The following is a 114885-nucleotide window of genomic DNA, read 5'->3' on the forward strand; positions in this document are numbered from 1 at the left end:
GTGGACAGCCCTCGCCCACGCTGTCTGCAGTGTTTGAATGAGAGTGGCCCGGACAGGCTCATATGTCTGAATGCTTGGTCCCCAGTTAGCGGAACTATTTGGCAAGGACTAGGACGTGCAGCCATGTTGTAGAAACTGTGTGGCTGGGGATGGGCCTCGAGGCTTCAGAAGCAAGCCCAGTGCCTCGTTCTCCTCTGCCTGCTGCTCAGGATGTAGCTCTCAGCTCCTGCTCCAGCACCACGCCAGTCAGCTTCCCGGTGTGGATTACAGACTCACGCTCTGAAACTGTAAGTCAGCCCCATGTTAATGCTTCCTTTTGTAAGAGCCGCTGTGGTCCTGGTGTCTCTTCGCAGCAATAGAACAGTGACAGGGACACTTACTCAGGCACTGCTCATCGGACTCAGTGAGTTATAAGAAGGAAAAAGTGCATCGAAGTGGGAGGGTGGAGGATGGGGCAGCACTGTCCCCTGGGCTGGCGTCCGGGACTGTATAAAAGGGAGCCGATCTGCAGACATTCATCACACTCATCACTGCTTCCCACTGCAGCATTCCAGCAACTTCGAGCCCCTGCTGCTGTGGCCTCCCCACCACAGTGGACCACACTCTTGAGCCGTGGGCTGGAATAAACCCTCCTTTCTTGAGTTGCTCTTGTTAAGGTATGTTACCATAGTCAGGAAAAGGAACTAAGACACTCAGGGAAGGTGGAGATTGTGAGGAGCTGACTGAGCAGCGACTGTCCTCTTTGGGAAAGGCATTGTGTGAGCTTTTTAGGCACAGCTGTCTTCCCACCTCACCAAGTGTCTCCCACAGACAGGTTGACTGTGAGCTGGCTCCCATCCTCACATCAGGACAGCAAATTGCCAATCAAAGCTCACAGGGGCCAAACTCAAGTCCAAATGGATTAAAGACCTCAATATAAAACCAGAGACACTAAATCAGTTAGAAGAAAAAGTGGGGAAGAGCCTGGAACACATTGGCACAGGAGACAACTTCCTGAACAGAACACCAACAGCCCAGGCCTTAAGGTCAACAATTAATAAATGGGACCTCATGAGGCTGAGAAGCTTCTGTAAGGCAGGAGACACTGTCAAAAGAACAAAGCAACAGTGTACAGACTGAAAAATGATCTTCACCAACTCTGCATCTGAAAAGGTCTAATATCCAAACTTTATAAAGAACTCAAGAAATTAAGCGCCACCAAACAAAATAATCCAATTGAGAAATGGGGCTCAGAATCAAACAGAGAATTCTCAACAGAGGAATATCAAATGGCTGAGACACACTTAAAGAAATGCTCAACATCACTAGTCATCAGAGAAATGCAAATCAAAACAACTCTGAGATTCCATCTTACTCCCATCAGAATGGCTAAAATGAAACATTCAAGTGACAACACATGTTGGCAAGGATGTGGGGAGAGAGGAACACTCCTTCATTGCTGGTGGGAATGCAAACTAGTACAGCCACTTTGGAAATCTATCTGGTGCTATCTCAGACAACTGGGAATAGGGCTTCCTTAAGACCCAGCTATTCCACTCCTTGGAATATACCCAGAAGATGCTCATAACAAGAAAATTTGCTCAACTATGTTCATAGCAGCCTTATTCATAACAGCCAGAACATGAAAACAGCCTAAGTGTCCCTCAGTAGAAGAATGGATAAAGAAACTGTGGTACATTTACATTATGGAATACTACTCAGCTATTAAAAACAAGGAATTTCCAAAATTTGTGGACAAATGGATTGAACTAGAAATGGTCATAATGAGTGAGCTAACCCAGAAGCAGAGAGACTCAAATGGTATATACTCACTTATAACTGGACACTAGCCCAAGGGGCAGGTCTCATGAAAGTCTTCACCTACCAGGAAAGTGGGATAGAGGTGAGGACATCCTATTGGAACTCTAGGTGAGAAAAATATAGGGGATAAGGAAGTAGGTGGATCCAGAGGGTCCTAGAAACCTACAAGAGGAACATTATGATGGGTGGATCTGAGCCCAGGGGTTCTGCTTGATCTAAGGCACCAACCAAGGACAAAATATGCAGTCATCATCAAACTCCTATGCAGATCTAGCCAAGGGACAGAACATTCTCCACAGTTAAGTGGAGACTGGGGACTGACTTTCACACGATCTCTGGTGCCCCATATTTGGCCATGTCCCTTTGTTAGGGAGGCTCAATGGCATTCGGAGGAAGGATAGCGGGCTACCAAGAAGAGACTTGATGCCCTAGCACCATTATCAGGGGGAGGAGGTCCCCCTCAGTCACAGTCATAGGGAAGGGGGATTGGGGTGAAAGTGGGAGGGAGGGAGGAATGGGAGGATGCATGGGATGGGATAGAAAATGAGATGTAATATGAATTATTTTATTTTTCAATAAAAATGTGTTAAAAAAGAAAATAAAAGTGAATTAATAAATAAATTAATTAAAAACTAATAAAAAAAAACAAAGTTCACAGGGGCCAGTACAACCACCCACCCACACTGTTCCCTTCCTCAGTGGCTGCTTCCTAAGGAGTGCAAAATGCAGCTGGTGTGCCTGCAGCATACATGGGAGTGCAGAGAGGCTTCCTGTTCTTTTCTCATTCCAATTCCAACTCTCTGTATTTGAAGATTTGGCTGCACCAGCATTGCGGAGCTCTGTCCTCAGGCACACCATGGCTACTACCCTCATGAAGTCTTGGCAGCTTTGATTATCAACAGACTAGCACAAGACTAAAGCATGAAATTTCCATCACTTGAGGAAGGGGCTCACAGGGCCCACCCTTCCCTGAGGATCGGTAACTAGGTAACTGTTGCTGGGACAGGTCTTTTCCTTGGTGGTGTGGCTGTCCATAACTTAAATATATTTCCTTAAGCAGCCTCAGTTAATTCAGTAGTTTTCCAAGCCACTTTTGGCTGCCATCTCTTCCTTGATTCTGTCATTGATCTTTGTGGGTTGAGTAGGTGTCTGTTCATCTCTCCTCCGAAAAGGTTACTCAACAACCAGGATGCTGGGGGTGGCTACCCAGCTGGGGACCGTCCCTTCAAACATGCTCTTTGCCCTGGACTGTCTAAATTTCTGAGCTATAAAAGATGAATGAATGAATGAGTTGCCTGGCCCATAAAAGCAAGTGCCCAAGTGCAGGTGTCCAGGTGCAGGTGTCCAGGTGCAGGTGTCCAGGTGCAGGTATCCAGGTGCAGGTGTCCAAGTGCAGGTGCCAGGGACAGGCGTCCAAGTGCAGGTATCCAGGTGCAGGTGTCCAGGTGCAGGTGTCCAGGTGCAGGTGTCCAACTGCAGGTGTCCAGGTGCAGGTGCCAGGGACAGGCGTCCAAGTGCAGGTATCCAGGTGCAGGTGTCCAGGTGCAGGTGTCTAGGTTCAGGTGTCCAGGTGCAGGTGTCCAAGTGCAGGTGTCCAGGTGCACATGTCCACACATGCTCCAGCTGTCAATCATCTTCACTCTGGCATCTGTCACTTATTGGCAGCTGAGCAATCTCTATCTATACTGGGCCTTGCTGGGGAGATTTATTTTTGGTCAAGCTGGGGGTCCAGGAAGCTCTGTGAAGCCCAAGATACCACTGAGTCACTTCCTGGTGGGGAAGCTACTGACTTTCAGATGCCTTATGGGGATCCAAAACACTTCTATCTTTGAGTTGCCGCAAAAACCCTTCTGAGAGGATTTACACGTTCCCAGGGCTCTCTCCAAAAATCAAAATGTAAGTGACTTTGTCCTGGTACAAACTAAACTGTGTGCAGCACCACCTCCAAATGCATGTGCTAAAGTCCTGACATGCACCCAGATGTTTTTGCTCTGATTTTTAAAAAATTTTTTTAAATTTTTTTTCTTTTTGAGACAGGGTCTCTCTGTGTTGCCTTGGCTGTCCTGGACTCACCTTGTAGACCAGGCTGGCCTCGAACTCACATTGATCCACCTGCCTCTGCCTCCCAAGTGCTGGGATTTTCTGTTGCTGTAGTAAACACTCTGACCAAAGGCTTACACTCCCAGATCATAGTCTATCACTGAGGGAAGTTGAGGCAGGGACTCAAGGCAGGACCCTGGGTGGAACCATGGAGGGAAACTGTTCCCTGGCTCATCCGCTGGCTCATCCATTCATGGTCACGCCCGGTGAACAAGCTTCATTATACATCTCAGGTCCTCCTGCGTAGGGATGGTGCTGCCCACAGGGGATCGGACCATCCTCATCAATCATCAGTCAAAACAACCTCTTACGTACATGGCCTTAGGCTGATCTGATCTGTTGATTCCTCAGTCAAGGCTCAGTGATGGTAGACTTCGTCAAGGTGAAAAGGCTAAGCGAGACAATTTTCCAATGTGTATCTGTGAAGATCTTTTTAATAGACTCCTCAGCCATAAGGAGGTCAGTAAAGCTCAGTAATCCATTATAAATGGAGGCTGGACAAGGAGATATGCCCGGGAAGGTGACTCAGTGGGAAGTGGCCCAGGTCAGTCAGAGGCCAGACATGAAGAACTGAAACTCCTGCTCAGAGTTGGGAGGCTGGAAAAATAGTCTAATGTCTGCTGCTGTAACAAAAATAACTAGTCTGGATACTTTACAGAGAAAAAAGGCTTGCTGTGCTCACAGCTCTGGAAGCTCAAGCACCTGTATCAACATCAAGACACTATGGCAATGAGAAGTGAGGGCTCCACATTGTCTCCCTCAAAGATACGAGTTCTATTAAATTTTTAGGGACCTTGACTCTCGAAACCCTGATTGGTGGCTTCTGTGCAGAAAAAAATTCACTTCAAGCCAGTATGAAACAGGGTTTGGGTTTTATTCAAAATAGAAAGAAGGATGCTCAAGGGCAGAGTAAGGGTTGGGATGCAGTGGGTATGACCCTTGTCCACTTCCTTCCTGTTCCTTTCCCTTCTTTCCCTTTCACTTCCTTTCTATTGAGTCTCACTCTGTAACCCATAGAAATCCCCCTGCCTCAGCCTCTCAAATGCTAGAAGGACCAGTGTGAGCCACCCTGCCCAGCTTGCTTAATTTGTGTAATCCATTTGTCGCAGAAACCTTTAAATTGCAATGTCCATCTCACAGATAACTGGTAAAACCCAGGCCAGATATGGTGATGCGCACTTGTCATCTCAGCACTCAGGAGACTGATAAAGGGACTGTCACCAACCTGGACTACGTAGTGAGGCACTGTCCCAGACATTGTCTAATAAATAAAATGTAGAATCTTGTGGGGTTGAGGTTTTCTCAGCTCCAGGGTGAGCTAGCTCATTCTGTGGTGGGTATGCTGTGCATCACAGTGTGTGGAACAACTTCTCTTGTCTCCACCCACTCCTGTGACAACCACAGACACCCCAGATGCCACCAAGAGTCTCCTGGAGGAACCACTGAGTGACATGAGAAAGAGTGGAAGTTTCCTTCTCCATGGAAGAGGCTGGAGGCTGAAGGTGGCTTCCTTATGATGCTTAGGTTCCTTGCTTGGTCTTTCATGAGCCACCAAGAGGTTACATCATCACTCTCTCGGGGGCATGATTTATTACCCAGCAAATGTTCGTGGGCGCTTATAAGCTGATTTATTTATATTGGCATAGACATTGATAATACCTCTGTGGGTGTTCTGTGTATGTGTGTGTGACTCAAACAGAGATCTCATGTGCTGGAATCATTACAGACTATTCTATCATGACTGACTTATCTATCATGACAAAATATGCAGCACAGTGGTCTCCTCTGTCTCCATCTCCTCCTCTATTTCCTCCTTCTCTTCCTCTATCTCCTCCTCCATCTCTTCCTTTATTTCCTCTTCCTTCTCTTCCTCCATCTCCTCCTTCTCCACTCTCCTTTTCCATCTTCTCCTCCATCTCCTCCTCCATCTCTTCCTCCATCTCTTGGTCCATTTCTTCCTCCATCTCCTCCTCCTCCTTCTCTTGCTCCATTTTGTTCTCCATCTCCTCCTCCATCTCCCCTTCCATATCCTCCTCTATTTCATCTTCCTTCTCTTCCTCCATCTTCTCCTCCAGCTCTTCTTCTACCTCCTCCTCCATCTCCTCCATTTCTTCCTACATCTGTTCCTCCATATCTTCCTAAATCTCCTCCTCTATTTATTCCTCCTTCTCTTTCTCCATCTCCTCCTCTATTTCCTCCTTCTCTTCTTCTATTTCCTCCTCCATCTCTTCCTCATCTCCTCCTCCATCTCTTTCTCCATCTCCTTCTCCATCTCTTCCTGCATCTCTTGTTCCAACTACTCCCCCAACTACTCCTCCATCTCTTCCTTCATCTCCTCCTCCATTTCCTCCTCTGTCTCCTCCTCCATCTCCTCTCCATTTTCTTCTCTATCTCCTCTTTCTCCATTTCTTTCTCATCTCCTCCTGCATCTCCTGCTCCATCTCTGCCTCCATCTCCTCCTCCATTTCCTCCTCTACCTCCTCCTCCATCTCTTCATCTCCTATACCCACACTCAGCTTTACTTGGTTTTGGAAATTCAAACTAAGCTCTGCACACTTGATTGGAAAGTGCTTTATGGTCACCTGCTCAAGACCAACCAGTATCGTCAGGGAAGTGCTCATTAGCCCCCACCCTATCAGTTTTCTTCTAGGATACCCTGAAGAGCCACACCCACCCACAGGGAGCACTAATTGAGCTCGGTACACTATCAACATGAAGCTGAGTGGGGGCTGTGATGGGCATTCCAGAAAGAGTTGTAAGGAAGAAGTAGAGATTGAATGTGATAATAATGCTTTGTACACCTGTGTAAAACCCACAAATAAATTTAAAATATTATGTTTTTAAATGAATAAATATAACAAAAATTTAGTGATGAAAAATTGTTTGTATGTTTTATTTAAAATAGCAAAACACATCTTTGGGGGAGGAGACAAAGTCTCACTGAGTAACCTTGGTTGCCCTGGAACTCACTATGTAGATCAGGTTGACCTCGAACTTACAGAGATCTGCCTGCCTCTGTCTTCCAAGTGCTGGGATTACAAGTGTGTGCCACCACAGTCAGAAATAATATATATATATATTGTAAAACAGCCAGTTGGTAGTGGTACATACCTTTATTTCTAGCACCCAGGAGACAGAGGCAGGTGGATCTCCTTAAGCTCATGGTTAGCCTGGTGTACATAGTGAGCTCCAGGATAGCTAATGCTCCATAGTGATACCCTGTCTCAAAAAAAATGATAAAACAAATGTGTTTTTACAGTTATTATACTTTCTTTCTGAAACGAGAGGACAAATTTTAATATTTTATTAAGGAACCTTTAAGATGTATTCAAAATGTCATTTCTGAGTATAAATCAACAAAAATTGGTTTAGATTTTTTTTTTATTCCTCAAAAAATTTACATCCACTTGTATATGGAATGGGTGGGAATATGTGAAGGTCAGAGGGCAACTTGCAGGAGTCAGTTCTCTCCTTCCACTGCGTGGGTGCGAGGAATTGAACTCAAGTCAAAGGGCTCGGCAGCAAGCACCTGTCCCCACTGAGCCATCTCCCTGACCTCTTATCTCCTTTTCCTATGAAGACATCTGATTCTGTAGTGTACTGAGGAGGGCGTGTGCACATGCATACACGTATGACTATGAAGATCAAGTAGGTCAATGTTGTCGCATGCAGGGCCTGATGCAGCCCAGACTAGCCTGGAACTCCCAATGCAGCCAAGGATGACCTTGAACCCCTGACCCTCCGGCCCCAAGTGCTGGAATGTGATATGAGCTAAGGATGGAACTGAAGGCCCTGAGCACGTGTGGCCAGCTCTGCTCATCTTAGGACATTTGCTAGACATCCCAAACCATCAACAACATCAGGGCCAGGTTGACATGGGCAATGCTGCAGTGCCTTCTCCTGCGGCTCTTCTGTCCCAACCGCCTGAATGGGATGTCCATCTGTCCATCCACCACAAACACTGAAGGCTGTACCACACTCTCCCTGCCAGAGCAGCTGAGACTCACAAGCCCAGGGAAAGGGTTGGCAAGCCCGAGTTCCTCTCCTCTGGAGGAAGCCCCAATTGCCCAATGCTTGGGCTCTGCAAAATGCAAAGGGTTCCTGAGGCCCCTGGGGCTCACTTTAAAGCTGAAGTTTGGTGCCTCCCCTTTCCCCACGCGCCCCTCCCCTTCTTCCTGTGCCCCCAGAAGGCCCGGCCCCCAGTTCACTCTCACTCACTTTACCATCGCTCACACTTTCCAGAAAATGTGACTCAGGTGGAGATGGACGGGGCAGCCCCTGCCTGCCGCTCTCGGTGGCTCGGTTCCCCTCAGAGGTGCTTCTGTGGGTTCCGTGCAAGCTTCCGACACCTGCATATGCAGACATGCATGCAAGCACAAGTCTCCTCGCACGCTTTCATCTGTGCATATGGGTGCAGGTGCACGTGCAGACACCAGGATCAAGCATGTGTGCAATATTTTGATACTTCCCCATGTGTGGAGATACAGTCACACATGCATTTCCTGATGTGTGTACAGGCCCATTGTGCACACACATGCTGCATTGAGTATTATCCATTAGCCCACGCACATGTAAACCTCAGGTATGTTCACATGTGTGTCCATCAGGGAGGGTGCTGGGGCAGATTTCCAGATGCCACCACCTTGTCCCTAAGTCTACAGCCCGGGCCTCATCCTCATCACACGCCGAGTGCTCAGGGGTGCAATTATAAGAGGTAGCAGGCCCTCCTTCTCAACATCAATGGCCCCCACGCTGTAGTGTTCGGCTTCATGGAGGGCTGGCTGTGCCGTGACCACAGAACCCCAGTGTTCTGCCACACAGCTGATTCGCGGCTTCTGTGACCAGGATTCCGGGGGAGGTCTTGCTGCGATGCCCACTACTGCCTCCTCCCCAAGGACCCACCCCCCTCCACCTGCCTCAGGAACGAACCACATCAGAGGAAGCCTGAGTGTGTGAGGTACTGAAGGGAAGTGCACTGCATCAACGCCAGAGCCCCAGGCCCAGAGGACAATGATAAAGCCTTCTCTTCAGGTCCATGCAGGGATGTGGATGTTGACAGTGTGTGCGTGAAGTGTCCATCATTCTCCCTTACAGAGATGGTTCCTATGGAGATGAACTAACCCTGTCTACCCCATCCCACTGTGTACATAAAGACACCTCTTTGCTTATCTGTGTGTAACTAGCTGCCTCCCTCAGTGGTATGCAATAACCAGCTTGTCCATGTAACTCTATATAATAAATGTGCTGAGCGACCCAGGCGCAGAGGGCCCAGACTACTTGACCCCAGGGTTCTTATGTGTCTGTGCTTGTCTTTTCTTCATTCCCTTGCTGTTGCCCCATTCCTGAAGCTGAGCAGATTACTCCGCAGCCTGGAGTATCCTACCCTACAGGATTTGCCCGGAAGTATTCTCTAGTCTCTTGTGGTCTGTGCTGACCAATGTCAATTTGCCCCAAGCTACACTCATTTTGGAAGAGGAAAGTTCAATGGAGAAACTGTCCCCAACAGATTGGTTTGTGGGAGGGCCCAGCACCCCTGCACTGGAATTCCTGGGTTCTGCAAGAAAGCAGGCTGAACATAAAAATCATAGGACGCAATCCAGTAAATGGTGATCCTCCATGCCATCACCTAGTACCTCTGGGTTCCTTCTCTGACTTCCCTCAGTGATAAACTGTGACCTGAAAGTGTCAGCTGAAATAAACCCTGTCCTCTCCAGGTTGCTTTTGATCCATGATGTTGTTTCACAGCGATAAGAAATAATAACTGAGACACAAGTTGGTATCAGGAGTGGGGTAAAGATGTGACAGAGTTTTGAGGAGCATTGTAATGACATCTGAACTTGGACTGGAAAAACCATTGTGTGCAGAGAGCTCAGTGGGCTGTTCTGTGGGAGTTTGGAGGGTGAGAATGCTGAGCCCAATGCAGATGATGGCGGCCTGGCTTGTGACTTTACAGAGGGAAGTTTCAGAAACTCTTAGAGACTGCCAGGGTTTCCCAAGTGTGGTGGTGCACACCTTTAGTCACAAGAATCTCTTAAAGACTGCCAGAGTTTCCCAGGTGGTGGTGCACACATTTAGTCACAGCATTTGGGAGGTAGTGGCAGGTATATTTCTATGAGATCAAGGGCAGCCTGGTCTACATAGTGAGTCCCAAGGGAGCAAGAAGTGTAAACAGACTCTATCTTAAACAAAACCAAGCAAAACAAAACCAAAACAACAACAAGCCTACAGGGGATGTTTGATATTTGAGGTGAGGTTCTTAGTTCTGCTTAGCTAGTTCTGCAGACTGGCCGTGATTAAGAAGAGACCAGCATTGTTGAGGTAAAATCTTCTAGGAAGTGTTTCCTGAGAATCAGCACACAGAAGCTGTGTGGTACCCTGTGTTGTACACAGAGGCCAAGGTTGTACCCTGGTGGTGCTGGTTATGAAGACATGAGGGGATCTCAGAGAGCAGCTGAGGCTTGGCCCTGTGAGAGGCCAGAAAGGCCACCTCCAATGCCAGCAGAAGGCCATGGCGCTTTGGACATGTGTCGTGGGGTGATCACCAAAGCCATCACCAGACTAGGAGAGAAGCTGTGAGTGCTGCAGAGGGCAGAGCTGGAGAAGCGATTCAAGCCCTTTGGAGAATCGCAGACATCAGGGATTGAGTTAGTCGCACACTTGGAGTTTGGTTTTGCTTTGCTCAGGTTGTTGACTGTGCGCCCTGGTTCCTCCCTCTCGAAATAAGGAAGTATTTCGCTTGTTTTTTTTTTTTATGGGAGCCCACAGTTGAGAGGCCAAGTTTTGAAAGAGTTTAGAATTTAAAAGAAACTTTGGAGTCTTAAAGAAAGTAAAATTTTAAGTGTTTGAATTTGTAAGGCTGGGGGACTTTTTAAGTTTTCAAAATACTGTGATATTGTTGTTAATGTGTGTTCTTGGGGATGAAGAGGAAAGGAAAGGTTGTGGCTCACCAGGGATGTGTTTGTGTGACAAGCTGACTAGGGGTCAATTGCGCTGGTTGGTTTTATGTCAATTTGTCACAAACCAAAGCTATCTGAGAGGAGAGGTCCTCATGAGAAAATGCTTCCATAAGATCAGACTGTAATCAAGTCTGTAGGGTGTTTTCTTAATTAGTGATACATTGTGGGTGGGGCCACTGCTGGCCTGATGGTTCTGGGTTCCCTTAGTAATGGGAAGCAAGGCAGCAAGCAGCACCCATCCATGGCTTCCATAGGGTCCTGCCTCCAAATTACTGCTCAATTTGAGTTCCAGTGCTGACTTTCTTCAAGGAAGAACCGTGACCTGGAAATGCAAGTGGAATAAACCCTTTTCCTCTCAGAGGTGCTTTTGACCATTGTGTTGTATCACAACAATAGAAATCCTAACTAAGAAAGGGAGGAAAGAAAATACTGGCTCACAGTGAGTGAGAAGCATCTGTCATGGCCAGGAAGTGAAGGCTGGAAGGAGCATGAGGCTGGCCAGGCCAGTGAAGGCTGGTGTTTGGCTCTCTTTCTCCTTCTCCTTTAGGCCACGCCCCCAGCCCATGGATGGCTCCACCCACATTCAGGGCAAGGCTTCCCTCTCAGTTAACCTCATCTAGATAATCAGCGATGGACTTGATTAGAGGGTTGTTTCCATGGTGACATGGTCCTGTCAACTTGATTATCTAGATTAACCACACAACAAGTGCAGATGTGAGGATATCAGGCAGGGTTCGGAGGAGACTGGGGAAGTTCAGGGGAGCCCACAGGGAGGCAAGGACGGGAGGCTCAGTGAAGGGGCAGCAAGCTGTTGGTGAGGAAGGAGGCGAGACTAAAGTGAATGAGAAATGGGCGTGGGATGAGGAAACACGGTTGCGAAGGGCAGGTCCAGGGGAGGAAGGTGGACATGCTATTCAGGACAGAACCTGCAACCTTGCCATTGCTTTGGTGGCTTCTCCTGTTTTTATACTTCCCTGAAGATAGTAGGACAGAGGAAATGGTCACAGGCTGGAGAGATGGTTCAGAGGCTAAGAGCACTGACTGCTTCTAAAGGTTCTGAATTCAATTCCCAGCAACTGCTTGGTTACTTAGCACCATCTATAATGTGATGTGATGCCCTCTTCTGGTTGGCAAATGTGCCTGCATACCGAACACCATATACATAATAAAGAAATGAATTAATTAAAAGAAGAAAAAAAGAAATGGTCACATCTGCTGACAGCTTGGTAAATCAGTGAGTTTATGTGGATGACTTACAGGAGCATGAGTGAGGGGCTCCTTATGGGAACATGACTGACCCAAAGACATATGCTTCATGAAAAGTTCCAGTTGACCTGGTCAATGACTGATGTAGGCTGGTACCACAGGACTTCCATGTTCCACATGTAGCAACTGCAGCCAAGAGTCTCTGATTCCCCAGTGTCTCATTCTCTCTCCCTCTCTCTCTCTCTCTCTCTCTCTCTCTCTCTCTCTCTCTCTCTCTGTGTGTGTGTGTGTGTGTGTGTGTGTGTGTGTGCAAGAGAGAGACAGAGAGAGTAAGAGCCAGAGACACACACATACACACAGAAAATGTGTTTCGTGCAGAGTAAGTGTATTAGTGTGCATGTATTGTGTGAGTGTATGTGTGGTATGTCTGTGTGTCTGTGTGTACATGTGTTTAGATAACAGAGGGCCACTTTTTATATCTTCCTCAATGGCTTTCCACATTTTTTTCAGATTTGTTATTACTTACATGTGTCTTTGTGAGTGCATGGTTGTGTGTGCGGTGCCTATGAAAAACAGAGGAGGGCACCCTTTCCACTGGACTTAGAGCTGCCTGAATGCTTCTTTGTTGACCACTGGGAAAAAAACTTGGATCCTCTGCACTAGCAGTATGAACTTTGAATTCTTGAATTTGTCTCCATCCTCCTTCATGTATCTCTCCACCCTCCTCCTCATATCTCTCCACCCTCCTCCTTACATCTCTCCACCCTCCTCCTAACATCTCTCCACCCTCCTCCTCACATTTCTCCACCCTCCTCCTCACATTTCTCCACCCTCCTCCTCACATCTCTCCATCCTCCTCTTCACATCTCTCCACCCTCCTCCTCACATCTCTCCACCCTCCTCCTCACATCTCCCCACCCTCCTCCTCACATCTCTCCACCCTCCTCCTCACATCTCTCCACCCTCCTCCTTACATTTCTCCACCCTCCGCCTCACATCTCTCCACCCTCCTCCTTACATCTCTCCACCCTCCTCCTTACATCTCTCCACCCTCCTCCTCACATCTCCCCACCCTCCTCCTTACATTTCTCCACCCTCCTCCTCACATCTCCCCACCCTCCTCCTTACATTTCTCCACCCTCCTCCTCACATCTCTCCACCCTCCTCCTTACATCTCTCCACCCTACTCCTCACATCTCTTCACCCTCCTCCTCCTCACATCTCTCCACCCTCCTCCTCACATCTCTCCACCCTCCTCCTCACATCTCCCCACCCTCCTCCTTACATTTCTCCACCCTCCTCCTCACATCTCTCCACCCTCCTCCTTACATCTCTCCACCCTCCTCCTCACATCTCTTCACCCTCCTCCTCCTCACATCTCTCCACCCTCCTCCTTACATTTCTCCATCCTCCTCCTCACATCTCTCCACCCTCCTCCTCACATCTCTCCACCATCCTCCTTACATCTCTCCACCCTCCTCCTTACATCTCTCCACCCTCCTCCTCACATCTCCCTACCCTCCTCCTCCTCACATCTCTCCACCCTCCTCCTTACATCTCTCCACCCTCCTCCTCACATCTCTCCACCCTCCTCCTCACATCTCTCCACCCTCCTCCTTACATCTCTCCACCCTCCTCCTCACATCTCTCCACCCTCCTCCTCACATCTCTCCACCCTCCTCCTCATATCTCTCCACCCTCCTCCTCACATCTCTCCACCCTCTTCCTCATATCTCTCCACCCTCCTCCTCACATCTCTCCACCCTCCTCCTCACATCTCTCCACCCTCCTCCTCACATCTCTCCACCCTCCTCCTCATATCTCTCCACCCTCCTCCTCACATCTCTCCACCCTACTCCTCACATCTCATCACCCTCCTCCTTACATTTCTTCACTCTCCTCCTCACATCTCTCCACCCTCCTCCTCACATCTCTCCACCCTCCTCCTTACATTTCTCCACCCTCCTCCTCACATCTCCCCACCCTCCTCCTCCTCACATCTCTCCACCCTCCTCCTCACATCTCTTCACCCTCCTCCTTACATCTCTCCACCCTCTTCCTTACATCTCTCCACCCTCCTCCTCACATCTCTCCACCCTCCTCCTTACATTTCTCCACCCTCCTCCTCACATCTCTCCACCCTCCTCCTTACATCTCTCCACCCTCCTCCTCACATCTCTCCACCCTCCTCCTCATATCTCTCCACCCTCCTCCTCACATCTCTCCACCCTACTCCTCACATCTCATCACCCTCCTCCTTACATTTCTTCACTCTCCTCCTCACATCTCTCCACCCTCCTCCTCACATCTCTCCACCCTCCTCCTTACATCTCTCCACCCTCCTCCTCCTCACATCTCTCCACCCTCCTCCTCACATCTCCCCACCCTCCTCCTCCTCACATCTCTCCACCCTCCTCCTCACATCGCCCCACCCTCCTCCTCCTCACATCTCTCCACCCTCCTCCTCACATCTCCCCACCCTCCTCCTCACATTTCTCCACCCTCCTCCTCACATCTCCCCACCCTCCTCCTCACATCTCCCCACCCTCCTCCTCACATTTCTCCACCCTCCTCCTCACATCTCTCCACCCTCCTCCTTACATCTCTCCACCCTCCTCCTCACATCTCTCCACCCTCCTCCTCACATCTCTCCACCCTCCTCCTCACATCTCTCCACCCTCCTCCTTACATCTCTCCACCCTCCTCCTCACATCTCTCCACCCTCCTCCTCACATCTCTCCACCCTCCTCCTCACATCTCTCCACCCTCCTCCTCACATTTCTCCACCCTACTCCTCACATCTCATCACCCTCCTCCTTACATTTCTCCACCCTCCTCCTTACATCTCTCCACCCTCCTCCTCACATCTCCCCACCCTCCTCCTCCTCACATCTCTCCACCCTCCTCCTTACGTCTCTCCACCCTCCTCCTCACATCTCTCCACCCTCCTCCTCACATCTCTCCACCCTCCTCCTCACATCTCTCCACCCTACTCCTCACATCTCATCACCCTTCTCCTTATATTTCTTCACCCTCCTCCTTACATCTCTCCACCCTCCTCCTCACATCTCTCCACCCTCTTCCTTACATCTCTCCACCCTCCTCCTCACATCTCCCCACCCTCCTCCTCCTCACATCTCTCCACCCTCCTCCTTACATTTCTCCACCCTCCTCCTCACATCTCTACCCTCCTCCTCACATCTCTCCACCCTCCTCCTTACATCTCTCCACCCTCCTCCTTACATCTGTCCACCCTCCTCCTTACATCTCTCCACCCTCCTCCTTACATCTCTCCACCCTCCTCCTTACATCTGTCCACCCTCCTCCTTACATCTCTCCACCCTCCTCCTCACATCTCTCCACCTTCCTCCTCACATCTCTCCACCCTCCTCCTTACATCTCTCCACCCTCCTCCTTACATTTCTCCACCCTCCTCCTCACATCTCTCCACCCTCCTCCTCACATCTCTCCACCCTCCTCTTCACATCTCTCCACCCTCCTCCTTACATCTCTCCACCCTCTTCACATCTCTCCACCCTCCTCCTTACATCTCTCCACCCTCTTCCTTACATTTCTCCACCCTTCTCCTCATATCCCTCTACCTTCCTCCTCACATCTCTCCATTCTTCTCCTTACATCTCTCCACCCTCTTCCTCACATCTCTCCATCCTCCTCCTTACATCTCTCCACCCTCCTCCTTACATCTCTCCACCCTCCTCCTCACATCTCCCACCCTCCTCCTCCTCACATCTCTCCACCCTCCTCCTCACATCTCTCCACCCTCCTCCTCACATCTCTCCACCCTCCTCTTTACATTTCTCCACCCTCCTCCTCACATCTCTCCACCCTCCTCCTCACATCTCTCCACCCTCCTCCTCACATCTCTCCACCCTCCTCCTCACATCGCCCCACCCTCCTCCTCCTCACACCTCTCCACCCTCCTCCTCACATCTCCCCACCCTCCTCCTCCTCACATCTCTCCACCCTCCTCCTCACATCTCCCCACCCTCCTCCTCACATCTCTCCACCCTCCTCCTTACATTTCTCCACCCTCCTCCTCACATCTCTACCCTCCTCCTCACATCTCTCCACCCTACTCCTTACATCTCTCCACCCTCCTCCTTACATCTGTCCACCCTCCTCCTTACATCTCTCCACCCTCCTCCTCACATCTCTCCACCTTCCTCCTCACATCTCTCCACCCTCCTCCTTACATCTCTCCACCCTCCTCCTTACATTTCTCCACCCTCCTCCTCACATCTCTCCACCCTTCTCCTCACATCTCTCCACCCTCCTCTTCACATCTCTCCACCCTCCTCCTTACATCTCTCCACCCTCTTCACATCTCTCCACCCTCCTCCTTACATCTCTCCACCCTCTTCCTTACATTTCTCCACCCTTCTCCTCACATCTCTCCATCCTCCTCCTCACATCTCCCCACCCTCCTCCTCCTCACATCTCTCCACCCTCCTCCTCACATCTCTCCATCCTCCTCCTTACATCTCTCCACCCTCCTCCTTACATCTCTCCACCCTCCTCCTCACATCTCCCACCCTCCTCCTCCTCACATCTCTCTACCCTCCTCCTCACATCTCTCCACCCTCCTCCTTACATCTCTCCACCCTCCTCCTCACATCTCTCCACCCTCCTCCTCACATCTCTCCATCCTCCTCCTCACATCTCTCCACCCTCCTCCTCACATCTCTCCACCCTCCTCCTCACATCTCTCCACCCTCCTCCTCACATCTCTCCACCCTCCTCCTCACATCTCTCCGCCCTCCTCCTCACATCTCTCCACCCTCCTCCTCACATCTCTCCATCCTCCTCTTCACATCTCTCCATCCTCCTCTTCACAACTCTCCACCCTCCTCCTCACAGCTCTCCACCCTCCTCCTCACATCTCTCCACCCTCCTCCTCACATCTCTCGACCCTCCTCCTCACATCTCTCTATCTTCCTCCTCACATCTCTCCATCCTCCTCCTCACATCTCTCCGCCCTCATCCTCACATCTATCCATACTCCTCTTCACATCTCTCCATCCTCCTCTTCACAACTCTCCACCCTCCTCCTCACAGCTCTCCACCCTCCTCCTCACATCTCTCCACCCTCCTCCTCACATCTCTCGACCCTCCTCCTCACATCTCTCCATCTTCCTCCTCACATCTCTCCATCCTCCTCCTCACATCTCTACATCCCTCCTCCTCACATCTGTCCATCCTCCTCCTCACATCTCCCCACCCTCCTCCTCCTCACATCTCTCCACCCTCCTCCTTACATCTCTCCACCCTCCTCACATCTCTCCACCCTCCTCCTCACATCTCCCCACCCTCCTCCTCCTCACATCTCTCCACCCTCCTCCTTACATCTCTCCACCCTCCTCACATCTCTCCACCCTCCTCCTTACATTTCTCCACCCTCCTCCTCACATCTCTCCACCCTCCTCCTCACATCTCTCCATCCTCCTCCTCACATCTCTCCACCCTCCTCCTCACATCTCTCCATCCTCCTCCTCACATCTCTCCACCCTCCTCCTTACATCTCTCCACCCTCCTCTTCACATCTCCCCACCCTCCTCCTCCTCACATCTCTCTACCCTCCTCTTCACATCTCTTCACCCTCCTCCTTACATCTCTCCACCCTCTTCCTTACACTTCTCCACCCTTCTCCTCATATCCCTCTACCTTCCTTCTCACATCTCTCCATTCTTCTCCTTACATCTCTCCACCCTCCTCCTCACATCTCTCCACCCTCCTCCTCACATCTCTCCATCCTCCTCCTCACTTCTCTCCACCCTCCTCCTCACTTCTCTCCACCCTCCTCCTCACTTCTCTCCACCCTCCTCCGTACATCTCTCCACCCTCCTCCTCACATCTCTCCACCCTCCTCCTCACATCTCTCCACCCTCCTCCTTACATCCCTCCACCCTCCTCCTCACATATTTTTACCTTCCTCCTTACATCACTTCATTTTCTTTTATGTCTCCGTTTCCTTCTTACATCTCTTCATTTTTTGTATGTCTTTCCATTCTTCTCCTCACAGTTCTCCAACTTCCTTACATCTCTCAATTCCCCTTCTTAGTCTCTTCATCCTCCTTACATACCTCCAGGCTCCTCCTTGCATGTCTCCATTTTCCCTACATTCCTCCATCCTCTTTGTGGATTCAGACAGATTTTCTGTGATGCTTGATCTTGGTAGAGAATTCTAATGAATACATTTGCTCACCAAACTCATTGGTACACTAGGCTATACAAACTGATTTACTAGATTCTACATGTAGCTATTTACTTATTTTTGAATGTGTTTTAGCTACTTTTTTTGCTCTGGTAAAATACAGAAAGATAGATGCCGTTTCTGTCTTTGTAGATATTAGATTTGAATCCTCAGATACATATGTTCAGTTGAAACACTCATGGAGGCCAGGACAGGAGTGAGTGATCACAGGCATCAAGGGATTGAGGATGGGATCCCGCGGACCAAGGAATGCAGAGATATAAGAGAGAACTCTAGGTGAGTGGGACCCAGCACAGCACAGACCACTGCCAGACGTGGTGCAGGGTCAAGCAACTGCCCACAGAGATCCTGAACCCTTGCTCCAGATGCTCACATGAATGGAATCTACCTACTGGCTGCAGCTGGCTTATACAGCCCTAATTCAATGCGTGGGACAGTGGTACACCAGAGCCCCTGGACTGGGGAAGTTTCAGGGAAATGGGTGAATCTGCCCTTGGACCCCTCCACCCATCCCACCCAATTTGCAGAGGACCCCAGGGCCATGTGGAAGCACAGGTGGCTGGGTCCACCTAGACAAGCTAGACCATGCACATCCCATAGCTAAAACTGGAGCCAGTTACAATGGACTGAGCCCACAGACCTGGGCAGTTAGAACTCAGCCTGGACAGTTCTCACAGCCCTGGAAGGATTTCCCATGCTCTTGGGAGAGGTTGGACACCCTGAGGTGTCTATACTCTGGTCTACAAGGCAACAGCAGCTCAGTGAGTCTGATCCAGGTGAGGTTTTGACTACAGCACCACAGGAAATGCAGGCATCTTGGAGCAACTTGCCCAGCCAGAGCGCACCATACGTGGTCTGGATCCCAATACATCTGCTCTGAATCACAACAGTAAGATGAAAGGGACTAGGCAGAACCCCATCTCTGCTGACCCAGTCCAGAGCCTAAGGTGTAGAGCAAAGTCTCCAGGAGTGGAAACCAGGTCACCTGCCTGTTCCAGGGAAGAACTCCCTGATCCCCATAGGCAAGGGCATATGACCTATAATCACTCACCAACTATCCACTCTCAAAGACCAGTGAAAAACACTAGAAGCTACCTTCCAACATCAGAGACAGCAAAATGACTAAAAGACAGCATAACAATGCAAACAACAAAAATCAAAACAGTTCGGTATCACCAGATCCCAGCTATCCAAAGAAAGCAACCCTGAGAACCCAAACAGAATCGAAATACAAGAAAATGACCTCAAGTCCTTAGTAAGAAAGATGATAATGTAAGAAATGAATAAAATCTGTAAACAACTGCAGGAGGATGCAACCAAACAGGTTGAAGACATAAAAGAGACATAGAGAGAGGCACAGGAAGAATTTCAGGAAAATACAAACAAACAGACAAAGGAAATCAATAAAACACTTCCAGACTTGAAGATGAAAATGGAATCTATGATAAGGGAACACACAGAAGAAAAACGTGATTGAGAGGCCTTAGAGAAGAAAGCAAGCAACATAGAGGCAACTTTCTCTAACAGAATCCAAGAAATGGAGGAATGAATCTTGGGACTAGAAGATACAATCATAGAACTTGAAACAACCATCAAACAAAAGGCTAAATCTGAAAAGTTCCTGACACAGAAGATCCAAGAAATCAAGGACACCATGAAAAGATGAAACCTGAGAATAATAGGCATTGCGGGAAAAAGAAGACGCCTGACTCCAAGGCCCAGAAAATATCTTCAACAAAATCAGAAGAAAGTTTCCCCAATCTGAAGAAGGAGATGCATATGAACATACAAGAGGCCTACAGAACACCAAATAGAATAGACTAGAAAAGAAAATCATCTTCCCACCACATAATAATAAAAAGACAAAATGTACAGAACAAAGAAGAAATATTAAAAATGGCAAGAGAAAAAGGCAGAGTACTGTACGGCGGCAAACCTATCAGAATTACACTTGACTTCTCAGCAGAGACCATGAAAGCCTGAAGGGTCTGGACAGAGGTCCTGCAAACCCTAAGAGACCACAGATGCCAGGCTACACTACTATACACAGTGAGACTATCAATAACTATTGATGGAGAAAATAAAAACAAATTCAAAAAGTACCTATCCACAAATCCAACTTTACAGAAGTTACTAGAAGGAAAACTCCATCCCAAAGGGACAAATTACAACCAAAACTACACAGGAAATAGATAACTACACCATCACAAAATCACAACCAAACAAACTCTTGACTGTACCAAGCATCAAAAATGAAGGGACTTAACAGTCGCTGGTCAATATCTCTCAACATCCGTGGTCTTAATTCTCTAATAAAAAGACACAGGCTAACTGAATAGATGCATAAACAAGACCTAACATTTTTCTGCATTCAAGAAACACATCTCATCTACAAGGACAGACATTACCTCCAGAGAAAAGGCTGGAAAAAATATTCCAAGCAAATGATCACAAGAAGCAATCTGGTATAGCTATTCTAATATCTAATAAAATAGACTTTCAACCAAAATTAATCAAAAGAGACGAGGAAGGACACTGCATACTCACCAAGGGTAAAAATCAGTCAAGAGGACATCACAATTTTGAACATCTATGCTCCAAATACAAGGGCACCCACATTTGTAAAAGAACTATGATCAAAGCTTGAACCACTCATTGATCCCCACACATTAATAGTGGGAGACTTCAACACCCCACTTTCACCAAAAGATAGGTCAGTGAAACAGAAACTAAACTGAGAAATAACATCATTAACCAATGTCATGAATGAAATAGATCTAACAGATATTTACAGAAGTTTTCACCCAAACACAAAGGATTATACCTTCTTCTCAGCACCCCATGGAACCTTTTCCAAAATTGATCACATACTAGGTCACAAATCAAGCCTCAACAGATACAAGAAGATTGAAATAATACCTTGTATCCTATCAGATCACCATGGTCTAAGGCTGGACTTCAACAACAGAAATAACACATAGAAACTAAACAACTCTCTGCTAAATGACACCTGGGTCAGGAAAGAAATACAGAAAGAAATTAAGGACTTCCTGAAATTCAATGAAAATGAAAGAAGAACATACTCAAATTTGTGGGACACATTGAAAGCAGTGATAAGAGGAAAATTCATAGCACTAAGTGCCTTTATAAAGAAATTGGAAACATCCCACACAAGCAACTTAATGACATATCTGGAAGCTCTAGAAAGAAAAGAAGCAGAAACATCCAAGAGGAATAGATGTCTGGAAACAATCAAACTCAGGGCTGAAATCAATAAATTAGAAACAAAAAGAACAATTCAAAGCATCAACAAATCCACAAGCTGGTTCTTTGAGAAAATCAACAAGATAGATAAACCGTTAGCCAAACTAACCAAAAGACAGAGAGACACTATCCAAATCAACAAAATCAAAAATGGAAAAGGAGATGTAACAACGGACACTGAAGAAATACAAATAATCATAAGATCCTACTTTAAAGGCATATATGCCACAAAATTTGAAAATCTAAGGGAAATGGACAATTTTCTTGATCGATTCCACTTGCCAAAATTGAGTCAAGATCAGATAAACAAATTAAATAGTCCTATTTCTCCTATAGAAATAAAAGCAATCACTGATAGTCTCCCAACCAAAAAAAGCCTAGGGCCAGATGGTTTCAGTGCAGAATTCTACCAGACCTTCAAAGAGGAGCTAATCCCAATACTCTTCAAGCTACTCCAAAAGATAGAAATAGATGGACATTACTGAATTCTTTCTATGAGGCCACAGACACATTGATACCGTAGCCCCACAAAGACCCAACAAAAAAGAAAATTTCAGACCAATTTCTCTTATGAACATAGATGCAAAAATGTTCAATAAAATACTCACAAAATGAATACAAGAACATAGCAAAGATATCATTCACCATGACCAGGTAGGCTTCATTCCAGGCATGCAGGGATGGTTTCATATAAAGAAATCCATCAAGGCAATATACCATATAAACAAACTGAAAGAAAAAACCCACATAATCATCTCCTTAGATGCAGAAAAAGCATTTGACAAAATCCAACACCCATTCATGTTTAAAGATTTGGAAAGATCAGGGATACAAGACACACACCTAAACATAATAAAGGCTATATAAAGCAAGCCAATAGCCAACATCAAATTAAATGGAGAGATACTCAAGGAAATTCCTCTAAAATTCGGGACTAGGCAAGGCTGCCCACTTTCTCCATATCTCTTCAATATAGTTCTTGAAGTTCTAGCCAGAGCAATAAGACAACAAAAGGAGATCAAGGGGATCCAAATGGGAAAGGAGGAAGTCAAATTATCCCTATTTGCAGATGATATGATAGTGTATATAAGTGACCCCCAAAATTCCACCAGGGAACCCCTTTAGCTGATAAACACCTTCAGCAAATTGGCTGGATACAAAATTAACTCCAAAAAGTCAGTAGCCTTCATATATACAAACGACAATCATCTAGAGAAAGAAATTAGGAAAACTATACTCTTCATGTTAACCATAAGGAATATAAAATATCTCAAAGTTATTCTAACCAAGCAAGTAAAGGACTTGTTTGAAAAAAAAATTTAAATCTCTGAAGAAGGAAATTGAAGATGACATGAGAAGATGGAAGGATCTCCTTTATTTGTGGATTAGGAGAATTAACATAGTAAAAATGGCCATCTTACTAAAAGCAATTTACAGATTCAGTGCAATACCTATCAAAATACCTACACAATTTTTAAAGACATTGAAAGTCAATTTTCAACTTCATATGGAAAAACAAAAAACCCAGAATAACTAAAACAATCATATACAATAAAAGATCCTTGGGAGGAATCTCCATTCTTGATCTCAAACTGTACTATAGAGCAACAATAATTAAAACAGCATGTATTGGCAGAGCAATAGGCTGGTTGATCAATGGAATTGAATCAAAGACCCAGAAATGAATGCATACACATATAGTGAATTGAGTTTTGACAAAGAAGCCAAATCTATTCAATGGAAAAAGGATAGCATGTTCAACAAATGGTGCTGGTTTAACTGGATGTCTACATGTAGAAAAATGCAATTAGACCCATATTTGTTACCATGAACAAAACTCAAGTCCAAGTGGATTAAAGACCTCAACATAAAACCAGAGACACTAAATTGGTTAGAAGAAAAAGCAGGGGAAGAGCCTGGAACACATTGGCACAGGAGACAATTTCCTGAACAGAACACCAACAGCCCAGGCCTTAACGTCAACAATTAATAAATGGGACCTCATGAGGCTGAGAAGCTTCTGTAAGGCAGGAGACACTGTCAACAGAACAAAGTGACAGCCTACAGACTGGGAAAAGATCTTCACCAACCCTACATCTGACAAAGGTCTAATATCCAAATTATATTAAGAACTCAAGAAATTAAACACCACCAAACCAAATAACCCAATTAAGAAATGGGGCTCAGAACTAAATAGAGAATTCTCAACAGAGAAATATCGAATGGCTGAGAAACACTTACATGCTCAACATTAGAGAAATGTAAATCATGATTCTGATATTCCATCTTACACCCATCAGAATGGCTAAGATCAAAAATTCAAGTGACAGCACATGCTGGTGAGGATGTGGAGAAAGGGGAACACTCCTTCACTGCTGGTGGGAATGTAAACTTGTACAACCACTTTGAAAATCTATCTGGTGATTTCTCTGAAAACTGGGAATAGGGCTTCCTCAAGATCCAGGTATTACAACCCTTGAAATATACCCCGATGATGCTCTACCAGACAACAAGGACATATGATATGCTCAATCATGTTCATAGCAGCCTTATTCATAATAACCAGAACCTGGAAATAGCCTAAATGTCCCTCAGTTGAAGAATGGATAAAGAAACTGTGGTATATTTACATGATGGAATACTACTCAGCTATAAAAAACAAGGAACTCCTGAAATTTGTGGACAAATGGATATGACTAGAAGTGATCATAATGAGTGAGTTAAGCCAGAAGCAGAAAGACTCACATGTTTTATACTCACTTATAATTGGGCACTAGCCCAAAAGGCATGTCTCATGAAAGTCTTTACTTACCAGGAGATTGGGATAGATGTGAGGACATCCTACTGGGACTCTTGGTAAGAGAAATATAGAAGATGGGGGATTAGAAGGACCCAGAGGATCCTAAAAGAAGAACATTGTGATGGGTGGATCAGGGCCCAGGGGTGTCTACTCAAACTCTTGCCCTAACCAAGGACAATACAAGTAGTAAACATCAAACCCCTACTCTGATCTAGCCAGTGGAGAGGAGGGACTAACTCTGACATGAACTCTGGTGCTCCATATTTGATGACCTCCTCTTGGTGGGGAGCCCTGGTGGCACTCAAAGAAAGAATAGGCAAGCTACCAAGATGAGATTTGATAGTCTGTGACCATAAATTGGGGAGGAGATCCTCCTCAGTCATGGACCTATGGGAGGGCAATAGGGTAGAAGGAACGGAAGGATACAAGTGATGGGATAAGAATTTAATTGTAATCTGAATAAATTAATTTAAAAAGAAATCATAAAAATTAAAACAAACAAAAACCAAAGACCTTTAGGAGCTTAGTGGATTAGGGAAGGGTAAGTTGGGGTGCCATGGGAGGTCATGGTAGAGGAGGAAAATGGGACAGATACATGACACTAAAGATAGCTGAAACAGGCATATGGAAATCTATGTGCCATTGTACATATTTCATATATGTGTGTCTCTCTGTGTGTGCACGGTGCACTATAATGAATGGGGTGACACTGATCCTCTTAGACACCACTGACATACTCAATACCAGGAATGGTTTACTTATCTCGGGTTGCTCACTAGTGAGGTCCCATAGACCCCGAAACACTACAGACTGGTGCCAATGCCCTTACTTAAACCCAGAACTTGACAGTAAGACCCCATTGCTCAAGACACCACATACTTGGGTCACAGAACACTGAAAAGTCAAATTGATACGTATTGGGAGTTTCATAACTTTTGGCTGCTAGCTTTCATGGTGCTAGAAGGTTCTATGCACACCACCAGACAGGGAAAGTAACCATCAGTTTTACACAGTTGTGAACCCTCTAAGCTATGATAACAACTGGCCTGGCAAGACGTGTCCACTGAAGAGTAAAAGCAAACACCAGAGGTGTAACCCACCATCTTCTTACTGGACCCAAGTCCCACTCTACAAGATGAAGCCTCTACCTGACATCATCACTGGGCCAACAACCTGTAGCTAGATCAGTCACAGGACCTTGGGAAGAACCTAAATACTGCTCTTCTGTTAAGTGGGCACAGTGCTGAGTTGACTCATAAAGCTTCATTGTTACACCCATAGATTGATGCAGCTCTCATGCATCATCCAGCAAGTGTCCGTTTGCATTAGTTGGTGATTAACATTAGAGCCCACAACTGGACAATCAGCAGAGCGTAAGAGACTGAAGATCTTTATCTCTAAATGGTGCGTATACCTTGCACCCCCTCTTCCCAACTCAGGGATCATTGCAGAAAGAGAGTAAGAGCCAGAGGTGGTGAACGGCAATAAGGAAAGGTGCATCCTAGTTAGGGCTCCTGTTGCTGTGATGAAACACCATGACCAAAGCTACCTGGGGAGGAAAGGGGTTATTGGGCTTGTACTTGCACATCACTGTTCATCACCAAAGGAAGTCAGGACAGGAATACAGACAGGGCAGGAACCTTGAGATTTGTAAGTTCTCTGAATGCTGTCAGTGTACTGACCCCCGACTCAAGCGGGGACCATCCACATCTGGAGGAAACAGCAGGACAAGCCACGTGGACCACAGCAGCCCATGAATGGGGACTGCTGGGGAATAAGACGGCATGGGGATGAGCAGCAGATGAGTCAGCAGGTGAGTGTGTGTGTGTGTGTGTGTGTGTGTGTGTGTGTGTGTGTTTGTAGGCGGAGGTTGTGTGCCATAGACCCTTCTAGAAACTCCAGAGTGGGCTGGGAGATAACTGCTGGTGAAGAGCTTGCTGTGTAAATGGGAGGACTAGACGGCCATCTTCAGAGGCCACACAATCCCAGCATGGAAAGACAGAGATAGCCCAGCTGACCAGTGAGCTCCCGTTCAAAGGGAGAGACCGTGCTTCACGAAAAGAGGTGCACACAGCTGGAGGGGTACAGCGGCTAAGAGAACATATTGTTCTTGCAAAGCACCCAGGTTCAGTTCCTAACATCTATATTGCGCAGTTCACAATCACCTACAACTCCAGCTTTAGGAGATCCAAGGGAGATCATAAGCCCTCTTCTGGCCTCTGTGATTATTGCACACAGAAACACACACACACACACACACACACACACACACACACACACACACACACACACACACCATTTTACCCCTGGTTTTTCAAGACAGAGTTTCTCCATTGTAGCCTTGGCTATCCTAGTCTCCCTTGTAGACCAGGCCAGCATTAAAATCACAGTGATCCACCTGCCTCTGCCTCCCAAGTACTGGAATTAAAGGTGTGCTCCATCACGCCCGGTGCCATTTACACTTTTTAAAAATTACTAAGGATGGAGCAGTGGCCCAGAAGTAAAGAACACTTACAGAGGGCTTGGGTCTGGTTCCCAATACCCACATAGAACATCTCAGAACCACAGTAGCTCTGGCTCCCTCTCTTGGCTTCTGAGAGCAACTGCAGTCATGTGGCACATATAAACTCATGTAGACACATTAAATTAATACATAATTTGAAGATAAAATAAACTTTACAAATACAAAGTGTCAGCTGTGATGGTACACATTTTTAGTCCCAGTACTTGGAGGCAGAGGCAGAAAGGTTTTTGTGAGTTTAAGGCTAGACTGGTCTACATAGTGGGTTCCAGGACAGCTGGGAACACAGTGAGAATCTGTCTTTAAAAAAAAAAGGCCAGGTGATAGTGGTGCACACCTTAAATCCCAGCACTCAGGGGTCAGAAGCAGGTGATGTCTGTGAGTTTGAGGCTAGCCTGGTCTACAGAGTGTATTCCAGGATGACCAGAACTATAAAGAGAAACCCAATCTGGAAAAACCAGGGGGGTGGGGAAAAAAAGAATTTTGGTGTCCACATGTATGTGCACACATGTACTTCACACAGAATCATTTACCCCAACCCCACACACACACTAATGCCAGACACCAAGAGGAAGATGGAATACAAATCAAGTTTTATTGGAGGGCTGGGATGTGGTCAGTTGGGGCAGCCAAAAACCGTCATGGCTTCTGTGAATGCCTCAAGGGCCTGGCACCGTTTCTGGTTCTCCATATCCTGGCATTCCTCATCCTCGGGCCATAGCTCCACCCATGTGCCCTTCCCAATGAGGTAGCTGGTGCTGAGGAAGGGAGAGCAGGTGAGGGAGGGCTCCTGGGGCCATGGGTGGGGAGAGAGGGGCAGTCACACTCATGGGCAGGGTGGGCACTTACTTGGGCTTTTCTCCCCAGAGGTCAGAGGAGAGACCCCACATGAGGTACTTCTTCCCTTTTTGCAGCTTCAGGGCTTCTCTGCACTTGATGTGGCTGATGAACCTGCGCTCCTGCCCTGCCTGCACCTCATCTGAGCCTGCAGAGCCAGGAGAGGGAGGCTGAGCTCCAGGCAGAGGGAGTGGGTCTGGGGGCATGGGAAGATGGAGGGCTGGGTACCTGACTTGATGACCTGCTCGATGGACATGATGTACTCGTCAAAGTCATTTGACAGCTCCGTCGAGATGAGCTCGGTCTTGTACACTGTGGAGGAGGGAGTGGTGGGGCAGTGAGGGTCATGAGTGGGGTTGGCCATGGGGCCCTCCCCAGCAGATGCACCCGGCCACGTGAGCCTCTTCCCCCCAAGTCTATCCCTTTCCAGGAACAAATACATCCAGGCCATCCTACAGCTATGCTCAGACTTGTATTCTCAGCCCTGACCATCCGTGAGTAGTTAGAGCTGTCTACTGGCTCATAGGACTGAGGCTATGGGCTACTCCAGGCCACAGAACCACGCAGACATTCATAGTCATGCACACCATGCACACGGTTAGAGTTACAGGCAAGTAGTCATATACACAGAGGTGGCTCTGCTCACCCGCACACACCCACAGTGCCACAATGACAGTATCACGCAATTGCAGCAGCCTGCAAAACCACACCTGACTAGAGCCGTGTGTAAGGACAGTCATTTTCACGGTGGCTATGACTGCTATCCAATGTCACCCTTGACCACACTCTCACACACAGACATGCAAAGTCACTCATGGTCATAACACATACCCAACTCAGTCAGCTATGTCAAATTACACCCATAGCAACAGCCATGTGCACAGCTATAGCTACTCTGTGTGTGTGTGTGTGTGTGTGTGTGTGTGTGTGTAAACATGTTTACATGTTGTCATAATATCAGTGGTCAACCTGACACAGCTGGGAAAAGGGAACCTCAACTGAAGAATTGCTCCATCAGCTTGGCCTGTGGCCATGTCTGTGGGGCATTTTCTGGATTGCTAACTGATAATGAGAGACCAGCCCACTGTGGGAGGTGCCATGCCTAGGCCTGTGCTGGACAGGGAGGGGTGTTAGTAAGCTGCATTCCTCCACGGTCTCTGCTTTAGTTCCTAGCCTCCCTAGATGACGGACTGTGAACTCTAAGATGAAATAAACCCTTTCCTCCCCAAGATGCTTAGGTCAGAGTTTATCACATCAACAGAGAAGCCAACTGGAACACATGTGCACATGTTCATGTGTGTGTGGAGGCTAGAGGCCTACTTTGTCCTTTGTTTGACTGATGTCTGTTTCTGTGCATGTGAGTGCAGCATCCAGCGAATCCAGAAGAGGGCGTCGGATCTCCTGGGGTAGAAGTTACCTGCTGCTATGAGCTGATGAGCAGTGCTCTAACACACGGAGCCATCTCTCCAGCAAGCCCCATCCCTCTTGTGTTAGGAGACAGTCGTACTGAGACCTTAAACTCACTGCTGTGGCTGGGCTTGCTGGGCCCTGAGAACTTCCTGTCTCTGCCTCCCTGGTGCTGAGTTTTTTACCTAGATGCGGGGGATCAGGTCCAGGACTTCATGTTTGGGCATCTAGAGCCATAGCAACAAAGCTATCGTCCCTACCCACAGTACCGTGGCTACATACTACAGCCTCCTGGCCAACTCTACCATAGTCACTTTGCCTTTTCTCACTTGAGGCGCATACTCAGGCAGCTGGTAACCATGGCTCACCGCTATCTAGCTATGTCCTTGTCATTGAGCCCTCAAGTTCTGGAGGGAGGGACCTTAAGACTCAGGAAATGAAGCAAACCTACCAGGCCTCTTCCAACAGTTATAGAAGAGCCCCCCCTCCCCATGCTTCTGCAAGGAACCCCTCACTCCAGCTCTTATGAGTGACCTCAGTAACTCATTGGTTTGTCAAGCTGGACTTGGGTGGCTAGTGCCCTACCTGGGGTGAGCATCTCCCCAGGAAGCATCACACAACACAGACCACGTCTGCCAAATGCTAGTCCTTCACTACGTCTCTACACGTGTCCCCCACACAGCAGTCAGCCACAGCCACAGCCTGACAGGGACACACACAGTGCCACTGCTGCTCCCCACTGGCCACACACTCACACCACCCATCAGCTCAGAGTCTGACAGAGCCACCATCCGCCACACTCACCATAGTCCACTCCAGGCTCGCAGGCTTTGTCCAGCCGGTCATTCAGTGTTACCTCGTCCTTTGACTGTTGCATAAAGCAGTTCTCTGCAGAGTAGGATGCACACAGGCTCTTCAGTCCCTCTGCCCTCAACCCAGGACCCATTGCCAATGTTGGGGTTAGTTTCAGTGAGGACACGTATCCAAACTCCATGTCCCCTGGGGGTGGCTTTTAGGCTTTCCTGCCCTATGGGAGTGGAGAGTCTATGCAGATGTGTGTTGCCCATGTCCACCCCTCACACCATCCTAGTGCCCACCCTCAGCACAGCGGCACATTTCGTTGTGGCAGAGCTTGCTCAGCATTCCATCCTCCTTGTCCGGATGATAGAACCGGGTGCATGATTCCTCTGTGGGGAGAAGACATGGGAGGGGGTCAGAGGGCCATGGACTCCACCTCTGAGACCACTCCTGCTCAGAAATCCCCTCAGCCCTGAGATGCTAGGTACCCCACCTCAGACCCCATAACACTCTGCCCCAAGGCTATCTGATCTTTAGCTCTTTTGGACAATGGTGTCTTCAGACATCCCTATAGAGCCCTGAGACCCTCAGATGCCAAAACACTAGGTCCCTCAGATTCACAGGCCCTCCCATCCTCCAGATCTCTGGGACTTTCAAGCCTCAACATGTAAATCCTTGTGCCCTGAGATTCCCAACTCTCCCAATATGTTAATGCAGGCTGTCAGATTTCTGATACCCAGATACCCAGGGTCCTTGGACACCTGGAGCACTCAGCTCTCAAAGCCTGTGTTGGCTGCTCACCCAGGTTGTAATAGGAGTAGACTTTGACCGACCCAGGCTGGATAAGTCCCATGTTAAAGAACTGGTCAATCCTGAAGGATAGACATTCTTCTTCAGAGTGTGAGATCTGAGGGGGAAGGAAGGAGCTGGTCAGTGGTTTGCACAGAGGGAGCCCAGGACACAGTCCTGGCATTTGGAGCCATGGTGGAGAAACTGAGGGACCAGATAGGTTCTAGAAGGTGTGGATGAAGCAGTAAAGGGTAATGAGTAGTCATCAGATATGTCTCTTTTTTCTAGTATGCTGGGAGCTGAACTGTTTGCAGACTTACTCTGAGTAAGGGGCATCTAGGTGACCAAGCTCCAGCCAGCAGGTCACTACCTTTAAGGAGGATATTGACACCTTAAGGAGCCACCTTCAGAGGGGATTGATGCCTGCCTGGGAGGAGAAGGCCAGGTATCAGTGGAATGGGTCTGTTACAGAACATCATAAAAATGAGTCTGTCTTTCTGGACCTCTCTCAGCCTTTCCTTGTGCTCTCTCCTGCCACCATGCCTGGGGCTTTTGTTAAAGTCTAAACAGCTGGGGTCAACCAGGCTTAGGCTGTTGTTATTTTCCAATAACTTGACCTAAATAACTCTTTTCTCTGTAAATCATGCCACCTCAGGTATTTTGTTTTTAAAACAAAGTAAAAGGCACCATGATAGTGCTCATGGAAACATCACATGCAGCCAAGTGTGGTGAGATATGGCTATAATTCCAGCATTCAGGAGGGTGAGACAGGAGGATTGTGAGTGCGTGAGTTGGGGACCAGTTCAGATGACAGGGAAGGACCCTGCCATTCACAATTAGATAAATATGCACAAACATGCACAGTTCCCTTTTCTTACGCTATTGGTGCAAACACCAAGATCCAGGAGATTGCAGAGCCACAGGGTGGAAGGCATTTGGGTCCCTGAGCATGGAGCAGAGAACTTTCTCTTATCTCCCACACCAGTTAGGGCGGGAAGCGAGACACTCTTAAATTAGTCAACTTATTATACAAACTCTTTCTCCTATCACTTTATAGCACAGATCCTATATTCAAGATGGAGGGAGAAACGCATCCAGGAAGGGGAAGGGAGGCACAGATGCCCCCCAGGGGACAGCCATACCTTGTCTAGGTAGATGATAAGGGTGTACTTGTCGGTGAGTTTGTTTATCTCATACTTGGAGATGTATCTGTCCACTCCACGGGTCAGCTGGGGAAGAGCAGAGCTGGTGAAAATCCCTCCCTTTCTTCCCACAGCCTCATCCAGACCTCAGGCTCCTCCCCTAAGCCCCAGGCCCAAGCCTCCCCACCGCTTCCAGGTCTTCTGTGTTAGGAGCAAAGCCAGTCATCATGGCGACGTCCAGGATGGACATGGTGGCATCCACATCTCCCAGGTACCTGCACATGGCAGAAAAAGATGATCATCTTTCAGGATGGGCTCGACACCCAGGGCCAGGGTCGGGATGAGGAGGTCTCATCAGAACCCAGGCTCCTGCTTTCCACCTGGCACTGAGGAAGAGTTTGGGTTGGGAAGCACTTGCTGAGGGCTTTATAAGTTGATGTAGCCAGGTGCGGTGGCTCATGTTGTCAGGCAGGCATGGGGGTTCATGCTGCTGTCTCAGCACTGGGGAGGCTGAGGCCGGAGGACTGTGAGCTACTTAGTGAGTCATCCCAGGCCAGCCTGTGTTACAAAACAAAACAGGGTCTCAAACAAAACCAAATATAGTCCAAACCCAAAACTAAACTAAACAAAACCACAGTAACCTGGTGACAAAGGTAAGGCTCTTGCCTAGCATGTACAAACCATGGGTTCCATCTATAGCGTACACCCTCTTAAAAAAAATGGCAGTGCTGAGATCTGGTGTGCCAGCATGGAGGAATGGTGTGGCAGTGTGGAGGGCTGGTGTGGCAGTGTGCAGGGCTGGTGTGGCAGTGTGGAGGGGTGGTGTGGCAGTGTGGAGGGCTGGCGTGGCAGTGTGGAGGGCTGGTGTGGCAGTGTGGAGGGCTAGTGTGGCAGTGTGGAGGGCTGGTGTGGCAGTGTGGAGGGCTAGTGTGGCAGTGTGGAGGGCTGGTGTGGCAGTGTGCGGGGCTGGTGTGGCAGTGTGGAGGGCTGGTGTGGCAGTGTGGAGGGCTGGTGTGGCAGTGTGGAGGGCTGGTGTGGCAGTGTGGAGGGCTGGTGTGGCAGTGTGGAGGGCTGGTGTGGCAGTGTGGAGGATTTGTGTTGCAGTGTGGAGGGCTGGCGTGGCAGTGTGGAGGGCTGGCATGGCAGTGTGGAGGACTTGCATGCCAGGCCAGCTTGACGGCTTTATCAGTGAAGTCCTCGCTGAGTGTGATCACCTGTTACCCATGTTAAAAAGCAAAAAAGAAAACACAAAAGAGATCAACCATGGTGGCTAGCACTGCTACCTACTGAGCCATCTCTCTGGTACATGCCTTTAGATCCATTCCTGGGGATACGGAGTCAGGAGAAACTCCGGGCTCACTACCCAGCTAGCCTAGTCTGCTTGAAATTTTCCAGGCCAGGGAGAGATCTGTTTCTAAAGAACAAGGTGAAGGGCCAGGGACGTGGCTCAGTGAGCAAAGGTGCTAACCACTGTGCTTGACAACCTGAGTTCAATCGCCAGACACACTTGGTGGAAAGAGAGAACCAACTCCTACAGCTCTCCTCCACATACATGTTGTGGCATGAAGCAGTGCACACATCCACATGTGCGCGCACACACACACACACACATGCACACCACACACAAATGCAAGCACACACACTCTCACATACATGCCTGTATACACACATGTACGCACACATACTCCTACACACATGTCTATGCGTGCACACACATAGACATACACACATGCATGTGTATGCAGATACATGATCACGGAAATAGAAGACTGGTTGACAGAGATGATCACATAACAAGAAAAATGAAAGTTGCTCTGGTGCTGGACTTTGTAAGATCAGTGTCGCTTTAAAGGGAGAGAAGATGGAGGGAATGTGAACCCTGGGGTTATGTGAGAGATGTGCTGTGTGGCCAGAGGGATGGCAAGCTTGTCAGCTCTTAACAAAGGAGATGCAGCTCGCAGCTCTCGCACTTGTGGCATGTGCAAAGCAGGGATGACGAAGAAGTCTTTGTAAAGGTGGAGAGAAGGAGCAGGATGAGCCCCAGGGACCCAGATCCTCACCTGGTGCAGATGTCAAGGACCATACTATTGTGGGCGTTTTCGGGCTTCTTAGCTACAAACACAGAAACAGAAAGATGGGAGAAGGTGCCTTTGGGTCCCGGTTCGGGAGGAGTGCCGGCGCTAGGTCAGGTGTGGTGCTGGAAGGGTCTTTATTCCTCTTACCTGTTACAGGGGCTGGTCTTAGGGTGACCCTGAGGTCAAATTTCTTGCAGGTGACTTTGCCTTTGACTTTGGCATGATACACTGTGACCACCTGGCGAGATGAGAGAGCATCTCATGGGAGCATAGCTTGGCTGAGGACAGGGAGAAAGGCACAGGGGAAGGCGGTGGACCCGGCCGATGGGTTCTCCTTTCTTACCGACAATGTGCCTTGGCCTTTTCCTTTGGCTGTTAGAGTGAAGCCCTCATTGTACTTGGTCTGCAAGGAGTTTGGGGAGAGAAGTGGGGGGTGGGGCTTAAGAGCCAGCTTCAGGACCAGGGAGACAGTATAAGAGGCTAGGGAGCCTGGGTTTGATCCCAAGAATCCATGTAAAACAAGCCAGACATGGGCTTGGAATCCCAGAACAGGGGAGGCAAAGAGAGGGGGATCCTTGGGGCCTGATGGCTAGCCAGCCTAGTCTATTTGGTGAATTTCAACCCAGTGAGGGACTTTCTGGAGAAACAAGGTGGACAGCACCTGAGGACAGACAGCTCACTTTGTCCTCTCACCGCCCCCCCCCACATACATGCACATGAGCATACATGCATGGGTGCGCGCAGGCACACACACACACACACACACACACACACACACACACACACACACACACATACACACACGCACATGGCCAGCTTCTTCTGGCTCTGGGAGGCATCTGACCTCCCTCATACTGCCCTGGCTGGTACAGAGGGTTGGAATCCAAGGAGGTGAGGGGTAAGGCTCTACCTCCTCTGATCTCAGGAGGCTGCCGGTTTCCCAGAGCAGGCGAAACTTTACTGGGTTGCTGCGGCTGGGGAGTTGGAAGGAGACATCCATGTTCAAGTCCTTGTGGTCAGGGATGTCTGTTTGGTATTGAGCCAAGGCTTGGAATACCATGAAGGTGGCCTAGAACACAAGGGACAGAAGGAGCATTAGCCTTGCATTCCTTCTAGTGGTTAGGATTGCTGAGGAGCTAATGGTGCGTGGGTCAGAATTACTCCATCAGCACCACACAATCCACAGAATCTTCCAGAGAGTGCAGCGATGAAGACAGAAAGAGTGGATATCTCAGAGCTCACTGTGAGAGAAGTCCAGGCCAGGGCTGGTGGGCAGTCATTCTGTGGCCTAGAATCCACCAGAGTGTGAGGGGGACAGTGGTGATCACTGGACACTGAACACCTGTCTAGAACGCCCCAAGGCAGTGCGCTTTTCTTCAGAAGCTTCCAGTGATGAAAACATGTCAGGATCCATCAGAAAGTCCAAGCAGAAGACTGAGGGTCTAGGACCTCCAGACCCATCAAGAGGAAGGCACCTTGGACAAGAACTTAGGGAGCCAGAAATTAGTTTAGAACCATCTCATGAGAAAAAAATAAAACTGGGCTGTGGAGGCACCAAACTCTAAAGTGATACTAAGGATGGAACACTGAGAGGTGATTAACAGCCCACGAGAAAGAAGGATCAAGCTGGAGCCCAAGCTTGCTTTGCCTTAACTGGCTAAAGCCATCACATGGAAAAGTCTGGAGAAAGAGACGACACCTTGTGTAGGTGAGGACTGCTCTAGAATACACCAAGGACAAAAGGCGGCTGTGAGACAAGCACGTGGGTAGAACTGGGATCTTGGCCTAGAACTCACCGTTGGGAAAGGGTGACATTTGAGAACTCAGTGGGAGAGAGAACATGACCAAGAACCCGTTTGTGAGGGAAGGGGTCATTGGGATCTCCTTGGGCTGAGGGAAGTGATCTAGAACCCTACAACCGGAGGGTGGCATTGAGCTAGGAACATGATCTAGAACCCACACACGTGAGGTGGGGAGTCTGGTCAAATTATGACCACGTCCTAGAATCTTCTGGTGAGGGGGCCATTAATATCCTGGTGAAACTAGAAATGTGTTTTAGAGCCCTCCGGTTAAGGTGACATTGAGGGGGCAGGCTAGGAACATGACCTAGAACACTTTGATGAGAAAAGGAAGAGGACATTTGTGACCCTAGTGGAATGCAGAACGTGTTCTAGTGGGGCAGGGCATCTGATCTAGTTTCCCAGCTTGCCTGCAGTCTCCCACACTCCTCAGGCAGAAGAGCTACATGCCTGGGTCATGGTGTCTTCCCCAAGAGACCTGGGAATTAAGCATTAAGCTTGAGGCCACTTGCCTGTGTGGAGCCGTAGCCACCTCCATAGTATCTTTGCTCATTGAGCCAGCGCACCACAGGACCCACAGAGTCGAAGTCTTGCAGCTGCAGCAGGGTAAGGAGGGCATAGGATGTGGCCTCCACGTTGTAGAGATGCTGGCCAGGCTCTTCCCAGCGGTTCCCATCTGCAGGAGAGACATCCCAGCCCTTCATCCACTGCCCAGTAGCCTGAGAATGACTAAGGATCTGGCTGTCCCCGTACCCAGTTGGCCATGTTTCTTGGTCACCATCCTCGTGCTCAATGTTGATTATCACTCTGAGTTACCTGCACACAGTCCCCTGGCCGTGCCAGTCGGGAGTTGCCCTGACTGTGCTGACTGATGTGGGAAGACCCATCTCGGCTGTGGGTGGGACTCTCCCCTGGAATGGGGGTACCAGACTGTGATAGATGGAAGATGCGAGCTGAGTGCTAGTGAGCTTGTGGCCATCCCTCTGCTTCCTGATTAGGGCTCACTGCCTTGATTTCCCTGCTGTGATGGACTGCACCCTTGACCTGTGAGCTGAACAGAGCCCTTCCTCTATTGAGTTGCTTCCCTCAGGGGATTTTATAACAGAAACAGGAAAAGAAATGAAGCTCATCTCCAGCCCACCAGCCCCTGACACCCCTTCCCTGGCCCTTTCTGCTCCCTTGGGTTTGGATGCCCAGGGTATAGGTGAATGAAAGAAAGAACAGGTCTATTATATGGTTAACATTGAAGAGTCAACATACTTTAGAGGCTTCCAGTGCAGTGTGTGCCATCCATCTTACCCCTTGCCTAACAGCCATACATCCTGGCTCAGCGTATTTAGAACCCTCCCTCACCTACTGGCCATACACCCCTTCTCCTTCAAGTGACCCCTCAAACACCTACACACCCAGCTCTTCCCCCTGAGGTGACCCCTCACCTTTGGCTGTGTTCAGAAACTTGCTGAGGTAAGGTTCCTTCATCTCATTTATCAGGGCCAGAGCATACCCAGCAATGGCCACCGTGTATGGTCTCTGCAGGTTCAGGTAACTGGCTTGGATATATTCCCCTGCCTTCTTAATGCTCCCAGGAAGGCTCTGTGAGAAACAGATGGTTAGGAGCTCACACACATGACTTCTGGGCCACCAGGATAGTATCTGTACCCTGGAACTGCCCTGTCTTCCCTGTGTCTGGCTTTAAGTGTTCCCTGGTTGATGGGGCCACTTGTGTGGCCCTCTTTGTTGAATACTTGTATGTGCCGAGAGCAGCCTATAGACTAGGTGTGTGCAGAAGAGTGTGTGACTGTGGGTTCTTGAGTAGGTGAGTCCTGCTTCATAACAGTGGTGGATTATGTTGTGTACATACGACCCCAGGGATGTCACCAAACAAAACAATGGCATAAAATGTCCCAAATGGGCATAAGCTAGAAGCCATATTCAGCATGTCAGTGTAAGCCTAGGTCAGCTGCTCTCCTCCATAACCTCATTGCTGTCATCACACCCTTATTACAGGCTTAACTTTTATTCATGCATTGAACTCAGATGTGCAGCTATTTGCTCTGAGTGAAATGGTCCCTCAAAGGTGGGGTGGGGGACAGTGGTGCTCATAAAACTCAGGAAGATGGTGAGAGACTTAGACCAAGACTCAAAAGGCTCCAAAACCTCACAAGCACTCAAGACTCTCAGGAAAGGTATGGGCTACACAAAGCCCCTCCGGATGGCTTATAAACGCAGGAAGTGATCACTGGGGTAGAGGAGTCTCTTTGGTTGGACAGGGTACTCCAGATGTGCAGCTTTTGTGACTCTTTACTGATGATGGAGTGGGCCTTTTGGCAATGCAGCTGTCTTTGAGCCACCCATGCTCTCTTAAGTGACCCCAATAAACTTGATGCAACTTTCACCAACTGAACTTGACTAGAACCATTTCCCTGGTCTGTTCTTGACCCCCATCGAAGGTGATAGATGTTTGTTTGGGTCTCCCCCAGAAAAATCACATACCAGACTTCATAAAAACTCTGCAATCATAACTACGATACACAGCAAGTGTCATGATGATTCTGCAAGACCATCTGAATAATAAGTAGAGAGGGAGAAACCTCCCCAGCAAAGGCAACAACCACTCCTCTCCTGGTTAGCTCCAACTGTCAACCTGCCACATCCTATAGAGGGAAACCTCAGTTGGTGAATTGCCTAGATCAGATTGGTTCGTGGCCATGTCAATGAGGGATGTTCTTGATTGCTAATAGAGTGGGAGGGCCACTGTGGGCGGTGCCATCCCTAAGCAAGTGGTCCTGAACTGTCTAAGAGAGCTAGCCAGGATACAGGGTTGCCAGTGAGCCAGCAAGCAGCATCCTCTCATTGGCCTTGAGTGAGGTGAGCTCATTGGTCTGAGGTATTGGAACAGCAACCACGTCTGCCTTTGAGTCTCTGCCTTGACTTCCCCCAGGGATGGTCTTTGGTCTGGAGCTATAAGCTGAAAGGAACCCTTCACTCCCTTAAGTTGCTTTTGCTCAGAGTGTTCTATCACAGCAACAGAGGAGAAGCTAGACTACACACACACACACACACACATACACACTCATACACACACACACACACACACACACACACACACACACACATACACAAGCAGGGGTAGGTGACATGGCAGAGAGCTGAGAAGACACTCACATTGACCTGCCCCTCACAGATTTCTCTGGATTCCTGCAGCGCGATGAGGACGAAGGCTGTGAGGGACACGTCGGCTTCCTTGGCGTTCCGGAAGCCTCCCTGTGATGAGAAGCAGAAGTGGGTGTGCATGTGTCCTTACCTAGCTAACAAACACCCTGAAGAATCGGGGAGTCTGGACTTAGCTGCCCACCCAGGAGGATCAAACTCTGTAATGTAAATCAATTGAATGGTTTGTTCATTTTCTGTGTTGCTGGGATCCCCCTGTGCTGCTGCCCATATAATGGCTGAGAAAAGTAGACATGGGTCCTAGCCCTCACAGGGGTTCGTGTCCAACAGGGATATGGATGAGCTACCCATCCTCCACAGACAAAAGCGCTACGTGGATTATGGTGGGGTTACCTCCCTACAGGTCCATGGTAAGTGGGAAATATCTCGAGTCAAAACACTTAAGTAGGGGCTGAGGAGATGGCTCAAGCTCAACACCCGAAGTTTGGTGCACCAGAGCCCACATTAAAATTAAAAGTATCTGTTTGTGTGTATGATAGCATGTGCCTGTAACTCCAGGCTTGGACAAGCAGAGACAGGCAGACACAGGGACTCAGGGACTGGCCAGCCCAGCCTTCAATGTCCCTCCTGTGGTTGGGTCTTTCGGCTCTGGCTTCTTGTAATGCTCCAGTGATTTACAACTTTATTCTTTCACCCACTCCTTCATCACCAATTGAACTGACAGATGGGGTAGCACTCTCTCTGCTCCCTTCTGGGACCCTCTATCCCTCTGTCTGGAATCCCCCTGGATTCCCCAGGCTCTTACAATCATTTCTTGGCTAATCACGGGTCCGTCCTCCTGAAAGACACCATCTGGCTTCTGTTTCTCCAGGATCAGCCATTTAACAGCCCCACACAGGACCTGAGAGTCGATGGCGATGAGGTTGACAGCCAGAGAGAAGACCTTGACCACATAGGCTGTCAGCCTGGGGGTGGGAGTTATAGGGACACCAGTTATAAACAAATTGGCTTTGGGAACCAGAGATTGACATGTTTGCTCACCAATGAGCAGTGAGGGGGCGGTGCCAGAGTGACTCAGTTTGTATTTTTAATCTCAATCTATTTATAGGAGTCTAAGGCTCACTCAGTCCCTGCAGCCTTGACTGGACAGACAGAGGCCAGACCACCCTTGTTGGGGGCTTAGATTTTGTTCAGGTGGATGTTGAGGCAGAGGGGCCCCAGCTGACCATCTGTGCTTACCAGGTGCTGGGGGCTCGGTTGTTGAAGGCAGCATAGGCAAAGCTGGGCTGTTTGAAGGCCAGCTGCTGGGTGTACCCTGTGGGGAAATAGACAGGGTCACCAAAGGGAGGAGTGAGCTGAGGCTGGGCTGACCAGGGTGGACAGCGGATGATCTGGCCACAGCGTGAGGTGGGACATAGGTTCAAAGAGGGTAGCGCCAGGATCCTGGAGTGAGAGGTGGGATAGGGCGCTAAAGGAAGGCTTGAAGAGAAGAGCTCAGAGGGCAGGGATAGAATGGGGGTGTGAGTGGGAGGGCCTCACTGAGGAGCGTGAGGGCAAGGATGCTGTATGGGGTGGGACAGAAGTGCAGAGAAGGAAAAGGGCTCAGTTGGCGCATGGATTCTTAGAGGACTCAGGCTGGGCCCAGGGATCAGACAGGAAGTGAGCCATCTCTGAAGACAGGAAGGGGGAGGAGCCTGGAAGAGACACAGAGCCATGGGAGCAGGGAAGAGCTTGGGAGAAGATCGAGGAGCCTTGGGGCCTCCGGAGGATGAGCAGGTGTGGGGATGCTCTAGCTCGGGCCCACCTTTCTTGATGAGCTCCAGAGACTCCTGCCTCTTCTCCAGGCCGAACTTCTCCCACTGTTCGGTCTGGTCCAGGTAGTGCACCGCAATGACTGTGGGTGTCATGCCAATCATGTTCTGCTCCCCACAACCCGAGGGGGTCACAATCAGGTGTTTCAGCCGCTCCCCATCCACAGAGTCCTCAACCATCTGAGTCACCGGGGTTCCTGCAGCCCAGGGTGGAAGAAAAGGCCTGTTCTAGCCAGTCTCGGACCAGGGCTTGGTGACTGTAGGACAGTGCGTGGGGTCCTGTGTGGGTTGGCGGGAGGTGACACCCCTCCTCTTACATTTCACTTCACCTTTAGTTAAAATAATGGCGGTAAGCCGGGCGGCATTTGAAGAGGCAGAGGCAGCCAGATCTCTATGAGTTCGAGGCCAGCCTGGTCTACAAAGTGAGTCCAAGACAGCCAAGGTTACACAGAGAAACCCTGTCTGGAAAACAACAACAATAACAACAACAACAAAAATGGCAGTAGTCACAGGCAGCTCTGGCTTAGAGTACACTGCTTGTGTCTGTTGGGGAACTCCACATAGAATCCCAGATAATCTCCAAACCAACTTCGCAGTTAGGCGCTGTCACTCGCTCTCTGTGGCAGCTTGACTCAGGGACAAAAAACCCCTGTTCTTCCTGGATGCAGGCAAGGGAAGCAGAACCTCAGCCCTTGACATGTGTAGCTTCTCATTTGAACGTCTTTACCAGCCAATGCTGTTTGCTGAACTAACTTCGGTAAGAGGCTCCTGCAGGCCGAAGGTGCACTGCTCCGGATGACGTGGGGGATCTGAGGTGCTATGGCTCAACCCCCACAGCAAACAAGGCAGGGAGTGTATGAGGTGTTTGAATGAGAACAGTTGTCACAGGCTCATATGCTTGAGTGCTTGGTCCCCGGTTAGTGAAACCGTTTGAGAGGGATCAGGAGGTGGGGCCTTGTCAGAGGCGGTATGTCACTGGGGTGGGATTTGAGGGTTCAAAAAACCCACTCTAAGCCCAGTCTCACTTGTTCTCTCTCTGCCTGCTGCCTATGGATCAGGATGGAAAGCTCAGCAACTGCCCTAGCACCATGCCTGTCTGCTTCCTGCTGTGATGGTCACAGACTAAGCCTCTGAAACCCTAAGCCAGACCCAATTAAATGCTTCCTTTGATAGAGTTGCTTAGATCATGGTGTCTCTTCACAGTGAAAGAAGAGTGACTAAAACACTATCGTATAAATGTCCTCGTTTTTCTTAGGGGGAGAGGGAGGCAAGGAGAGACAGTGTGTTGAAATTTGAATCCTGGCATCCTGGTCCGGGGACTTTCCTCTCATTCTCTACCTCCTTTTCTTTCTTTTTTTAATTTTTTCTTTTTTTGTTCTCTTCTCTCTCCATTCCCCTCCCTATGAGATGGCTCTCAGTTCGCTTCAGCCTCCCAGCTGCTCTGACCCCTGCTTGGCAGGAAGTTTAGGCCATTTTACCTTGCAGGAGAATTCTGGTCTCAGAGTCTGTGTCTGGCACTTGGTCGCTGAGGTCTGCAGCGGGCACTTCCACTCTCTGTATTCCCTCTGCAGGATGAGAGAGTGAAGGAGGCTTGGATGGCACCAGCTCCTCCTGCCCCCTTCCCTGGCACCCCACCACCCCCCTTGCCCTCTCCGCCTGCCTCCTCACCTTGGCCGAGCTGCTCTGGATCCAGCGTTTTACTGATGACAGTTTTGTTGACTCTCATTCCTTCCGGCTATGGAGAAGGAGGGACAATATGACAACAGACACACAGATGGTCAGTAGGGGGCTGTGCAGAGGACAACTCCTCCCGAAGATCTCTGCCTCTTCTCCCTGTGTGACTGGAGACTAGTTACTTAACCTCTCTGTGTCTCAACTTCTTCTAAGGAGGAGGTGAGGCAAACACCTACCTTATATTCATATGTGTGTCTGCGCGCATGTGTGTATTTTTAAGTATCTGCGCATGGGCATGTGCATGTGTGTATTTATGAGTGTGCTCAAGTGTTCATGTGTGTGAGTGTGAGTATGCATCTTTGTGTATGTGCAAGTGTGCGTGCACGCATGTATGCTTGTGTGTGCAAATATGTATGCAAGTGTGTCTGCAAGTGTGTATGCGTATGTATGCATCTGCGTGAGTGGACATATGTGTGAGGTGTGTCTGTGCATGTTTATGTGTAAGAGTGTGTGGATGCACATGTGTGTGTATGTGTGTATGTGTGTGAGGTGTTCAAGTACATGTGTGTATGTGTGAGTGTGTAAACATGTATGCATACATTTATACCTATCTATGTGTATGAGAGTGTGAGTGTGCATGTAAGCGTGTGAAAATGTCAATGTCATATGTCTTATTCTATCCCTCTCCGCCTCACCTTTTGTAACAGAGTCTCTTGCTAAGTCTGGAATCTTCCAGTTCAGCTAGGCTGACTGGCCAGTGATCCACTTCCTCTGGCTTCTATTTGGGTGCTGGGATCTGAACCCAGTTCCTCATGCTTAAACAACAATCACTTTGCCAGCGGAGCCCTTTTTTCTTAAAAAAAAATTGAGACAGGGTCTCATTAAGTTACCCTTGCTGTTCTCAAATTCATGGCTCTCCTGCCCCCACCTCCCCAGTGCTAGGACAACAGGCCACACCCCATAGCTGGGATGGAGCCCAGAGCTTTGCATGAGCTCCCTGGGCACTCCACACCCTGAGGCCTGGCCAGTTCTCAGGTTCTGTGACACCTAGGGAACACAGGGGCCTAAGATGATCCTTGGAGTCTCAGAGCCCAGGTCAACAGCACGGAGATCGGAAGAGCAGAGAGAACAGGTGCCCCAAGGACTCACCACGACCTTCAGTGTCTTTTTGACACCATCAGCGATGAAGTGGCCGAAGTGGGAGGCAACAGCCCTGACTTCCACTTCCTGGAGGCCGATTTTCAAGGGGACAATGACATAAGGCACAGCTATAGAAGACTTGGCGGGGATGTCGATGATCTGAGAGTAGCTCTTCTTGGCAGTGGCCATGCTGCAGAAGGCTGGGTTGTGCAACAGGTCCACCTTCACCTGCAAGGGAGGGAGGAGCCACGGAAGGTGCATGAGGGACAGGCCGAGCAGGTGAGGGAGGGGACACGGGAAGTGAGGGGAGGACCAGGGTAGATGAGGGTGGGTTCATGGGTCCTGGTGACCCTCCCAGCTCCTACCTTAAGAGGGCTGTCTTCCACGTAGTTGTAAAGCACAGCTCTGATCTCCACCTGTTCGTTGCGCACCACAGAGTAGGGCAGCCGCAGGTCAATGAAGAAGTCCTTCATCACTGCGATCTCATAGGGGTCGGCCACACAGATCCCTGTCGGCAGAGAGAGGAGGGTGAAGGGTCTAGGGCGGGAGGGCTGTGCAGGGGGGAAAAGCCAGGCTTCTGGCTCAAGTTCCCTGGATCAGCTGCCCTTGGCTGACCCCATCTGCAGAAAAGGGGAAACACTAAACACCTACTTGTGATTGACAGATCCCAGATGAGGTGGGATCACCGCCAGTTGCGTCCAACCTCTGTGAGTTTACATGTACGTATGCACGCACACATGGGTGCACATGCATGCACGCATGGGTATACAAGCATGCGGAGGCCAGAGGCTCACCCTGCCTGTCTTCTTCAATTGCTTCTCTACCTTATTTAATTTTATGTATGTGTACATGCAGCTCTGTGTTTGTGTGAATCCCCATGCACTCCCCACAGAGGACAGAAGAGGGCAGCAGATCTCCCGAAGCTTCAGGCAGCTGTGAGCACCCTGATAAGGGGACTGGGAACTGAACTCTGGTCCTCTGCAAGATCAGCAAATGCTTTTAACTACTGAGCTCCCCAGCCCTCTACTTTAATTTGTGGAACAGACTTTCTTAGTGTCCCTGAGGCTCACTGATTGGCTAGGCTAGCCGTCCAGGAAGCCCCAGGGATCCTTCTGTTTCTGTCTCGCCAGCCCTGGGATTACAAGCAGGCATTACAACACCCTCCTTTTTCTGTTGGTTCTGCAGGTGGGGCTCCTGTCCTTATGCTTGCAAGGCAAGAGCTGCAACACTTAGCCATCTTCCCAACCCCTCCTGTACCTTTCTTGCTTGACAAGCTCACTGCCAGAATCTCCCAGGTGGTGATGGAGTCTTTGAGAAAGATGTTCATGGTCTTCGTAGAGACTCTGGGTGAGACAGATGTTTAAAAATTAAGCATTAAGATGTATGGAGACAGAGAAGGGTGCTGAGGAGGCGGGCCCTGGGGGAAAGTTTCCACTTGAGCTCTGGGTGGCACCTGTAGCTTTCCTAGTTCAGGCCATGAACCACAAAGGTGACTCCAGAGGAGAAAGGAGGTTGGCAGGTGCATGGGAGTCATATGCAAATTAGCTGGGGGGGGATTTAGAATGGGAGAGTCCCAGCCCCACCTCCCTTTAAAAAATTATCTATATATACATCTATCTATATATATATTTATGCTGTGTGTGTGTATGTGTGTGTGCATGTGTGAGACAGAGAGAGACAGAGAGACAGAGAGACAGACAGAGACAGAGACAGACGACAGAGAGACAGAGACAGACAGACAGAGAGACAGAGACAGAGACAGACAGAGAGAGAGAGACAGAGACAGACAGAGAGAGAGACAGAGACAGACAGAGAGAGAGACAGAGACAGAGAGAGAGACAGAGAGAGAGGGAGAGAGAGAGGGAGAGAGGGAGAGAGAGAGGGACAGAAGGAGAAAGAGAGAGAGAGAGAGAGAGAGAGAGAGAGAGAGAGAGAGAGAGACAGAGAGACAGAGAGAGACAGAGAGAGACAGAGAGAGACAGAGAGAGACAGAGAGACTCATCCATCTGCCACAGCCTTCATGCAGAAGTCAGGGAAGAACCTCTGGGAGTTTGCTCTCTCCTTCCACCACATGGGTCAAGTGGTGCTTGGTAGCCGCCTCTTTACCCACTGACTATCCCGCCATACCCATTTTTCTCTGGTTCTTTCAACTCCTCTATGGTCCACAGCCAGCTCTCTGGAAAGTGGCTTCGAGAGGCAGTATCGTCTTCTGGAAATATGTCTTCATCCATTTCACCTGAGGGTGGGTAGATTTGGTTTGGAAAAAAAAAAAACCTCCTGTGCAGATGGCTCCTCCCTGGCATACATTTCTGAACTGTGTAAATGCATTCACCACCGATTTTGTTTGTTTGGTTTTTGTTTTTGTTTTGTTTTGTATGGGTTTTTGTGTGTGGGGTTTTTTTTTTGTTTTTGTTTTTGTTTTTTTAGTTTTTTGAGACAGGGTTCCTCTTGTATTCCTGGCTGACCTGGACTTGCTTTGTAAACCAGGCTGGCCTTGAGCTCACAGAGATCCCCCTGCCTCTGCCTCCCGAGTGCTGGGATTAAAGGCGTGCGCCACCACACCCTGCTATGCACCCACCGCTGTGTGAGGGTTCCCACCAGCACCAGACATACTAGTCTATGGGCTCCTCTCTCTGTCCAGGAAGTAAAAACTAAAACCCACGTTCTACAGATGTGTTGGTGTCGAGGTAAGCACCATCCAAGCTGGTTGGGAAATCATTAGGTAGCTCAGGCTACCTAATGGGACCTGCAGCAATCCTCCTGTCTCAGCCTCCTGAGTGCTAGAATGACAGGCATGCGCTTCCACACCTAGCTTCAGCGTGACTTGAGTGTTGGAGAATTTATCGACATTTTGCTCAAGATGTATCGGTCTGTGGGCTGGGGGGTCTAGGTCTGGAAAGGCTGGTGGCTACCCTCCCTCCCTTAGTCTTTCTCTTGCTATGAAGCCCAGCTGCCCCCACCGTCCTTCTACCCTTTCAGGGGACAGCGTTAGGATCACAGTCTTGGGGCTACCCTTCCAACAGACAGGTGCAGCTACCCCATCACTAGGCAGGTGTGTCCCTCCTGCCCCCCCCCACCAGAGTCACCCCACGAGGCACCACTCACTCCTTGCCAGGCCCAGCACATGGTCTCTCCGGTGTTGTTGACGAAGCTTGGTGATATAGTCGCAGCAGTCCATGAAGGCTTTCACACATTTCTCTCCCTGGGAGATGAAGCGGGCCCGGCGTTGGCAGGTGAGCCGCATAGGGATATCGCGCATGCCGTCCTCGCAACACTTGCGCAGAGCCTTGTCAGTGTACTGACCCGCTGCGGAAGGCCCAGACCCAGCGTCAGCCATAGCCATCAGGAGAACATTAAGCCAGACTCCAGGTAGAACTTCCCCAGGGCAGGATAAGGAGGGGCGGGGGGCAACCCTCTCCTCCTCCCTTGGGATTCTAACAAGATGGGTATGGGTGATGCACAGAGATGGGGTCAGCGGAGAGTTCCTCACCTTTGTCCATCCTCCTTTCCATCAACTGTACTGAGCGACGGCGACGGGCAGCTGGCTTGGCACACTCAAGATCTGAGGGAGGGCCAAGAGTGAAATGGGTAAGGCTGCCATGGGATTGCACCTTTTTTGCAGAAGAAGCTGAGGCTCAAGGAGCAGCACTGAAGGCTGGTGAGGTGGCTCAGTGGGTAGAGGGGCTTGCCACCAATTCTGATGACCCTAGTTTGAGCTCCAGGACCCTCAAGACGAAAGGTGAGAACTGAGTGGTAGGTGGTGTGCATATGCACACACATGCACATTTGTTCACATATGCACACATACATGCATACATACAGAAGTGTACACACACACACACACACACACACACACACACACACACACACACACACTCCTCTCTTTAATTTAAAGCAACTGAAAGCTAACGTTAAACAGAACAGGCAGGGGCAGGTGCTGCTGGTGGAAGAAGGGCAGAGATTCGGTCTCTTGCTCCCAGGGTCCTGCTCTTATATGGGCATCTAGTGGTGGAAACACGTCCCTCCTTGTGTCCACCCTGGTCTCTTTTCTCACTTGTCCTCTGTTCAGTCTGCTGGCCTTGACTTGTCTTAAAGGCCAGGCCTGCATCCGTGAAGACGCCAGCATAGTCCTTCCCACTGCCTGGGGTGCAGCCGATGTCTGACTTTTCTACCACGTCCCAGATCTGCAAATGGGATGAGATGGGGTGAGTGGCAGGGGTAGAGAGAAGCCAGGTCAGCAGAGCCTCATACAATCTACCATGAAGCTCAACACAGCCATTCCCACCCCTCTGACCCTCACATCCAGCCCTAGACAGACTCCTAAGCCAGCCTCTCACCCCCACCACCCACTGTGCTCCACTCCATGCTGCTGCCCCAGCCTGGCTCAGGGATTCAGGAGCTTACCCCATGCTGCAGCCTCAGCCTGGCTCAGGGACTCAGGAGCTCACCCCACGCTGCTGCCCCAGCCTGGCTCAGGGACTCAGGAGCTCACCTTGCTCTGTGTCAGTTTATTCTTCTTATTCAGCACAAACACACCCTTGTCCACGGCCACCAGCCCAACTCGGGCCCCCTGGTTCCCCTCGATCCTGAGTGTTGATTGACGCCCAGGTGAAAGACGTCGATTTTTGGGGTCACCCTTCACCACCAACTATAGGGTGGGGAAACAAAATGAGGAAGAGTCGATGCTGGACAAACCACAAAGGGAAGGAGAAGGGAGAAAGGGGGGAGGGGGAGAGAAGCGGTAAGTTAAAGAGAGATTTGAGGAGAGACACAGAAAGAGAGAAAAGAAAGAGAGAGAGACAGAGAGACAGAGAGGCAGAGACGAGAGAGGGAGAGAAGAACAAAGGAAGGGCTGCAAATGGCGGTGGGGAGACAAAGGCAGGCAGATCTCTGTGGGTTCAAGCCCAGCTTAGTCTACATGTTGAGTTTCCCGACAGTCAGAACTGCATGGTGACTCTGTGCTGGTGCACACCTTTGATCCCAGCACTCAGGGAGGCAGAGGCAAGAGGATCTCTGTGCATTTGAGGTCTACAGAGTGGGTTCCAGGACAGAGAAACCCTGTCTCATAAAAAAGGGGGGAAAAAGCAAAAAAACAAAGAAACAAAAAAAAAAGAAAGAAAAAGAAAAGGGGACTGGATAGAAGTGGGACGGGGCGGGGCTCACCGTGCCTACACAGGAATCCTTCACATCCACCCACACAGAGTCGGCCACCACCTCCCTCTGGCCATTGGCTCCAGTCAGGGTGTAGTAAGCCACCAGGCGGAAGGAAGGAATGAAATCTGGAGTAATGGGCAGGGACAAGACCACCAGGTCCTGGCCAGGCTCCCGAACCTGGCGGCCTGCCTTCAGTAGCTTCCCCTTGTTCATAACCTGGAGGGATGATGGGATCGCATTAGAGCCAGGATGGGCTGCGAGGAACGGGTGGGGGAGACACAGGGGCTGGGCAGGGATCCCTGGGATGCTGGAGGAGTGGAGCCTCACCCCCTACCCCCCACCCCTACCCCAGGTGGCCACTGACCAGGTAGGTGTAGTAGCGGATCTTGGCCTCTTGGTCTGTACGCAGGTGGAAGTTGACATTGAGATTGTCCCCTGGTTGGAGCTCCACACGAGACACTGACAGGTGTAGGTAGTTATTGGAGTTGTACATAGTGTTGTAGGGCTGTGCCTGCATGGTCTTGGTGGCCTGCCGCGCCTCTGGGATACCCTCCTTCTTGGTCCTTACCTGGGTAGGGAAAGAGGGAGGCACGTGAGGGCTGATACTGATTGACAGCTCAACAGCTTCTAGAATGATTCATGAGCCAAGCTCTGGCCATGACCATGAGGGAGTCTCTAGATTAGGTTGACTGTGTGGGTGGCACGGTCCTCCCCTGAACTAGAGGCCTGGATTGAACAAAAAGGAGCCAGTGAACTGAGCACCAGCATTCATCTCTGCTGACGAGACAGCTGCTCTATGCTCCTGCCTCTGTGCCCGCCCAGCCATGATAGGCTACGGCCTCGTACTGTCAGGCAAGGTACACCTTCCTGGACTGGAGCCACGACTCAGCGGTTAAGACCATTGTCTGCTCTTCCAGAGGTCCTGAGTTCGATTCCCAGCAACCACAGGGTGGCTCACAACCATTTATAAGGAGATCTGGTGCCCTCTTCTGGCCTGCACGTGTACATGCAGAGAGAATATTGTATAAATAATAAATGCAGGTGAAAAATAAAAGATATTTCTTTCTTGTTTTAACAGGCTTTCGTCAGGTGTTCTGTTCCTGCAACATGGGATGCTGTGAGTGAGCTAGAGAACCTGTCCTGAATCCAGCACAGCCCCATCTTTCCCTGGCCCTGGACCCCAGGACGGCAGCTTCAGACACTCACTGTGATGGTCAGAGGCTGCCGGTTGTTGAGAGTGTTGACGGTCAGTTTGGCCACACCATCATCTTGGGTGAGAGCCTGCGCATCAGATCCCTGAGTGACTACTGGCACTCGGCTGGCTGGAGAGCCATCAGGGTTGGTCACAAACACCTGTGAAGAGAGGCCGGTGGAGAAGGGTCAGGTGGTGTGGTCAGAGTGACTCAAGGTGGGAGTTAGCACTGGGCCTAGATTTTACCATGAGGTCGAAGGGCATGGCTGGCTTGAAGAATTTGGGCGTCTTGGTGAAGTGTATCTCATATGGAGAGGTTACAATTGGGATCCCAGTGTGTTCTGCCTCCACCATGTCACTGCCTGAGGGGGTGGATGGTAATGGTGAGGGCAGGTTCCCAGCAGCCCTCAGGGCCAGGCCTCCTTTCTCAGACTTCCCTCATGAAAGCAGGCCTCACCTGAGTGCAGGATGACAGTGACAGAGACATACAGGGACTTCCCCACTAGGGCATCAGCGTTGGAGGGACGCACTCCATCCAGCAGCACCTCTCGCTTCAGAGTTGCTTCCCCAGAACCTTCCTGGATCTGCAGAGGAGAGGGGAGAGTGAGGGAAGGGAGAAGGTTCCCCAGAGAGGAGAGGCCAGGAAGGGGAGGAGCTCAGACTGGGTGGCCAGGTATGGCAAAGGGAGGTGAGAGGGGCTAAGGGTGGGAGGGGCTTCGGGTGGGCGGGGCTCCGTGTGGGAGGGGCTCAGGGATGGGCGTGGCGAGGAGAAGTTGATGTTCTAGAGGCTGGGACAGTACCAACACACGCTGGAGGGAGTGGGCTAGAGAAATCCTCTTATCGCCATCCTGGACCCCAAAGATCACGAAGGCCGTCCCGTCCACATCCTTCCCATACAGGAACCTGTGAGATAAGGAAACATTGGAGTCTTGGAGACCTCTCTGGCTGTGGCTGAAGACCCACTCCCCCATGTGTCACCACCAGCCTCACCTGGCTGTGATGGAAACTTCCAGACCATTTGGGTCATCGACATAATAAAATTTTTCTGCAGGCTCCACTAGGACCTCAAAACTGGGCAGCACTGGGATGGGGTGGGAAGATTATGGCATTGGCGTGGCTACTGAGGTGCAGTGACGTCACCCTCAACCTGACTCCACTGCGTGCCCCAGGACTTACCATACTCCTTCACCTCAAACTCTGCAGTGAAGATTTGCTTTGGTGAGTGTTCATAGGAGGCTCGGATCTTCCACTGCCCCATGCTGCAAGAAGATGAGGTGTGTGGTGGGGCCCCCCAAGCACCTCCTCCCTATCTCTCTTTTGGAACAAGGGAGTCCAGTTCCTGGAGACCCAGACATACTTGACCAGTTCTGGAATGTTCCAAGACAAAGGCAAGATGCCATTCTGGGTGAGGGAAGACAGGGTGTCTCTCTTGATGGTCACGCCATCGGGGGTCTGTGGGGAAGGCCAATGGGATGAAGCAACTCTTCAGAGACCCAACCATTCCATCTCCTATGTCTACTGAGGCAGCAGTTAAGAACACAGACCTGGCTAACTCAGCCTGGGTTCAAATCCCTACTGTGCCACTTACAAGCTCTGTGCTCTCAGGCAACTAGCACAACCTCTCTGTGCATTCCTTGTATGTCTAAGATATAGTTCGCACAGCAAGAGCCTGGGCATTTAGAAGATGAGGGGCATGTTGTATATGTGTCTGGAGCAGAGAAAGCCAGACACAGAGAGGAGGAGGAAAGGAAGAAAGAAACTGGGCAGGGTGAGCAGGCCCTTCTGCAAGGAAGACTTTGATCCTAAAGAAGTGGGAGCCACAGACGGTTGTAGGCAGATTGGAGGAGGAATTCTCACACAAGTTTTCCCAGAGGCCCTCTCCTGGGCAGAATAGACTACACAGAATTCTATCAACGGTCATCCCAATTTTCAGATGGGGAAACTGAGGCTTGGGAAGTTTCTCTGGAGTCAGATTCCTCTGTCAACGGTCCTCTTGTGGGCCTCCCTAGGTCTCTGGTCTCTGCACTGACCACTCTGTGCAGCCATTTGCCCATGAACCCCACTCTGGGGGCTCTCCATCTCTGGGAAACTCGGTAGCTCGTACCTCAATGGTGACGATGACTGTCTGGCCCACAGGCAGGAGCTTGTTGTCCACAGTGAAGATCCGATAGCGGACTAAAGGATGAGGGAGGAGATGAGCAGAGAGTCCCATTAGACCTCAGGCTCTGGGAGGACCTTCCAGCCCTGGTGTGAGCATCCTCTGGCAGCACTCACCTGTGGAGCCCGGGGTGTAGATGGTCTTGTCTGTCTGGATGAAGAGGTACCCACTCTGGAAGCTCACCAGCACCGCTTTCTCCACCGTTGCTGCCCCGAAGTTTGCCACAACTGTCACATACTGGCGCTCCTTATCTGCCTTGAACTCCTTAGTGGCTGGAATCTACACTTGGGCCAAGGGGGGTGTCAGGAGTCTGGCTCAGGGTGACACTCCAAGAGAGCATCTCCCTGAGCCTCTGGGCCTCCTCTCTGTCTCCCCTCAGACAGGAGGGACTCAGAGAAGAGGGGAGGGGAGCGGGAATGGGGGCGGCAGGAGATAGAGAGGGAGGGGCTTGAAGGGGAAGGACTCAGTTGGAGGGCCTTAGAGGAGAGGGGCTCAGAGAGGAGGGACTCAGGGGGAGGGGCCCAGAGGGGAGCGACTCCAGGGTAGGGGGTGAGGGACATAGAAGGGAAGGGCTCAGAGGGGCAGGTAGGAAGCAGCCTGGAGGACCCAGCTGGACTGTAGGGGCTGTGGCTGATTGTAGCTCCTCAGTCCCTCACCCACCTTGATGGAGAGACTGCCCAAGTGTCCATTGGCTCTGGTAAGCACTGTCTTCTCACTGGTCAGCACCTGCTTCTTTAGGAAGTCCTGCACAGTGACTGTGACTGAAATGTCACCCTGTGCCTCGTGGGCCTCCAGCACGAAGATCTCTTCGCTCTCCAGGCGCAGGACATTGGGGGTGATGATGGAGAACCTGGCCGAAGGGTTTGGGAGCAGACGTCATCTCGAGGCCCAAGACTCCAGCCCTCATGACTGACTGGCCCAGACCCTGCTCCTGGGGAGCTCCTGGTACTGGCTGGGACATCGGCTGGCTTTTCCTGGCTTTGGCACTGGGTACCAACTCATAGGTCTTTCCTCATGCTGCGCAAGTGCTCTCTCTACCACGAAGCTCCACCCCAGCCTCTTCTCACTTTTCTATTTGGAGACAGCATCTCGCTACTAAGTTGTTCAGGCTAGCCCTGAACTCACTCTGTAGCCACAGCTTGCTTAGAAGGCGCACACCTTCTGCCTTGGGTTCCAGAGTAGCTGAGATGACAGGTCCTTGTCACCAGGCCCAACCTGAGCTTGGCTTTTGAAAGTCCACACAGTCAAGGAGTACAGACCCCAATAACCCTCCGGTCCTCAAATTTCAAACTGACTGGTGCCTAAACCATAAGACATCACAGACACCCTAAACCTACAGACCTTCTGTTTTATATATAGGCACCCCAATGCTACAATACTGTGTTCTGTGCACATGAGACTATGTAAACACCATGACACACAAACAACCCAAATTCCATGAGGGGGGGATGTGCTCTCGGGATTGTGTATGTGTGTGGGGGTCAGAGGAGGGTGTCAGGTGTCCTGTTCTGCTACCCTGACCTCCACATACCTTATTCCCTTGTGTTAGAATTCTGCTTCAGTCTGCCTACCTGTGATGTCATTGCCTACCTGCCATGGAGGGGGATGGTGCCTGGCACTGGGGTGTCAGCCAGCAAGCCCAGCTAGTCTGTCTCCAGCCACACAGTGTGGGGTTACAGGCACTGGAGGAGGCCACTTCTGGCTTTTCCATGGGTGCTGGGAGTTTGAACTAAGGTTGTTTCACACAGCAAGAGTTCTTACCCACTGAGCCTTGTTCCAGCCCCCAGCACTAATTCTTAGCATCCCTCTCTCGTACCCTCCCTCACTCCACAGAGCCACACTCTCCCAGGTGCCTCCAAAATCCCTAAGGAATTGTGCCCTCAGACTACTTACATGGGGCTCCCCAGAGCCAGGGGGGAGCTGGCCAGCACCACCAGCAGCAGCTGTAGTAGCCGGGACCCTGAAGCTGGTCCCATAGTGAAGGACAAGGGTGGGGGGAATGAGAGGGTGAGGGGCAGGGTGGGCAGTGGTGAGCCAGAGCTGTGGCAGCTGCCTCTTATGTGGACAGCCTTCTCTGGTCCCTCCCTGTTTCTGACCCTGGGGCTGCCCCGGATTTCACAACACAGTTTCCTAAGCTTTTCACAAGCCCTGACCAACAAGCCTTGGGGTGAGTAACCCCAGGAACGTTTATTTCACTGGAATTCCAAAGAACCTGTCTGGCTCTGGCTTCTCTGGGGTCAAGGCCGGGTGCTGAGCCTGAGCTGGTCCCTGTTTGTATCTGGTTGCAGGAGAGACCATGGAAGTCTACAGCGACTCCCTCCCACACTTAGCTGGGTCTCAGCACTTGAGCACTTCTGTCTGTCTGCTTCTCCCCCACTTCCTCAGGTTTTGCTAAATCAGCACTTCTCAACCTGTGGGTTTTAACCCATTTGGGGCTGCATATTGTAGATTCTGCTTATCAAATATTTACATTGCAATGAATAAGAGTAGCCAAATTATAGCAATAAAATAATTTTATGTCAGGGGTGGGGGTGTGGTCATCACAACATGAGGACCTGTATCAAAGGGTTGCAGCCTTAGTAAGGGGAAGAATCACTGTGCTGAACAGTCCTGAACTGCTGCCCTCCAGTCATGCCTCAGCTCTCCCAGTTGCTGGCCATTACCAAACCCTACTCAGGCACTTGTAAACCAAACCTTTCCCTTGAGGATAATAAGGGCAGCTCCCCACACACAGTCCCAGCTCTGTGGAGCGTTTTCTGCAGTGGGAAAGCATTCTGCTTTTTAGAGGATCTTGGAGGGCTTCTTGGAGGTGAGACAATGCAACTCGGCTTTGAAGGCAGCCTGGCCTAGAAGTTCACTCTCCAGGAGGTGTGTTTGTCATCCAGTGCCAGGGACCAAAAGGCCTGAGGCCGACCCCCACCCATTCAGCATTTGCAGCAAACATCCTGCTGGGCCACTCATTAGGTATGCAAGGCATCCGGCTTAGTCCTGAGAAGACAGCGATCTGATCCTGAGATAACCACAGAGACATCCTGCTTTGTCTCACCTGGAAGACCCCTCCCCTTGCAAATGTTCCCGGGGCTCACCCCCAGAAGATTTTGTACTTTTCCACTACTCTCCTTGCGTACCCCCGCCCTCACTAAAGCAGGTTTTAAAAAGCCTGCCATTACCTTCAATAAACGGCTCTTGACAAGCAACTGTTCGCTTGAGCTCTACGTCTCTCTCGCCCATGTCTTTACCTACAGGTTGCGACCCCCCTCGACCCCCCAATAACTGACCAGCTGGACTGGTTGGTGGACTAGTCACATGGACTAGTTATCGTTACATGGACTAATTATCTGGCGCCCACGTGGGACTCGAGGTGCGGGTTTCTTCCCGAACGGATTAAGGGACCGGTCCACAGGAGTTTTCATGACCAGCCGAGTTCGCCCGGCCGGCTTCGTCATTAGGTGAGTCATCCGTTCGCATATCTCAAGAATGGGCCATTCGCTGTCCAAGGAAGCAAAGTTCATAAGAGGCTTAAAGGACGTACTCAGAGAGGGGTATTAGGGTAAAAAAGAAACATTTGATTGAGTTCTTTGTTTTTATTGACCAGACTTGTCCCTGGTTCATGACTGATGGACCTACTATTCATTCTGAAAAGTGGCAAAAGGTGGGGCGTGAACTTAATGCACTTATTAAAAAAGATGGTAATACAGCGGTGTCGAACAGTATTTTTTCTTATTGGGGCCTTATACGGGACATAATTGAGTCCAGCGAAAACGAAAGCGGACAGAGGCAGCTCCTCTCCATGGCTGAACTCTGCCTGCGCGAATCTCTCCCTCCTTCTCGTGTTCCTTCCTGTTCCTCTCTGCAGGGTTCCTCTCTTACGTTCATTGACATGCCCCCCGATTCTGTTCCTCCTACATCCTCGGAGCCCTTAAAAAATCTTTCCCCTGCGCCTGCGTCCAAGCCTTCCCCTTCCCCCCGCCGTCTTTATCCGTTGCTTCCTCCCACCTATGAGGACCCCATTTCCGCTATGGAACGCGGGTGTTCACCACTTTGTGCCCCTGTTTTTCCCCCAAAAAGGACACCCTCTGTCCGGTCCGGTCCGCCAGCCTCTCCTGTTCCCCCTCCGTCGGTCACCCCTTCACGCGCCTCCCACCATTCCGCCATTTTCCTTTCTCAGGCCCCAGATGAGCCCTTGGATCCGGATGCTGCTGCCACCCTTGAGGAGGAGGCTGCTTGATATCATTCCGATGATGGCCTCCTCCGCGCGGCGCCAACCTTTTCCTCCTCTACCTTACTCACTCTTCCCCCTCTTCCCCTCCTGGTCCTCGGCCGTGCCTCTTCTGTCCTTATCGGGCTACTCATCTATCCCCTCGTTCTGAAACACCCGCTCCCTTCTCCTACGCTCCTCCTTGCCGCTGCTACCCAGGGCCCTCTCTCCATCTCTCCTGGTCAGATTTTGGCCTGGGCCCTTCCGTTAACCCTGGCTGACTCTGTTGTCTCTCCTCCCGCCGCCCCGACTCCCTCCCTACCCCCACTGCTTATCATAAACTCAAATTTAAAAAGCTAGAAAAACTTAACACGGCTGTCCGTAGTTACGGACCTAATGCGCCGTTCACACTCTCCCTCCTTGATGATTTGGCAGATGGAGGCCCATCTCCAACACCAGATCTCCCATGCGACGAAGATTCTTCAACTTCAACAACGGCTTTCACTTTTAACAACGCGCCTTTCCTCCACAGCCCCGTTTATTTTCCCTGTCAACCGTTCCCAGAGCCAGCCGGCCCTGAGCGGGGCAAAAACTGAGGCCACTGATTCAGGCGCTGCTTCGGGAGAGCCACCTGCCCCTACACCCTCCCAGTCGTCCGCGGCCCTTGTAGATTCTGATAGTGAGCATGATTCCTCAGGTTCGGAGGGAGAACAGAAAGGTGGTGGAATGGCTCCTGACCCTACCCAGCCTTTCGCGCTCATAATTTTTCCTTCCCTCTTTGCCCCCACAGGACTGCTCTGGCAATGGGCCCCTCTTTTTTGGCTTCATCTCCCCTCCTCCTCCACTAAGGTCCTTCCTACTTATCCTACTCTGGTTGCGTCTCTCATTCGGCAGGGGCGGGAAGCGGCCACCAGGCTCTTCGGAAGGGACCCTCACTCTATTATCACGCCTTACTCGGCCACACAAATAAGGTGGCTTTTTCAAAATTCAGATGATTGGGCGGTCTCCTGTATTTCTTTTTGCGGCCTATTAGATAATCATTATCCCCCAGATAAACTAATTCAATTCCTGCAGCGACAACCTGTCATCTTCCCGAGAGTCACCCGCTCCAGACCCCTCCCCCAAGCTTCCCTGGTTTTTACTGATGGCTCCTCTACCGGGGTTGCTGCCCTCTCTGTGGACGGAGCTATCCTGCAAAAACAAACCCCCCATACCTCTGCTCAGCTTGTTGAGCTGGAAGCTGTCGCACACGCCTTTACATTGCTTCCCCATACTCTCTTTAATCTATATACTGATAGTGCCTATGTCGCGTCCTCTGTTCCAGTCCTCGAGACGGTTCCTTGTATTAAGCCTGCTACTAATGCCTCCCCTCTCTTCTCCCGTATCCAACAGCTTATTCTTTTGCGCTCTCAGCTTTTTTTTGTTGGTCATATTCGCGCTCACTCTACCCTGCCAGGGCCTTTGACTACACTTAATGCCCAGGTGGACTCAGCCACGCGCCCCCTGCTTTCAGGGCTGGCCATTCCATCTGCCAGCGACCCCGTTGCTATGGCCAGGGAGGCTCACGCCCTCCACCACCTTAATTCCCAAAGCCTTTGCCACATGTTCTCCATCACTCGGGAATAAGCCCGGGCTATTGTTAAAGAATGCCAGGCATGTGTCACCTTTCTTCCCGAGCCACATACGTGAGTCAACCCTCGTGGCCTCATGCCTGGACAGGTCTGGCAAATGGATGTTATTCATTTTTCCTCTTTTAAGAAACTTAAGTATATTCATGTGTCTATAGATACTTTTAGTGGATTTATTTGCGCCTCTCTGCACGCTGGAGAGTCTACTAGAGATGTTATTGATCATGTTTTGTATTGCCTTATTGTACGATGGAGAGTCTACTAGAGATGTTATTGATTATGTTTTGTATTGCCTGACTGTTGCCCCCAAACCCTTTACCCTAAAGACTGATAACGGCCCTGGGTATACAAGCTCTGCCTTCAAGTCCTTTTGTGCCCAACTGCAGATTAAACATGTTACGGGGATACCTTACAATCCCCAAGGACAAGGAATTGTCGAGAGGGCCCACCAGACACTTAAAACAATGCTTAATAAATTACAGTTTTCCAAAGGAATCCTATATCCCTCTACAGCAGGGCCTCGCCTGCTTCTCAATCATGCATTGTTCGTCCTAAATTTTCTACAAAAGGATGATCTTGGCCATTCGGCGGCCGATCGCCTTTGGCACTCTTCCACCTCCTCCACCTATGCCAAGGCTTTGTGGAAGGATCCACTGACCCACCAATGGCATGGACCCGACCCAGTCCTTATTTGGGGCAAAGGTCATGCCTGCATTTATGATCAGAAAGAACAAAATGCGCGCTGGTTACCTGAGCGCCTAATCAAACCTTTTAACCCCTCTCTCCCAGGGAACTCCCCTGAGGAAAAGATGTAATTGTGCTCTTTTTTAGGATAAAAAAGATACCGCCGATTCATCATGTTGCTACTCACCGCGTCGCTCCTTTGCCTCTGCCTTCCTGAAGTGATTCTCGCCGCATTCCTGCGCCAACCTCAGCCTTATACAATCTATAATTTTACCTGGGTCATTATTAACCAAGTGGGAGATATTGTTAGTTCCTCCTCCTCTCAGGGCATTAATCCCCAGTGGCCCGATTTACAGGTTGACCTCTGTGCCCTGGCCCTGGGAGGCCCCTCTTCTTGGGGCGTGGAAGACATCTTTTGGCCTCCTAAACAATCTAGGCTCCCGAGGAGACGTCCCCTTTCTCTCGCTCGGTTGGTGGTCCCAGTCCCTGCTGCTGTAATGACCTGGAGCGCATCATGCTCCACAAAACCTTACACCAGGATGGGATTGCTTGGGCCGGAGGACTCTATGTTTGCCCGGGACCCTCTCATCGGCCCCGTCCTGATAACCACCGCTGTGGTGGGGCCCAAGATTTTTACTGTGCCTCTTGGGGGTGTGAGACCACTGGCGACACGTACTGGAAGCCATCCTCTTCTTGGGACTACATCATTGTTGATTCCTGGATTCATCCTCAGCCCTATGGTGAGGCCGTTAAAGACCTTTGCAATGCAGCTCGTTCAGTCACCAATGGCTGGTGCAACCCCCTGACCATTCGCTTCACTGAGCCCGGTAAACGTGCCATTTGGACGGGTCGTGGATTTGAATGGGGCCTCCGTGTTTATAAATCAGAGTACGATTTTGGACTTACGTTCAGGTTACACCTCCTGAAAAAGGTACCCAATAAGGGCACTGCAGTGGTTGGGCCTAATCATATTTTCCATCATCCTGTTCCCGCTCCTGCTCCTGGCCCCCCCCCCCCGCCTAAACCCGCCACCCCCATGCCTCCCTCCCCGCCCACCCCCTCGGACGTCCTCCTTCGGTCCATTTCACCCCCTCCCTTCCGACCTACCCTCCCCGTGGGCCCCCCCCCCCCAGTTCGGCTGATGTTATTCTCCAGTTGGCAAATGCCTCCATATGGGCCTTTAAAAATGACTCCTCCTTGTCGTTTCCTGAATGTTGGATGTGTTTCTCCCCCTCCCCGCCCTTTTACGAGGGTATTGCTCTTCTTTCCACCTTGCTCTTTACTAATGTTACCCCACCCTCACCGGCTTAGCTCCCGACAATCGCATTACCCTCCAGTCCGTTTCCGGCATAGGTACTTGCCTCCTGGGTCCCCATGTGCTCCCTCCTCTTCCCCTCAGCGGCGTTTGCGCCCAGACTGTCACTCCCGACCTCTCCCTCTCCTACATTCCCGCGCCAAATAACACCCATTTTGCTTGTTCCTCTGGTTTAACCTCGATCGTCTATGCCCCTACCTTCCTTTCCTCCAAAGACTGGTGTGTCCTTGTTATTCTTCTTCCCCGTTTTACTATTCATGACCCCGACTCATTTTTAAATTTTCTGGAAGGGGGAATTTCCCCAACCCTAACCTTGCCTCCCCCTGGCTTACTACCCTTCTCCCCACCCTGCTCGGGCCCCTCGTTGGTGTTCTCCTTCTATTATCCTTTGACCCATGGACTTTAAACCGTCTTACAGGGTTTGTTAAAAGTCAGGTTGAAGCTGCCACCAAGAATATCCAGGTTCACTACCACCGCCTGGAGACTGAGGACCAAATGAGACTTCTATTTCCATCCAGGAGATTTCACCTACGCCTCAGTCGGTTAACTATGGGCGGCCTTTGCAGTTCCTATGGGCGGCCTTTGCAGTTCCCGAGGATGCAGAATGCTGGATGGCGAGCCTGGTTGTGCCCTCAGTGCCTTTGGTAAACCTGTGCAAGCCCTCCCCTATATCTTTTGGCCTGAGCCCACCTTGACCTGACCCGCGATAGTGCCTGGTAAGTCAGAGACAGAGCGATTGAATAAGTCTCGGTTATCAGACGTCGGTCGGTCCTTGGTGGGAGGACAGACCATAGGCGTGGTAAGATTGAGCATCGATCCTCTAGCAGGCTCAGGCCATCGCGAGGCCCCCTTTCCTTGGGAATTTGGCCGGTCCAGAATAACTGTTGTCCTGAAACACTTGGACAATAGTGATTCTTAAATATACCGCCATCCTGTAACAATGACTGGTGACCTCCTAAAAGTCATTCGCTGGGCTGTAAGGTCTCCCTCAGGCCAAAATAAACAAAAGGGGTGGAGATGCCAGGGACCAAAAGGCCTGAGGCCGACCCCCACCCATTCAGCATTTGCAGCAAACATCCTGCTGGGCCACTCATTAGGTATGCAAGGCATCCGGCTTAGTCCTGAGAAGACAGCGATCTGATCCTGAGATAACCACAGAGACATCCTGCTTTGTCTCACCTGGAAGACCCCTCCCCTTGCAAATGTTCCCGGGGCTCACCCCCAGAAGATTTTGTACTTTTCCACTACTCTCCTTGCGTACCCCCGCCCTCACTAAAGCAGGTTTTAAAAAGCCTGCCATTACCTTCAATAAACGGCTCTTGACAAGCAACTGTTCGCTTGAGCTCTACGTCTCTCTCGCCCATGTCTTTACCTACAGGTTGCGACCCCCCTCAACCCCCCAATAACTGACCAGCTGGACTGGTTGGTGGACTAGTCACATGGACTAGTTATCGTTACATGGACTAATTAATCCAGGGTGGCTTTGAGAGTCACTAAGGGAAGGTTAGCTCTCAGTTCCATCTCTGGGAGCTGTCCTGTACCTATAAGGACATTATCACTTTCACTTTTGCTGACTTTGTAGTTGTGGACAGGTATTGTGTTCACAAGGCTTAATATTTGTAACGGACAAATACCAGCACTGGAACGCAGCTCAGTGGGAAAATGGTTCGGCCCTCAGTGGCACAGAGCTCATTCCGGTGGCACATGCCTGGCATCCCAGTCCTTGAAGGTGGAGGCAGGAGGATCAGGAGTTCAAGGTCAGCCTCAGCTGTGTAGTAAGCTAGAGGCCACCCTGAGCTACATGACAACCTGTTTCTTTTTTGTTTGTATGTGTCTGAGTGGGGTTTTTTTTTTTTGGTTTGTTTTGGTTTGTTTTGGTTTTTTTGGCCTACATGTTTGTCTGTGCATGCCTGATGCCTACAGAGGCATGAAGACGACACTGGATTCCCTGGAACTGGAATTGGCAAGTGTTTCTGTAAGCCGAGTGTAGGTGCTGGGAATCGAACACAAATCTTCTGGATGGGCAACCAGTGCTTGGAATTGCTGAGCCGTCGATCCAGCCCCACAGGCTCTGTTTCTAGAAAGGCCTATTCCTGCCCACCATTACCAATACACGAGTTTAACAGTAACCATTAACTTCCTCCTGTATTGTTCTCCCGACTTCCCTGAGTGGTGTCTTGCTTTGTGTGGGGGAGGTTTGCCCCAAAGACTGTTCCAGACCAATGCTCACAGTGCTTCCTCCTCCAGGCTGCCCCCTTGTACCTTATGCTTAAGCAACCAATTTCTGGTGATGACAGACAGACTTCCGGGGTCACCAACCAACTCAGTGCCCTGAATCATTGGGAGTGGGGTGGGCCGCCACTCACCAGCCATGCGTGAGCCCTGGGCCTCAGTTTCTTCCCTGCAGAGGACAGTGTGAACACAGCTGGTTGGTGTCCCCTGGGGTTGCTGTACGTTATCTTGCTAGATCTTGCCAGCTTGCTGTCTTTGAAGGTTCTACAGATTTATACACATGCTGGCTGGGTTGCCAAGTCCAAGAAATGAGTTGCCAGTTTCCCTCCCATCTGGCTACCTGGGCCTATGACTGAGGGGGACCTCCTCCCCCACTATATGGTCATAGGCTATCAAATCTCATCTTGGTAGCCTGCGTATTCTTTCTTTGAGTGCCACCAGGCCTACCTACCAAGGGGAAGTGGTCAAATATGGAGCACCAGAGTTCATGTCAAAGTCAGTCCCTGCTCCACATAACTGTGGAGAATGTCCTGTCCATTGGCTAGATAAGAGTAGCAGTTGGATGTTTACTATTGTATTGTCCTTGGTTACTGCAATAGTTTGAGCAGACACCCCTGGTTCCTGATCCACCCATCACGATGTTCTTATTGTAGGTTTCTAGGACCCTCTGGGTCCTTCTATTTCCCCATCTCCTATATTTCCCTTACCTAGAGTAGGATGTCTTCACATCTATCCCAATCTCCTGGTAAGTGAAGACTTTTGTGGGACATGCCTTTTGGGTTAGTGTCCAGTTATAAGTGAGTATATACCATTTGAGTCTCTCTGCTTCTGGGTTAGCTCACTTCAATCCATTTGTCCACAAATTTTGGAAATTCCTTGTTTTTAATAGCTGAGTAGTATTCCATAGTGTAAATGTACCACAGTTTATTTATCCATTCTTCTACTGAGGGACGCTTAGACTGTTTCCATGTTCTGGCTATTATGAATAAGGCTGCTATGAACACGGTTGAGTAAATGTTCTTGTTGTGTGCTGGAACATCTTCTGGGTATATTCCAAAGAGTGTGATAGCTGGGTCTTGAGGAAGCTTTATTCTCAGTTTTCTGAGAAAGCACCAGATAGATTTCCAAAGTGGTTGTACAAGTTTGCATTCCCACCAGCAATGAAGGAGTGTTCCTCTTTCTCCACATCCTTGCCAGCATGTGGTGTCACTTGAGTTTTTTATCTTAGCCATTCTGGTGGGTGTAAGATGGAATCTCAGAGTCGTTTTGATTTGCATTTCTCTGATGACTAAAGACATTGAGCATTTCTTTAAGTGTTTCTCAGCCATTCGATATTCCTCTGTTGAGGATTCTCTCTTTAGTTCTGAGCCCCATTTCTTAACTGGATTATTTGGCTCATTGGTGTTTAATTTCTTGAGTTCTTTATATAATTTGGATATTAGGCCTTTGTAAGATATGAGGTTGGTGAAGATCTTTTCCCAGTCTATAGGCTTTGTTCTGTTAAGTGTCCTCTTCCTTACAGAGGCTTCTCAGCCTCATGAGATGTCATTTATTAATTGTTGACCTTAAGGCCTGGGCTGTTGGTGTTCTGTTCAGGAAGTTGGCTCCTGTGCCAATGTGTTTCAGGATCTTCCCCACTTTTTCTTCTAACCGATTTAGTGTCTCTGGTTTTATGTTGAGGTCTTTAATCCACTTGGACTTGAGTTTTGTGCATGGTGATAAATATGGATCTAAATGCGTTTTTCTACATGTAGACATCCAGTTAGACCACCACCATTTGTTGAAGATGCTCTCCTTTTTCCATTGAATAGATCTGGCTTCTTTGTCAAAAATCAACTGATCATATGTGTGAGGACTCATTTCTGGGTCTTTGATTCGATTCCATTGATCAACCAGCTTATTGCTGTGCCAGTACCATGCTGTTTTAATTACTGTTGTTCTATAGTACAACTTGAGATCAGGAATGGAGATTCCTCCAGAGGATCTTTTATTGTATAGTATTGTTTTAGCTATTCTAGGCTTTTTGTTTTTTCATATGAAGTTGAGGATTGATTTTTTAATGTCTTTAAAAAATTATGTAGGTATTTTGATATGGATTGAATTGAATCTGTAAATTGCTTTTAGTAAGATGGCCATTTTTACTATGTTAATTCTCTCAATCTATGAACAAGGGAGATCTTTCCATCTTCTCATGTCATCTTCAATCTTTCTTCAGAGTTTTGAAGTTTTTTTCAAACAAGTCTTTCACTTGCTTGGTTCGAGTTACTCCTAGATAGCTTATATTGCTTGTGGCTATCATGAAGGGTGTAGTTTTCCTAATTTCTTCCTCTAGATGATTGTTATTTTTCTATAGGAATACTATTGACTTTTTGGAGTTAATTTTGTATCCAGCCATTTTGTTGAAGGTGTTTATCAGCTAAAGGGGTTCCCTGGTGGAATTTTGGGGGTCACTTATGTACACTATCATATCATCTGTAAGTAGGGATAATTTGACTTCCTCCTTTCCCATTTGGATCCCCTTGATCTCCTTTTGTTGTCTTATTGCTCTGGCTAGAACTTCAAGAACTATATTGAAGAGAAATGTAGAAAATGGGCAACCTTGCCTAGTCCCCGATTTTAGAGGAATTTCCTTGAGTATCTCTCCATTTAATTTGATGTTGGCTATTGGCTTGCTGTATGTAGCCTTTATTATGTTTAGGTATGCACCTTGTATCCCTGATCTCTCAAAAACTTTAAACACGAATGGGTGTTGGATTCTGTCAAATGCTTTTTCTGCATCTAAGGAGATGATCATGTGGTTTTTTTCTTTCAGTTTGTTTATATGGTGGATTACATTGATGGATTCTGTGTATTAAACCATCCCTGCATGCCTGGAATGAAGCCTACCTGGTCATGGTGTATGATATCTTTGATGTGTTCTTGTATTGGTTTTGTGAGTATTTTTTATTGAGTATTTTTGTGTCAATGTTCATAAGAGAGATTAGTCTGCTCTCTCCAGGCATCCGCATTAGAGTGACATCGCCTTTAAACCCTGCATGGCAATCCCTGATGCACCGCTGTGATGCCCAGGGAAGACCAGGCGACCTGGAAGTCCAACTACTTCCTTAAGATCATCCAACTTTTGGATGATTACCCAAAATGTTTCATTGTGGGAGCAGACAATGTGGGCTCCAAACAGATGCAGCAGATCCAAATGTCCCTGCGACGGAAGGCCATGGTACTGATGGGCAAGAACACCATGATGTGCAAGGCCATCAGGGGCCACCTGGAAAACAATCCTGCTGTGGAGAAGCTGCTGCCTCACATCCGGAGGAATGTGGGCTTTGTGTTCACCAAGGAGGACCTCACTGAGATTAGGGACATGCTACTGGCCAATAAGATGCCCACGGCTGCCCGTGCTGGTGCCATCATGCCCTGTGAGGTCACTGTGCCAGCCCAGAACACAGGTCTGGGGCCTGAGAAGACCTTGTTCTTCCAGGCTTTGGGCATCACCACTAAAATCTCCAGAGGCACCACTGAAATTCTGAGTGATGTGAAGCTGATAAAAACCAGAGACAAAGTAGGAGCCAGTGAGGCCACAATGACATCTCGCCCTTCTCCTTCGGGCTGCTCATTTAGCAGGTGTTTGACAACGGCAGCATTTATAGCCCTAAAGTGCTTGACATCACTGAGCAGACTCTGTAACCTTGTTTCCTAGAGGGTGTCCAAAATGCTGCCAGTGTCTGTCTGCAGATTGGTTACCCAACTGTTGCCTCAGTGCCACATTCTATCATCAAAGGGTACAAGAGGGTCCTGGCTTTGTCTGTGGAGACTGACTACACCTTCCCTCTTGCTGAGAAGGTCAAGGCCTTTTTGGTGGATCCATCTGTATTTGTGGTTGCTGCCCCTGTGGCTGCAGCCACCACGGCTGCTCCTGCTGCCCCAGCCAAGGCTGAAGCCAAAGAAGAATCTGAGGAATCAGATGGGGATCTGAGATTTGGTCTCTTTGACTAAATCACCTCTCAAAGCAACCAATTCAGCCAGCTTAATTTGAGAAACATGGGAATAAAGGCATACTTCTCTCAAAAGAGAGAGAGAGAGAGAGAGAGAGAGAGAGAGAGAGAGAGAGAGAGAGAGAGAGAGAGAGAGAGAGAGATTAGTCAGAAATTTTCTTTTTTTGTTGGGTCTTTGTGAGGTTTAGGTATCAAAGTGATTGTGGCCTCGTAGAATGAGTTTGGTAATGTTACATCCATTTCTATCTTTTAGAATTACTTCAAGAGTTTAAGTATAAGCACTTCTTTCAATGTCTGGTAGAATTCTGCATTGAAATGATCTGGCCCTGGGCTTTTTTTGGTTCAGAGACTATTAATGACTACTTCTATTTCTGTAGGAGAAATAGGACTATTTAACTTGTTTATATGATCTTGATTTAGTTTTGGTAAGTGGAATTGATTAAGAAAATTGTCCATTTCCCTTAGATTTTCAAATTTTGTGGCATATATGCCTTTAAAGGAGGATCTTATGATTCTTTGTATTTCTTCAGTGTCTGTTGTTATGTCTTCATTTTCATTTCTGATTTTCTTATTTTGGATAGTTTATCTCTGCCTTTTAGTTAGTTTGGCTAATGGTTTGTCTATCTTGTTGATTTTCTCAAAGACCAGCTCCTGGTTTTGTTGATTCTGTGAATAGATTTCTTTGTTTCTAATTTATTGATTTCAGCCCTGAGTTTGATTGTTTCCAGATGTCTACTCCTCTTGGGTATTTCTGCTTCTTTTTTCCTAGAGTTTCCAGCTGTGTCATTAAGTTGCATATATGGGATGTTTCCAATTACTTTATAAAGGCACTTAGTGCTATGAATTTTCCTCTTAGCACTGCTTTCAATGTGTCCCACAGATTTGGGTATGTTGTTCTTTCATTTTCCTTGAATTTCAGGAAGTCCTTAATTTCTTTCTTTATTTCTTCCCTGATCCAGGTGTCATTAAGTAGAGAGTTGTTTAGTTTCCATGTGTTTGGGCTTTTTGATATTTCTGTTGTTGTTGAAGTCCAGCTTTAGACCATGGTTATCTGATAGGATATAAGATATTATTTCACTCTCCTTGAATCTGTAGAGGCTTTGTGACCTACTTTGTGACCACTTTCTTTGTGATCAATTTTGGAAAAGGTTCCATGGGGTGCTGAGAAGAATGTATAATCCTTTGTGTTTGGGTGAAAAGTTCTGTAGATATCTGTTAGATCCATTTGATTCATGATGTTGGTTAGTGTCTTTATTTCTTGGTTTAGTTTCTGTTTCACTGACCTATCTTTTGGTGAAAGTGGGGTGTTGAAGTCTCCTACTGTGTGGGTATTGATGTGTGGTTTAAGCTTTGTTAATAGTTCTTTTATAAATGTGGGTGCCCATGTATTGGGAGCGTGGATGTTTAGAATTGTGATGTCATCTTGGTTGACTTTACCTTTGATGAGTATGAAGTGACCATCTTCATCTCTTATTAATTTTGGTTGGAAGTCTATTTCATTACATATTAAAATGGCTACACTAGCTTGCTTTTTATGTCTGTTTGCTTGGAATACCTTTTTCCAGACTTTTACCCTGAGGTGATGTGTATCCTTGTGGCTGAAGTGCATTTCTTGAATGCAGAAGAATGTTGGGTCTTGTTTATGCATCCATTCAGTTAGTCTGGGCCTTTTTATTGGAGAATTGATATCTTTGATGTTAAGGGATATTAATGACCAGTGACTGTTAGGTCACTTGATTTTGATATTGGCTGCAGTAGAGTGTTTGTGTGGTTATGTTTTTGCGATGGTGTAGTTATCTATTTCCCGTGTAGTTTTGGTTGTAGCTTGCCACTTTGGTTTGAAGGTTTCCTACTAGTAACTTCTGTAAGGCCAGGTATGTGGATACGTACTGTTTGAATTTGTTTTTGTGATGGAATATGTTGTTTTCTCCGTCAATGGTTTTTGATAGTTTCACTGGGTATAGTAGTCTAGCCTGGCATCTGTGGTCTCTTAGGGTTTGCAGGACCTCTGTCCAGGCCCTTCTGGCTTTTATGGTTTCTGCTGAGAAGTCAGGTGTAACTGTGATACGTTCGCCATTATATGTTACTTGGCCCTTTCTCTTGCCGCTTTTTATATTTTTTTCTTTGTTCTGTATATTTTGTGTTTTTATTACTATGTGGCAGGAAGATTTTCTTTTCTGGTTTATTCTATTTGGTGTTGTGTAGGTGTCTTGTATGTTCATATGCTTCTCCTACTTCAGATTGGGGAAATTTTCTTCTATGATTTTGTTGAAGATATTTTCTGGGCCTTGGAGTTGGGCATCTTCTCTTTCTTCAATGCCTATTATTCTCAGGTTTCATCTTTTCATGGTGTCCTTGATTTCTTGCATGTTTTGTGTCAGGAATTTTTCAGATTAGCCTTTTCTTTGATGGTTGCTCTGAGCTCTACGATTGTATCTTCAAGTCCTGAGATTCGTTCCTCATTTCTTGGATTCTGTTAGAGAAGGTCATCTGTCTGTGCTTTTATCACTGTTTCCATTTTCATCTTCAGATCTTGAAGTCTTTTATTGATTTCCTTCATCTGTTAGTTTGTATTTTCCTGAATTTCTTCCAGGGCCTCTTTTATGTCTTCAACCTGTTTGATTGCATCTTCCTGCATTTGTTTAAGGATTTTATTTGTTTCTTCCATTGTCATCTTCGTCACTAAGGATTTAAGGTCATTTTCTTGTATTTCGGTTGTGTTTGGTTTCCCAGGGTTGCTTTCTTTGGGATAGCTGGAGATGCCGAATTGTTTTGGGTTTTGTTGTTTGTGTTCTTACGCTATCCCTTAGTCATCTTGCTGCCTCTGATGTTGGGAGGTAGCTTCTGGTGTCTTTCACTGGTCTTTGAGAGTGAATAGTTGGTGAGTGATTATAGGTCATGTTCCCTTGCCAGTGGGGATCAGGAAGTTCTTTCCTGGGACAGGCAGGTGACCTGGTTTCCACTCCAGGAGACTTTGCTCCATACTTTAGGCTCCGGACTGGGTCAGCCGAGTTAGGCTTCTGCCTGGTTTGTGCTACTGCAGCGATTCAGACCAGCTGTATTGGGGCTGCTGTTTAATTTTCTGACCCAACCATTTTGTGCAGTCCAGTCTCTCCCAAGAGCATGGGAGACCTTTCTGGGCAATGGGGACGAGTCAGGCTGGGAATGTATCTGCCCAATTTTGTGGACTGAGTCCACTGTGGCCAGCAGCCTTGGTCCGGTCTGAACCAGCTCATATCTCATGCCCTGTGGCTGGGCAAAGTGGTCACAGCAGCCTGGGCTTCCCTGCAACCCAGCAGTCAAGTTCCTGCCTGGACCAATCCTACTGAGTTGTGGCCACCATTCAGACCAGCGTCTAGATCCCTCAGGGTTGTCCAGCCTCTCCCAAGAGCCTGGGAGATCCCACAGGGTGGTGGGGACTGGCCAAGGCTGCAGGCTCAGTCTGCAGCAGCCGGCAGCCTGGCTCGGTCTGGACCTGTTCAGACCACAGGTGCTGGGGCTAGGCAAGGTGGTCTCCCACCCCTCAGGGTTTCTCTGGGTGTAGCTCTGGCTGACCTGGGCTCCCTTTGTAGACCAGACTGATCTCAAATTTACAGAGATCCACCTGCCTCTGTCTCCTAAGTGTTGGATTTAAAGGTGTGTGCCACCACCACACAGCTTGACCAGAAATTTTTTCAGTGTTGGGTATTACTGGAATCTCAGCGTTATCTGCCTCTCCCTAATGCCCAGTGCCACCATGCTGTCCTTTGAGACCTGGATGTGATTAGCCGTGGGGGGACACTTTGAACTAAGACAGCGATGCCCAATCCAAGAACAGGTATTTGTGGAACCTTCCATGAAGGGGTTAAAGGGACAGTTTACTCTGATTTCCTGTAAAACACTTATTTTCCCTGTCCTCTCTGGCCCAGGGGGTGGCTGGGAGTTAGAACAAACCTGGCTTGTCTTTTAGCTCTGATTGCGACATCCTTTCTGTGGAAGACAGAAAGAGAAGAGGGAGGAGGGAGAGGGGGGAGGGGGAAGGAGGGAAGAGAGAGGAGGAAGAGGGAGGAGGGGGAAGGGGGGAGGGGCAGGTGCACACATCAGCTTGCCTCCAAAACCTGAGCCCAACTTTTGAAACCAGGTCTTCTTTTCTTTCTGCCCCACTCCAGACCCTCAGTTTCTTGATTTTGTTCTATTTAGCACATTTTAAAACTGCATTTTATTTATATTTAACACATTTTAAAAATTGCATCTTATTTATTATTGTATATACTCATACATGTGTGGAGGCCAGAGGACGACTTGTAGCTGTTCCTTTTCGCCTTCCACTGTATGTATCCCTGGGGTCGAACTTGGCTTGCCAGGCTTGGCAGCAAGCCCTACCCTCCAGATGCACCTTCTTCCTGGCCCCATTGCCTCACTCTAGCCTGAAATAGGATGGCTTTGTGATTTACTAGTGATGGTGTCTTTGGGGCTCCTGCGTTTGTTTTGACCTTTGCACACTTGTTTGCCCTACCGGGTGGAGGTGAGTAACTGAGAGGAGCCAGCCCAGTGGCTGAGGGGGGAAGATCAATTCTCACCTTGTTGGTCAGCATTCATTCCTGCACCTGGGCTGCCTGGGAGTGTGGGAAGGGTCTGGAGCATCCTGACTTACTGGAAGTCGCCAGACTGTGGTGCTTGGTGCTGGGATGTAACCCGGAAGCCAGGATTGGACCAGGGCCCACTTGGAGGGAGAAAGTGAGGGAAGAGAGAAGGATGGGGAATTCTTGAACCCTGTGACTCTCCTCTAGGGAAGTAAGGACTTGGAGAGAGTGGGCCTGCTGAGCCAGCAGGGCAGGGAGTGAGAGTGATTTCCAGCAAGTGGGGGCCACGTGCCCAGCGTTCTGGCCTCCAGGCTGTTTATAAGATCTGTGCAAAGTACTTGGCTAAGACAGTTTACACCCACACACACTCACAAGCAATGAAAGAGCAGTCCTGCCAGAGATGGAGGTGCACGCCCATCATTTCAACACTTAAGAGGCTGAGGAGGGAGGGTTGTCCTTTGAGACCAACCTGGGGTGCATACGGAGACCTGTGGAAGTGGCTCTGTGTGTGTTCAGGTCTTGGCACCCACATACAGAGTTAGTGATTTGAGCATTTTGGCATCCACTTATGACCTCAGCAAAGGCATTCCCTGGGCCCTGGGCAAGTTGGCTTACTGGACCAGGGGGAACCAGTGAAACAAACGGAAGCTGAGAGTGAAGAAAGACGACACTGGACATCAATTTTGCATGCATGCGTATCTGTGTGCATTCATGTGCGCGCGCGTGCGCGCGCATACACACACACACACACACACACACACACACACACACACACACACACACACACACGGAGAAAGCTTGCCATTCTCAAACAACAAAATGAGAGAGCTGCAGACCTGTCTATTTCTGTTGTGCCTTTCAGGAGAGAATGAAAGGCTGGATTTGACTTTTTGCTTGGCAGATTCCTCAACTCTGCCTGGGTGTAGTAACCCCTGTGCGCCCCTCCCCCTCTTCCCCCACAGGAGTCCTTTCAGGCTTGAGAGCCCAGGTTCCCGTTTTCTGTTTCTCCACTTGTAAGTGACTTTTCTGGAATTCCTGTGCATGTGGCACCTGGGACTGGGTGACCTCTCCTCCTACCCAGTAACTCATTAACTCCCGGGGACCTTGACCCTGCACCATCCACATGGCCTGTGACTACAACAGCTTCTTTCCTGAGCTCTGTGGGGCTTGCATAGCCCAGACAACACAGAGGGGGACTGGACAGAATACAGTTCTGTGGGAAAGACTGCCTGATCTCCAGAGACAGTGAAATGCACCCTGGGAAATAGAACAGTCAGGTAAGTGCCTTCCACACATCACCTCCCTTCTTCTTCTTGGAGACATTTTCACTATATAAACCAGGCTGTCTAATCACAGTCCCACTGCCACCTGAGCGCTGGGGAGACAGGTGTGAAGGCTATGGAATCACTCCCCTGCCCCCTGCTTCCTGCTACCCATTTATAGTGAATCCTGTGAGGACACTGGGCCCCACTGGGCCCTCTCACTGCTCTCACCTTGGGATCTTCCCTTCAGTCCAACCTCAGAGGCCCTTAAGCTATTAGGGAACGTTTCCACATCTGCTGAGGACTAGGCTGTGCCCATCTTTGGAGTGGGAGGGCTATCGCTGTCTACTTCAGTGCTTACAACTGCACAGGGCCCGACCCTCCTCTCGAGTCTTCCATGGTTCCTGTGGGCCCTCAGGAGAACCTGCGTTTAGGACTCTGCTTGCTGCTGCCTCAGTGAGGCCCAGCTCTGCCTGCCTTCCAACCACCTCTTTCACACCCTCCCCAGCCACTGGCTGGGCTATTTACTCATCTGGGTTGCAGCTGGTCTCATTTCCTTATTGAGGGAGCTTTCACCCAGCCCCTCTCGCCTCCCTCCCCTCCCCTCCATGTGTATGAGATCTGTAAGACATTCCTGGGTATCCTCAGAGGAGGCCAGAGAGAGCCATCTTGAAGAGTTAACCTCAGCGGGGTCTCCAAGAGGTCAGGCTGAGGCTGTAGCTGGTCCCTTATGGCCATGAATATGCATTTCCACATGGACAGGACCTCACTATGTAGCCCAGGCTAGCCTCAAACCTTAGTAACTCCCCTGCCTCAGCTTCTTGAATATTGGAGATACCGGCTTGAACCATCATGCCTGCCTATTAAGTTTTACTCAGTGGCCTCAGGTACTTGTAAGTCATCCATTAACCCACACTCCTGAAACTGACTGTGTGTCTGAAGATGTGACAGCCTCAGGTCAGCCTTGCCTGCTGTTCCTCAGGTGCCACCCACCTTAGCTTGAGATACGGTATTTCGAGGGCTGAATGAAGTAGGCTAGGCGGGCTGGGTGGCCAGGCCTAGAGATCTGCCCCCTGCACTTTCCCGGGGCTGGGATTACAAGCACACTCAGCTCTTTATGGAGGGTGTGGAAGCTGTCCTCAGGTCCTGATCCAAACACACCAAGCACACGTCTTCAGAGGACGTGTGTTTGTTCATCCTAACCTTTCTGTTTACCTTCCAGACTTCTGTGGCTGCTCCACCCTTTGTGTGACCCTCATCCTGGGTCTGGCGACTTGACAGACACTTGAGGGACAGAGGGAGGACTTGGTCATGCTGTCCACAGCAGCACAAGGCCCAGCGCAGCGTCAGCTCAGCTGATGTCTTCCCCTCACTGCGAATTCTGTTTTCTCTTTATTTTTATTGGTTTACTGATCAAGGTTTCAGGAGGCCCAGGCTCTCCAGAGAAATAGGATGACAGACAAACGTGTCACCATGTGAGGATTCAGGATTTGAGATCACAAATGCAGCTTGCTTTAGGCACTCAAAACCCTTAAAGTCGGGAAATATAGGAAATAAAAAGAGAGCCTGGTCCTTATTGTACTGCAAGAGGCTGAAGTGTCCCCTGGTAAGGAGGGGGCTGCGATGCTGGGCAAAGGGCATCATTTCTGAAAGGTTCCTTGGGCACCCGAATCCTGGGTGCCTCATCAGCATGGTCCCCTCAGGCTCCCTGCACAGTTGAGGACAAGTGTAGGGGGATGGGATGCAGTAGGACTGAGGGCGGCTGGCTGGGCACAGGGAAGTCACAACAGCTCCCGGCCACTGGCTGTCTTGTTGACTTTGGACAGGCCTTCCCGAAACCCAGAGTCTGTCATCCTGGGAGAGGGTACACAGCAGAAGCAGGGTCTAGGGGCTGAATGGCAGCAGGCCCCACCCATGAACTGCTCCAGCCCCGCCCACTCCCATTCCACCTTTCCACATCTAGCTCAGTGGTCAGTACACCAGTCTCAACCCTGCTGTCAAATCAACCTGGCTCCCGCCACTCCAGAGCTGCACAGTCCTGGCCCAGCTTGCCTCTGAGGGCCTGCAGGATGGGTGCCACAGCCCATCCTCTCCTACAGTGACTCCAGACCTGCGCACCCTCCAAACTGCCCACACATCTCTGTGGATCGCCCAGATCCTATCCCTCATCCTCCTCAGCCCGCTTCAGAGCCACGTACACCCCACTTAGGCCATCTCCAGCCACCACATGGACCAGTGATGGAGCCACCACCCCCCACCCACCTTTAGTCCCCTTTGGCCCCACCCACCCACAATCCTGCCTAGCCTCACCCCCCAGAAGCAGGCAGCCTAGGCCTTCGCCCCATTCTTCCCTGTTGCCCCGGTGCTGTGTACTCCTTAACTTCTTCAGTCTGGCCCAACTCCAAAGACACCTTGGTCCTGGCCCTTCCGGCCCCTTCCTGCCCACCACACACCCCACAGCTCTGCTCACACTTGTTCCATCTGTATGTCCTCCTCATCCTCCTGTGGCAGCTGCAGGTATGGGTTGTCCCCAGCCGGCTGGAACTTGTAGCCGGTGAGCACGAAGAAGGCCAGCGTGGAACTTTCCACCAAGAGCTGGGGGCCAGGGCACGGGGTCAGGTGAGACTCCCCGGCCACCAACACTCCTGCCCCACAGGCTACTGGGAACCCTGCCCGCTCACCTGGCACAGCCACTGCCATTGGAAGGGTACCGCCACACGAAGCAGGATGGCGATGATGCGCGTGAAATATATATAGCAGATGACCTGGGGGCATGGGGTGGGGGGTATGGGCACAGGGACAGAGGACGGGTCAAGGCTGGGGGTCAGGGGCAGAGGGCAGTGGGCAGGGACTCAGGCGTGAGGGAAGGCTGCACTCCTACCATGATGTAGTAATGTCGAAACAGCTTCAGCTTGGCCAGGTTCACAGCCACTGTGGGTGGGCACAGAGTGGGGTCAGGGGGTTCCTTAAATGTGGCAGGAGGGGAGGGCAATGGTGAGGAGGACAGGGCCTGGGAGGGCGGTTCCAGGGCAATAGGGGGAAAAGTAGCAAGAGCAATTGAAGTGTGTGTGTGTGTGTGTGTGTGTGTGTGTGTGTGTGTGTGTGCGCGCGCGCAGGGGCGGAGTGGGGATGACTGAGGGGACAGAGGAGGAAGACAAGAACACAGTCCTGTAGACACTGGGCCCTGGCCCCTGAGGTCAGAGAGAAAGCGGGGCGGGGACAGAGTTGAGGAGGGGGTCCTTACCCTTCCCATCAGTGCCAGATGCATCCTGCAGATGTCGGATGGACCTGGAACAGGTGGAGGAATGTGGGAAAACTTCAGCACTGGCCCCGCCCCTGGGCACAGGGGCCTGGGAGGCAGGTCCTCAGCCAGGTGAGGGCATAGGGCCTCAGTGGGTTGAGGGGCAGGCTTGGGCCCTCACCAGACCACTGGGAAGAGGATGGCCCCGCAGCAGATGAGATCCACTAGGAACAAGATCTCCTTCCAGAGTCCGTAGTCACTGGCACCCTCCTCACGGGACTCAATGACAATGTATGCTACATTAGCCAGGACCTGTGGGGACAGAGTGCCATCTGTCTATATTTCCATCCTCTGACCCTTGTCCACTGAATATGAACCACTGACAAATCTCCTACCACCATGGACTTCCCTCTCTGTATCCCATCTGAGCATCCCTCCCTGTACCCGACTCAAGCATCCTTCCTTACATCCTACCCCAGCATCCCTCCATGTACCCGACTCAAGCATCCTTCCTTACATCCTACCCCAGCATCCCTCCATGTACCTGACTCAAGCATCCTTCCTTACATCCTACCCCAGCATCCCTCCTTGTACCTGACTCAAGCATCCTTCCTTACATCCTACCCCAGCATCCCTCCTTGTACCCGACTCAAGCATCCTTCCTTACATCCTACCCCAGCATCCCTCCATGTACCCGACTCAAGCATCCTTCCTTACATCCTACCCCAGCATCCCTCCATGTACCCGACTCAAGCATCCTTCCTTACATCCTACCCCAGCATCCCTCCATGTACCCGACTCAAGCATCCTTCCTTACATCCTACCCCAGCATCCCTCCATGTACCTGACTCAAGCATCCTTCCTTACATCCTACCCCAGCATCCCTCCTTGTACCCGACTCAAGCATCCTTCCTTACACTCTACTTGAGCATCCTTCCCTGTATCCGGATCAAGCATCTTTCCTTACTTCCTAACTAAGCATCTCTCCCTGTATCCAACCTAAGCATCCCTCCTGGCATCTCTCCTGTATCCCTCCCTACATTAACCCTTATCATTGCTCTCTGAAGCTCTCCCTCCATGTCTCCACTGTCTCCTGAGCCTCCCTCCCTGCACCCTCTTAGCTCCCCCACGGGAACTGCCGCCCCCATACCTGCAGGGGGATCACAATCCCAAAGATCTTCTTCTCCTTGTCTGACAGCATATACTTCACAAAGGCCCAGCCTGAGCCGATCAACGCGATGGTGATGAAGAGAAGGGCGCCCTTCAACCTGGAGGAGCCAGGGTTGGGGAGGTCTGATGCTGAGCTGGGGCCCCAGCCCTCCCTCCCGGCCTCCCCGGACCCGTGTGCAGAGACGGGCGACTCACAGGTGGGTGATATAGTGCATGACGGCGAGGCCTTCGATGGGGTGTCCCTGGCTGTTGATGAAGTAGTAGTTGATCTGGAGGTAGGAAGACGCATGGACGGTCAGAGAGGAGGATGGGCAGGTGGCGGATAGTTTAGGAACACGGAGAATAATATGGGATGAGTGGGTTTGCGGGGGGTGGGGGGGGGTGGGGTGTGTGGTTATAAAATGAAAGAGTTACAGTCAGGAGAGTGAGAAGGGAAATGAGAGCTGTCAGTCACCACAGACTCCCTCCCCGACAGAGGGTCACGGTTAGGTATGGAGACAGTGAGTGCTGGACCAGTGGACGGTCCCCGAGGGTGGGCGGCCAGGGTGTGAGCTGGGCTGAGTGTGAAGTGAGGTGAAATGGACAAGGTGCACAGGTGGACAGATGTCCCATCTCACCATCCCACCCTTGTGCGCGCTCCCGGGCCCTGGGTGCTCACGCTGTGGAAGAGGAGGGAGACGCTCTTGGTGAACGCCAGAGCTGCCATGAGCCAGTGGATCTTAAAGACACTGTATCTGCCAGAGGGAGAACGGGGTGGGGAGAGCACCGCTGAGGTTGGCACGGGAGGCCCACAGAGGAGAGCTGGGATGAGGGCAGGATGGGGAAGGGGTTTTACGTGTTCTTGCAGAGCACAGACACCCAGAAAATGCCCGCAGCCAGGAAGCAGGCCGACATGATCAGGTAGAGCTTGAAGAGGGGGATCTCTGCTGCTGACAAGAAGCCTTCTGGATTCTTCTCTCGGATCATTACCTGTAAGAGGGGCGGGGGTGGGAAGGATGCAGGTGGGTGGCCTTACCCCTGTAGTACCACCCTCTAACTCTCCCACTTTATAGCTAGAGCCTCAGTTGGCCTTGTCTCTCAAATGGGTATACAGCTATACACTGGTAGCCACAGAGGACCGGCTCTAGGACCCCAGGAGAACCAACACTCAGGGTGTTGTCTCTGTAGAGAGAGTATTTGCATAGGGTCTGCCACAGTTCCAGAAGGCTCAGAACAGCTAATCGATGTATATCAGGGATATAGAGGTATTATATGATGTTATTAGGGGATACCAGGAGGTTACCCATAGTATCAAATACAGCATACCTATGCTGTGATGGGATCATTTAGGGCATATTGTGTGATTCTGTTTACGTGTGTGGATGCCAAGGACAACTTCGGATGGCGCCCTTGGAGCACACATGAAGGTACCAGAGAACCTGTGGCTTGCCCTTTGACCTCGACATGCATCCTGCGTGCACATACTCACATTCAGAATAAATGTAAAACAAGTCTATAGGCTGTTCATGACATTTGATTGTACACGTAAGTGGCTGGGGGGTGGGAGGAGCTGAGGTGGGCAGTGTAGTTGGTAAGATGCTAGCCTTTCAAGCAGGAAGAGAGAGTTTGGATCCCCAGAACCCACACTAAAAAAAAAAAAAAAAAAAAAAAAAAAAGCCAGGTGTAGCAGCATTTGCTCAAAATGCCAGCTTAGAAGGAGAGATGGGGGATCCTTGAGACTTGTTGGCAACCAGCCTGAAGAAATCTATGAGTTCCAAGCCAGTCAGAGACCATGTATCAAAAAACAAGGTGAACTGGGTGTGGTGTCACGCTCCTTTAATCCCAGCACTCAGTGGGAAGAGGCGGGCAGATCTCTGTGAGCGCAGGGCCAGCCTGGGCTACAAAGTGAGGCCCTGTTCTCAAAACAAAACGAAACCCACAAAGAGCAGGATCAAGACTGACAGCATCCTGAGGAACACCACTGTGGGTTAGCTGACTTCCATGTGTACATAACACAAGCTCGCTCCCACATATGAGCACACGCACGTGCATGCGAGCGTACACACACATGAGTTCTCTAAACACTTGGGAATATGTACACCTTTATCTTCCCTTCAACACTTCCAATTGGAGAAGGGCTGGATATCCTAGCTTGCATATCCCATCAAAGCCCAAGGGAGGACTTGAAAAAGTCCATCTAGGGGTTGGCGAGATGGCTCAGTGGGTAAAAAAAAAAGCTTGCTGCCAAGCTTGACAACATGAGTGCAATCCCTGGGGCCCGCATGTTGTTGTTGTCCTCCTGAGTGTTGTCCTCCACACACGTGCTGTGGTACATGCCTCTGTGCCCCGCCCCCCCCCCCCCAACGCCCCTGGCTCCAGTAAATAAATTATGATTTAAAAGAAAGAAAGAAAACCAAAGACCGAAGGCAAAGTGGCTCAGTGGGATGGGGTGTATCTGCCCCTCGATACTCACAGTCAGGTCGAACGGCTGCTCCTTGCCGGGTATGACGTTGTGACAGTTGTGGAAGTTGAGGCTGTATTGACCTTCCTCGGCTCTGGAGCCGATCACCACGTGGAACTGTTCCCGGGGAGAAGGGGGTCTCAGCTGTGGCAGGGTTTGGGGGAGGTGGAGACACGTGGGCAAGGCAGGCACTCACACTGAAGTTGTAGGAATCGTTGAGGTGGCCGAGCCCCAACACTAGTTCCTTCTCCTTGCCACCGGGGTCCCGTGTGGTCAGCCGCCTTGGCGGCTGGCCCTCAGTCGAGTGCCCGTGTCCCGCTGGGGTAGTTCTGTCTTTTGAAACCTGGGGTAGTGTAGGCTTTGCCTGATCCTCCTTCGGTGTAGAGCTCTCTGTAGGAGATGGGCGAGGACTGTTAAAAGACAGCCGGGCAGAAAACTGGGGGCACGTCCAGGGAAGCTCCGCCCAGCAACCTGGACTTACCATTGTTCTCTTTGGGGGTGCCTGTCGGAGCTGGCTTTGGGAGGCCTGACTGGGAAGGAGATTGAGGGAGAAGGCCAGGGGAGATGAACAGCTTTTCCTGCTCCCCATATTTTTGGACTTGGACCCTTGGATGAGGGGAGGAATAGAAGGGAAGGGTGAAGTCTGTGGTGAGGTATACAATGTGGATGGATGCCCTCCCTAAGGGGCTGGTGCTTCTCTCTGGTCACTGATCACCAAATCTTAGCATCTGGCCACCACCCACGATGGCAGGTCACACACTCATGGGTACCCTGTAATAGCAACTACTGGACCACTGGGAAAGGCTACTTAAGCACCAAATTAAAAGACAACGTGGCATGGTTTAAGGACCACGGGCCTGAGATCCAAGATTCTTAGGAGGCGGAGGCAGGAGGATTGCAAGTTCAATGTCAGCCTGGAGCTACAGAGTAAGTTCAAGGCCCAAACTGGTAAAACTTATTGAGACCCTGTCTTAAAAAGTAGAAAGAGTGAGCTGGGGGCGTGGTCTGGGGGGTGAAACTCCTGTCTAGAATTCCCCAGTGAGAGGAGGCTGGGAGTGCGGCTCAGGAATGGAGCCCCTGTGTAGAATCCTACACACACACACACACACACACACACACACACACACACACACTGGCTTTCTCCCTGGGCTGTGGGCCTTTGGGAGTCCACCGCCCCGACTCACTGCAAGTTCTTGATATTAATGAGGAACAGGACCAGGAAGCTGCTGCTGTTTCTCTCCAGAGGGCATTCGTGGGAGTTCCGGCTCTGGGAGTGGACAGAGACCTGGGTTACAACTGCCCATGGGTCTAGCCTCGTTCGGTGTGCTTCCCCATCCATCCATGGACTCTCCCTGCCCCCCCTTTGCAAAATAACCTAGGGCGGGTAGGCTTTACATGGAAAAGACAGGCCCCCAACACCACTCCAGGTCTCCCTCATGCCCTCTGACGCTCTCCACTCACCGAGTAGGAACGAACGCTGCCAGAGCGAACTCGGCTCAAGCTGAACCCCACCTGAAGGAAGAGAGGAAACAGTGAGGGGCTCCCCAACCACCCTCTACATCAGAGGAGACGCAACCTAGTTCTGGTCTGCTTTGAGACAGGACTCGCTAGGTAGCCCTAGCTGGTGGGATATTCACCGTGGTGTCCAGGGTGGGGCTTGAACTTGCAAACTTGCAGCGACCCTACTGCTGCCTCAGCATGGGGCACCGCTCCTGGCTCGTCTCACAGGTACTGAACACCCACCATGCACTAGATTCTCAACGACCTGCCCCATCTCTGACTCCCGGTGCTCCTGCGGAATGCACTTCCTCCGAGAGACTTCTCACAGCTTGATTGGTTTTACCCACCTAAAATGTTAACGGTGCTGGACAGAACAGAGCATGCTTGTAATCTCAGGGGGCTATGGAGACTGAGGCAGGAGGGGCTCCATTTTGAGGCTAACTTGGACTATGTGAGACCCTGTCACAAAACAAAACTGTCAAAATGAGGCTGTTTGCCAGGCATGGTGGCAGCACTTGGCAGGTGGGTCTCAGTGAGTTGAAGGCCAGCCTGGTCTAGATAGTGAGTTCCAGGCCAGCCAGGGCTACACTCCTCTTCCAAAAAAAATAAGAACAAGAGAGAGAGAGAGGGGGGGGGGGAAGACAGTAAAAGCCAGTGGAGGGGGGCAAAGGGGGACCAGAGCAAAACAATGTCTTCTGGACACAGCAGACTGCTGTTTCTGAATTCACAGCAGCCAACGGTTGCCTGCAGAAGACCAAGCCAGTCAACATTCCAGCACAGAGGGCAGAGGGGTGCTTGAACCCCTACATCTTGCTGAAGAGCAATTGGGGGAGGGTGGCGGGGGGAGGAGTGGGTTTTCTTTAAGGGTGTGGCCCCAGATGAAAAAATTTTTTAAAGGGCACAGGCCTTTAATCCCAGCACTCAGAAAGCAGAGGGCGGGCAGATCTCTGAGTCTGTAGCCAAGCTTGGTCTACACAGAGAGTTCTTGGCCAGCTGGGGCTACATAAGAGAGTCTATGTCTTAAAGCAACCACCAAATTAAAAAAGACTTGAGATCAGGAGGAGTTTGGGAAGGTGAGGCAGAATCTAGGAAGGGTTAGGGGAGAAGTTTGTGTCTATGTGTGTGTGTGTGTGTGGGGGGCTGAGTATGATTGCAACACACTATACACACGTATAAAATGTTATATTACATAGGGGCTGAGGTGGGGTGGCTCAGCAGTAGAGCACCTAAAGGGACCTCCCCAGCTGGGGCTGGCTAACTTCTGGTCACTCCTGCCTCAGCCAGCAGGGATGCTAAGATGACTTGATCTGTACCCCAAAATCCAGACCACATGAGGCAAGGCTACAGGGCTTGTCACACAGATCACATGGGTGAGGGACAGGGCTCGGATGAAAGTCTAGAACGTGCGCACCGGCGGAGCCTTCCCGTGAGCTCCCTCACCTTTGGCTTTTCTTCGGTCACCTGGAGGCCAAGTCGCAGTAAACTCAGCTCCACTTCGAGGGAACCGTTGGTGTAGAATCCGAAGCTGTTCAATTGGATGTCAGCTCGCTTGTCTCCCTGCAGGAAACCAAAGAGACAGCAGTAGCAGCAAGGGAACTCTTCCCACCAGTGCAGCCCCACCGGACGGATTCCTCTGAGCACCTCTGGCCATTTTTACTCGGGACATGACCGTATGAGAAAGCCTTCCTCGGTGCAGGGTCTTGGTGGTGTCGGCGGCAGCGGTATTTCCTTACTTCAGTCCCAGGCAACTACAGGGTGGGTTTGAGTGTCCAGGAGTGTCCATGAAAGGCCCCATATTTATGTTCACTACACCGAGAGTGGGCCACACACGCTGGTGTGGCGAGCTTCTACTTCCTGGAAAACTTCTCGTTTTTCTCTGGGCTAAATTTTCAAAGTCGTCCCCCGCTCCTCCCGCCCCACCCCCACCCCCCACCCCCGCCTCATCGAAGTCGATTCCAGGAAGATCCTCCCAAGTGTTCCTATGGTTGCTAACAAGGGGTCCCCGGAATTTAAAGGCCAGGAGTCAGGGGGTCCCGGAAGATGGAGGCCCGCCTCCTACGCCAGGCAAACCCATTGAGAGTACCAGGTGGAGGAGGGGGCTGGGACGAGACCACTAGCGGCCTGCAGGGCGGGGGGGTGCGGCCTCTCCATCCACCCACGGAGCTATGGGGAAGGGGAAAGGGAGGCCAAGCCCGCGGGGCTCACTGTAAGCGCCAGATGGTGGATACGGCCTGAGCAGCCTCCCAGCATCAGCACCAGCAGCGACAAGCATCCCCATCCGCACTGCGTTGGGCTCCTGCCGCTGAGCCCCCTCCTCTCGCTCACTGCCATCTCTGGGGCTGCGACTGCCCCCCGACACCGCCTCTGACACCTAATAAAGCCTGCCCACTTCTCAGCCAATCGCCTTACGACGTGGTCGGGTCATCCAATTATCAACTGGAATCCTTTTGATGGACAGAACGCCTCCCAAATGGGCGTGCTTAGTCTTTTCAGCTCCGCTTTCATGCCCTCCAATCGCTAAACAGGTCGTCCCGGATGTAGTTTGATGAACAGGACGACTTACCAATGATCCAGAAACCCATACCCGTCCCTTAAAGCGGAATTCCTTCACCAACTCTTAACGGTCCAAGACTACATTACCCAGAATGCAGAGGGAGACAATCCGCGCAACAAAGCACGAATAAACTACACTTCCCAGTATGCCCTTGGGTGCACTTCCTCTCTCTTCCCCCTTCCCCGGGACGTGGCTCCCAGCCAGAAGTCTAGCTTTTGGTAGACACAAGGGTCTGTTGAGGCTTGCCCTATTTCAACTTTCCTGGGCCAAAGAGCGGCCTAAAATTCTTCACCCTGTGCTGACCTCTAATCCTAGGCTGAGTGCCATTGTGAGGCCCACCTGCAGACTCCGCCCCAGGCTTAACCTCCTTGCAGCCGCTGAACCCCCAACTTCAACCTGAAACCCTGATCTCTCCCCATTCCGATCCAACGCACCCCCACCTCATTTTACACACTGGGTCCTTATCTCCTACTGAGCCTCCAGATCTGGAAGAATTCCAACTGCTGGACCCCAGTTGTATAGTTTCCAACTCTTAACTAGATTGCTGACCCTGGCACGATCTTAATCGTTATCGGGCGTCCGACTCCTTCTCCACCCTCCGCCCCCCTCCACCCTGCTTTGCATCTGGGTGCTTAGCCCACAAGTCGCCAGCAGATGGGGCCGAGGCCCATCGGAGCCTCAGTTTCAGTGGGGACTCCAGGACATCTTTCCTCAGAAGTCTAGATTGCTCTTTACTTTCAGCTGCAGCACAGGGGTATTTTGACAGTTCCGCAGCAGCGGAGAAAGCACCTACAGCTGTGGAGAGAGGGTGGGAATCACCAGGGCCTCTTTCCTTTCATCAGGGAGCCTTAGGGGATTTACAAGGTGTGAAAGGACTTTTATGATTGGGAGGATCCGAACTTCTGCCCCAGGGAGGGGATGGTGGGAGAATACCCGGGAATCTCAAGAGTAGTAGTGATTGGGCCTCAGTGAATGAAGCTGGAAAATGGACAGTCGGGTGCAAGCGCGAGTGTGTGTGTGCGTGTGTGTGTGCGTGTGCGTGTGCGTGTGCGTGTGTGTGTGTGTGTGTGTGTGTCCCAGGGCTGGTGCCCCAAGGACAACCTGTCCTCAGTTTCCCAGAGGAGGCTGTAGTGGAGAGGAAGAGAAGTTAGGTTGCGGTGGGAGTGCGTTAATGGACCTTGTCTTGGCTGGAGGTGTGTCCTGGCCTGGATCGAAGTCATCCCATCTGCTCTGTGGCCGGAGGGAACCAGACCATTAGTGGGACGAAATGGAGATTTCTGGAGCCTAGTCGGTCCCCGCAAGGGCCTAGTGACCGACCACAGGCTTTCCCTGCCATGGAGTGGGGGAGAAGTAGCAGAGACTGCTTGGATTTGGCGTTTTGATATTTTGACCCTTTATAAGAAATAAGAAGTTGAAGGGAAAGGACAAGTACTTTGGCATGGCAGAGGAGAGTAGTATGGGAATACAGATTTGGAAAATAATTTGATTAGTCCTTTAGGTGGCCCATAGCCCTTTAAGAGGGGGCGGAGAACCCGTTGGGTTCCGCCTCCGTGGGCTCCGCCCTTAGGGTGCCTGCTAGGGGCTCGGCGGGGCAGGGGCGTGGTAAAGTGCGGGGGCGTGGTCATCTAGGTTGGTGGGCGTGGCTTGTCGGCGGGTCGGGCTGGGCTGGGCACACTGCCCTGGGGCTGAGTCTCCGGTGGAGGGCGGCGGGGACCCGGGCGGGAGGCGGTGGCGTCCTCGGCGGCAGGAGCAGCATGGATTGGGGTACCGAGTTGTGGGTGAGTCCTTTTCTCCCAGCTCCTACGGCTCTCCCTTGTTGGAGTCCTGGCCTCTCTGCTCTTTGTCCCCCGAAGTACTTTAGCCACGGGATTCCGCGCTTTCCCTCGCTGCTGATCCCATGGGTCCCCGCCCTCTGCCCTCCACACTCTCTCAAAAGTTCCTTTGGGATTTTAAAGACTTCCAGAGGTCCCTGGGGATACTTTGCCCAGGACTAGCATAGGGAAACTGAGGCACAGAGTTGAGAGTGAGGCCATCATAAGAAGTCCCTGGACCAGGCCAGGGAGGGGGGACAGCTGGGCGAGGTCACCTATTTTGAGCGTCCTGGCGTGGCTTGGAGGCTAATCTTACGGCCACTGGGTCCCTGCCCGTAGTCCGCCTGTCTGTCTGGGAGGGGGAGGGGACCCTTTGGTCACCTTTTCTCCCACGTGGGGCCTTACCGGGTTCCCTGCCCGCTTGCAATTGCCCTTAAGAGCTTGGGACACTGAGGGGGAGGGGAAGGGGGGCTGCAGGACCCAGTCCCGGGCGCTGGGCGGAGCCACCCCTTACCCGCCTCTTAACCTCACCCAGGAAGCCCTAGAAGTTTCCCTGTATCCCTGTCGGACTATTGACCCCTCCTCTTTCTGGAGGCGGTGGAGTTTTCGGGTATAGTGGGGGGTGAGCCACTGTTGTGGAGGCATCACTGAAGCAGGGGAAACTGAGTCACTCAACGGAGGATCCCTGGGGGGATTGTGGCGAATGGAGAAATCAGGCCAATGAGCCCCCGACCTCGCTTCCACGCACTTTGATTTGCACGAACCCTTCCCCTCTGCGCCTGACTTTTGTGTGCCAAGTCCTCTTGATTTTCCGGAATTTGGGGGGAAATAAGAGGATCCGGAGGCGCTGGAGTGGCTTAGCCTTCTTCCACACCCTAACTGGCCACCTTGACTTCTAGAGACCTCGCCACCTGGTTTGGGGCCCTGGCCCTGTTGTCCAGGCCCTTCCCAGGAGGAGGAGGAGATGGGGGGTTCCCGCCAGCTTCCTGCCTCCCCCTGCGCCACGCCGGGGCGGCGCCTGGGGAAGCCAGCCAACCTTGGCTGGAACCGCTAAGCCCTGAGGTTGTCTGCCCGGTGCTCCGGGTCGCTGGGGCTTCGGTGCACCTTCCCCCCTATGCCCCCCCCCCCGCCCCAGGTGACCCTGACCCTCCCCCAATTGTTCCCCTGCAATCAGGATCAGTTTGAGGTGTTGGAACGCCACACGCAGTGGGGACTGGATCTGTTGGACAAATACGTGAAGTTTGTGAAAGAACGCGCAGAGGTGGAGCAGGCTTATGCCAAGCAACTCCGGTGAGCACAGGGGTGGGTGCTCCCAGCTTTGTGACTCCTCGGGGAACCCAGAAGGGCCGCCGGGTTCTCAGCCTCCCTGCCTCTGTCCCCAACCCTTAGGAGCCTGGTGAAAAAGTATCTTCCCAAGAAACCTACCAAAGATGACCCCGAAGTCAAGTAAGAATGGGTTACGACTGTCTGGGGGAGGGGGTTGGTAGGCTTGGGTCTCTCTCCTTCCTAGAGGCCACCCCACTTCTGCACCTCTGTTATCACCTCCTGATAGGAGTCTGGATGACCTAAGGTGGAATTTACTCACTTCTAGCAGAAAGCCCTTTAAGGTTTGTGAGTTCTCAGCTTCTGTCCCCCGCCCTCCCCACACACACACGTGCTGTAGCTGACTTACTTGGGCAGGCGGCTTTTTTGCTTACAATTTATCGATGTTGGAGAGCGAGATGCACCTGTAGAAGTCAAGAGGACTATTTGTAAGAGTCCGTTCTCAACTCTTGCCATGTAGACTGTAGGGATGAAACTGTGTCGTCATGCTCAGCCGCAGGCACCTTTACCTGTTAAGCCACGTCACTGGCCCTGGTTTTCATCTTTGAGACAAGGTTTTGGATGTCCTGTTACTCCTTATGTAGGCAGAACTGGTCTCAAACGAGGCAGTCCTAGTGCCTCAGGCTCTCAAGTGCTGGAATGACCAGCATATATCCCTAAGCCAGGTTTGCATCAGTGACTTTTATTGCCTCTTTTATCATCTGTAAGATGGGTCCGATGGCAGTACTCCCTGCTCTGTATTGTGTGTTCGAAGATGAACTGAGTTTATGTGTCTAAAGCACTAGCCAAAGTTGGGCATGCCTGTCATCCTAACATCCTTGGGTTCAAGGCCAGCCTCACCTATGTAGTAAGTGTGAGGCTAGCCTGGGCTACATGACACACTGTCTCAACATTCAAAACGAACCAACTGGGCAGCCAGCCTGTAGTTATTTCTAGAAACTTTCAACTGGGTTCTGAACCCTTCCCTTTAAAAACCTAAAAGGTGAGCTGGGTGTGGTGGCAAATCCCTATAATTCCAGCTCCATGGATCTGGAGGCTCAGACTGGAAGATTGTGAGTTCTGGGCCAGCGTGGGCTATATAGTGAGACTGTATTTTGAATAAATACGTTAAGTAAACGTTTTAATCCAAAAAGCTCCAGCAGTTAAGAAAGTTGTTTGTTTGGGATGTCTGGCAGGATGGGTGGCTTCATGGAAATGATGCTCCACTTAGCGTGACCAGGGTTTTCCAGGACTAGAAAAAAGGGTGTGTCATCTTACGTAGCCCAGGCTAGCCTCAAACTCACTATATAGCACAGGATGACCACCAACTCCTGATCTCCCTAGGTGGGCACTTTACCCACTTAGCCCCTCTAGCCCTGGCCCCAAGGATCGAAAACACTCTAACAAAATTGTTCATTTCTGGAACACAGGCAGTGTTTTTGGTCATTGTTCCCTCATCAAGACAGTTCGAATTAAGTGCATAGCGTTCAAATTGTCACAGAGGGAGGGTCCTGGCCAGCAGGAGGATTTATACAGGGTCTGGGCAAACCCTGCTATTGCATAGAAGGGCTTGGGCATCCTTTATTTTGGTACCCTCTAGGTATCAAATTCTAGAAATGGTTGCCATGGTTACCAAAGGCTTGCTGTATTCATACCTCTCCATGTAAAATTTGATGATGGTGGCTCATGTCTGTGATCTCTGTGTAATCTGGAGGCTGGAGCAGGAAGAGCAAGGAGTCTGAGCTAGCCTGGGCTATGTAGCTAGACCCTACTTCAAAACCCAAATAAACAAAGATTTGATTCTACTATTCTGCCCCCAGGCAAGGAGTGACACCTAGAATATGTTACAAAGGTGGGCATGGTGGCGTGCAACTTTATTCCCAGCACTCGGGAGGCAGAAGCCGGCAGAGCTCTGCGAGTTACTAGCCAGTCAGGGCCACATAGTGAGATCCCGTCTCAAACAACAGCAAAGATGTTATAAGCATTATTGTCTCCAAAAAGTTGATTTGCAAAACGCATCTGAATTAAGGGCTGGAAGTTAGAGACACAGACTTGGGAAGGAATGTAATTCAAGATTTCCTTCCATCGTTTTCTTTTCCTTTCTCCTTCGTCTCTTTTTCTTCTCTGACTTCCCCTCCCTCTGTCCCTCCCTCTCCCTCCTCCCCCCCCTCTCCGCCCGGCGTCTCAAGTGGCTAGGGCTGACTTCAATCTTGCTAGGTAGCCAAGGCTGGCCTTAAATTCTTGACACCCCCCCCCCCCCCCCCGCTCGGCCCTGGGATGACAGGCCTGTGCCACTGTGCCAGGCAAGATTCACACTGGCGCATCTCTGGCTCCGACGTCTGCTTGTCTCCTTCCGCTAGGTTCAGCCAGCATCAGTCATTTGTCCAGCTGCTCCAAGAGGTCAATGACTTCGCTGGCCAGCGAGAGCTGGTGGCTGAGAGCCTTGGCGTCCGAGTGTGTCTGGAGCTGGCCAAATACTCTCAGGAGATGAAGCAGGAGAGGAAGATGGTGAGAGTTCCCTTCCACCTGGGCTTGCTTGGGGACCCTGTCAGAACCTCGCTGAGGGTCTTCCCTTTGTTTGCACAGCATTTCCAAGAAGGCCGGCGGGCTCAGCAGCAGCTGGAAAATGGCTTCAAACAGCTGGAGAGTGTGAGTGTATGGGGCGGCTGGTGGCTTAGGTCCTGAAGAGTTGGGGGGTGGGGGGTAGGGGCGGGTGATGGCTGCTGGTCCATAGAGCTGCCCATGTTGTGTGGCTGGGGCCCCCCCTCTAGCTCTGGGATACCCAGCACACCTATTGTACCTACCTACACCTTTTGTGTGGGGTCTAGAGTAGCCTGGGTTGGCTTGGCTTTGAACTCGTGTGTGTGTGTGTGTGTGTGTGTGTGTGTGTGTGTGTGTGTGTGTATGTGTGGGAGGGGGCACATTTGCACACCGTGGGGTGGGTACGTGTGTGACTCTAGGACAACACTCTGGAGTCAGTTCTCTCCTTCCACTTCCGTGGGGTTTCTGGGAATTGAACTCAGGTAGCTGGGCTTTCTTGGCAAGCACCTTTATCTGGTGAGCCATCTTTCTGTCTCAGGGTTTTTTTTTTTTTGTTTTTTTTTGAGTCAAGCTCTCATGTGGTGGTCCAGGTTGGCCTCACATTCTTATCATCCTATCTCCACCTCCCTGGTGTTGGGGTGATTGGAGTGTGCCACCCCCACAGTTGTTGGGTGGTGCACAGCTCCCTGTCAACCTTGGCCTCCTCACTCTGGTACTCAGGGGTAAGGCGGGCCCTGTATTTACTCTACCTCTGTCTCCTGCTTTAGAGTAAGCGGAAGTTTGAACGAGACTGCCGAGAGGCCGAGAAAGCGGCTCACACTGCCGAGCGCCTGGATCAGGACATTAACGCCACCAAGGCGGATGTGGAGAAGGTGTGTACGTGGGGTGAAGTGTGCGACAGGCTTGTGACAGTCGGAGGGGTGGCGGCACTGCCGGTACCTGACCTTGACCTCGACCTCCACCTGGCCGTCCCACTGCCTAGGCCAAGCAGCAAGCTCACCTTCGGAACCACATGGCGGAAGAAAGCAAGAACGAGTATGCGGCCCAGCTCCAGCGCTTCAACCGAGACCAGGCTCACTTCTACTTCTCCCAGATGCCCCAGATATTCGATGTGAGCTGGTTAAGCATGTTGACAACGTCCCTCAGAGCCAGTTAACTCCCACACGGGTGTCAAAACCCCAGATGCCATGTCCCTACTCCTAGACTGAGAGAGTGGAGCACGCACGCCCATAGTCCCAGCATTCTGGCGACAGGGGCAGGTGCATGGCAGACGTTTCAAAGCCAGCCTGGTTTATTTACATAGCAAGCTCCAGGAGAGCCCAGGGCTAGGTAGAGAGACCGTGTCTCAGAAGGGAAGGAAGGAAGGGAAAAAATGGGAAAGGGATGGGTGGACAGAAGCAAGAAAGAAGAGACATCTTTCTTGGATTTTGAAACTCGTATTCCTCCTCCTAAGGCCCTGTCTAACAAGCCCCGGGTCCCAGATTTCCCCAGCCGCCCTCCCCACTCTCTGTCCTGGCTTTTTAGGATTGTCTGTGTTGCATGTACTTTTTAAATTCAAGGTTCTGTCTCTTTGTAACCTCTTTTGTGAGCTCCTGGGTACCCTCAGAAAACACTCTTGGCCTTTCATCTCTCACGGGGTCCTGAGGGCAGAGTGGATTCTGTTTTCCCTATAGATCTGGGCTTGGGGGGCTGATGGCTTTAACTTGGAAGTGTTTACGGGATTGACTCACCGTCTGTGTTTTCCTCTGCTCTCCAGAAGCTGCAGGACATGGACGAACGCCGGGCCACCCGCCTTGGGGCCGGGTATGGGCTCTTATCCGAGGCTGAACTGCAGGTGGTTCCCATCATTGGCAAATGCTTGGAGGGTATGAAGGTGGCCGCGGAGTCCGTGGATGCTAAGAACGTGGGTGCTCGGCATGGGCCCAGTGGGATGAAGTGTGGGCCAAGAGTGGGTGGCTCCCCAAAAGTAGCTTTCTTGAACTAGCAGCTAGTGGCCTCTCATTCCCTGACCCTTTCCACAGGACTCACAGGTCCTCATTGAACTACACAAGTCAGGGTTCGCCCGCCCCGGTGACTTGGAATTCGAAGACTTCAGCCAAGCCATGAACAGAGTACCTTCGGACAGCAGCCTGGGCACCCCGGATGGCAGGCCGGAGCTCCGAGCAGCCTCCAGCCGAAGCCGTGCCAAGCGCTGGCCTTTTGGGAAAAAGAACAAGGTGGGGTCCTGAGCTCTTGGGGGTGAAGAGTGGGTAGGAAAAAGGGGGAACAGTCAGCCGAGGTCTTCACTGAGTCAGCTCCAGCCACATGGAACGCTCAGTCCTGGGGCAGGAATTTTCCTCTTGGCTGTGGCCCAGGCTGGAGGGAAGGAAACAGAGGAAGGCGGGCCTCCTAGTCTACTGGCTGGCTTCGGAGTCCCTCTGCGGATGAGAGGGTAGAGGGTGGGTGGGGGGGCCCGTGGCATCTTCTGCTACATCCTGAGACACTTGGACAGCTCATGTTGGCCTGTAATATTGGCACCCCCACCCCGCTCCCCAATCCCTGAGCATCCCCCCCCCACTTCCTTATCTCCATCCTCTGTTTTTGGGGACCCTCCAGCTCCTGTGCATTTCCTCCTTGGGAGTTTGACTTTTAGGGTCCAATGTATACCTTGACACGCCTTAGTTTATCCCTTCCACAATCACTCCTTCTTTTAGTGATTCCCACTTAACTTTTAGACTCAGTTTAGACCCCCCCTTATCTGACACCTGCCATCCCTCCTCCTTTGAACTTGGGCTTCCCAGTGGTAGGCAAGTACCCCGATGTCCTATCCCCCTGTCTCATCTCCCTGTGCGTCCCCTTTAGCCTATGTGTCTCACTACCCTGGTTCTTTATAAAAAAAATTACATTTATTTATTATTTATGTTTATCTCTCTCTGTCTCTCTCTGTGTGTGTGTGTGTGTGTGTGTGTGTGTGTGTGTGTGTGTGTGTGTCTGAGCCCATGTAGATGTCACAGGAGGACTTTCAGGACTCAGGTCTCTCTGGGGTTTCAGGGATCAAACTTAGGCCATCGTGGTTGGTGGTGGCAAGCCGTTTTACACGCTGAGCCATCACTCTGTCCCCAGCCTTTGCTTCTGGCAAGTGCACTACCTTCTAGACTGTAAGCCCAGAAAGCCCAGCAGAGAGGAGAGCAGGCGTGCTCACCTCCTGAGGTGCTGCATGCATCCTAAGCCTCAAGAGGCAAAGAGAGCTTGGGAGGTGGCTGTGGCACCTGCCTCAGTCTTTTTTAATTTATTAGATTCTTAGTTACTTGCCTTTTGGAATGTGTGGAGATCAGAGGGTAGCTTATGGGCCTCACTTCTCTCCTTCCATCCTGTGTGTCCTGGGGGGTGGGACTCAGGGCTTGGCGGCAAACACCTTTCCCTGCTGAGCCCTCTCTCTGGCCCTGGCTCCCCTTCTCCTGTCTTCCCTGGCACCTCCTAGGTCTTCCGTTGTTGCTTTTTACAGGTATTTTCTGTGTGATCTTACAGTTCAGTTGTGGTTTTCTTATCATTATTTTTCCCTCTTTTTCCATTTTGTTTTTCCTGTTTCCTGTGTCCCGTCCGTCCGTCCTTCCTTGCGTCCATCCATCTTCCGACTACATCCTCGCGCCTCCATTCCTGACCTGTCCCCCTTCCCTGGCCCCCACCGGTAGCCGCGTCCCCCATCCCTGTCCTTCCTGGGGGGTCACCTACCCTCCACATTGTCTGATGGACCCCCGTCCCCCCGTTCTGGCCGCGACCCCTTGGCCATACTGAGCGAGATCAGTAAGTCAGTCAAACCGCGGCTAGCATCCTTCCGCAGCCTCCGAGGCGGCCGTGGGGTAAGTTGAGGCCGGATGGTGGGACCCTGGGCTCTTTCCTGCCGCCTGCTGGGTCCTCCCAGATTCCAGCTTTGCTCTATGCATGGCCTCGCTCCCCAAAAACCCTGCCAGGGGAGGAAGGTGGACCTGGTGTCTCAGGAAAGAGAGAGGTGCTTGGGAAACACAGGGTTGCAAATCCCGAACTCAGACCTTGTCTCACCTTGCAGACCGTGGTCACCGAGGATTTCAGTCACCTGCCCCCAGAGCAGCAGAGAAAACGACTCCAGCAGCAGTTGGAAGAACGGAACCGGGAGTTGCAGAAGGAGGAAGACCAGAGGTGAGCATGCGCGGTGGTGGAGGAGGAGGCAGGAGATTACTGCAAAACGAAGCGAAGCCGGGCTGCTAAGGGCTGTAGATATGCTCCACAGTAGAGCGCTTGCCTGGCTACCTGAGGTCCTCCCTGGGTCTCATCCCTGTTGCTACCATGTCTCAAGGATTTTGCCAACACGGTCTGGGCTCGGAAGGTCGTGGGTGTGTGTATTGGGGTAGGAGATGCTCAGGAGCCAGAGGTGGAGGTCATTGTCCGCTTTACTCTCTCCCTGTGTGAGGCAGGGTCTCTCTCCACACTGGGACTTTGAATCTTCTTGCTAGGCCGTCAGCCAGCAAGCGCTGGCTTGTCCTGTCGCTGCCTACCAAGGTGGCAGGTGGTGGTGTGTGGCTGTATACCCAGCTTGCTACATGGGTACAAGAACTAGAGCTCAGATTCTCAAGGTTGCTCTGTAAGCGGTCTCCCAGCCCTGAACTTTGTTCTTTTTTGTTTTTGTTTTTTGTTTTTTTTGTTTTTTGTTTTTTGAGACAAAGTCTCAGTATGTGGCTCTGGCTGTGGCTGGCCTGGAACTCACTACGTAGACCAGGCTGGTCTTGAAATCAAGTGATGGTATCGAAGACGTGTACCACCGCACTGGCTTCACATGACTTTTTTTTTTTTTTGACACAGGGTCTCTCACAGGGACCTGGGCTTGCGAGGCTGGCCAGGCAATAAAACCTGGAGGTCTCTTATTTCTTGCTCCCCAGTGCTGGGATTACAGATATGACGTCTGTAGGGCTATGCCCATTGGAACTGGGAATCGAAGTCAGGTCCTAGTGCCTGCATGGTGAGCATTTATTGATTGAGTCACCTCCTCGGTCACTCGGTCACAATGGTTTTAGAGGAGATTCCTGCCACCCAGCTGGGTGTGGTGGCACCCAGTCTATAATCTCAGCATTCAAGAGGCCGAGGCAGGAGGATCCTAAGTTCAAAGCTAACCTGGGCCTCTTGAGAGACTGTCTCAAAACAGTGTCAGTGAAGAGCCAGAACATAAAAGCAGGAAAGAATCCGTCATTTCCCGTTTCCTCTAAGTCACTCTAGCTTGTACAGTCTCCCTCCTCACATCACTGAGCAAAAGGCAAGAAAATCCACTGGTTCATTTTACTCCCGAAAATATGCTCAATAGCCTGATCACATCCCAAACTCCTCACTGGGGGATTCTAGGCAGGGCCTCCACCCCTGACCACACCCTACAGCCCTCTGTTTGTACTCCTCCACTCCCACCCCAAGGCAATGTCTCTCCGTTTAGCTTTGGCTGTCCTGGAAGTCACTCTGTAGACCAGGCTAGCCTCAAATTCAGAGAGCTCTACCTGCCTCTGCCTCCAGAGTGCTGGGATTAAAGGCCTGTTCCAACCCCCACCCAGTTTTGTTTTGTTTTGTTTTGTTTTTTAACTTCTTATTCTGAGTCTAGGTCGGGGTAAGTTGCCTTGGCTGGCCTGGAACTTTCAGTTCTCCTGCCTCAGTCTCTCAACTAGCCAGAATGACAAAACTGGCATCTAGGCTCAGTTTGAACGCATTTTGTAGACTGCAAATCAAAACAGAAAGCCCAATCCACAGACTCTTACTCCATGAATGCCAAGACAGCTCACTGTCAGGAGCTCTGTCAGTGTGAGTCGCCATTTTGATAGGAGGAAAAAGAGAGAGAGCAGAATTATCTAATGCAGAAACACAGACTACTAACGTAAAAAAAAAATCTGCCAGAGTTTTTTTTTTTAATTTTTTTTAAAGGACAAGAAAATCTTTAGTCACTCTTTCCAAGCAACAAAATCCTCTCCCCAGCCTCCTTACATAACAGGAGTGACGCTTGCCACTTGTTTGCAGGTGGCCGGCCAGATTCTATTTGGCTGTTCACATGTGGCCTTCTCCACACAACGGAAACCGTGGGACAGAAGCCACGCTTGGAACAGCATGCAGCCTGGGTGTTTATAGCAGGGTGAAGCGTCTGCCTGCCTAGAGTCAAAAAGGCTGCCTTGTCAGTTTATCTATCTGCTTCTTATTTATTTATTTATTTATTTTATTTTATTTTGTTTTTACTCATTCATTTTGTGTATGGGCTTACCCATGCCACGGCTCCTATGCGGAGGTCAGGGATAGCTCACCGGAGTCGGCTCTCCTACCACGTGGGTCCCGGGGATTGAACTCAGGTCATCTGGCTTGGTGGCAAGTGCCTTTATCTGCTGAGCCATCTTGCTGGCTCCTGTTTGTTTTTATATTTTGTTTTGAGACAGGCGGACCTAGGACTTTAGCGTGCCACCATGCCTGGTTTATTTACTTATTTTACGTGTGCGATTGGTCATTTATGCTCGCTTGTAGCGGCCACGGGCCAGCCTTGAGTATGGTTCCTCAGGTGTGGCTCAGGTTGTTTCCTGTGTGTGTGTGTGTGTGCGTTGCATGTACGTGTGTGTGTGCGCACGCACAGCCCTGCGAGCACGTAGGCCACAGGATCTCTCACATGGTGTTTGCTCTATCTCTCTATCTCAGTCCCTTGAGATAAGGTCTCACAGAACCAGCAGCTGGGCCGATGGCCAGCAAGTCGTAGTTTTTGCCTCTTCCTATCTCTGTCCCCCATAGTGCTCGAGTTATAGGCACCTATGGGAGCCACACTCAGATTTTTATGTGGATGCTGGGAACCCAAATTTATGTCCTTAAGCTGATGCACAAGGGGCCATTTCCCCTCTCTGCCTTGTTTTTTGAGACAGGGTCTTTAACTGACCTGCTCAGGTTCAGCTAGACAGGCGGATTAGCAAGCCCCAGGGCTCTTCCTGTCTCTGTTTCCCCAGTGCTGGGATTACAAGCATAACCCCGCCATGCTTGGCTTTTTACCTGGGCTCTGGGGATCAAACTCAGGTCCTCACGCTTATGCAGTAAGTACGTTACCCACTGATTCATCTCTATAATTGTTTTGATTTTTTTTTTTCTTGAGACAGGGTCTCACTAAGTTGCCCAGGTTGGCCTTGAATTTACTCTTGTAGCCGAGGCTCAGCATTTGTCAGTCCACCCTCCCCCCCCCCCCCCCCCCGCCCCCATCCCAGTGCCGGGATTAAAGGTGTGTGTCACCACCAACCAGCTTGAGCCTGTTTTTTGCTTGTTAAGTCATAAGAGCGTGTGCTTTCCTTCGTCCGGTCTTAGGGAGGCCCTGAAGAAGATGAAAGATGTCTATGAGAAAACACCACAGATGGGTGACCCTGCCAGCTTAGAGCCCCGCATTGCAGAAACCCTGGGCAACATTGAGAGGCTGAAGCTGGAAGTGCAGAAGTATGAGGTCAGAGGGGTGCCCTGGGGAGGGGTGGGGGCAGGCCCAGCTGTATATGAGTCACTGCGGGTGGTGCTGGGGGGGGGGAGGGACTGTGATAGATAGAATCCAGTGGCCTCCAAGTCTAAGTTTTGGGTGTGCATGGGTGATGTCAGGAAATGTCCCCAGTCCAGAATGGGATGACCTCAGTACTTGCCGGGGGAACTCACACTGTGATCCCCAACCGATCCTAGGCTTGGTTGGCAGAAGCTGAAAGCCGAGTCCTCAGTAACCGAGGGGACAGCCTAAGCCGGCACACTAGACCCCCTGATCCCCCAGCTACTGCCCCACCGGATAGTAGCAGTAGCAGCAACAACAGTGGATCCCAGGATAATAAGGAGAGGTGAGTAGGGAAACCAGAAGCAGGTATGAGGTGTTGGCTTGGTATAGCCCCGCCCAGAATCCTCCGGTGAGGGGCTGGGGGTGTGGCCAGGGGCGGAGCCACACCTAGAATCCCCCAGTGAGGGGCTGGGGTTGTAGTCAGGGGGAGAGCCCTAGAATCCCCTAGTGAGGGGCTGGGGGCGTGGCCAGGGGTGGAGCCCTGCCTAGAATCCCCCAGTGAGGGACTGCGAACGTGCTTCAGAGATCCTGGAGGGTCACGCTCTCATCTTTTTTTTTCCATCTCTAAGCAGCTCAGAAGATCCCCCTTCAGAAGAAGGTCAGGACACCCCCATCTATACTGAGTTCGATGAGGACTTTGAAGAGCCTGCATCCCCTATTGGCCAGTGTGTGGCTATCTACCACTTTGAAGGTAGGCCTGGAGCAGGAGTTAACTTTTCTTGTTTTGACAAAAAGATCAGTGGTAGAATGCTTGACTACTACTCACGAGGCCCTAGGTTCAATCCCCAGTATTTTATTTTTTTATTTTAAAACATTTTTTGTGTGTGTGAGAGAGAGAGGTCAGAGGACAACTTTCAGGGGGGGGGGGGGTTCCTTCCTACCACGTATTTCCTGGGGGTCAAATCCAGGCTGTTGGACATGACAGCTGACGACTTAACCCACCGAGCCGCCTCATAGGCTCTCGATTTCCTCCTTTTATTCAGTACAGGATCCCAGCCTGTGCGATGGTGCGGCCCACGTTCACGGTGGGGCATCCCGTCTATAGTCACCCAATCTAGAAAGTCCCTCAGACTTCCCAGAGGCTGAGAGACCCTAACCCTGAAATTGACAGTGTTACCCCTCACACCAGGGGATATGGCAGTTGTTGGAGTCATGACTTCCAAACAGATTCACCGAGTCTGACCTGTCCCCACCCCCCACTCCCCACCAGGTTCCAGTGAGGGAACCGTCTCCATGTCCGAGGGCGAAGACCTCAGTCTGATGGAGGAAGACAAGGGCGATGGATGGACTCGGGTCAGGAGGAAACAGGGAGCTGAGGGCTACGTGCCTACCTCTTACCTCCGAGTCACACTCAACTGAACCCTAGCAGAGCGTGGACAAGGGGCAGGGCTGTCAGCTGCTGCTTCTGGGCCACAGGGGGCCCCCAGGACCTTGCACTTTATACCTGCCCTCGTGGCTTTTGGCTGAGACCTGTGTAACCTGCTGTCCCCTCTTCCACCTCACCTGTCACCCTACAGGGACCCACTTGTGCCTTCCCGCGTGGTTGTACATATTCGTCATTTAAGACCTTTCTTCCTGCCGCTCGGCTTGGGCCAAGTTTTGTTTTATATTAAAAACTATATATAATTATATAAAGTCCTTGGAGTCTGTGCCTCCATTATCAGGAATGGCTCTGCCCAAGGCACCTCTGAAGAGGTAGGATCAAGAGTTGGTTTTGAACATTAGCACCCAGAGCCAAGCTTAGCCCCCTCTGGCCAACTCTGGCAACTGCACTCAGACCTGAGTGTAACCCTCCCAAGTTTAAAAAAAAAAAAAAAAAAGGTCCGGCGTGGTGGCGCAACGCAAGCCTTTAATCCCAGCACTTGGGAGGCAGAGGCAGAGGTAGGTGGATCACTGTGAGTTTAAGGTCATCCTGGTCTACAAAGCCCGTCCAGGAGAGCCATGGCAACACAGAGAAACTCTGTGCCTCACAGGGAATAAGTGGAGGTGAGCCTAATAGACTCCTTGTGCGTATTACCCATGCTTGTGACCTACCTTCTCTCTCACCAGTCCATTAAGCCTTCATTCTAGCCACTTTCCCTAGAGTGCACAGAGAGGTCAGGTGGTTTGCTAGAAGTCACACAGCATTTAAGAGGCAGAATCAGATTTGAACTGGGATACCGTATCTGTAAGATGTTTTTATTTTCAAAAGTAATACGTTCACCATGTGGCTGCTTTCTGAGTAACCCAGCTGCATCCTGGAGCGTGAGGGTAGGTCTCTGGATACTTGATTGGGCCTTTTGGTTAAAAAAGGAGGCAGCTTTTGCACCCAGTCTCTTGGCTGGGGGCTGGGCCCCTCAGCCACGCGGCTCTAGTTGTTGGGACAGGATGCTAAGGATGTGATGGAACTTCTGCCGGCGGTCGGTTCTGTTGGCCTGGGCCCCCTTGCTTCCCCAGAGTAGGCGGCGCAGGAAGCTGGTGGTCAAGGCCTCCCATAGTTCTGGGTTGGGCCTGAATCCTGTAGGCAGAGTCAGGTGCGTTGTGGGTGTGGCTCAGGCTCCTTCCATACCTACGGGTCTTTTAATGCTAGAGACTTTGACCATAGGAGCCATCGGGAAGTGCCTGGGCAGGGCCATGCTTGATCTCTGCAGGAGCGAGGGCAAGGTGCAGGACAACCACGAGGCACAAGGGTGGCCCATCTGGGTGCACAATGCTGCAGGGAGCCCTGCTTTAGGGGCTGCACCTGGAGGTGGGGTTGAAGGGCATGGCCACCCGTCTTGGCAAACCTTGGGCAGAGCCTGCCCTTTTGGAGGACAGGGACATCTAAGGTCTTAGAAATGACCCGGGATAAGGGTCTTAGAGAGATTAGGCTTGGCCCAGGTAGTTGGGAGGTGGGACTCTGACGGGTTAGGAGTCTCCAATGAAGCCAGATCTTCCCAGGCCAGAGGTTGGGGTTGAGACACCGTGGGTGTAGCTCTGCTGGGCGTAGCAGTTTCTTTTATAGTGGAGAGCAATATTTGGGGTTTACAATTAGGGTTAGACTCTCCTCCAGGGGTGTGGCCTCGCAGTTGTGTGGGACTTTGGAAAGCTTGGCCTTGGTGGCCTCCAAGCGGTCCTTGCTCACCTTGCAGGCGCCGGGCAGCGGCCCTGCGGAACCAGGGTGCATGGCGAGCCACCTGTCTGGCCCCAAGCAGGGTGCGCAGCAGAAGGTCACAGGACTCCTCCAGCGGCCCAGAGGTCTCCTCACCTTCCAGCAGGCGCACTGCCGGTGCCACGTGCGGCAAGGCCACCTCTCCTGGGTTGCAGGGTCCTGTGGGAAGGGCGGGATTTGGACTAGGGAAGCAAGGGCATAGGGCAGAGCCTAGGTGGGAACGAGGGCGTGGTCGAAGGCTAGGGGTGGAGGAGGCAGAGGAGGGCGGGGCGAAGTCAGGGACGGGCAGGGCCTAGGGTAGAAGCGGTGTTTAAGATTGAGGAAGTATTTAGTTAAAGAGGAGGGACCTAGGATGGGGCCAATCATAGGGCAAAGGAAGAGTCTAGGATCTAGAGCCGGGAAGAAGCCTAGGACGGAGCGAACAAATGGCAGAGGAGGAGGAGCCTAAGGCAAGGGGGTGGGGTGGGAAGGAGTCTGGGGCGCGGGCGGGAGGGAAGAGCGCGTAACACAGCAGGCTGCCTAGAGCAAGAAGCCAGAGCTGGGAAGTAGCCTGAGGCAGGTAACGGAGAGCTGGGTCAAAAACAGTCCTAGGCAGGCAAGATACAGCCCAGGTCCTCTCTCACCTGTACTTTCATCCAGAGCCCTCATCAGAGGCTTTAGCTCTTGTTCAAAGACCAGCGCAGCCTCCGTGTGGTTCCTTCGTAGATGACGCCAAGTGCTCTCTAACCTGGACACCTAGACACCAAGAGACAGGAGCCCCAACTAAACCCTCTTTTCTGTCACCTGCACCCAGGCTTCCTTCCCATCTCTGTTCCCAACACACCTGGGGCATAAGCAGGGCGCCCATGACCCCAGCCAGTCCCAGCAGGTCCCCTGTCGCTCCTGGCCTCAGCGCCAATGCTAGCTCCACCAGGCCTTTCAGAGCAGCTGTGCGCTCCTCCAGGGACCCCGAGCAACCCAGCACCGCTAGGGCTCCGGCCAAAGACAGCATCTCAATCCTATAGAGGTGGAATGCAAGGGTCTGGGGACAGTAGGAGAGTTTGTGATGGAAGGCGGGGGGGGGGGGGGGGGGGGGGGGAGTCGGTTGCCCAGCCCCCTCCATCACGGAGAACGTCAGTAGGAAACTGGTTAGGTAGTCACACGCTCCCATACCTCACCTCTCCAGCACCTCCAACCTCAGGTGATGGCCATGAGGAAGTGTGAGTAGTTCCAGACCAGAGGCGACGCCCATGGCACTCCGCTGACTCTTGGTCACCCCCAGTAGGCCTATAGCCTTGACAAGAGAACACAAAGTGAGGTGACACAGACTAAGGGTGCTGGCGATCCCTTGGAGCCTGCTTTCTGCTCCTCTAGTGAGCCATTTCTTCCCGTCTGAAACACTCCCTTCTGGAGGGAGCAGGGAAGGCTCCTAGGAAGAGAAGGGAATTAGCAAGGCTGGGGAAGCAGAGGGAACTTGGAAGTCTCAGAAGCTTACAAGGTTCACAAAATTCATACGTGATGAAAATTTCTGGAGCTGCCTGCAGGCTTTCATGAGTAGTTTTGCCCACACTGGTCTTAGGCTTTTTAAGTGATGGTGGCTGCCTTTGAGTCACCGGTGCTCCTATGAGTGGCCTCTCACTATTACTCCAGGAAGTAACCCCACAAATTCTCCAGTTCACTAAGCTAGACTCAGGGGGAAGTCATTTCCTTCTTCTGCCCACTGGGTGCCCTATCTATAGTGAGCAGAAATTTGTTTATGACTCCCCAGGAAAAGTCACAGATTAGCTCCTTGCTGAGGGGAGGACCCTAGCAGGTGACCCACCTGGCAGTCCACCAACAGCAGGTGCAGAGCAGTACTCCCAGGGTGGTGGGCCACAAACAAGTTCCGGAGGGTGCGCAGGACTGCAGGATCCAAGGGCCGATTATGGGGGCCCAGCAGGTGGGAAGTGTGGACAGGGGGACAAAATGAGACCTCAGCTTGTGGTCTTACGAAGCATCTGTCTCCCTCTTCTTCCTCTTCCTCCTCGGCTTCCCACCAATGGACCTCTGGCTCTGGGCAGCCTGGTCTGGGAGTTGTTCTCCGAGCACTGGGCACTCGGGGGAGGAGTTCACAATACGTTGGGGATTGTCCAGAGGCCAAGGAGGGTGTCCGGAGCGGCTTGGAGGGAGGCTTTGCGTGAAGTTGCCCATCAGAGGCTCTGAGGCTGTCTGTCACAGTTCTCAGGTGAGGTAGGGCCTTCAGCAGTGTGGGTTCACTGCCTGTGCGGTGCAGGGCACAGCCAAAAGTAGGGGGCGCTCCTGAGACAAGGAGGGATATGGGTGCGCTTAGAGAAGATGGCTGGGCCAGAGTGAGTGAAAATGAGACTTAAAAGGCTCTGGCTCTCCTGCTTCAGCTACTGGCTCAGCCCTGTAATTGAGGTCGCCCTCCTGCTCAACCTTTGCAACCGTGTGAGGGCAAACCTTCAACACTTGGGGGAGTGGTCTCAATTCCGAATACTACATTTTAAATTTGAGTGTGTGTGTGTGTGTTTGTGTGTGCATGTGTATAAGGGTGTCAGGGGAGAATATTACTTGTCCCTTATACATCATCCACTTAATTTTATTTGAGCAGGGTTTGTGTTACTGGCCTGGGCCTCCTGACTAGGTCAGGCTGGTGGGCCCCAGAGATCTTCCTGTCTCTACCTCCCCAGCCCTGTCCCCTTTTGAGAGAGGGTCTTAATGGACAGTGTAGGTTGCCTTGGATTAGAGCTCCTCCTGTCTTTGCCTCTCAAGCGGCTGGGCTGACAGGCCTAATGCATGCACACACTCGAATACACACTTATGACCCTGTGTCAGTATTAGCAGCCTCTCCACTGACCCGAGCAAGAAACCAAGGCCCCAAGAGGTAGATCCAGGGGCCTGAGCTCACTCAGGGGAGAGTGCCAGGGTCAATCTCTGAGCCACTGCCACCTCAGGAGCCCCTCACCTGCTCTGGCACCATCTTTGCGCCTTCCTGAATGGTCCAGATCTGCAGGCTCGCTGGAACTCCATTTCCTAGCCCTAGAGAACAAGAGGTACAAAGGGCTGTGGGTGCAGCCTGAGCAAAGAAAATGCCACCAGTATGTGTATATATATATATATATATATATAAAATATATATATATATTTATAAAATAGTATATATATATATAAAATAGATAAACTCTCACTATGTAATCTAGAGTGGCCTTGAACTGTAGAGGCTCTGGAGCGTTGTGATTGTAGGTGTTTATCACATTACTTGGCTCTATGAAGTATTTTTATTTTTATTATATATATATTGAGACAGGGTTTCTCTGTGTAGCCTTGGCTGTCCTGGACTTGCTTTGTAGACCAAGCTAGCCTTGAACTCACATCAATCCACCTGCCTCTACCACCAAACAATATCATCAACCTCCCAGCCACACAGGTGATATAGCATTTATTTTATTTTATTTCTTTTTAATTTAATTTTGTTTTGTTTTTCGAGACAGGGTTTCTCTATGATAGCCTTGGCTGTCCTTGACTCCCTTTGTAGGCCATGGCCTCAAACTCACAGAGATCCGCCTGCCTCTGCTGGGATTAAAGGCGTGCACCGCCACCACCGCCCCGGCAGGTGATGATAGCATTTTCTTAGACAAGATGTGGAGGCAGGAGGATCAGTAGTTCAGGGTCATCCTCCACCACACAGTGAGTTTGAGCCCAGCCTGGGTTACATGAGACCCTGTCTGAAATAATAAGACAGAAGAAGCCGCAGTGAGTACCTGAGAGGCCTGGTGGGAGCCAAGCTGTCTGTGAGCACAACCTCACTGAAGCTGCGTGTCAGCGGCCTCCGACGACTCACAGGTTTGGAGGCCACAGCTCCCGTGGCCTGGGACAGTGGGCGCCTGCTAGTCACGTAACTGCGGATGAGGGCGGACATACTGGCAAACCTCTCATCTTCTAGCTGAAAGAGGACCTGTGGGCGACCAGGCCTGGGGCGCAGTGCCACTTGGAACACCTCAAAATGTAGGGTCTTGCCTCGCCAACGGCAGGAGATTACAGGGCGGCCCCCACGGGACTCGGAGGCACGGACAAGGAAGTCGCCATCTTGTAGTAGAAGGGCTTCAGCTTCCTGAGGATGCAAAACAGGTGACCTGTGTCCAGATCCCTCCCCTCCCCCCACCACATAAAAGCCACTGAGTCAAGGGGTTCCACCCTGACTATGCCCCCAGCTCCTCCCTGGGAGATTCTAGGTGAGGCTCCACTCAGGACCACGTTAGAGAATTCTCAGCAAGGGTGGGGCGTGGGGTGGGAGGAGGCGGAGCAGGAGGAGGAGGAGGAGGAGGAGGAGGAGGAGGAGGAGGAGGAGGAGGAGGAGGAGGAGGCGGGCTTCACTCTTGAGAGCCACGCCCCCAGCCCCTCGCTTGAGAACTCTTCCTAGGTAGGGCCTCTACTCTTGAGCCATGCCCAAGACCCCATACTGGGGGATTCTGGGCCAGTGTTCCACTGCTGATCAAGACCCTAGAATTAATTAATTAGTTAATTAATTAATTATAGATAAACTCTCACTATGTAATCTAGGGTGGCCTTGAACTGTAGAGGCTCTGGAGCGTTGTGATTGTAGGTGTTTATCACATTACTTGGCTCTATGAAGTATTTATTTATTTATTTATTTATTTATTTATTTGTTTTTCGAGACAGGCTTTCTCTGTGTATGTAGCCTTAGCTGTCCTGGACTTGTTTTGTAGACCAGGCTGGCGTCGAACTCACAGCGATCCGCCTGCCTCTGCCTCCCCGAGTGCTGGGCTTAAAGGCGTGCGCCACCAGGCCTGGCTGAAGTATTTTTATTTTGACATGGTCACTCTACATAGCCCTGGCTGGTCTGGAACTTGCTTTATAGACCAGGCTGGCCTTTAACTCACAGAGATCTGCCTGTCTGAGTGCTGGGATTACAGGATATACCATCACAGCAAACTTTTGATCTCCATGCTATAGATTGGGAAACTGAGTTTCCGAGAAGTCAAGTACATGCACATAGCCCCATAGAATGTAAGTCGTAGGACCAGGATCTGGACCCAGAATGTCTGATTCCTCGGCAATCACTTAGTCTTCCCTTTGTCATAATTTTATTGTACGTTTCAGGGCTCTAGGGCTCCTGAGTCTATAACACTAAGTTGAAGATGAAGGCAAGGTGGCTCAACTTCAAAGGGAAATGCCAGGAGAGAGAGATAGGAGCTGAGTGGGAGGTAGACATTGGTGGCTCTGTCCAGTCTCCATTACCGTCCTCAACAGGAAAGGCAGACTCAGTACAGAGGCTGACAGCTCCCACTTATCTGTGCTCCAAGACTGTCCCTGGTCCTCCAGCCTACCCATTCCCAGCAGGCCCTGGCTCCAAGGTGCTCATCTAAGACAAATGGCTTCTCACACTGCAGTGGGAGAGCAGTGTTCCCACCAGGCCTGCAGGGTCCATACCTGTCGAGAGAGCTGGCCGTGGTACCAGGGCTGGTAGGCAAGGTCATCTTTATCCTGTGGTGCCTGCATGGATCTCTTGGTGGAGGACATTGGAGCTGAGCTCTGTGTAGTCACCCTGCCTCAGTCTTTCATATCTGTAAAATGGGAGCAGTGAGTCCTGCACACTGAGGGGCTGGGTATTACCCTTTCATTCTTATCTTACTTTTTAAAATTATTTTTTATTTTTTATTTTTTTACATAGGGCATCTCTATATAGCCCTGGATGTCCTGGAACTCTCTTTGTAGGCTAGGCTGGCCTCAAACTCACAGAGAATCTGCCTGCCTCTGTCTGTCTGTGTTTGTTGTTGTTTGGTTGGTTAGTTCTTTTCTGTTTGTTGTTGTTCTATTTTCCAGACAAGGTTTCTCTGTGTAGCCTCGGCTGTCCTGGACTCACTGTAGACCAGGCTGGCCTCGAACTCACACAAATCTGCCACCCCACCCCCACCCCCACCCCCAAGTGCTGGGATTACAGGCATGCGCCATCACGCCTGGTTCTCATCTTCCTTCTGAAAGTAGCGGTTCCATCCGTTCGTTCTGGCTTTGCTCTAGTCTGCTTTAACTGTCAACTTTACACAGCACAGAGTCACCTGGCAAGGGACTCTCAGGTGAGAGCTTGAGATCAGACTTAGCGGTGGGAGAAAGGGCACAGATGGCCTGTGGGGGCCACCACTCATTCCTTGAGAATGGGGCCCTAAGCTGTGTGAGGACACTGGCTGATGCAGGTCTATGCGCAAGGTGTGTTCCTGCCCTGACTTGCTTCAGTGATGGACTGTCACCTGGATGCTACACATTAAAGTCTGTCTTCTCCTAAGCTGCATTTGGTCAATGTTTTATCCCAGCAACAGATATGAAGCTGGATAGAGCAAGTGCATATTCAGTACAGAGAACAGTGGGGTTTCACCATGACATCTTCATACCCGTTGATAATATCTTTTGCTCATATTAACCCCATCACCCCCCCTATTAAAAATCTGTGTAGTGTGTGTGTGTGTGTGTGTGTGTGTGTGTGTGTGTGTGTGTGCATGTGCAGGTGTTTGCATCCTCATGCACGTGTTGAGGTCAGAGGAGGGTATTGGGTATCTATTGCTTACTCTCTGTCTTATTCTTTGAGGTGGAGTCCCTGAGTGAACCAGAAGATTGGCATTTTGGCTAGGCTGTCTGTCTCTGCCCTCCCAAGACTGGGCTTACCAGAATGTGTGGCCATGGGTGCTAGGACCATATATGCAAGCACTCTTTCCCACGGAATCACATCTCCAGCTCATTCCCCACAATATCTACACCCCCACTGTGCTGGGTCTATTTTACTTCTAAAAGTTCACCAGTTAATTTCATGCCATATATGTGCCCGTGTGTACATATAAGTACTTGATCATACATATTTTACATATAAGAGAAAACATGGTATCTGTTTTTCTGGGTCTGGCTTATTTGAAAAAACAACATGACAAATCTCCAGTTCCATCAGTTTTCCTGCAAATGACATTTTGTTCTTTATAATTGCATGATACTCCATTATATATAAACACCAGATTTCTCTTTTATTCCTCTCCAATTTTTTTTTTTGAGATAAACTTTCCTGTAGCCCAGGCTGGCCTTAAACTCCTGCTTCCACTTCCTGAGTGCTGAGGCACATGGACATCTATGCTGATTCTACACTGGGCCTTTGTGAAAAGTCCACATTATATCACAGCTCAAATGACACTACAGATGAGATAAACACACACACATATATCATGAATACGTACAATAAACAAGCAGTCCACACCCCCATTAGTATGCATGTATATATTATGTGTAATGTGGACACACACACACACACACACACACACACATATTTGAAACAGGGTCACACTGTATAACCCTTGCTGGCCTGGGACTGACTATATATTCCAAACTGGCCTGGAAATCATAGAGATTTGCCTGCATCTGCCTCCTGAGTGTTGGGATTAAAGATGTATGCCATTATGCTCAGTTAGTGTGTGTGTGTGTGTGTGTGTGTGTGTGTGTGTGTGTGTGTGTGTGTTGCTAGGCTTGAACCTAGGGCCTCCTAGGTGCCAGGCGGGTACACTGATGCTGAGCTGCCGGCTTCCCAGTCCTAAGTATCTCAATATTAAGAGTTTTGCTATGTTCACACTGGGGTTGAGCCAGGGTCCTGCTCATGACAAGCATGAATTCTGCCACTGGGCTACAGCTTCTAGCTCAGATGAGATAATTTTGTACGCAAATTAACATGATGCACTTATTTATAAATAAATACGTATTACATGTTGGCATAATGTTCTTGTGGATGGTGTTCTGTTTACCCTTTTTCATTCAAATGCTGATTTCTCTACCCTACTATCTGGATCGATCTGGACATTGCACCATGATGTTTATTCTAAGTATCTCCTGTCTCAAGTTTGTATAAACATGTCACCATTTGTTCTTTGTTTGGCCCAGAAAAGCCAACTAGCCAATGATGAGCAATAACAAAGAACAGGGTGGGACAGCTTGTTCTAGTGAGGAGAGGAGAAAGAGCAGGAAGGACAGGAGTGATGCACGTGAAGAGGACCGGGAAACACTAGGAGGAACGAGCTGGACCTAGGACATGAGTAAAATACAGGTATAAAGCGAGAAAATAGAACGGGAGGAAACTATACCATCTTGGAGGAATAGGATGGAGTAATTATTGCACAGCATTGTGCTTTAGTCTAATATTACTGCACAGCATTGTGCTTTAGTCTAATTAAATAGACCCTAGTCTCTCTGTGTGGTTATTTGGGTATAAAGCTGGTTAAAGAGTAAACTGCTGATTTTACTAAAATAACAATTCAATACAGAACATTAATAATCACTTCAACAACTGCATAAAGCCAAACGATATTCATTTGCCCTACTTTGCTTTATTTGTTGCTGTGAGAAAACACTGATCACAGCGACGTGTCGGGGGAGAGGATTCACCTGGGTTGCACTTCTGGACCACACTCCATCCCTGACTCAGGCAGGAACTCGGGGAGGAAGTGAAGCACAAAGCTGGAGAGAGGCCTCAGCAGCCAAAACCGCGGGCTGCTTTTGCAAAGGACCCGAGTTCAGATCCCAGCATCCACACTGCAACCCGCAACAGCCTGTAACTTCAGCTCCAGGAGATTCCACGACTTCTTCTGACATCGCAATCCTTACCTCCATCCCCTATATGTGGCATATATTCAGTCAAACACATTTACACACACACACACATACTCACACATTTATATATATGAAGCAGAAACCAAGTAGGTGCACTGGTGACTGGCTTGCTCACTGGCTCTCTGCTAGCTCCGTATACAGCCCAGGTTCACCTGCGCACCCACAGAGGGTTGATATACACACACATAGAGGAAAAACAACACACACACACACACACACACACACACACACACACACACACACGCTACAGTTATGTACATAAAAGCTGGCCATAAGCAACTTTTTTAGTTTAGTTACCATTATTTAAGTTGGGTATGGCTGAGTCCGTTGATAACCTCAGCACCCTAGGGGCTGAGCTATGTCAGAGTCTTTGACACCAAAACAGGAGCCCCATTGTAACACATTGTTATTAAGTCTCCATACCTTACAAGAATACATTTCAGTTTCCTAAACCTAATGTATCGTGCAAACCATGTCTTTCAACTTATGTTGAACTTGTAACCTCATGTTTGCCTTGCTAAGCTGCTGAGCACCTGTGGTCGCTCCCCTTCCAAAAGATGTGTTCTTACATTTATCTCCCCAACAGGCAGCCCTGAGACCCGAGCTTCCCCACCCTTCTATCCAGGGGCGAACAGCTAACTATCTCAACAGGTGTTTTCTATCAAACCCTAGCCCTTCCCCCATAAAAGGGACCCCAAAAGCCACTGAGGGGCTGCTCTCTGAAATCCCAAATTAATGTGAGGTAGCTGTCTGACCAATCTAAATAAAGCTTCCTTAATTAGACAGTCACAGAAACAGTCTTTTTCTCAGGTCTAACAAGTTGTAAGTCAAGGCTAGTCTGGACTACAGAGTGAGACCCAATCTGGGGGGGAAAAAAATCCAAACAGTAAAAATAAATTAGATTATATTGCTGGTGACATCTGTGGGCTCCTTGCCAAGATGTGAGGTGTTACGTATATAGTACTCTCCAGCAGAACATAACTTTTGTTTATTGTTTTGAGGGTCTCATGTAGCCCAGCCTGGCCTGGAATTCACTATATAGCCCAGGATGATTTTTGAATTCTTGATGCTCTTGTCTCCACCTCCCTAGTGCGGGGATGACAGGCCATCCCCTAGGCATCGAACCTACGGTCTCATGCATGCTAAGTAAGCCTCTGCTACTGAGTCACAGGCCTAGCCCTCCTGCACCATCCCATCTTCATTTAAAATTCAAACCTGGAGACTGTATGGTGTATGGGGGTGATTTTGTATCAACTTGACACAAGTTAGAGCCAACAGAGAGGAAAGCCCTTGATTGAGAAAATGCCTCCATGAGATGCAGCTGTCAGGCATTTTCTCAATTAGTGATCAGTGGGGGAGAGCCCAGCCCATGGTAGGTAGTGCCATCCTTGAGCTGGTGGTGCTGGGTTCAACAAGAAAGCAGGTTGAAGCCAGGCAGTGGTGACGCACACTTTTAATCCCCTAACTCGGGAGGCAGAGGCAGGCGGATCTCTGTGAGTTCGAGGCCAGCCTGGTCCACAGAGTTAGTTCCTGGAACAGCCATGGCTACACAGAGAAAGCCTGTCTCAAAAAACCAAACCAAACCAAGAGAGCAGACTGAGCGAGCCATGGGAAGCAAGGCAGTAAGCAGCACCCTCCATGGCCTCTGTATCAGCTCCTGCCTCCAGGGTCCAGCCCTTCTTGACTGAGCTCCTGTCCTGACTTCCTCCAATGATGGACTGTGACCTGGAAATGGAAGCAGAATAAACCCTTTCCTCCCCTCAACTTGCTTTTTGGTCATGGTGTTTTGTCGCATCAGTACAAACCCTGATCGGCAAATGGCAGTTTTACATTTTGAGTATCTTCTTGTATTGGGAACGCAGCTATTTTGTCAGTATATTATGATGAGATGTTTAGGTCTCAGACATTATTCCAAATCTGTCAGAAAAAAAAATCACCTTGGGTGGGAGGAAAGGCTGATTGGCCATCTGTTGATCTATCTAGGTACCCACCTACTCACTACGCATCTGTGTCTGTCTGTCTACTTACCTTCAGACTCCACCTTGGAGTCTTGGGAGTGTAGAAGTGACCCTGGCCTAGGTTGCAGAGAGGTAGGCAGCAGGATTCCTGCCTCCTGAGTCACCACTTCCTGGAAAGGGGGTGGAGCGCCCTCAGCTGAGACCTAAGCCTGGGAGGGGGTGAGGGTGGGGGAAGGAGAGAGAGGCTACGGGCTCTGCATACCTGAAGCCAGGTGTGCTCCATCTGGAACCTGCACACTTCCGGTTTGTCACCCGGGTGGGGCCCGCGCCTATGTCCAGGAACTTCAGGACTGACAAATTTCTGTTTTCTCCAGAAAGGGGCGGGGGAGGGGAATGTGTGTGTGTGTGGGGGGGGGGGCAGGCAAGGCAGGACGAAGCTCTGGTTCAAGTTTTGGGAGCTCAAGGAGGGCACAGGTCAGCCGCCGGTCAATGAAATCATCCTCTGGGTCTTTTGGGAGATAATTGATTTGGGTGGGGGAAGGGAACCAGAGATAGGCAAACTTGAAGTTTGTGAGTCTCCAGTGTCTGTGTACAGCGGCACACACATTCAGGGGTGCAGTCGCCAGCAGACACCCCACAGATGCAGGTGGAGTCTGGGGTCTCACCTTTAACACTGAGCTGATATCGATGATTTAAGACCTACTGTGTACCAGCCTGTCCTAGACCCTGGACCCCTAAGTACCCTATCGCCAGCTACAGCCAACAACCAACGGAAGAAAGAATAAGATAATTTCTAAGAGTCCGGGGTGCAAGTAATGAAACAGCAAGATTCGATAAGGAAGGCTAGAGGGACAGGGTTCTTTTTTTTTTTAAATTTAAATTTTATTGTGTGTAGCAGTGCCAAGGCTCGAGGTGGGGGTCAGAGGACAAGTCTGTGGACATGATTCTTTCCTTCCATCTTCTGGTAGGTTCCAAGGACGGAACTCAGGCTAGCGGGCTTTGAGGACAAGAGCTTTTATTAGTTAAGCCATCTCGTCAGCCTCGGGGCTGGTGGTCTTTAAGTATGAAAGGCCCTTTCTAGGAGGCGAGGGCCTGGGAGCTGAGACCTAGGTTTGGACTGAGGCAGGACAGCAAGGTTTTGGGATGCCTGGGTAGTGTGGTGGTGGGGTATAGCAAGTGGAGAGTAAGGAGGTTAGACGAGCTATTTTTGATGTTTCCACAGGACTAAGGTGCTGCTGTGAGGCAGGGGCGGGGGGCCGCAGAGACAGTGAAAGAAAAGGAGGCCAGGAGGGGAAACCACGCAGTAAGGAGCGCACCCGGTTTTAACCAGTGACCTCAGGCAAGTTTAGGAACGCAGTGGAGCCAGCCAAGGAGGGAGGGGCAGATCCGGATTTGCGAAGGCGCTCACGAAAGTGGAAGCCAAGAGTGTTTCCGCAAAGAGCAGGAAAACACGCTGGGAGCTGCGCGAAGGCCACTCAAGGCACACCCGGGTTTCCGGACACGCATGACGCGGGGCCACTCACTAGGAGACTTCTTCCGGCCCCCCGCAGACTCTCTCGGGTAGATCCTCGGGTTCTCCCTGAGAGCTGATGGCCCCACCCCGATCAGTAGGGACCCCTGGATCTTCCAAGGACCAGCCCTTCACTCACCTGGCTGGGTCTATAGGGGATCCGACAGGAGGCTCAGCGGGTGAAGAGGCCAGTGTCGACGCCTGAGCAAAGCCCAGCCTCTCCCGCCCTCACCTGGCTGGAGCCTAGCCCCCGCCCCTGGCCCCGCCCCTGCAGGCCCCGCCCATCGGGGGGGTCTTCTCCTGCAGGCCCCGCCTCCTAAGAAATCTCCCAGGCGCTCACCTGCCCCCCCCACCCTACGGAAACTGTGCCAGTAACCGCGCTCCCTAAAGGGACATACGTGTGTGTGTGTGTGTGTGTGTGTGTGTGTGTGTGTGTGTGTGTGTGTGTGTGTGTAACTCCTAGTGGCCCTTGCTCAAGGCCCGGCTCCTTAGACAGGCGCCCCGCCTCCTCACGGCCACGCCCCACTTAGTAGTGTGGTTTGGGAAACTAGACCGCTTCTTACTCTTTCCTTCTTTTCCTCCTCCCCATCCCCAGTTCCTTTATGGCATTCAGCTATGTATCCGAGGGTGACTTAGACTTCTGATCCTCCGGGCTCACACAGGTGTGTGCACCGCCAATATCTGGTTTAAATGGTGCCAGGAAAGGACACCCACCCATGGCCCCTCCCCCGGGACACTGCTTCGTGCACGCTGCGAGAGCGCTCTACCCGCAGAGCCCCAGCCTCAAGCTCTAGAGTGACTTTTACTGCATGCCACGTATCCGTAGGATCTCACCGAGTTGAGGCATCCCACCAAATCCCCAGGGGTCCTGGTCAGTTCAGGGCAGCCCTGGGGGATGTGGCTCAAACCTGCAGCTTCCTCCAGGCCCGCTCCCCACACCGCCCCAGATTTGGAGTTGAGAAACTCGCGGGAAAAAGCGATAGCCTCCACCAAAGATGGCATCAGGCTGGAGTTTGGGACAGAGGGGACGGTTTCTCAGGGGCTCCATCCTGGTGCTGGAGGTGGGTTAGAGGAAGTTGGGGGTTGGGACTCCCCGGCAAGAGAGGCAAAGGGCAGGTTGGTTCAAAGCTCTTTTGTAAGTCTTTGTCAGTGGCAGGGGTTCAGTGGGTGGAGCACGGGCCCAACAAGCACTTGGCTTCCAGGACCAGCACAGAATAAACGAGATGTACACCTGTCATTACCGTACTCGGGAGGAGGTGGAGGCAGGAGGATCTGGAATTTTACTTAGCCTTAGCTACCCAGAGAAGTTCAAGGCCAGTCTGGGCTACATGAGGTTCTTTGTAAAGTATTCTGTTTAATAGCGGCAGCACTAATTGAACATCTAGTGTATACCAGGACAATTCAGCTTCTCTGCCCTGCCTCGGTGGGCTAATTTTCACTCACATCCCCCTAGAATAAGATAGGTTCCACTCATCCTCGCCTTTCCCAGCAGAGAAACAGAGGCACGGGCGTGGCGAAGCTAAGCCATTCGTGCAAAGGTACCCCATCTTGGGAGTGGTGGTGGTGGCTGAGGGGGGGGCGGGTGGAATTCGAACCTAGAGCCCTAGTGAGAGCTCTCCAGTCGGCCTCTTTCCGCTCCCCCCCCGCCCCCGGCCCCGCCCACACAGCCTGACCGCCCCCTCTGATCTCCACCCCTGACTTGTGTGCAGAGAAAGTAAATTGTTACCCAGTTTACAGAAGAGAGACGGGACGCGTAGGAAGTCACAGATGCCAAAAATAGGGGATGGAAACGGTCCCCCGCCGGTAGGGTTGCCAGAGGGAGGGTTTCCAGGTTGTGCCCACCTCTTCCCACCTCCCCACTCTGTAACTCAGACTCAGGCTGGTCCGGATATGAGGTCTAGCGCCGCCTAGTGGCCACAAGGATAAAAGGGGAGTGGGGGAGGATCTGCTTCGAACCTGGTGGGCTAAGGGTGACTTTAGCTCCAGATAAGCTATGATCAGGAAGGCAGTAAATATTTGTTAAACAAATGAGTTAAGGAACGACAGGGAAGGGCATTGGTGGCCTTGACTGAGGAGAACTCATAGCAGGGAAGGTAGGCTGTATGTAATTGTCAGGTTGGTTGGGTACAGTCAGAGCTTAAAGACGGGGAAAGAACGCAGAAGGGTGGAGAAAGGCTGTGGCTTTAAAAAAAAAAAAAGACATCTGGGGGCCAGGGAGATGGCTCAAATGCTTGCTGTGCAAATGAGAGGACCAGAGTTCAAATCCCCAGGACACATTTAAAGCAGGTGGAGGCAGTCTGAGCTCTTTATTCTCAGTGCTCCTAGGATGAGATAGGAGGCAGAGACAATTCTGGAAGCTCAGGAGCATGCTAACCAGGAGCAGTTACCCGTAAGCAAGAGAGACCCTGCCTTAAGTGATGTGGGCTCACGCGGAGGTTGTCCTGTGACCTCAACACACACACACACACACCACAGTGTGTGCACCCACACTCACACAAAAAACACGCACAAGCGCATGGTACTCACAGCCCAAGATTAAAAGCAAAAAGAAAAATGGGTGGTGAGAGGGCTCAGTGGGCAAAGGGGATTGCTGCCAAGCCTGATGATCTGAGTTCAAAACCTGGGTCTGACATGGTGGAAAGAGAGAGCCTACTCCTTCATGTTGTCCTTTGACCGCCACACATCTACAGCGCCACACATGTACCTTCACACACAGCATACATATGCATACAAAGTGACCAAATAAATATAATGCAAATGAAAAAATAAATAACTTTAAAAGTAGAGTGTCTTTTCTTTCTTTTTCTTTTTTCTTTTTTTCTTTTTTGGTTTTTTGAGACAAGGTTTTTCTATGTTATCTTGGCTGTCCTGGACTCACTTGGTAGTCCAGGCTGGCCTCGAACTCACAGTGATCTGCTTGCCTCTACCTCCTGAGTGCTAGGATTAAAGGCGTGCGCCACCACGCCCAGCAAGTGCCTTTTCTATTGTATATTTTTACTTATATTCTTTGACAGTTTCCGGCATGGTAACAACCTGTCTTGGTCCCATCCATGCTCAACTCCCTTCTCACTTCCCCCAGGCACTCCAAACAAGTCCTGGACCCACTCCACCTCCTTGTCACTTGCTCTTTTGTAATCCGCTGCATCCATTACTGCTGCCTGTAGGCATGTTGGCTCATCTTCCTGGCTTGAGCTTCTGCTGTCAGCATAACTGCGTTGAGTTCATGAGCACAGTCATGTCCAGGAGACAGCACCTCACAGCTCTCCTTCTGTGCCCCCCTGCTCTTGCTTCCCTTCTGTCCCTTCTCCCTCAAGCCTTGGGTGGTGGTAGGACAGCCACCCACACTTAACAGCTGGCTGAGCACTGACTGGTCAAAAAGTAGCACGTCGGAAATGATGGAGTCGGTCATTACCTTATGTAAAGTGGTGGGCACAAGGGCAAAGGCTCTGGGGCAGGGTGGAGGGTGATGTGGCTTGAGCTCAGGCAAGTGAGGGACCCAGGGAGAGGATGGGAGGCTGTCGAGGCTTGGGGCAGGGTAAATAGGGCCTTATGGGGTGCTAGGAGGACTTAGGTTTTGACTCCGTGGAGAAAGGAACGTGGGAGCCTTAAGAGCTATGGGTAGAGGGAAAATGGTCTGAGACTTGAGTCAGAGCTCAAG

The 114885-nt window shown here is 50.6% G+C and overlaps 4 protein-coding genes, 1 long non-coding RNA gene and 1 pseudogene across 21 annotated transcripts; 3 read left to right on the forward strand and 3 right to left on the reverse strand.

Annotated features, from left to right (window-relative positions):
* Window positions 1-27455: 27455 nt before the first annotated feature.
* On the reverse strand, window positions 27456-54078 carry LOC311606042 (complement C3-like). Its single transcript, XM_084797026.1, has 41 exons — window positions 53920-54078; window positions 52687-52876; window positions 52143-52305; window positions 51973-52043; window positions 51226-51320; window positions 51045-51127; window positions 50859-50949; window positions 50669-50771; window positions 50326-50452; window positions 50115-50230; window positions 49883-50029; window positions 49041-49244; window positions 48686-48892; window positions 48015-48170; window positions 47577-47706; window positions 47013-47084; window positions 46628-46828; window positions 45650-45758; window positions 44780-44865; window positions 43888-44030; window positions 43532-43750; window positions 42377-42443; window positions 42187-42273; window positions 40702-40905; window positions 40137-40212; window positions 39703-39862; window positions 38892-38990; window positions 37163-37319; window positions 36239-36402; window positions 34838-34996; window positions 34271-34330; window positions 34075-34165; window positions 33913-33964; window positions 32040-32127; window positions 31853-31939; window positions 30723-30828; window positions 30221-30310; window positions 29928-30011; window positions 27945-28028; window positions 27729-27864; window positions 27456-27637 (listed from the first exon to the last, which is right to left on the reverse strand). Exons 1-41 carry the CDS (start codon window positions 54000-54002, stop codon window positions 27496-27498), a joined length of 4989 nt encoding a protein of 1662 aa, XP_084653152.1. The 5' UTR covers window positions 54003-54078; the 3' UTR covers window positions 27456-27495.
* An 11026-nt stretch (window positions 54079-65104) lies between these two features.
* On the forward strand, window positions 65105-66215 carry LOC311604637 (large ribosomal subunit protein uL10-like; annotated as a pseudogene). The gene has a single exon. The product of its transcript is annotated as a large ribosomal subunit protein uL10-like (transcript).
* A 4097-nt stretch (window positions 66216-70312) lies between these two features.
* LOC311605769 lies at window positions 70313-77292 on the forward strand. 2 transcript variants are annotated; one of them, XR_014782077.1, is made up of 3 exons: window positions 71666-71914; window positions 76339-76507; window positions 77158-77292. It is a non-coding gene; the product is annotated as an uncharacterized lncRNA (long non-coding RNA). The 2 variants fall into 2 exon arrangements; XR_014782076.1 differs by lacking the exons at window positions 76339-76507; window positions 77158-77292 and adding an exon at window positions 73122-73486 and having other exon boundaries at window positions 70313-71914.
* LOC311605768 (protein GPR108) lies at window positions 73279-82930 on the reverse strand. Of its 2 annotated transcripts, none has more exons than XM_084796557.1 (17): window positions 82456-82930; window positions 81691-81807; window positions 80212-80262; window positions 79935-80017; window positions 79232-79356; window positions 78947-79140; window positions 78763-78867; window positions 77146-77279; window positions 76969-77038; window positions 76506-76579; window positions 76291-76408; window positions 75322-75452; window positions 75144-75187; window positions 74781-74830; window positions 74581-74664; window positions 74370-74494; window positions 73279-73753 (listed from the first exon to the last, which is right to left on the reverse strand). In XM_084796557.1, the coding sequence occupies exons 1-17, from the start codon at window positions 82579-82581 to the stop codon at window positions 73681-73683; spliced, it is 1704 nt and encodes a 567-aa protein (XP_084652683.1). In that variant the 5' UTR covers window positions 82582-82930; the 3' UTR covers window positions 73279-73680. The 2 variants fall into 2 exon arrangements, with proteins under 2 accessions (XP_084652683.1, XP_084652682.1); XM_084796556.1 differs by having other exon boundaries at window positions 76969-77044; window positions 82456-82928.
* Window positions 82931-84429: 1499 nt separating this feature from the next.
* On the forward strand, window positions 84430-97630 carry TRIP10 (thyroid hormone receptor interactor 10). Of its 4 annotated transcripts, none has more exons than XM_084794082.1 (15): window positions 84430-84582; window positions 85790-85905; window positions 86005-86061; window positions 88278-88425; window positions 88504-88566; window positions 89226-89330; window positions 89441-89569; window positions 90215-90361; window positions 90480-90674; window positions 92130-92297; window positions 92504-92613; window positions 95773-95905; window positions 96130-96278; window positions 96565-96686; window positions 97206-97630. In XM_084794082.1, exons 1-15 carry the CDS (start codon window positions 84559-84561, stop codon window positions 97352-97354), a joined length of 1815 nt encoding a protein of 604 aa, XP_084650208.1. In that variant the 5' UTR covers window positions 84430-84558; the 3' UTR covers window positions 97355-97630. The 4 variants fall into 4 exon arrangements, with proteins under 4 accessions (XP_084650208.1, XP_084650209.1, XP_084650210.1 ...); XM_084794083.1 differs by having other exon boundaries at window positions 96568-96686; XM_084794084.1 differs by lacking the exon at window positions 92130-92297.
* A 263-nt stretch (window positions 97631-97893) lies between these two features.
* SH2D3A (SH2 domain containing 3A) lies at window positions 97894-111474 on the reverse strand. 11 transcript variants are annotated; one of them, XM_084794354.1, is made up of 13 exons: window positions 111367-111474; window positions 109788-109926; window positions 109565-109676; window positions 107535-107762; window positions 104556-104689; window positions 102866-103215; window positions 102070-102143; window positions 100927-101402; window positions 100283-100398; window positions 99949-100123; window positions 99749-99860; window positions 99099-99284; window positions 97895-98492 (listed from the first exon to the last, which is right to left on the reverse strand). In XM_084794354.1, exons 5-13 carry the CDS (start codon window positions 104643-104645, stop codon window positions 98332-98334), a joined length of 1740 nt encoding a protein of 579 aa, XP_084650480.1. In that variant the 5' UTR covers window positions 104646-104689; window positions 107535-107762; window positions 109565-109676; window positions 109788-109926; window positions 111367-111474; the 3' UTR covers window positions 97895-98331. The 11 variants fall into 11 exon arrangements, with proteins under 11 accessions (XP_084650483.1, XP_084650476.1, XP_084650480.1 ...); XM_084794349.1 differs by adding an exon at window positions 109980-110078 and having other exon boundaries at window positions 107535-109676; window positions 109788-109887; window positions 111367-111458; XM_084794352.1 differs by adding an exon at window positions 109980-110046 and having other exon boundaries at window positions 107535-109676; window positions 109788-109887; window positions 111367-111455.
* Between the last annotated feature and the right edge of the window lie 3411 nt (window positions 111475-114885).

Source organism: Acomys minous (genome assembly GCF_964271855.1).
Source record: "Acomys minous genome assembly, chromosome: 9".
Classification (NCBI taxonomy): Eukaryota; Metazoa; Chordata; class Mammalia; order Rodentia; family Muridae; genus Acomys; species Acomys minous.

Coding starts and splice junctions, on each gene's coding strand:
- LOC311606042 (XM_084797026.1), bottom strand. CDS start 54,002: ATGGGACCAGCTTCAGGGTCCCGGCTACTACAGCTGCTGCTGGTGGTG. Junction 42,444..43,531: donor AAAAGACACTGAAGGTCGTG/GTGAGTCCTTGG, acceptor CCTTCTCCATAG/CCGGAAGGAATGAGAGTCAA. Junction 31,940..32,039: donor ACACAGAAGACCTGGAAGCG/GTGGGGAGGCTT, acceptor GCTCTTCCCCAG/CTGACCCGTGGAGTGGACAG.
- LOC311605768 (XM_084796556.1), bottom strand. CDS start 82,581: ATGGCAGTGAGCGAGAGGAGGGGGCTCAGCGGCAGGAGCCCAACGCAG. Junction 80,263..81,690: donor TGACCGAAGAAAAGCCAAAG/GTGAGGGAGCTC, acceptor CTCTTCCTTCAG/GTGGGGTTCAGCTTGAGCCG. Junction 73,754..74,369: donor GACATACAGATGGAACAAGT/GTGAGCAGAGCT, acceptor ACCCTCTCCCAG/GATGACAGACTCTGGGTTTC.
- TRIP10 (XM_084794082.1), top strand. CDS start 84,559: ATGGATTGGGGTACCGAGTTGTGG. Junction 86,062..88,277: donor AAAGATGACCCCGAAGTCAA/GTAAGAATGGGT, acceptor TCCTTCCGCTAG/GTTCAGCCAGCATCAGTCAT. Junction 92,298..92,503: donor GCCTCCGAGGCGGCCGTGGG/GTAAGTTGAGGC, acceptor CTCACCTTGCAG/ACCGTGGTCACCGAGGATTT.
- SH2D3A (XM_084794357.1), bottom strand. CDS start 104,645: ATGTCCTCCACCAAGAGATCCATGCAGGCACCACAGGATAAAGATGAC. Junction 101,403..102,069: donor CAAAGATGGTGCCAGAGCAG/GTGAGGGGCTCC, acceptor TCCTTGTCTCAG/GAGCGCCCCCTACTTTTGGC. Junction 100,124..100,282: donor AGGTTGGAGGTGCTGGAGAG/GTGAGGTATGGG, acceptor CCACCTCTATAG/GATTGAGATGCTGTCTTTGG.